The following is a 131,080-nucleotide window of genomic DNA, read 5'->3' on the forward strand; positions in this document are numbered from 1 at the left end:
AAATTTACAAGCAATAAAATTCCAATAAAGTTTTTCTTAAAAACAAACAAAAACAAAAAATCATTCAAGTCTACATAATTTTCAATTTCAATATTCCGTTATAATCTGCATTCATGTTATGCAAGCTTTTCCATTACGAAGCAACAAAAAAAACAAGTGGACTAACCAAACTTCATTTTGCTTAAACAGTTAAGCATAAAGAAGGAGGAAAAATTGAAAAAATTCTTTTCTTAACTTTTCTTTTATTCTTTTTTTTTTTTCTTATTTTTCAAATAATTTTTATGGTTTTGAATTTTTTCTCAGACATCAGAGTGCGGTGAATTTTTAGATGTTTTGATGATTCCAGCTAATCAATGAATTTTTAAATGTTCGGCGTTTTTTATTTTTGAACATTTAAAAATTTTGGAAGAATTATGTACTTTTCGATTTGCCCAACTGAATTTTTTAGGGAAAAAGAAGATTGAACTGAAAATTCATTTTTTATTCAAACGACAGTTTCTATTGCGGATATCATTGCCGATATTTCTAAATAATCGTACATGAATTATGCGCACATAATTAAGTCCAAGATTCCGATGAATTTCTAATGAACGTTAAACCCTCCTTTTTTCTTAACTTTAATTTCTGCATTATTTGAGCTACGTTGTTCACATTTCCAAAAAAATATGATCGACCTAAACTATAAAGAATTTTAAATTGTGAGTTAAGAAAAATATTTTGACTTAAGCAGTATCTTCTGTTACAACTAAAAGCTGAACTGAACGACTCTAAATTTAATTCAAACTCGTTTCTTTTCGCGGATTTTCCTTTAATTTATTAAAAGAATCTGATATACAAAAAAAAGCAATAAATAAATTTTTTAATTCTTTACCAAAATTCTTTTGTACAAGCCGCGTAATCAAATTAGGATTTCTCGACAACAAAAAAAAGTAACGTAATTTATTCGATACGAAAATCCTTCATCGAGTATTAAAAATTTTTTTATCTTAAATCAGTTAGAACCAGATGAATCTTTTAAATTCATCATCTACAGAAGGTTTGAGTTTAAATTGATGGGATAAAAATAATAAAAATAAAATCAAAAGCAAGAGTACAAGTAAAAGTGGCTTTAAACCAAACAAGTAACAAAAATAGCAACAGGATTATGATTTTGTAATAAAAATATGAAAAAAAGTAAAAAAAAATCCTGAAAGAAAATTTTCTAATTAAAAAATTCTTTATCTTTAAAAAAATATGATTTTAAAAAATTTTCATAACGCGAGTTCTTTGAATTCCGACGAAAGAGTCAAGGAAAAACAAAATATCCTTAATTTATTGATAACCTTTACAATCTTTGTATATGAATTGAAGTAAAGAAATTAAAAAAGAATGAAAAATTTTTTTATTTATTGGTTATTAAATATTTTGTTTTTCTTGTTTTGTTGTTATTATTGTGGCAAATGGCGATATGAGAAATCATTTTACTCTGAATATATCCCGATTTTGTATAAAAAAAATTGTGTGCAATCAATAAAGTAATTAAAATTTTTGAATCCTTCATAAGAATTGAAAATTACATTGCAAAACAGTTTTTGAAAATTAAATTCTTTTCATTTCTGACACAGAAAGTACAGAGTGACAAGATTTTACATTATTATGGTGCGAGCGTGGTTAGATGTATGTGGGGGGGGCGCCTCGTAAAGTTTTCCAGGTTTTAGAAAACAAATACTTAAAATCTCTAATCTTACAATTATGTCATATGCTATTGCAAAAAAAATTATAAGAAAAAGGCGTAATAATGAAGAACTAAAGAATTCAGAAATTCCATATTCTGCTGCACTAGGCATGTGTTGTGTCGAAAATTAATATAAAGAGGGGTTAACATAATGCGCTTTTTTAAGGGTTAATTGTGTGAGTTAAGAAAAATAATTATATTTTTTAATTTCATGGAATTTACCGTTAGCTTTTTGCGTTTATAAAAATTTGAAAAAGCTTGCGGTTTCGCAAATATAAGGTGTCAAAAATTCAAATTTTACAAATTTCAAAAGGCGATAGCTTGAAAGGGGGTGGAGATGGAAAAAATTTTCTTCTTACGAAATAAACTATTTGTTAATGTCTAAAAGCCCCTAAAATATCAGGCTCCTACAACCTGGCGTCTAGAAGAAAAACGACATCAAAAATTTGGAAAAACGGATTTTAGATAACGGTAAATTTGAATGGCCATTTTGTTTTTCTGAAGTTTAACTATAGTATGCCAGGATAGGAGAAGCAAGCCTTTCTACGTGTGCAAAATTTGAAAAATACTTATGGTTTCATTGCAACAAACAGTTAAAAAAAGCTATTTTTAGGGTTTTGGGGGGGTATAACTTAAAGAGAGAGACAGAGACGGAAGTAAAGATCTATGCACATATTAAATTTCAGATTTCTATCTTCAAGGGTGTAGAAGTTTTGTAAACAAAAAAAGTGTCCACGGGCGGACGGACGGACGGACAGAGTGAAACTTATAAGCACTTTTTTTCAAAAATTTTTTGGAAAAGTGCTAAAAAGGATGGACATCTGCCATTCCAGCTTAGTAGAACTGCAAAAACTTGTAAATTCAGAAAACTCCAATAGCCCGATTTTTAGTATTGTTGGGTTTTTCTGGCCAATCAGAATCTACTTAGTTTTAACACTCAGTTTTTGGTTTTTTTTTTTCAAAACTTATTGTTAAAAACTGAAAAATAGCAATAAGGCTGAGTATACCACTAAATTAATATAAAATTTTGCAAATAAGACTGCCCTCGCAGAAATTATATTCCCCATAGGAGAGATTAGTTTCCAAACTTATTTGAATTGATATTAAACCTCATGCATTTAAATATAAAGGAACTAGAGTTATAGGGTAATAGAGAAGCTGCTTTAATATCATTTCCATAACCTTGATGTAAAAACATTTCCTTGAGGTTTTGCATGTTAGTTTTGCAATTTAAAAAAATCTTATCAAAACTAGGTGAGTGCAATTAATAATTTATTAAACTACTTTGTTTTAGTCTAACATAAATAAAAATATGTGCATAATTTCTTGAGATTTAACATATCGCAGATTGCATAGCTTGCTCGCATAGATAGCAGAAGGACACTGCTTCAAACCCAGTCAGAGTGAAAAACAATTGATTTCTAACTTCTGATTTGTTCGTTTTATTTCTCACATTCAGTAATTATGTCGAAAATTTTCTTTCTAAATTCCAAATTAAAAGAAAAAATGCAAATTTGTCTAAAATCTACATTATTTATGTTTGTTCAATAATGATCTACATTATTTATGTTTGGAGATGTTCAAATTAAGTCTATTTCACTCACACGTTGTTATAAATTGTCATTTGCTTAGTATATGAAGCATTATTTTTAACCCACTCTTACGCGTTTTTCTTTAACTCATACCATATTTTTTCAACAAATCGCATGTCTGTCATATCAAGGCGGAGTTCATTTCATACATTTTTTTTTGCGGTTAACCACAAATAAATTTCACAATGTTTTTTTGTATAAAAAATATATTTTTATTCTTGTATTTTATACTTACAATCAGATGAATCACAAACTCTAAGAGTCAAAATATGAAAGAAAAAAAAATAAACGAAAAGTCGTGAAAGGATCTAAGAATATCCTTTTTTTTCAAATTCAAAAAAATTGTATTGGTTAATAGTAAACTGGAATAAATTATTTTCACTTTTCTTCCATAGACTCAAAAAGTAAAAGGGGTACATTTTTTTTGTATTCGATTCGTTATTGCTTGTCTGTCGTCTTTGTTACACACAAACATTTTGATCACATACATATATTCACGCATATAAACTCATAATAAATAATTCTATTCTATTCATACATGTACATAAATTTATTTCCAAGATATCCTTTTTTTATATCCTTTGCGGTTAACCACAAAAAGTAATTGGACGTCTACTGCTCATGCCCTTGACTTTATTCTTTTGAAAATTTTGTAAGGAAAACAAAGAAAAAACAACAGAATATTATCCTCAGAGTTGAACAAAAAAACAAAATGAAGAATGCGACGATTTTTTTTATATAAATTTAAAATTATAATTGTAAATTTAAGAAAACGAGTAAATTAATTAAATTTATTTTGATGGTCTTCACTCCTCCAAACTTATTTTAAATTGTTTTCATTAAATTTAATATAGCTAGGATATTTGACATCGAATAAAAAAATTTGTAAAGAATTTTTAATTCGCGTTTTTTATATATTTTGCTTGTTACGCCATAGACATGCAGCGGAAATTTATTGCAACTGGAATATTTTTTTTAAATTTTTCTTTAAGAAAGTAGTCAAGACACAATTTCCCCTCTGAATTTTTTTATTAAAAAAAAAAAATTTTTTCTTTTCAATTTTTTTTCAATAAACAACAAAAATCAAAACAACAAGAAGAAAAAAACTTTCCAAGAAATTTTTTTCTATCTTAAGAAAAAAAAAACCTTTTTATTTTTATTTTTATAGCTCCTTGAAGGACATTCATAACATATTGTGACTATGTGTGTAACTGTGTAATCTTTATAATGATGAGGCATAAAACGCAGAGAGGAATAAATTTCTTCGCAAGCGCAATGAGCAAAGTATTCTCTTAGTATTTAAAAAAATGGTGTGAGTTGATTTTTACTTTTTGTCGGAAGGCATGTTGAAATTGAAACTCTTAAATTTACCCTTAAGTAGCAAAAGTTTTTTTGTTCTTTGTTGGATTAAGAATTTTTTCTTAAAATATTTTCCAAGAAAGAAGAAAATTTTATTTTTTTTCTCATTGGTGGGAAGGGAAAAAAAATTTCCTTTTTTTTTTCTCAAAAAAAAATTGAGCAGAAAAAAAAAGTAAAAAGTGGAAAAAATTATAAATGAAAAAAAAAAAAAAAAATCGCGAATATTTTATTTCCAAGAGATGTCGCTGCATGTGTCAATTTTATGACAATCTTTTTTTTTCTCGCCTACATTTATTAATTCATTTGTAAGTAAATTTTTATGGGTGTGCGAGTTCGAAGAAGCTCTAGTAAAGAACATGGAGTAACTCAGCGCAGGAAATATGGAAAAAATTAGAAAAATGGAAAGATACATTTTGAGAGCTTGTCTTGGTAAAATTCGGGATCCACAAACTGATTATAAACGTTATTACAGAACAAAATATATCTACGAAACAGCAAAAATTGAACGAATAGATCTGTTTATTATAAAAATAATCAAGAACCACTTTACAAAAACAAGAGAAATACAAGAAAACTCGCAAATTTCCCATATATGTATATTATCCTAATGAAGAATATTTTAAACTAGCAATGAAAAATGGTATGATTCCACCAGAAACATTCATATATCTAGATGAAAATAAATATATTCAAAATAACGAGGGATTACCAATAATTTATCATATTAATAGACGAATTACAGACCAGCGAATATTGTATAGCCCTGGTAATATAGAAAATAATTTGTTAAAATACAACATAGACATAACAAATTTTGATGTAGTTTTTTTTGAAAAAAGTAATTTAATTGGATGGTGGAGAGATTAGGGATTATAATTTTTCCTTATAAATTCTTAGTTAATACAAAAATGAATTAGTTAAATTTTAGGTTAAAATTAGGTTTAGTTTTTAGATTAGGTTAGGTTTTTTTTTATAAAAATTAAATATAAATCAATGAATTTTTTTTCCAATTTTTAATTCAATAATAAATAAAAACGATAATACAAAAAAAAACAACAACATTTAGATATATGTAAACGATTCACATTAAAATGAAAAAAAAGAAAATAAAATTGTATTAAGTCCTCGCTTCCATGAGGCAGTAATCAAATATTAAAAGAATAAAATGTATATTTCATGGCTTTATATGATAATGTAACAAAAAAATTAATAATAAAATAAAGCATTAAAAAAAAAAAAAAAAAAAAAAGAACATGGAGTAAAATTTCGGCAGACAATAAAATCATGTAATTTCTCTTTCAGGCCAAAAATTATTGTAAGAAAAAAAATTTCATTTTGATTCCACGCATTGCAAAATTTATTGCAAGAGTAGTGTAATAAGTTATGATTGGGGGAGCAATATGAGAAACTAAGTTGGCTGTGAAAGCGCTTATTGCACTTAGACCTAAGGCTTAAGCAGGCAATATTACTTATACAGGTTTGCTAAAAGTAAAACATTTTTTTTGTTTTTGTTTGAATTGACACACAGATAATAAAAATAAATGAAGAACGTCAAAATGATGTCTCTGTCTGATCTGATGCCTCAAATTGTAATATTGATGGGTTGTTGTATCGTCAATTGAATGGACTATTGTAAATTACTAGCTAATGTAAAGAAATCAAAACAATAATTGCACATATTATGTAGTAACAGTGATGATGAAGTAAGAAACTTGATTAAATTGGTCAATATTTAGACCATTAAAGAAAGAAAGTGATACTATGCAAATAAGTTTTTTATAAATTTTATATATTATCAGCGAGTGCAATTTTAATCTATATGACAAACTTTTTGAGCCGAGAAGATCACGTTTGAAATTAAACAACATCTTTTCTCAAAATTCTGAAATAAAATTTCTTATGTTTTTGTTAATACTCGTAGTTTTACTTTGATTTTTAAGTTTTAAGGACAAAGTTTCGGTTCCTTTCGAGGCAGGTTTTAAAAGTTATTGCAAGTTAAATAGAATAGGTCCAGTGCGATATTAATCCATATCTACTGTTTTCTTCTTAAATGTTCACGTTATTTGATTTTCTCGCATATTATAGGAAGCAAAATTGCACTATTTAAATATGTAAGTTTTAACATAAGTGTGTAAGAAAAACTGCATTAAGACAACATTGCATTTCTTGTGATAATTGTGATATAAAAATAATTGCAAAATTTCAATTTTTTTTATATAATTTCCCTGAACGAGCATAATTTTAATATTGAGAGAAATTTTGTAAAAAAGATTAAGTATTTGAGACCGTGTCAACAATTTTTAAGACATAATGAAGGCTGATAAAATATAAGCTTCGCATTGGTCTTAAAATAAAGTATTCTGTGTTTATGTTTTAGGCATTAAATTTCAAAACTATGCATAATTACTTAAATAGACTTATATCTTTAATTTTTTGATACTCCCATATACTAAATTTCGCTACCTAAGTTCCAGCTACTAAACTAATATACTAAATTCCAGCTACTAAATTTCGAACATGCATGACTATACTATTAAATACATTTGTTTAAATTTTGTTACCATTTTATTTAAAAATCATGATAATCTTTTACCAAATTTATTGAAATTTTGTTAAAATATTTTCAATCAAAATTTTGAAATTTCTTTTTATTATAATTTTTTTGTTTTATTATTAAATGCTTGTTAATAATACTTAAATAAATTAATTATTTCGTTTTTTTTTTTTGTTCATTATTATGTATATACTTTTTTTAACTCGCATTATATTATAAAATAAATTTGAAAAGGAAAATATAATTAAAAAAAAAAATTGTTTATAGTATAGGAATAATCTCATGTTTAGGATTTTTCCGGTGCAATGAATTTTGGTTCATTTATTCCTATTCTTATCATTTGCCCATTAATAATAGCATATTTTAGGATTTTCCACAATTATTCAAAAAAAAAAACAAAAAAAAGTGAAGTACAACAACAAAGTAATAAAAAAAATTATAATAAAAGAAAATACAAACAACAAAAATAAATCTAATTATTTAGAAAAACGTAGGTACATATGAAGCGAAAATTCAGAAAAAAAAAAATCAATTAATTTTGTAAACCACAAAAGTACATACACTAACTGTATGTTATACAAAACAAACGGAATATTTAATTTAAATATATCTACATTATACCATTATTATACTTGAATGTGCACACACATATACATATATCTAGCAATTATAAGCGTATATATTTACTATATTAATATTATTTAATTTTAAATAGAATTTTTTAGATTTTCCCTTGTGATTAAATGAGTTTCCAAACTAAAATTCTATTTATTTATTTTTTTTTCTATTTTCTTTTTATTTTAAATATTTAATTCGAAATTTTCAATGATTACGCACATATGTTTAATACTAATTGTTCCACACCTACATATACTACATTATAAAATTTTTATGTACACTGAAAAAAAAACATCTCAAATCTTAGGTTAAAATTGCGTTAAATTTTTGAGCTGATTCTTGTTTTAATTATGGTGGATGTGACTAGAACGGTGGAAAAAACTTTGATCTAATCATAAGTTCGGGTAAACAGCCGAACCTGAATAAACAGTTTGATAATGCATACTGTCCTTTCTGTTCACCTTTTTTATTCACTTTCGAATCGAAATTTCCGCTTGTTTAATTGTATATATATAATTTTCCCAATAAAATTACTTATTACTAACCGCATTACATACAATAAGGAAAGTTATGTGATGGAGCTAAATTTTGGATATTGAGTTTTCGGTAAATAATTTATTTTTAGAGACAAAGCACATTGACAATTTTAAGACAAAATACATTGCGATCGATTTAAGTTTACCACATCACATATTTTTTTCCACTAGAATTTCTTATTTTTCTTAAAATATTTTACCTTTAAGTGAATGGATGGTTACTAAATTTGTTTTGGAAAAATGAAACTCCGAATACGAAAACAATTTTATTGACTTGAAATTCAAGCGCATTTAAGAGATAAAGAGATTGTAAGAATTGAAATTATAAGCATAATTAGTATTTATTCATTTCTTAGAGCGTTATCGGAATGAAATAGCAAATTGGTTAAAGAAACCGGAAAAAATATTTGTGAATTAAAATAACTTTTAAGTCATAACAAAAATTTATTGAAATAGAAGTTGAAGTTGACCAACCGCATAAACCATTAATGACCATTAAATTCTTCATTTTTTCAACGAATTCAACTCAATTCTAATTTTATAATCTCTAAATATTTGATTATTTGATCCTAGAATAATACAAAAATTTTGGATTTAGTATAACGCATGTTTACCTGATTTTTTTCCAGAATATTTGAATAAGCCGAACTAACCGACTTGAAATTATAAAAAGTTACGCTGGGTAACTTACACGAACACTTATGTGTACCTTGAAATCTAAAATTACACAAAACACAGTTGATTGTGTATATATAAATAAAGTGAAGAAATACTAATTCATTAGTTTTAAAGCCTTACAAGCACTCAATTAATAATAACAAGAAAAATGATGTGCGTATCTGCAAATATTTTTTGTCATACTTTGTTGAAGGGGTTATAAAAAGTTTTATTATAGTTAAAGCACGAAGACTTCACCATATCAAAACACGATCTAAACTTAATTTAGTGGGTTTGTATAATTTTACTATAGAGTTTAAGTAATAAATGTTTTCAAGCTTGTAACATTTTGCCCAACAAAACAACTATGCAACTTGAGAAACACACTTCAAATATCAACTTTGACAAACACTGTACTATTTTCAAATTAAATTTTGTAAAAAAAAAATAAAATGAGAAAATAAAAAACAAAAATTAAAAACATTTTATAATATAAAATTTTCTATATTATTATTTTATAAATTAAAACTTATAAAATATTTTATAGTTAGCATTTTATTATATTATTTTTGTTTAGGCAACTTGACCGGCCATTTTGTTTAGGGAATTAAATATTATGCATATGTGTGTGCATTAAAATTAATTAGATACTTTTGAAATATTATGTAATATATACAATATGCGTATATCTCTAAATACAGGGGAAATACCATGCTTACCGCATGAATTAATTGATTCAAATCAATATCCCGAACTAGACAAACACATCTAATGTGGTAACTATGGTGAACACTCCCTGTGGGTTTCTTTTTTCTATTTTGTTTTCATTTATTATTTTATTTATTTGTTTTTAGCATTTATTTTCCTTATAATGTTGTCTATATTATTTTTAAAATATAAAAGAATGTGAAGCACATTATAATAGGATATTGTGAAAAATATGCAAAAATATATTCAATATAACTTATATACATACGCGTAAATATGAGAGTGCAAATTTAAATATCTACCAAATTTTATAAAATATTTTTAAAATTAGTTCTTTTATAATGTTTTATTTACATATAAATGGGTATAAAGTATAAATTATTTTTATGTAATAGCGAAAAACCTTACACCGTAAAAAATTTAAATTGATTCTCCTTTGTGAATATTTTATTAAATTATTGTAATTTGTTGTATGTATGTATGTGTTTGTGTATGTAAATATTTGTGATATAATCGTTTATTAAAAATAATTTCAAGATAATAGAATTTTTGTTTTTGCAATGCAATATTGTTATATACCCATTCCTTTATACATTTTAAAATAAATAAATTGATATATCGAATTGCAGAAATTTAGGTGTTATTTAAGTATTTTAATTGGAAAATATTTTTATATATTTTTCTAAATACTATTCTCAAATATCGTATAATAAATTAAAATTATGTGTATAGCGACTTTTTATTTTATTGAATTTCGATTTTGCAAGGATTAACCCTGAACCACAAATTGAGGTTATATAGGACAGGCCATCTAGCTTTGGGCTCTCTATGGCTATTATTTTCGGTAAAAGCTGTTAAAATATTACAAGCGCTTTTGATAGTCGCCATACAACTTCAAAAGTTATAGATCCTGCTGTAGTGAAACTTCGCATATAAAATTTAGAAAATATTTTATTTGGCCTCTTATATTTGATAAAACTAGTTGAAATTTCTTGACTTGTGGTGGTAGTTGCCATACATTTTCGAAAGTCATTTGGTCGCATACAAACTATTCATACAGTGCCCAAATTTTTCATAAACGAATATGGTATTATGACCATTATTTCAGTTCATTAACTGCCATATATGCATAAACGTGTCATACATAAAAACCCAGAATTGCGTATGGAACAGTGTTGTAATTAGCACACAGCACTTAAAATCGGTCATTCGAACGGATATCACAGAGTTGACACAGTCAACTATACCTACTACTCTAAATCAACTTTATATTAAAATCAGCCTACTGGTGACTCCACAATCGATAGTGTTTAATATTATTTTAAATAAAATAAAGGCATTGAAATTGAACTGAAGTCCATCTACTTTCAAGAATGTACATTTAATGATTACTGACTGGAGTCGGGTTTCTATGAAAAATTTGTTACTTGGTCCCACTGCCAAACTGAACTTCTAAACTATTAAATTTAAAATTTTTCTTTACTACTCGTCAGGTATGTTTAAAAATGTATTATTAGCTCCGAATGAAAGTTTGGTTTCTGATCTCTCATATTCTAAAAAGTTTTCGCTTGTAGAAAAAAAAGCTACTTTCTGTCGAAAACTCATGTGCTATGTGAAATTTGATGCTATTATTGTGTTCAAGGAGAGCTCATTCTTTAAATTTATAAATTCATAAATAATAAAAATAATATAAAGAAATGATTTCAAGGTGTTTATAAGTTTTAAACCATTATAATTTTTAAAGCTCCACTTTTGAAAATCATATTTTTACACTTACTTAAGAAAGACCCTATCTAATGTAGAATAATTGATATAAGAATCTGCGTTTAATGTTTTGCTTTTAGAATTTTATGTTCTAGTTATAAATATTACTGGAAGGAGATAATCAATCCTTATCCAGTGTAGTAATATATTTTGATTACTTTAGTTTAAAAATGAAAGAAGATTTAAAAGCTTAAATCTTTTTTTGAAAAAACTATTATTTGCTTCACGTTCTCTCATACTGCGCTAGTAATCGTCATACATAGATCACTTTAATTTTCAATTTGGACTATAAATTTTTAATATGTAAATGAATATTTTAGTTTATTCAAATAATTTCAATAAAAAGCTGCTGATGAAATGCAAAGTTTTTTTGCCACTAGCGCGAGAAAAAAGTTGCTGTGGTAATAAAAAAAAAGTAAAAGTTTTGTGGTAAGCCATAAGGACTTCAAAATAAAAATATAAAAACAAAAGAAATTCAAACATCATTGTTTTCAGGAATTGCACAATCATTTTATTTGGTGTTGAGAATAAAAGAAATTTTGCAGCAGACAAACAAATAAAAAAGAAAAACAATAAAATTAAAATATGCACCCAACTTTAGTTTCATAATTCGGATTGATGAAGAAACAATGTATGGGAAAAACCAAGAAGTTGAATATTATGCGGCGATTTTCTTCATAATTTCAATTTGCTTAATTTCACAGGTAATTAAGGTAATACCATTCTTTTGTTCAGTTGTATAACTTGGCAATTAAAAGAATAACTTTAAATGTCAAGTTATACAACTCATAAAATAACCTAGTTAAACTCTAAGGGAATGATGATTTTGTTCTACTTACATAGTTCGTAAAACACATTTTTTATTAAAAAAAATCTGTTTTCGGCTTATTTCGATTTCAAGATTTTTTGACTCCACATTAGTTCATCTTCAATTTTTAAGTTGAAATTCGTATTTTGGTCCTTCTTTATTGTTGAAAACAATCTTAATGGTTATAACAAGTAAAATACCCTTTCTTAATCTTATCTTAGGAAAGAAAATTACTACTTTAGTTTAGCTCCCGCACTTTAGTGAAGGGTGTATTAACTTTGCTTTATTTTTTGCCATAGACGAATGCTATTCTAATTGAACCAATTCGGACAGACGTTCGGGTAACTGGTGTACAACTCAAAGAGGTTATTTTAAATATTTCAAAAATAAGTTCAGTCGGTTTAGAGCGACTGTCATTTTTCTACTTGGTAAACTTTACATTATTATCCTGAAAAACGGATCCCACAAACATTATTTTAAGAAATATTTTATAAATTTGTATAAAACTTATGCAATGCAGTTGAACTTATGCAATGCATTGAAAATTTCATGGTATAAAGGGTCGAAATTTATTGTTCTTCCGCCTTAGTAAATTATTCAATTCCAAGCGCTTAAAATTTAATGAAATAAAAAAATTGTAAAAGTCAATTGTAGTCATATGCACACTTTATTGTCATTAATAGTTTAGCAAAATACAAAATTGCTGATTAAAAGTGAAACTATTCCAGTGACCGCATTAAGTATGGAATGGCAATCTTATTTTTTTTTTGTTCTGGCACAATAAAAATCCTTTAATTTTTTCAAATCTGTTCTTTTAATTTTTAGCCATTCCTACCGCATTTCTCTTCCACTGTTTTATTTTTTAATTTTTTGTTTTTAAATACACAATTTTTGAAATTTTTAGTAAATCAACGAAAATAAATAATAAAATAAAAATTTTTATGCAAAATTTTTTTGCACATATTGTAATAAAAAAAAAAACAAAAAAAACCAAAAAAAAAAAATAACATTGTCTTTTTGCTCTTTTTCCTTTTGTTTTTTGCTCTCTTCTTTTTATTGTTTTTGTACAACTTACATAATCAGAAATTGTTATGGTTAAAAACAATTGGAAAAGCAAAAAATAAAATGTTTAACTGTTATTTTTATATGGAATTTAAGTGAAAACTAAAACAAAAAAACGACAAAGAAAAAAAAATAAAAGAAAAGTAGTTTCAATAAAATTTTTATGCGCTTGGGATAACTGTTAAAAATAACATTAACATTTTTAAAGAGAGAAATTTATTCCAATTCAAACCAAAAATATCTACTGGTGCAACCACAATAAGTATATTTTTCGGTCCTCATTTGAGAAAATAGTAATTTGTTTGTATGTTTTTTGCTTTTGCACTGATTTTTATTAAAACCAGTAGATTATAACGGATTTTTTTTTTATTTTATAATTTCTTTTTTGAAGGCGAAAAGCATAATTTTATATAGGATTATTATTGGGTTTTAATGGTTAACGAACTTATACGAGTATGTAAAAATTTCAAAAATTTTTAAATATTTCAAAAAAAATTTTTTTACATTACATACCTATTTTAGAAAAACAAAGACGTGAGGCTTCACACATAATTTGCATATTTTTTTCTTTAAATTTTCATTTGCACTCTACTCTTGTACAAAATTTCGTATAAGATTAAATATTAAATTTCATTATGATTTTAAGATTAAATACCTAACAGTAAAGGCTTGTGAGCTACTCCTATTAATTTCAAAATCGTTCGTTTAATAAATAAATCTCCCTTTATATTATAGGGTAAAGTGCACGTATACTTAAACTATATAGTGTTGCATCATACTGTAAATCTTGAATTTATTTATTCTTGATATTGTGCAAACAACCAAACTGGAATATGCAATATTATGATTTTTCTATTAAATATTTGTTTGTCCAACAGCCGGAATCTGTCTTTAAATTATTTCTGCAATTTAGCAAATAGAAAAAATTTAATTTAATCATATGTGTAATTTGGTAAGGAGCAAGTAGAAATTTGTATGAAATCCAAAAAATCTGGTTTGTTTGGAATTTCAGAAATTCATAGTGCACAATAATGCAAGAGCATTTTAAAAAATTTATTTAGTTTGCAGCAGTAACAGATTCTATTTCATTAAATTGGTTATTTTGTCCCATCTCGAAATACGGTAATTCTGTCTGTTTACCAAAAATAATCCTAAATACTCAAAGACCTGAAATGTGAGTAAATAGATTTAGTTACAAAATAATAATGCGTTCAAGCGATTTCAAATTTCGGTAAACTGAGAATAGTGCATATAAGCTGCTTTTGTATATTTAATTTTATATCTTATACCGGACGTCGAAAAGAATCTTCAAATTAATTTTGTTAAACTTCTTTTTAACTTTAATATTTTTCTTAGTACAACACTTTTTAAAATATAATTGGTTCAAAATTCCTTCTAGCCATACTTACACCTACAATATTAAAAAAATAAAAATATTTAATTGAAACATCAATATAAACATAAATTATTATTTTAGGTTTAATTGTTATAGATTGGTCTTAAACTGTAATAAAAATGAAAAGAAACAGAAATGAATTGTGTGACACTGTAAGAAAGTTTTGAATACGTTGCATGATTATGATCGTCTGAGAAAAGAATTTATACAGGGCCTTCATTAATTTTTTCTTCAGAATTATTTGAATTATAGAAAATTCTTTTCGAAGTTGTATTGAAACTGTAAAAATTGTAACTGAAACAAATTGTAAAAATTTTTACAACCACAGCCAATTTTTATCGAAATACAGGCTTTATTAAAAAATTAATAACTGCAAGATTTAGAATTTAGAATATATGAGTACAGCATTTTTGATGTTGCATGGCAGCTTTTCGAGTAAATTGTTCGCTGGAACATAAACTATCATTATCATGCGTGCTCTGTACACAAGCTATTTTTAAATTTTACGCTGACGAATGGACAGACTTGGATTAATCGCGTCATGATTCGACGCGATTTAATTCCCAAAATTCCAGTTGAAAATCTTTGGTTTTGAGAAAGAGGCGTAGGGACTTAAATGGTATAACTTACATAATTATTAACCAGTTTAAAAAAATTAATATGCTGTGTAAGATTGAAAAGCAGCTCTTTATTTTAAAATGTGTATAAAAAAAATATTAACATTTTTACAAAGTGACCAATTACCAAATAATTTACCCTATTAATTTTTTTTCTTTTTCATAATTTGCAAGATTTTCAATTGGTCTTCAAATTACCTCTTAATAATTTTTTTGTGATATGCCTCGTTTTCGAGATAATTCCATTGTAAACTGAACGGTTTCCGGGAAAGTCGGTATTACCGATTAGTCCTTTATTTTTGACTTAGTTTATTTAGTTTATGTAACTTTTATACCCAGTGTAAAGCAATGATTTACTGTACATGTACACATGTCTATGGCTCAGATATCTGTTTCTTGGTATTATAAAGAATAAGTGAATGGTATTAAAAAGTAACTGGGAGTATATTTTTTTTTTAATTTTTCGCATTGAAAATAATATTTCTTCCTGGATAATCACAAATCCATACTACTTTTCGTACTTTCAGTTTCTGCAGACCAAATTAAATTAAAAATTTTGTTTATGCTTTTATTTTCTATTAATAGAACTTAATTTTTAATTCAATTCAATATTTTATATAGCTGTATGTAATGTGTATGTAAAAAAAAATAATTATTTAATTACAGGATATTCTCGTAATATAAACGTATATGTAAGCATAAATTACATATCCTTATTTCCTGTTAAGTTTAATACCACATCTGTACACTCATTTGCTCTTCTCTTCAATTTCCTTTTTACATATTTAATATGCATATAAATTTTTTATTCTTTTCTGTTTTTTTTTTTGTTTTATGAAAAAAAAACCATCCTGTTAATAAAATTAACACATGAAGTCAGAAAAAATTATGAAATTTTCTTTAATTTCCTTATATTTTTATTCCTTTCTTATATACAACGCATATAATTACATGTACCTATAGGTATATGAGTGCACATTACATACAACAAATTACATTTTATATAAGCTGTATAATATAGAAGGATAAAGTTATCTCATGGGAATTTTGAACCCTTTTTCGCAATATAACAAAATTTTCTATCTCATTTCATCAGAATTTTTCTATTATTTTGGATGAAAGTTATAATAGATTCATCATAAAAGTTTGAAGATTTTACAATGAAAATTTTAAAATGTCTTAATAAAATAGGCATAAGAAAATACTAAACATTACACGTCTTATGCCCTTACTTGTAATGTACGTATAAAGGTACTGTAATAATATTATATACATAGAATATTATTATGTGAGTATACATAAAGCAATTTATATAATAAGTGAAAATATCTTAATATAAAGTTTTTCTTAAGAATTTGTTCCCAACTGAATGCAAATTACCATCTTTCACATTCTTACTCCTTATACTTAAGTGCATGACGTATACGAGTGTACACAATATAAGTACTTGTGTTATAAGTGAAATTTTTGATAATCTTATCATATTTCTGCTCACATTTGTTATCCTTAATTTTTATTATTAAAAGTTAAAATAAGTGTAATGATGCTGAAGTATAATGTATGAGTTGAATTGCTAATATAAAATGATGGAATATTATGAGTACGTCATAATTTTATAATTAAGATTTTTTTTTTCAAGTATTTCAAAGTATGAACATTCTTAAATAAATTACTGAGATGCTTTTACATAATTTTTTTTGGAAATTAGCTTTGTACACATTCGAATATCCTTCGTACAAAAAATAAATATAAATAATTAATAACAAGGCAGAAATGTATACATAATATGCATATGGGCGTGTAATATTGAGACTACCTGAGGATATGAGGATTCAACACAAAAATATCCTTTACTTATGCATGTTCAAATGGGATATTTTATGAGTAATGAATTAAGAATTTAAAAATAAAAGTAATTTTCTTTTTTTAAATAATTTTTTCCTTTCAGAAAGTATTTTGTTATTTTTGTTTTATTAAATTTTAATTAGAATAAAGTTGGGTAAAACCAATGATTTGTATTGTAGCACTTTTCCCTTCAACAAGTGAAAAAATTGCTTCTTAATACAGTCTAGCATATCTACCAAACTATTAAAAATATTTTCATTCATATACGAAACTATTTCTAGGATTGCATATATTTAGGATGAACGATTTACGCAGTCTTTGAAATAAAGCAAAAATTAATATAAAGAGGGGTTAATATAATGCGCCATTTTAAGGGTTAATTGCGTGAGTTAAGAAAAATAATTTTATTTTTTAATGGCATGGAATTTACCGTTAACTTTTTGCGTTTATAGAAATTTGAAAAAAAGTTACGGTTTCGGAAATATAAAGCGTCAAAAATTCAAATTTTACAAATTTCAAGAGGCGATAACTTGTAGAGATAGGTAAATAATTTCTTCTAAGGAAATAAGTTCTTGGTAAAGATCTATGTATGTACATATTAAATTTCAGCTTCCTATCTTCAAAGGTGTGGAAGTTTTGTAAACATATCCACGGACGGACGAAAGGACAGAGTGTAACTAATAAGCACTTTTTTCAAAAAGTTTTTGGAAAAAGTGGTTAAAAGGAAATATTTTTTAAAATTAAAAAAAATCACATCAATAGAATGAGAAATGAAATTTATGGTTAATTTTCTTATTAATTGTTAATCTTGTAAGAATTCTGAAACAAATTTCTGACAGAGTATAATTTTTAAAATTTTTATACATGACTGAACAACCATTAATAATTTAGTAATATGTAAAGTAAATATGATTAATTGTTCTTATATGCTATTCATTATATTCTTATAATTTCATAGGATTCTTATAATTTCAGCATTCAATTCAAAAGTTTCTTTGAATGCTGAAATTTTTTAAGGTTTTGATCTGAATTTTCAAGAAATTTAACCTTTAACTGTTTTCACTAATCATTAAAATTTTCAATATTATTTACAAAAGAATATTTTAAGTCTGGTACAAGTTTTAAACGGAAAAATCATTAAATAATAAATTCCTTAATATTTTTCAAATTTTTTTTCACTTCGATTGATTGATTCTAGCTTGAGAAATGTTATATTTTTTAGCATTTTTCCAAAAAATTGTTGTAAGAAACCGCTTACTAGTTTTAACCTGTCCATTTTTGGACCAGTTTATAAAACTTCTACACCGTCTTAAGGTAGACATCTAAAATTTTACATTTGTAAATAGATCTTTACCGAATTTCGTGGAAGCAAATTGTTACCTATTTTCCCCTCTCTAGTTCTAAAAGCGTCATGTTTTAATTATTTATTGTAATGGAGAAGCAAATTTTCCTTTTTCCATCTTTCTTGTTGAAGTTATTGGATTACAAGGTTGGTTGTTATGGAAAGCTTCTACTCTTAAGTTTTTATTTATGAATCGAGGATTGCTACATGTGTATCGTAAACTCTTGAATGATAAAATTTGCAACCTACCATACATATGTCATCGGATTCAACAAGTTTTTTCGTTTACGTAATGCATAAGTTACGATTTGAGTGATAAGTTATACGAGTATTCAAGTGAAGTTAATTTAAATATATGAATTAATCCTTGAAACTTTTAAAGTATTTTATATTCTATATAAAATTTGCAAAATTTTTCAGTGCTCTATTGGGAATCGTACTGGAAAATTAATTTTTTATTAAAAACTCTGGCCCAATTATGGTTATATTATAAAAAACGATTCTGCCATAACTTTAAAATTGAGAGTATGGCTAAAAAAGAAAACTTTTGAACTTTTTGTTTTATCTTAGCTAAATAGCACTGTTGTGTTTGCACTAATTTGAAAATATATCACAAATTTTAAGCGAAAAAGAAATTAAAAATGAATTGAATAATGAAATGAGTACCTTCTATGGTGGTGAAGAATAAAAGAATTTTTAGATTTTTTATATTTCGCGTTTTTTTAAATATAGTGAAAAATTTTACGGTTTTTCTAATGTTTTTTGGAAGAATTTTCAATAAATTGATTGTCAAAAATTTTGTAATCTAAATTTACAACGTTAATTTTTTTTTTTTTGATTTCATGGAGGCCGTTCATTCAAAGATGTTCACTGTATCTTTTTTTTCATCAACTTAACTCTATAATATAATATAATATATGATAATACGTTGAGTTAAACGCGTCAAGTTTGTGATACCTGTACGAATGAATAATTTTAAGCCTTGTATGATGATTGCCGCACTGTTTCACACGACCGCTTGTTTTTTGTATTTATAATGCTACTCGTATTTTATAAATATGAATATAGTATAGATACCAGATAAACTCATACCATCTTAAAAAATTTTACTGTGATAAAGGCCACATTATCAAATACGTTTATACAAAATTTCATTACTGTAATTTCAATAGTTTTCACAATATAACTTTCACCATGAGTCAAGTAATTTTAATTAGTTTTATAAAATTTAACAGCTCTAATAAAATGTTTGCTTGTATAAAATTTCGATATTATAGCTTTAATAATTCCTGAGATATAGAAAATTGATTTTTGGTGCAGCTACCTTAACTACCTTATTTGTTATAATAAATCATTTGAAAAAATTTTGTGAAACCAGCTCGATTAATTTCTGTTGTTAGAAATGATGGACGGACATGGTTAAACTGTCGCAGAATTCAACGCTTATCAAAAAATACTACATAATATGCATGCATTTCAGATCGCTGTTTCTTAGCGTTACAAACGGTAAGGGTAAGAAAGATGCATTCCGAATATAAGTTCGTACGTGTGTAACAAGGAAAAATGAAATAATATTTCTTTTTCAAATATTTAATAAGAAGTAGAGATTTAATAGATTTTTTAATAGTTTCCTTTCTAATATATTCTCTTTTCATCTGTTGAATGAATTGAAAAACGCGATATCAGTTAAGAGTTAAAAATCTTCACTATAGCCTTTAAAAAAATTCAATAAAATAAAACAGGATTGTTTTTTTGTTGTTATTTTCATTATACAGTTATATTTTTTGTATTTTTATTTTATTTTTAAACAATACTATGAGTTTTTTTTTTTAGATTTTTTTTTAATTTTAATTTTAAAATTTTTAATTTTTTTTTCCTGAATTTCTTAAAAGCTAAACAATGAAATTTCATTTTTTTTTTTATTAATTTTATTTTTTTTTTATATTTTTTATATATTAAATTAATTTTATATTTACAATAAAATTTTCTAACTTAATATTATTAAATAATTTTAAACACATACATTTTAAACTTATTTATTTATTTTATAAATGTTGTTTCATATAATAGACTTGATAAATTTCACTTATTGACTAGATGAAAATGGTTTGCTCTTCTTTAAATATATAGATAATAAAATTTTTTAAATTAAATTTTTTTTTGCACATTCTTTAATTTATTTTTATATTCTTATTTATTTATATTTAATTATTTTTATAATAAAAGTTGCACTAAGTTTTGATATGAGAAAATTGGGAGGATTCGTTTAATATTTTATGAACAAAAAAAAATTTAAGTAAAAAGTAATTTTAAATTAATATTGAAATTTTAATAAAATATTTAAATATTAATTAACAATTTATTGTTTTGAATTAAATTTATTAAAAGGTCCTCTTTCTATATTATTTATAGTAATAGTATTTATATATATATATATATAGGATTTAAGAGTAGGTATGTATGTAGGTAAATATAGCAAAAAAAATTCCATGGGTATTTAAGGATTTTATTTAATTTTTGTTGTTTTTTTTTTCTTTTCAAAATTTATTTAACAGAAAAAATTCGCATTAGCAAACAGATTAGGAACTTATTTACGCTCTTTCTATTATTATTTAATAATATTCTAAATTGATATTATATTATAATAATAATTTAGTTATACTTAAGATTAGTTTTTCTTTTTTTCATTTAATTTAAAATTATTTCGTCGTCAATTTATACAAAAAAAGTGTTAACAATTAAAGAGAAAAAAAAACCATTTCTGTTTTTTTTTTGTGTTTTTTTTTTTTACTTATATTTTTTAATATTTAATTTAAAATTTAACAAACTTAAGGAATAATTAGGTTTAATTACATATTACAGTAATTTTGTATATGGTATAATATGTAGGTGTTATTTAGGACTAAAGTATAAGAGAGAAAATGCGAGTATTTTAAGAGTGAATTTGTTAAGAATAAATTAAATGTATTAAAAAAAAATAAATAAATTTTAAAAGTCAAATATTTTTAGTAATTTTATTAAATAATGAGTTGTAAAAATGCAGAAAAAAAAAACTATATTTGCACTAAATTTGACCAAAGTAGCCCTTATTTTCTTACATAAATAAATACTTTTTTAAGTTGCTTGGTAGTAATTTGAACTCTATACCTTCGAATTGATCCGAAGTATTATAAGTTGAAATTAAACACGCTTTTGGGCCTTTATATATTACAATTTTATGAATTTAGTAAAATAATTTTTAGTTTACCGCTGGGACAAATATACTAATATTGGGATAATTGTCGCAAATTATTCGTTGATTCAAAGAACAACTTTTTTTTTAATATAAACTAAGTGCTTAATCACGAAAAGGAGTTTTTAATATTTATAGCACATATGACGCTATGCTTTGTCAATGGTAAGTTAGCAAGCTGATTCACCTAGTTTTGAATGCCTTTTATTTGAATATTTAAATAACAAAATTATAAAAAATAATCGCGTGTTTTATGGGGTTTTTGAAAACTAATAAAGAAAATATATAATATAATATAATTTTCCTTTGTAAATTATAGTTTTCCTTTAGTAGAATCCGAAGCCTTGATATTTGAAGTAATTTTTTTTAAATCGAGTTCGAAATTTGTTTAATAGAAAGCATAATATTCAAGTACATGTACAATGTTTTTGGGAGAAAAAATATTATTTTTTAAAAAAAATTCAAATAAATATTGACAAAAAGTAGAAATTTATTTGTTAAAAAAAATTTTGTAGAATTGATCAAGCTGCATACACAGGAAAGCCGGAAAATATTAATTATTGTAAATATTACATTTTGTGGTTTACAACTTACACTGGGTACGTATATCGCTGGGTACCACGCAAATTTTAAAACTAAGAATTTCTTAAGTGATTAAATAATACGAAATTTTAAGCACGGAAAATAATAAATTAAGTAAGAAACTGAAAATACAATATCTAAATGTAATAAGAAGCGGGAAATTTAAAATTTATATTAAATTTTTTCAATTTTTTGCAAGGTTTCTATTTTATTATTATTTTTGTTAATTTTAATGAGCGCTCTTTAATTTAAGCAAAGCAATTTTAATTATACTAGTCCTATTTATTTTATAGCTAAAATTTTAATTTACAAAATTATTTTTTATAATTTTCCATTTTCTGGTTTATAGACGTTTTATACTGATAAAATATGTTATTTTTCTTTTAAGATAAAATCTACATTTTTCAATATTGTTAAGTTTTTAATTTTAATTATTCTTATAATCGTACTTAATTGTTATACTGTTCAAATTTTTATTTATAATTAAACTTTTCCTTATGAAAAAAATTATTTCATAAAATCACAAATATTTTTTCCTATATTTAATTAATATTTTTTTCACTGATATTATTTTTATGTTTTGATTTTTACAAAAAAATTTATTTGTATTCTTTCATTTTGAAAATTTGAACAATTCTAAACAAAAAGTTCTCGATTAAATTTTAATTGTACTAGAAACTTATGAAAATGAAAAGTTTATATACAAGCCCAAGAATAATTTGAGCTACCAAATTTTGAAATAAGGGAAATTAAAATGTCAATAATGAGTTTAAAAGTTGCCTTCTGATTGAAAGTTTATAAAAGAAGAAAATTTTCAGATTAATTGCCAACGGTTTTCAAATTAAACTTAAATTCTAATTACAGTATTATTAAGAATGTGCTATGAATGGTCTGAATTAAAATTAATTTAATGCACTTAAATGTCATACACTGCAATGCCAATAAAGTTTTTGATTAGTACTAGAATTGTTCGAAAAATCTGCAAATATAACGCATTTAATTCGAAGAAAAAGAATTTTTGATTTTAGAATTATTCAAATTTTCAATAGAAAAATAAAATTTTCAAATGCTATTAAAGTTATTATACACGTATTAAGCATAACTAAATTTAAAGTTAATTTAGCTATGAATCTGAAATATTTTTTAAGTTTTTAAAGAATCTTCTTCTTATTTAATATCTATAAAGAGATTTACTTTTAAATTTCTATTTTCGGACGATTTAAATAATATTTTAATAATTATGACTCGATTTATTTACATTATTTTTTTTTAATGATTTTTCAACAAAATTACAATTCTATTTTCTTAATTCATTAATATTTTATTATTAATTCTACTGTTTTCTTGTTATAACATTAAAAATTTTTTATAATTATATTTACTTAATATACTAATGCAATATAATTAAACTTACCTACCAATAAAATCGATTTCAATATGGTCGCCAAACCCCGCCATTATCATTTTGATTATGATGTCCTCGATGTCCACCTAATGCAACTTGACGACCACCAACAACATCTTCTCCATTTCGTACAGAAGCACCGCAATTGCCAACTAAAGTTAAATCATGTGTATTTCCTGGTACACCACCACCACCGCCTCCAATACCACCTATTGACATTAAATTATGTTGATTATGGCGTGCTCCAACTGTACTAATATGATCCATAACAGTTTGTAATTCACCATGAACTGTTGAATTTGGTGATGCATGCGATGGTATTGAATGCGAATGAAAACCATGTGATTGGTTAGCTGCTGTATAAAGTTGTGTATATAGTAAACTTGCTGGTAACACTGGATATAATGAACCATTACAACCACTGCCACTACTATTATTATTTCCAGCATTATTGTTGTTATTGTTATTTGAATGATTATTTGCTCCACCACCACCGCTAGAACTATATGAATTAGGATTTTGATTGACAGCTCCCGGAAATATCTGACCATTATTTCCATGTCCATTTCCATTATTACCACCTAAATTTGGTGTGTTAGAACTTAAAAGATCCTCTTGAACTGGAGATTCGGCCTGTGATGAATCACTTAGACTTCTTGGACCATTTTGACTTGAATGAACATTATATTCGTTACTTGAATTCGAGTAACGTGGAACTGTTAAAACATAGAAACAAAGAAAAATATAAAATTTAAATAAAAAAATTTTTCATATTGAAATTCTAATTTACTTTTTCCAAAATAAAATTTTACCTGTTGAAGAAATCGATGTTTGCGAAGAACCTGACAATAGACTTGGATGTGTCATTTGACTAGATCCGGTTGTTGATCCAACTAAATTTGATAAATGTTGATCTAAATCGGTTGCTGTTGAATCGGGTAACACTAATAAAGTGAAATAAGTAAAAATGAAATATATAATTAAAAATCCTGTCTGACACAAATTTTAAAAGTTTAAGATAATTACTTGGTACACAATCCCGATTCGTTCCAGAATAATCTTGATTATTACCCTGTTCAGTTGGTGAACAACTAAAACCTAACGCTGGATTGTTAAATTGTGCTGATGTAGGAGTCGTACATGATGATAGATAAGGTGAATAAGCACTCGCAGAACCATAACCCCAGTGTGTATTTGCTGCACCTAAACCAAATTGAGACATGTCTGTAATGAAAATGCATTTTTCCAATTTATGTAAGTCTTTAAATGGACTTAAGATTTGCTATAAAGCTTTGGTAAAAATGCTTAATTTATTTTGTGTAAATATTATATAGCTATTTTGGTACGAAATTACAGTAACTTCTTAAAGTTTTTGGCTTTTGGCAGTTTACTACGTAATTTGCAAAAAAAATGCTATAATTTATTGCTTGATGTAGTTCTTAAGGCGCAAGAAATTTGGTTTAAAACCAAAATTTTAGTAGACACTAACAGAATTTCCTAGAATTTATGAAGGCAATGAAAGACATGGAGATTCTGAAGGTTTTATGACTGTATTTCAAAAATTGAGTATAATCTTAATCAACATTAGGTTTAAGTGCTGCTTTAAATCCTACAAAATTATTTTTCCTTCGTATACATTTCTTTTTATATACGATTCTCTTTCTAAATTTTACTAAAATTTTTTTCAAGTGTAAATCATTTCTCTAACAATTTATTCAATTTAAATATTATAATTAAAAGTTTATACACATACATAATATGTGTATATAAAAATAATATTTATTAAAAAATATAGATGCTAATAAAACATTATTCTAATCAGCAAAAATTATAAATAAATTAAAAATTATCTTTTTTTTTGCACAAATTTTTTTATGAAAATAAATCTAAAAATTTTATATTAAATTTTATAATATTGCGTATACGAGTATAACTAATAATAATAATAATGATAAACAAAACCATAAATTTTAATTTCTCACACTTTGATGAAAAATTGGTGTAGGATGTGTTTGTGTAATGATGATTTTTCTACATAATAATATTATAGAAAATATAATTTATAACCACCCACAAATTTTGCATATTGGTAGGCGATATTTTTATATGCATATTGTAATCATGTATGTTGTGTGTGTGCGTATAGATCGAAATAACAAAATTTTAAATTTATTTATTTTTTAATTTTGTTCTTGTTTTTCTGTTGTGAACCTTTTTATAATCATAAATTAATTATTTGCATATGGTAAGGCTGTAGTTGTTGATTAGATTTTCATTATATCTATAACAATATTTTTGTATATAATATGAAAAAAGAGCCCGCTATATACTTATATGTAGCTATTTAATATTTATATAAAATAAAATTAGATGGTTGGTTTTTTGTTTTTGCTGTTGTTGTTTTTTTTTCTAATTTTTCTTCTTTTTTTAATATTTCACTTATGAAATTTCTGTTTTGTGGGATACTCTGATTTTGTTAGGTTATTTTTGTTAAATTTTCTAATTTTATTTTATTATTGTGAATTGATAAGCGAATAATATAATAAAAAATTTTTAGTTTTTTCTTGTTTTTTTTAATTATTTTTCTCTTTTATAATTGTACGTACATACACATTTGAAAAATATTACAAATTTACCATTTCGTTTGTAATGCTAAGAATAAGATGTCTCATATACAGAAACCAGTAAGCACATGTTTTTGATCAGCGCCGAATTCTGAATTGAATGTGCAATATCTTGGATGGGCGTACATCCGTCTTAGTATCATAAAAACGCATTTGAGCTACTTTCCAAAATTGCTTGTAAAGGATATCCTAGACATCTTACTTAATTTCGGTTTTATTACGGTATCAGTTCGATTTTAGCTGCCATATAACTTTAAAAATCATATTATAGAAATCGACAAGCATTGAGTTATTAAAGTTTGCATAAATGACTTTGGCAGCAGATTCAATAATTCGACAAAATTTAGTGCTGCTTGTATGAGTTCTTAAAAAGCAGCTATTCAAATAAAACACAAATAATTAAAGTAATAGGGTAGCAATTGTTTTAAAATTCTCAAATATAATCAATGACTATAATTTGATATTATATTGGAAACCAAAGGCTATAATGTTTAAATGACGACGCAGCTGTGCTAGTACATACTGTGCATACTAAACAGTTTTAAAAAACAATTTACTCATACGTTACAAATTTTAAAGCGCAAAGAAAAACTATAGAAAATATTCTTACGAGTATCACATCCGAGTTGACACGGTCAACTCTATGTTTTCTCGTTTTTTGTTTGTAACATTATAAAATGTTAATGGATTACAACAGAGTTGTAATTGTAAAATTATATAATAATAAATCATGATTTAAATATTAAAATTTATTTTATTTTAATATTTTATATTTTCGGATATACAAACATAATTCATTTGTCATAAATAACAACAATATTTGATGTTAAAAGTTATTGTAATTGTAAAATATTATGGTTAAAAAATAGGGCTAATATGTCAAATTTGTACAAATTTTTCTTAATTGTGTTCGTGTGTGTGTGTAAAAATTTGCGTGTGTAATTAATTAATATGTAATTGAATGCAAGTGCATACTATATTTTACTTAGCAAGAAAAATATAATAAGAAAAATTAAAGATTCACATTTAGTGCAGTTAACGTTTGTCATAACACTTGAATTTTAATTAATAATTTATTTATAATATATTGAAGGGTTTTACATTTTTAAGTTTTTGAATTCAGCGCAATTGTTTCAGCTTATTTTAAAATGTTAAATTTTAATTTCAAATGTAAAAAATTTAAAATAAAGTATACTTTAATTGTTACCAACTTGCCTTATCATATATCGTAAGATTTGCAACAATACAATAAACATTCGCTAGTCAGAAAAAATAATCGCTAGTTAGATATTAAAAATGATATATGAAATATTTATTCCTAAAATTATTTTAGTCAAAATTTATGAGATGAAGTATTAGTTCAATAATTAATAAATGAACAAACAGTTATTAGGAAACCACGGCGTGAAATAATAACTAATAAAAGGAAACTAAAAATTTTTATTAGTAAAAAAAATAAGCAATATTTTTTTATTACATGATTGAAGAGATGACCGTGAAGCAGGGTTCACAAAATAATGAAATGCTGATGGCTAATACTAAAGAAATTACGACGTTCAATGAAAAATTTGGTAAATGTGATTCTTGAAGCAAAAGAATGAAATTAATAGTTAATAGTTAGCTCCTTACCAATACAGATTCAGAACCTTATGGAGAAAAATAGAACTTAGGCGACGAATTTGGTTCTTAAAATAATATGGCTAGAAATTGTTGCTACAAAATCGTTATGGTTGGTTTATAATAAAATTTTTATACATTAAAATTATACGATCACTCTGTTTAATACTGTTAAATTAATTACAATAAAATCATACACCTATATTATATTTTTATTTTCAGTATTTAAATATGCATTTGTGACAATATATAAATTTATGTATGTAAGTACTTACATAGTATACAGTCAGTATGATTAGAAAATTTTACAAATTTATTTTTTTAAATTTTCAAATCAAAATTTACCAAAAAAATTTTTAGATAACACACAATTTTATTTGCACTAGTGTGAGTGTATGGCATACATTAAATATTAAATTAAATTTTTTTGCTTTGGACAGAAACACCTTTCCGGTTATTAAAAAGTCAAATTTTTATTCTAGATGATAATTGAATAAGTATAAACTTTTAATATTTTTCATAACTTTCTGAAAAAATGCAATATAAATTTTTAAATTTCATGGGCATTTCTAGGATAAAAATTTATAAATTATAAATTAAAACGGTAAAATTATTGCTTTTATTTTACAGTTTTTTTTTTATATGCTCAATTGTTTTTTTTTTGTTTTGCTTCCTGATTTTTTTTGTGTTATTGTTGTTGTTGTTGTGTACAATTTTTATTTATGGTTTCTCTCTTGTTTTTTTTGTTTGTTTTTTTTTTTATTGTTTTGTTGTATAGACCTAAATCAGAACGCTCTCTGACCACAATGTTTAGCATAAATATTGCTAGTGTGTACATGTTTCAATGTGGTTTACGAATAAATTGCCGACATAAAATGTCATTAAAAGCATGTTTTGATTTAAAATTATTAAAAACTGCCTCAACCAGATTTCAAAAGTGTATAGAACGGCTAAATATGTATAGTGTAGGTACATATGTGTATAGTCAAATTCTTATGACACCGCCCGTAATTTGATCAAACCCGTAATAATCCGACAATAAAAACAAAAATACAAAAAGAAAAAAATTAAATTTTACCATATATGTACATACATACATACACATTTACATATTCATACACCTACATTTTTAAATAAAATAAAATCATATTATAAATTTATACGTTTGTATGAATGTATATTTATTTACTTTGTGGGTGATTATTATTGTACGGGTGTGTATATCGTAATTTTATTAAAATCAAAATTATTATTATATAAAAATAAAAGAAGAATCCTATAAATTATATCCTGATAATGATAAATATTTAAAAACTAAAAAAATAATAATAATAAAAATTAATAAGTAAAGAATGTACATGAATGTGCGTTTTTGTGTATGAAAATCTATTTACTCAACCTAAAACCGATCTCATTGTGGATATCTACATCCTGCATGCGTTTAAATTTAAAAAAAAATTTTTTTACTTCAAATACACAATTATGAAGACACATTAAATAATATAAAAATTTTTCGAGCATAATTTTGTATCTTGTTTACCATCTTTCGTTATTTTCTTGAGTTACTACACGTGAAGGGCTTTGACAATTCCGTGAAATACAAGTGTTTATTTGAATTAAGTAGTGAAAACCTTAGTATGTAGTCAGACCTAATGTGTTTAATTGTTCTAGATATTAGTAATACTAATAACGTATACTGTAGGCAAAATGCTTGGATTTTTTGAAATTAATTGAAAATTCAATTGTCATCTAATTATGAAGAACCTTGGACGAAATGAATACTATTTGAAACTGTCATTTTAAATTATCATAACAACTGCTGCAAGACTCAAATTACTTTAAAAATACTTTATTACACAAGAAATTTAAGTTCTGTGAATTCTGTTTATAGAACACAGAAAGCTGTAAAGTTTTTTTCAATATTTGCACTTATTTTGTTGGTTTCTTATTCTATGCATTTTTGAGCCGTAGATGACTCTAAAAAAGTATGAGTGAATTCAAAATTATTGTTATCGTATTATATGATCGTATTCGAAATTAAATTATATAATTTAAATTTTTAATTTCTATGTTTTCTATATGTTATTAGACAATTATTTTGGGTAAATTATTGTAAAGATAAATTACTTTCATTCAAAACCCTTTAATTTGCACTCCACCTACTGAAATACTGAACCTAGGTATAATAACATTTTGTGAAAAATCAAATCTCAAAATTCTCTTTAAATTTGGCCACAAAACGAAACTATTTTTAATGACTTCTGTTTAGGTGAAAATTTAGATAAATTCATTCTGAATTTTTTCGAAATGCTAAGATACGTCGAAATATATTGAAATACTGAATTTATGAAGGCGAGTCCTTTTGATAGGCAAGTTGTTTCTATAGTTCAAATTTATAGTACGCCAGCTACATAAATGTTAATTAAACGCTTTTTATTTTTTTGATAAATTTTAAAATTTCGAAAATTATTTCAGGATAATCCAAATAAGTTTGATATAAAAAGTTATATTCAAAAATAATGCATGTACATGTAGCTATGCAAAATGTTAAATAATATCTAGTTGTTTAATTTCTATCCTTAATATATAAATAAAATAACTAAATTAATAATAATCATTTGGAATAAAACAAAAACACAAAAATAGAAAGAATCTATGAAAAATTGATATATAAAAACCATACTGAAACTTGATAATTAATTATCCTGGTCAATACTAATTAGAAATTAAAAATATAAAAATTCAAATTAAAATAAGGATCAAAGAGAATATTTGAACTGATTTTAATGAGATTTCTATATGTTGGATGTGATTATGCTATGATGTTAAATAGGATAACAATAATTATTTTAATATGAAAATCATTTATATAAAATATATACATATTTATTTATTTTTTATAATACAGATGTAGAACTACGTGCAAATTACATACACATGTTAATATATAAATAATATTTTAATATAAAATTTTAGAAATTTCAATCAAAGCGTATTAGAAAAGGAAAGTGAGCAAATGCCTTTAAAAATTTTTATGTTTTCCAAAATAATTTACAAGTTTTTAATTTTTAGTACACCCATAGCCAGTAAACATAAGGTAGAAAACGAACATAGCAATAAAATTAAATTTCTTGGACTAAAAATTCAATCCTCCCAACAATAATACCTACTTTTATTAATTAATACACCCTATTGCACATTTTAGGCAAAAAACCAAACATTTACTAAAAATCAGCAATATGTGATGAACAGGTGCATGAAATGGCGCTTAGGTATTCCGTTTATATAAAACATATGACATTTAGTTTTTAAACAGGTAAGTACGTGACTATTGTCTAGTCTTCCTTAATATACGAAATGTAAAACAGTTCTTAAAAATAATTTTTAAGAAATTTCAGGTATGTAAAATTTCTACAATTGAAATTTTTTCCTATAAAAACCTTACAAATTTCCTTTCCCAACTCAGTTATGAACTGAAAATTAAATAAAACGGTGTGATAAATTCTTTTCAAAAATGTACATAAAATATTTTGGTTTGATTGCAATATTCCTTAGTTTAAATCAAAAATCTTTGTCATTTAAAGAATTGAAAACAGCTGAACTTAAAAATAATGAAGTTGGAGAAATTGATTCAAACAAATTGCGAGAAACAAAACAAGAAGCACATTTTAAATCATGTGGTGATAATAAATTTTGTGTACCATTCTATTTATGCAATAATAACGCTGGAAAAATTAATAATGATGGATTAAATATAATTGATGTTAGATTAGATCAAGATAAACCATGCATTGATTATTTAGAACAATGTTGTTCAATTGAAGATTCTAATAATAATGAATTACTAAATTCTGGAAAATCATTGCTGGCTCCAAATAGATGTGGATATAGAAATACTGAAGGTTTATTATTTAAAATCACTGGGAATAAGAATGGTGAAACCGAATATGCTGAATTTCCATGGATGATTGCAATTTTAAAACAAGAAAATGTTGGTGATGATATTTTAAGTATATATCAGTGTGGTGGATCATTAATACATCCATCAGTTGTGTTAACTGCTGCACATTGTGTTATAAAGAATGAACCAGAAGAATTGACGGTACGTGCTGGTGAATGGGATACACAAACAAAAGATGAATATTTTGATGAACAAGATCGTCATATAACAGAAATTATGGTACATGAACGTTTTTCAAGAGGTGCTCTGCATAATGATGTAGCCTTGTTATTCACTTTAACTCCTTTTATATTAGAACCGCACGTAAACACTATTTGTTTGCCACCACCGCATATGAATTTCGATTTTAGTCGTTGTTTTGCTACCGGTTGGGGTAAAGATTCATTTGGACAAGAAGGAAGATATCAAGTTATTTTGAAAAAAATTGAAATACCAATAGTTCCATTTAAAAAATGTCAGAGAACATTAAGAAAAACAAGACTTGGAATGTTTTTCAGATTACATGAATCATTTTTATGTGCTGGTGGTGAATTAGGAAGAGACACTTGCAGAGGTGATGGAGGTGGCCCATTAACTTGTCCAATTCAAGGTTCAAAAGATAGATTTTATCAGGTTGGTATTGTTGCCTGGGGTATCGGATGTGGTGATTTAAATCCAGGTGTTTATGCTAATGTCGCATTTTTACGTTCTTGGATAGATAAAATTTTTAATTTAAAAAATTTACAACAAGACTATTATACTCCAATATAACAAAGTGGTGAATAATTTAGTTGAGGTAAGAAGTAAGCAAAATGTTATATAATTACGATATAAATTATAAAGAAATAAGAATTTATTGTTTGAATGAAAATTTAGAAATTGTATATTGCTGTTTTAAAGTAAACTCGTTATATTAAAAATAATTTTTGGAGGCAATTTTTTTTTTAATTTCTTTAATTTTAAATGGAAACCCTTTCAATATTAATAATTGCCAACAAAATGCCCGAGCTTCATCTTTGCTAATTGATATGTTAAAAGTAAATAATGCGATCGAAAATTATGCTAAAGTAATCTAAGTAATAAGCAATTGAAACAGGACAAATTGATAGCATTTTTAGACATAGTAGTTTTCCTTATTAACTCTGTGAATTAAATAGAAAGCGTAAATAAGCCAATATAGCGTAACACTGAACTATGGGGCCTAATAACACTTTGGCAAAGGAAATGGGATCAGATATTTAATTTGTCGACAAATAATGTTGAGATCTAATAAGGACAAAATTGATAGGAAATCATAGAAAGTTTGATACAAGGAACATTTGAATAATGATGCGCTTTATTTATTTGGTATATTTTTTTGTGACAACACTTTATTTTTTTCACTTTCATTAAATCAAAAAAAAACTCCGGCTCCTTTCATTCTTTGTTTGATACAAAAAAAATAGTATGAAAATTGATTAATTATTACCAAAAGTTAAAAAATGTTCTAATGGTGATTAATAAATACACAATTTTTATAACATTTTTTGTGTTATAACAAAAAAAACCTTTAATTTATTAGCTGTACATTCATATTGTAAATCCATCATCTACATTTTATTTACGTATGTACGTGCATAAATGTATCTAGAGATAGAATTTAATTTATACGCGCTATACTCATTATTTTTAATTATTTATCGCAAAAACTTCATCAATAATAATAACACTGTTACCAATTTGTAACAAAAGTTACACATTAATACTAGTAACAGCGTAAATATTGCAAAAAAAAAATAAAATAAAAAAATTTAACCAAATATAAGAGGCTCATTAAAAATTCAGAATAAGCAACTAAGTTTTTTTTTTTTCTCTTTTTTCATTTACGAAAATATTTTTATTTTTTCCTCCTATTTTGTATACGTTTTATACGTATTGCGTTCACCACAAAATCAATATTCGTCCATTAAAAAAGTCTAATTAATAATTTTTTGAATGGGCTATTAATAAAGCCTAATTATACCCGATCATACTATATACATATACCTACATATATAGAACCAGACATATTAATCTACATAAAGTTCCCTTTAGTAATTCATAATTATTGTATGTTAATTCTTTCTGTGTTTTTTTTATTAACGTATTCAGCATGAACATTGCTTAATTTGCAGGACAATGTAAAAAATTTCATGTTTTTGTTACAATATAATATGCGTACTCGAGTATATAAGTCATTCTGGTTATACTCGTACATACATGCATAATCTATATACTAGCTATAATATATTATAAATATAAAATTTACACATATTTAATACCAATACAATAATTTACATTTGGGTTTCCCGATTGTTTACAATTTTTGAATATCAAATTTTAACTTTAATTAAGTAATTGGGTTAATTTTTTTTAAAAAATACAAGATGTTAGTCAAAACGTAAGTAAGTGCGGAGCTTACAGCAAGAAGGAAAATATTCAGTTCCGTTATTAAAAATAAATGGAAAGTAAATGAAAGTGTCATTTTGTGCAATTTTTCGTTTGGACAATGACATTTTTGCAATGCTTCGCTAATGTGGTAATTCTTTTGCCACATAATTTCTTTTTTCGTTCTCTTCATTTTCGATTCATTTGTTTTCTTACGATTATTTTCAAACTTGTCAAAATTCGTGTTTGAACTTTGAACAATTTTGTTTACGTTTTCCAGATTATAAAAAATTTGTAATTGATCTCGGGAAAGAAACGTCATGTATACTATGTATTTTTTACATTTTACAATAATAATGTACACAATATATAATTTGGACATTGTACGTAATTATTTCATCGACTGATTGAATTTTCGGATTAAGAGATTTCTGCTAAAGTCACATCAATAAATTTTTGTTTAAAATTTATTTGTGCACTGATTAAATCCTATTCAAATTTTGTTATAAAAATATTAAATCATTTTTTTTTTATTTTTATTTTTGTAAATTGAATGCATTTAAAAAATAATCGTATATGTATATAGCGAGTAAAACTATATACAAAGTTTGGGGGCTATCAAGATAAAAATGTTGGGTCAGTTTAATAACCTCAAAAAAAAAAGGTTAGTTGCTGTGCTGTAAGGAGAAATTTAATTTTTGAAATGCTGGCTTTATTAATTAATATAACACTCAGCCAATTTGATTTAACTGGGGTCATTCAAACTGCTTTTCTTTTATTGAATTGTTATGATTTTTATAGCAAATATATTTAAAGATTATTTTATATGTATGTCTTCTACTCAATATTTCTTTGCAAGTACATAATATAAACGTCTTTAAAATAATAAATTTCTCTCAAATAAAAACAACACACACATACATATATTTTAAATAGCTGGTTATTAGAAACTTTCAATTAAATTTTTGGTTCTTTACATAACACACCTATATACAACATAATGTAGTACATACACTTGTGGAAATAAAATAATCATGCTGTGCTAAAGACACTTCCAAAACATTTTATTTAAAAAAAACTGGAATGAGTAACCTCAGAACTTCCGAAATCAACTATCAAAATATAATCATCAACTAACCAATATTTTTCCACTTTGTGTTGATGTAATTTCGTGTAAAAATCAAAACAAGAGGCTACACCAATAACGGAATCAATAACTGATTTTAAATGTATGCACATATAAATATGTGTGTATATCATATTTTATAATAAACATGGCTGTACATATATTTGCTGTGCTATGGAAATATGAATTAAGTTTATACACTTGTAAATATTTTGTAGTTATTTTTTAATTTGGAAAGGTAAAAATTAATGAGATGAATTTTTTTTCTATATTGTATAATAATTTGCGAGTTAAGTTTAATTATTTATGTACATATACATATTATATTTGTTATATTGAATCATACCTATACAAACATTATTTGTGTATATATTATATACATATAGTATATAGTTAATGCATCGAGTAACAGTTGTTGACCATGCAACATAAATCAATAAAAATAATTTTAATAATGTTGTTTTATAGTTTTATCTTGTGTGTCATTAAATTTATATAGACAATGTAGTAACATAATTATAACACTATGATTTTAAAGTAAATTGGAATATTTTTAGATAAAACAGTACACTTTTAACTTACATTTCACGAAAAGAGCATGAAATACTCACATTAGATCTATGATTACGAGAAATTGACTTTTAAAGATTTTATACGAGACTTATAACGGTACGAAAGTTTTTTCGTAAAAAACATTTAAATAGAGCATTACAATATTCTCAAAAATTTATAAACGTTTAAGGAGTCTCATACATTTTCAACATGTTCATGCAGTTTTTTGAATTGTAATTTTAATATTTTTATTCAATGTGGAAAAACCCTTTAGATTTTATATGTATGTGTACATTGCAAAGCTACACGCGATCCCGGTTTTTGCTTCTCCTGTGTATGAGTTCAAAGGAGAATAAAAATTATTTCCAGTTCGCACATAACTGCCTTAAGTAATTTTAATAGACAAACGAAGTAGTACAATTTCTGATTCGCGAAACAAGTCCTTTTCTGTTGCTGATGCCAAAAATTATTTATATACATGTCAAACAACCAATTCCAGAAGAGAAAAGTACAAAAAATTATTGGGTTTGAAACTATTTTAATTTACTTTTTTCTATAGGTAATTAAGTTATAAAATATTTATTGCAAAATCCAAAAGAAATTATATTAAAAATTAAAAAAAACAATCTGGTAAAATATAATAAAAACGATCATACTTACTCTGACAGTTTCCAATTGGTGGCATTCGAAATCCTGATAAAGGATCAGCAGAAAAATGAAACGGTCGTTGCCCAAATGCAAAATGAAATTGTTGTTGTTGCCCTAGAAGAGATAACACTGTAACTTAAGTTCAATTTCTGTCCTCTTATTGTGTGTAAGTTTTATATATTTTATATATAAATTCATAAAATGGCTGAATACTGACAACAATTTTATAACCATGCCTAACGTAGACTAACTTTTTATAATATCAACTTAATACTAAAAATACTAAACTGATATTTGGAAGCAGCTCGAAACAGTTGCAAAAAATTACCTTATATATAAATCGTTTTTCTTTATATTTTTTATAAGAATTCTTTTAAGACAGCAGTGTGTTTAACGTGCTTAATATTTCTTCTTTCACTTCTTAAAGGCGTCTAAAATTTAAGGTAATTTTTAGGTTAGTATACGAACTTTTTTAAAAATTATTCTTTATTCCCCAGAACGTGTCCAACAAGATGTTGTAAATAAATAATTAATTTAATCAAGTTAAATTTTTCAAAACCATCAGGTAAATATTGGCTCAAATATCTATATTTTAACCTAAAGAGCTATATCATGTTTTAATTCACATTTCAAAAAATAGAAATGAATATCATTTAAAACTCTATAACACTCCTGACTTATATTAAAGTTTAAGAATTTTAAAAACTCTTTTAATATTTGTCAGAAAATTTATTTGGAAACACCCACCTTTTGCAGTTGGCTAATTAAAATATATATGTAAGTTACAACTCCTTAAATAACTGAAAAATATTTTTCATTTCTAACTTTAAAAACGATGAGCTTACAAAAGTAAAAGATCATAAATTTACATCTTTTAATTCCCAAATGTTTTTTATATTTTTAGGACCATGGACAACATGAATTCTGATCATTATTAAATTTTATATAAGTCTTATAAAAATTTAATGTTAAAAAATTAATGCAATTTTATTCATTTTAAATTTCCTAAACTTATATCTACACTTATACACTAACTAATAAAAATATAAAAATAAATATAGTTTGAAAAATAGTATAAAATAGTAAGTTGTATAAATTTTGTTTTTTTTTTTTTGAAAAAAGGACATAAATCTTCTTTAATTTAAACAATACAATTGAATATTTTATGTTCATAAATTTTTCAAAAAACTCTAAAACTTTTTTGTATTCATAGCTTTGTATTTCAATTAGAAAAATTTTCTCTAAGAATGGGTTTATATTATTAACAATCGTAAGGGACTATAAAGGGTTATCTTTAGAAAGGATCATACCCAAAAAAAAAGGAATATTAATTCACTATTTCATTGTATAACCATAAATAAATACCATTATTATAACTGAATATATTGTTATATTTTTTAAGATTTCCTTTATAATTTTATTGTATGCATTATTTTAATTTATTATACGTAATTTTATTGTCCCACACTCCAATATGAGAGAGAATGAATAAAATATAAAAGATTCCATTTTATTTTGAATTTTAACTTTTTAATTTATAAAAATATTTGATATACATATATTTTTTTAATAAGCATTTATATGCATATGTACACGTTTGAATAACAGACATACTCAAACCAATTTTTAAGGAGTTGCAGCTTTGAATGAATATCTCCCATCCAGTACGTATATGATTGAAGTTTATCAAGATTGTTGAATATTATTATTATTTTTAAACTTAAATATAGTTTAACTATTTAGAATTAGTAATTAATTTTGTTAGTACACAGAGTATAAAACAATTAGGTACTCTATCTATATTACTGAAATTTTTGTTCTCTTTTTCTAATTCATTGAATTTAAATCGTCTTTAATTCATTTACATACATAAATACGGTTAAAAATCCTGTATTATTTAAAGAGTCATAAAAATAATATTTTTAAGTTGAGACGTTGAAATTTACAACATAGCCATAGAATCTAACAGAATGAGAAGAATGGAAGTACTAACTAAGGATAGTTTGTGGGGATAGTAATATTTTACATTACAAGTAAGAGTTAACGCAATTAAAAAAAAAAAGTTGATACAACATTTGTCAACACGAACCGAACCAGTGACGTAATCAACTGCATTTGAGAATTATTATAAGAAACTATAATTAATTTATTCTTCTCAGCTTGACGAGAAACGTTACACAAAATTACAAAAATGATTCCTTTAAACTCATATTTGAAGTTCTATCAAAACTGATATCAATTTTTATTTAATTAAATAGATTCGACCGAAATCAAACAAATAATTTACATAATACTAATGTAAAAATCTAACAATAAGAGACCCTAAGAACTTGTGTAAGAGGTAGTAGAGTTAAGCTAGTTATTTATATTGTATTTGATTTTATATTGTAATGGCACCATTGCAGAAATTTTTAATTAACCAGCTTAATTCTAATTCTTAGATATTATTTTAAATATACAAATACGTGTGTAAATTTAAAATAATAAATAAAATTGCTTTTATGGAGGAAAGCTCTTAGAGCAAAGCAAATTTAGTATTTTCTTTATTGCACAAATTTTCATATAATAAAGTTGGGTCAAACCAATGGTTTGTATTATGTAGCACTTTTCCCTTCAACAAGTGAAAATACTGCTTTTAAAAACAATCTATGTATATCCACCACACTATTAAAATTATTTTCATTCATAAACGAAACTATTTCTAGGATTGCATATATTTAGGATGAACGATTTATGCAGTCTTTGAAATAGATAAAAATTAATATAAAGAGGGGTTAACATAATGCTCGATTTTAAGGGTTAATTGTGTGAGTTAAGCAAAATAATTATATTTTTTAATGTCATGGAATTTACCGCTAGCTTTTTGCGTTTATAGAAATTTGAAAAAGCTTGCGGTTTCGGAAATATAAGGTGTCAAAAATTCAAATTTTACGAATTTCAAGAGGCGATAACTTGAGAGGGGGTGGAGATGGAAAAAAATTTTCTTCTAACGAAATGAACTATTTGTTAATGTCTAAAAGCCCCTTAAATTTCAAGCTTCTACAGGCTGGGGTATAGGAGAAAAACGACATCAAAAATTTGGAAAAAAGGACTTTAGATAACGGTAAATTTGAACGGCCATTTTGTTTTTCTAAAGTTTAACTATAGTATACCGCGCTAGGGAAAGCAAGCCGCTGCCTTTTTGCATTTGCAAAATTTCAAAAATGCTTATGGTTTTATTGCAACAAATAGTTAAAGTGGGCCATTTTTAAGGTTTTGAGGGGGTATAACTTTTAGAGGGGGGGAGATAGGTGTAAATTTTGTTCTACGAAAATAAGTTTCTAGTAAAGATCTATGCACGTATTAAATTTCAACTTTCTATCTTTAAGAATGTAGAAGTTTTGTAAACAGACACACGGACAGACGGACGAACGGACGGACGGACGGACGGACAGAGTGAAACTAATAGGCACTTTTTTCAAGAAATTTTTGGAAAAGTGCTAAAAATAAGCAATTTATTGTGATACCATAATATGCTCACACTTATATAGGTATATGTTATTATTTCTTATTAAACAAAATGTCCGATTGATTCAATATTCTAAAATTCTAATGAATAGTATATTTAATTAACATTTTCAATATAATTGAAATATCAGTGTATAAAAGACTCAAAAGGATATCTACATGTACATAACTATATAGTGTATGTAGTAGAAAATTAATATAAATTTTCTATATAGAAGGATAATAAATATATTATGTGCACCTAAACACAAACACTAAATTTATTGTATATTTATTATACACAATAAAGGTATTAAACGCCTAAATCTTATACTTTCTCAATTACAAAATTGTTGTTATAACAACAGTTGTATTCTAATATATACACATGTACATAGTATAGTGTGATATATGCCCATAAATATAAATTATAATATTATTTATTATTAAAGAGATTTAATGAATATCATTGGAGAATTGTCATTCAATATGATTTACAAAGGATATAAAATGTCCTTTAAGAAATTAAAACTAATAATGTTGACCAATTAAAGGTATAAATTTACATGATTGGTTAAAATTAAATATTACATAATATTTATATAATCCCGAAGGATATTTTCTATAATAAAATAGAGGTATAGAGTAATATATTTGTTTTGTTTAGAAATGTTGAAGAATTTAATATTTTAAGGGAATAACAGTAAACTTACTTGTTTTTGATCTTGGCTCTCTTGGTCCATCAACTGTTACTTTTATAGCTTTATTATATGTTGCAACTAGGGGTGGTATTGTTGATACTGTGATTGTCAATGTAAAACTTTTACCTGAAACAAAAAAAATAAATATAAATTGCAATTTTTATCTTGTTTATGGAACACAAAATCATATAATTGTATAATCCAGTATAAATATGTATAGTTCCTGCAAATCTAGACGAAAATTCGAAAATAATAAATTTCAGACCCGCAAACGCATATTATTATGTATTTGCCTTTATTATTTAAATAAGGCTTACGTTATTAAGAAAAATCCATTAAATATGAAAAAAAATTTTATTTTTGCATTACGTTGCAGGCCCAATTTGCATCATTGAGTATAGCTTGCATGATGTAAACTTTTGATTCAGTCTATTTACAAATGAAAATTTGAATTTTTGATTTCGCCATTTAAGGGTGGAATTTAGAATCATTCTGGGCGAAATCATAAGAAAATGTATAAGAAAAAAGAGATTGTTCCAATAAAAAGTTGCTTAGTTGCTTTCTTGTTGTTAGGGTTCAGATAGACATGTAATTTTTAGTTTTGCAACTGTTTGATTGTTTATTTGTATAAAAAAGTTTTGTATTCAAGCATACGCATACATGCAACAATATGATCACATGCAATTAAGCTATCAAACAGTTTGTAATTTTTTCCAAACTGTTTGATAGCTTAAATATTAGATGCGTAGATGTGCCCGCAACGATTTTACAATCAAGCAACAGATTGCAAAACTGAAAATTGCAGTATGCCTGAGTTCTTAATACTAATTTTAATTTAAATAATAAGCATTCTAATAAAATAAGAATTCCTAAATTTGAAATGTAGTCAGTATATACAAGTATCTTATCATTGATTTTCATTTCCAGAGTCAATTAATATCTTGGAAATCTTTTAAAAAAACATTAAACATTTTTATAACAAAAACCAATTTAATACTAATTTAAAGTTTCTCGTTATCACAACTTTGATTTTCTTTTTAAATTTTTTTTAAAAAATAAAGAATTAAAATGACGGATTAATTGAGAATGAATTAAAAATAAATTTGTTTGCTAATAAATAATATTATAAAAGTATAGCTACACGTGCATTAAAAAATAAATTTAACAATAAAGTTGTTAGACGTTACACCTAAACAATATTTTTTTTCTCTTATTTATTCACTTAAAAGCAATCAAACCATATCAACCACTTGAATGTAAATCACCTCAAACCAAACTTTAATCTGTAAATCATCATACATACATTCTTTTTAATGTCTATACAAACACATAATTATTTGTTACATAAGGTGTATGAGTCTGTAATGTACATCCACATACACGACTACCAACATAAATATTGCGTATTAAATAAGATAAAAGTTAGCAAATAGAATTAAGTAAAGGTAAGAAGGTTTTTTTAAAAAAACAATGTTAATTCTTTTGTTTTATAAAATGATAATTAAAATTAAATCATGATAAACAATCATACAGTTTGAATGAAGCTACGTGAAATATAATAAAATTAAATATGGCCTAGTCAAACAAAATTTCGAAAATTTATTAAAGAAATTTCGTACAATATATTGAAGAATTCGTATTTATTTATACGCACACAAGGGTTAAGAGCCTCTTAAATTAAGCAAGATCTTGAAAATTTTGTTAAGTTTTTCCATGATTTTCCATGAAGCAATTTAAAAACAATATCTAAACAAGATTAGGGGTTTCCCTTTGTTGAGTTTAAATACGACCTAGTAAGTTGCAGTGTGTTTTTTTTTGTTGCAGTTTAGTGGTTGCAGTTTTTTGGTTGCAGTTTCACATTTTTTGTAGTTTCAGTGGTTGTAGTTAATTTTACATTGCAGATTTATTTAAAAAACAAAAGTGTTTACTGTTCAGTTAGAAGAAATTTGTGTCATAAGATCAACTTGCAAAATGAGTCTCATTGAGAATTGGTACAAAGTTAGCCTCATCAATATCATGTCTATTATATTTGCAAGATATAGTTCTAATGCGTAATAAATTCATCTTTTATTAGATAATTGAACAAAGCTTGTATCTAGCACTTGAACGCGCTTATACCTAATTACTTTGAGCTTTTGTGTTCTTAGCTAACACCGTAGTTTTTTAAATTTGCTCATTTGATTCATGTACTTATAAAAGAGATCAGTTATTAGGGCGTAAATATTCTCTACTGAAAAAATGACCAAATTTTTAATCACAAAATTATTTTTTCTCTAGATCTTTTTTCATGTGATCAAAATCACAAAAAAAAAGTTTTAAATCCAATTCTCAAAAAAAAAGGAACAAGAAAAGGATAATAAGAATTTACAAAGTTGACTTTTACAAATTCCCGCACCTTAAAACAAAAACACAAAAAAAAATTTAACCTATCCGAAAAAGGAATTCTCATTCTTTTTCCCTTTATCCTCCACATTCTATCCATCTCATATTTAAATGTAAAGGAAACACAAAAAATAAATATGGTAAAAGATAAAAAATTTTTCTTAAAAAGGATAACATATTCAATATTTTGTTTTTTTTTTTGCTACTGTCTTCAAATTTTTGATTCATTCATGCCATACGTGCATATATGAAGGCTTTTTAACATTATAAAACAAAACTCTTTTTTCCTGGCAACTCATTCCACTTAAAAATTTGTTCATATGAAATTTTAAATTGTTTTCACTTATAAGACTCTATAAAATTTTGAAAGTCTTTCCTATTGAAAAATTAAATGTGTAATTGTAATAACGCATGTGATTGTTAAAATAAGAAGAAAAAATCCTTTTTGTGTTTTTCTTCTTGTTTATTTTAATTTATTCATTTAGCAACACAACATATTATACTGATGATGAAGAGGTTTAAATGTGAATCTAAGGTGATTTATTAAAGGAAATGCAAATAATTAACAGAAAAAAAGTTGAAATGAAAAAGAAAAAGGATTTTCTTTTTTTATCGTTTTGAATTTGAATATGTAAAATGTTTCTTTTTTGTTACATCTTTTGTTTTTATTCAAAGTTGATTATGGTGTCTTGTTTAAGTGAGTTATTTATATTTTTTGTAGGCATGTTAACTGTCTCCATGGTATAATTTAAAATTTTTGAAAGAAATGAGAAGACAGAATTAGAGGAAGAATAAATAATTTTTTGTAAAACAAAAAAAGAAAAAGGACTAAATTATTTTTTGTTTCTTATTTTCTAAATTTCTTTTTACAATAAGATTGCAAATGAAAGAATAAATTAATTACCTTATAATGTTTTTTATACCAAATTTTATATGTTATGCTTAATGTTAAAATAATCAAGTTATTCTAAACATGCTCATATGACTGACTCATAAAAATATGTTAGAAAGGTAATATTATTGTACAAATGTATAGTAGGCATAGAAAGCGTCAGGCATTTTAATTTTAAAGAAAATATGAAATTTATTTTAGAATAAATTATGACCTTATGAAAAAAATTCTGTTTTCTTTACGACAACTGTCGGCAAATTTATGTGGTTTATGGGCAAACAGTACTATGTGAGTATGAGTATGGGTCACATGAGTTTTTTTAAACCTACCTATATGAAGAAGTTAAATTTTCAACTGACTTTATTGAATGTTTTGTTTTAATAAAGAATAAATTTGTATGGAATTTTGTGTACATACTTATATTATATGAGGGGCTCAGAAGCCAAGTGGCCGAACCATCATTCCCAAATTTTTTGCTTTTTTGCTGAAAATGTGTATAAAATTAGATCCCAAATTTAATTTTATCGACAAAAAAATCAAACATTTCCTATATTCTGTAATTTTTTGGCCTAAACGCAAAATTTAATTTTTTCCAATGCAAAAGTAGCCTAACCCACATATTGTGGCCAAAATTTTGGGAGTTAAGGTTAGGTCACTTTGCTTCTGAGCTCCCCATCTATGATTCAGTTCTTAAAATTTTGAAAAAATTTTTCAAATTTTAATGATCACAATCGAATATACATATGTACATATTTTTTTGTGTAAGAAAAATTATGGGCCCAATTTTGAAGTTGAATGGGCCGCATTTTCCCGACGGCTGCTTTATGGCATTCTTAAATTATTTTAACTTAAGAAAGTTCTGTGAATGCAGTTCTATAAAATTTACAAGTTGATCAATATTTCATTAACATTTTTGTTTACATTAGTGACATAAGTCGGTGAAATAAAATCTATTTAAAGTTGCACAAATCGCTTGAAAAAGTATTTAGGATGATTTAGTAGGGTTGTGACAGATTCAGTCCACTTATGGGCATTTTTTTAGTATATTATACAAAAATATTAAAAAACAGATGCAGTATAACACTCCGATTTGAAGTTGCCATTTCGTATGTATTACCAAAGCAAAACAAAAAGGAGAAACAATAGAATTGACTCTATCATTATTTCTATGTCATTCAACGGTTATATGATAAATAACAAGTGTTTCATAAAGGTCTAGTTAATATTTTAGTAGAAATATTGTCCTGGTATACTAAACATGCTCCAGTGAAATTTAACCAATGTTGCTTAAAAAAATTTTTAAGATAACTATATCTGAGTAATTTTTGAACTTGCCGGTTGAAATTTTTGAATGACCTGATAATTCTTGAATTTGTTTGATGTCTACTCACTATACCAAACTTATATAATATGAAAAATTTAGTGAATGTGTATAGACTTTTAGAGATTTTAAAGTTTATTAATGACTTTGTTATTATAATAAATATTTTTAAAAACAATTAATGATTTAATTATTTTTGGTATTCCATAGCAGCTCCTCGAACCTTTGCTATGATTGAATCTAAAGTAAATATGATAGTAATAACAATTCTTCGTGCAGTGTAATAATTTGGTTATCCTGGCTCAATGGCTTTTTTAGTTATCGTAGAGGCAGACGGACAGGCATAATTTGGTTGATTTTAAATTCGTATCTGTATCCCGGACCTCCATTTCTTAGCTTTACAAACGGAATATTAAAAAATAAAACAATAATGTTATAAACAATTCTTTTACTTGTTGAACTGATGACGGAATATACTGAATTGCTAACACAAAGTGTAGTTGTTTTTAATTAATAATTAATGTGCCTGTTACATTAATAATATTAACTTAATGGAAATTTCTTCATACAATTGCAGAATAGATTGATGACGTAATCAATGGAACGAGTGAAAAGCAACTTTTCCCCTCAACCTGGACTCGAACCAGTAACCTACCGCTTTCTAGGCGGACGCTCTACCAACTAAGCTACAGAGGTATGAAGAAATTGGCGACGAAATGTTCTTCACATTGCTTTATAAAAGATGCTGTATGCAATCTTCTATTTGCAACACACAATCACAAGAACATATATATAAATAGATATTGTGCCTATTACACTAATAATATTAATACATCATCCATCTATTCTACAGTTGTATGATGAAATATTTTTAAATCAGTTTATATAACATTTTTAACAAGGACTAAGAACTTTAATTGAAAAATGCAGGGTCCTATGGTTTCAAACATTTACTTTCTGAATTTCTTGTAACAAAAAATATCCAAATCAATAAGAAGTTAATACAAAAATTTCTGTATAAAATACGTTTAAGTTATTGACTTCCGAAACAAAATTTTATGAAATGAAATTTACAATCCCATGTAAAATTTTTATTGTATGAGCACATGTTTAAGTTCTCACGACCTCAAAATATTATCGAAAATATTTTCTTTAATAGTTTATTTATATCGAATAATTTTAAAGATTTATTGTTAAGTACAAATCCATATACATGCAAATACCTATAAAAGAAAATCTAAACGAAAACAACTTTGAAAAACGCAACTTAATTCATTTTCTTATACCATCAAATTCTTTCACTGAACACCTAAATGTGGTAAAATCATAAAGCCACAAAACTTTTAATATGAAATCGATTATTAGTTTGATGACATTCTAATAAAATGCATCGACATGAGGAGTGTTTCCTGACACCTTTTTTAAGCATTTACAGATGTAGGCATAGGGGCATACATATATATATAATTTGTTTGTTGGTTTGTTCCCAATATTCCAATCAATTGAAAGATAGACGAGCGTTTTTAAAAAGAATATCGTATATGTTCGTGCATGATTTGTGTTAAAATATATAGGCTTATTTTACTATAATAAAAACGTTAAAAATGTTTACTATTTTCGTTCAGAATTTTTTTCAAATATTTTATTGTGACATTTTGTTTTTTATTTTATGATTTAACAACATAACATTGTAGAGCCAATTTAATAGATTCACACACGTTGTTTCATTTTTATTGCACGTATAGTCAATTTTGATCACTCACTATTATAACATGTTAATTGACTTCACTATAGTAGTTTTTTTTATGAAACATATAGTTAGTAAGTATTGTATAGAAACTCGCTATATTATAGTAAGAGAATGGCAAAAAATAAACCTGGTTGGAAGTTTTCAATTGCATGTCAAACCAAAATAGATTTTTTTCACATTTTCGGTTCATATTGCGTGAAAGCAAATACCACCATTTTTTGCGTTAAAATGGGCTTTAATCACCTACAATTCATTGCTATAATAAGGTAATAAAACCCGAAAAAAAATTTAACTAAAACCAAATTAACAAATTGAATATAAAAAGGAACAACAAAAAAAAATATTTTTTTTTCCAATTGGAATGGGCGATCAACTTCCTTGTACTTTAATATTCGCCCTTAAAGTGTGGTACAAAGCGAAAGAGTAATTTCAATAGAAAATCTATTTTTTATTCATTTAAACTCTTAAAAGCATTAATTTTCAACTTAAACTGTTAAAAAAATTTAATATATTTCATCAACAGAACGCCTTTTTTTCTAACGCGTACAATTCTGAACCAAAATACTAGAAACTTAATCGTGTATCTCGCTTTTTCAATTCACTTTTTATTCACTTTCGAATCAAAATTCTCTCCGTTTTTCTCAGGGATATTTTATTTTTCCAATAAGATTATTCATTTTTTGGATTGAATTTTTCTCAAATTATTGACTGAACGTCTCACTTTTAAAAACAAAGTTTGTTTTTAAATTTTGTGTACATTTTTTGTGGATTATAGGCAAATACGTGCCATGTGAGCATGAGTGTGAACCACTCATGAGTTTCTTACTTTACCTACTTATAATAAGAAATGACATTTTCAATAGGCTTTATTGATTGTTTTGTTTTAACAAATAATAAATTTGTGTGGAATTTTACATACCTATATCTTGATTTAATCATGATTGAGTTTCTAATTTTTTTTTTGAAAAATTTTAATAGTCGAAAACGAATATATTTTTTTCCTGCAAGCAGAATGATTGACTGCACTATGCCGTCGGGGTCAATACAGCATAATTCTCCAAAAATTTATAGTTCATCATTTTTTAATGGAACTCAATAAAATAACCCAGTTTTCGACAATATAAATTTATGAGATCACCCCCAAATTGATTTCATATTATAAAAAATTTTGTAATTCTTTTTTTATTTTATTTTACTCTATACACACGAAATCAAAAAAAAAAGGGATATTTTTATTAAATACTAAAATAAGGATATAATAAAACAGCAATCATGATTGTGGTATCCCATGGCATGATGTGAAAATTGTCAACTTTTCTAAAATGGCAATTAACGCTCAATCGAAATTTTCGTAACTAAAAATGGAAAAATAAAAAAGAGAACGAAAAAACAGAGTAACAAAATAAGAAAAAAAATTACACCTTTCTATACCGCGATATTGAACGTGATATAAACATAATGAAAACACATAAACACAGGTATGTACAAGGGTATATGATGCATGTACACAAACATATTCAAACAAACTCAATTTTAATTCAAAAAATACACAATTTTTGTTAGTCATTCAGTCATTTCGTTTTTGTCAAATGTCGCCAATTTTGTTTTTTAAAAAAAAAATTTTTTTTTTTTTTAAATAGATAAATTTGTGTTTATTATAAATCATTTTTGTTTTAAATTCTATATGATTACGAAAGCAATTACTTTCGTTGTCACGAAAAGAATTATCTTCTACCATCATCATTGTCGCCTTCGTCTATTCATTTAACAGGTAGAAAAAAAGCAAATTGGGAAGCAAAGACAACATTTTAAACTGTGAAGAATAAAGAGAGAGAGAGACACACAAAAAATTAAAAACTGCGGAACCCTCGGAAGTGGTTGGAATTCTGGTTGATTGGTAAAACATCAGGCGGTATTTTGTTTTGATAAATTAAATAGAAGAGATCGGCGTTTATAATTACAGCACTTTCAGTGTGTGAGTGTAATAGAAGGACCATAAGAGGTCATTAAAGAGACAAATAATTATATTTTTTTTTCTTTTTTATTTGAATATCGATTAAATAAACATTTAAATTTTATTGTTTCTCATTTGACTGATGACTGTGCTCAAATTGGAAATTGAAAATTTTAATTTACCCTCAAACCGAACATGTATGTAGACATAAACCATTAAATTAGAATATTTAAAATATCATCTTTTTATACTTACATATATAGATGTAATTTGATTGAATTATTTGCAACAGAGGCGTGTAAATTATTTGTTTTTCTAATTCTTATTAAATTTGCCAATTTAATTAAATTTTTCTATTTCAACACAAAATTAATTTAAATTATTAAGTATTAAAATTTCGTATAATTGCAAAGTTGCAAAATTACAATAATTATAGAAAATTGTTACAAGATGAAGGACGTGGAAGGAACAAGATCTCAAATACATGGAATTTCATAGGTTCTAGGGTTTGCTTCTAATAATTCTGTTCGCACAAATTGGTCACATTAAGAATTTTTTATTATCAATTTTAATTTGCAAATAAGGAATTCTTAGGATTTTAGGGGTTTATTTTATTCTAAAAATTCCTCTCTTCAAAATTTTTAATGTGTTGTATTTGCAAACTCACTATCAAATTTTCAGGTCCTATAGATTTCACTCAGTGAAAATTATTGAATAATTGTCTACTTTTAATTTAAATTGACAAATAATGTTCAATATTACCCATAATTTCTCAATTAAAGAGTTTTTCAAAAAAATTTGTAAAAGGAAAACAAACAAATATTCGTTATCGCACGTGAGGATAAGTCTATTTGACTCTATGGAGCCAATTAGTAAAAACTTTATATAACAGCACTAAAAGTGATTACATTAAATTTTGTGGCTTGTAATGAGATACCTTACACTTATGTAGTAAAATAATTTAACATGACCTGCTGAATTTGAAAATGCTTTATAAAAATATGCTTGCTATCCTAATTAGTAGCCATAAATTTGTTCCATCACAATATTTATAAGACAAAAGATTAAAATTTTTTATTTAATGCATGACCCAACAATTTTTAATGAATTTTAAATTTGTCGTTTCGTATTTAATTTTCAAAGTTGTTAAATTGAATAACATTGAAAACATAAATCTTCGATGCATCTACCACCATTTAATTCAGGTTATGTGTAGTAAAATTTCAATTAATATATGAATTTTAAGAAATAATTCATTCAATTCATCAACATTATTTGCATATTTCTAAAATGGATTACAATCGGAAAAGTCTTTTAACCTCAAATTCATTCTTAAGTACATATATATAGTTTTGTTGTGTATTTATTTTAAAATCTTTTAATATTTCGTATATCCTCTGACATAAATTACAATTTCTTGTGTCATAAAATCTAACAATAAATATTTGCTACAATATAAAAGAATAGGCATATATGCATACATCCTAATTTATAAGCATTTCATCACATTTGCAATAAAATATATTCGATGGTGTACCATAAAGGTATGTATATCGGTCTTAATTAAAATGTACACATCCGTATTTTATGTATATGAATGTATATATATATATTGTGTACATTATGTCACCTTATACGTATTAAAAGTAAATATAAATTTGAGGCTCCTTTAACTCAAGGATTTTGTAAATTAAATATTCTTTGATGCATTTATATTAATAATATTTTGTATTTGTGTATGTGGGCATAAAAATATATGGGTATATTTGTATAGATAAAGTATAAGAAAAAGGATATTGAATATTTTGTGTGAAATAACTTACCGCTATTATATAGGAAAAAGCATTTTCAACTATATTCAAATGGATTGACTAAAAACAATATTTATTTAGCTTTAAAATATTTCATATTTAGCTACAGCATAATTTTAGTATGTTTTCTATTAAAGAAGGAGACATATACCACATTTGGACTTAGAAAATCAACCTAGTGAAGATTTGTTTTTCTTACTTTGCATTCATGTTGCTTTTGATTAAACTGAGAAATTAAAACTTCTTGAGAGATTGTAAAATTTTGCAAGGTGTTTCATTTAAATGAATTTTAATGAAATAAAACAACTAATGGAAATTCCTTCATACAACTGCAGAATAGACGAATTATTTAATTAAAAGAACGAATCAAAATTTTTCTCTTCGAACTGGACTCGAACCAGTGACCTACTGCTTTATAAGCGGACGCTCTACTAACTGAAGTACAGAGTTAAAAAAATTGTTTTTTTTTCTGCGTTGACTCGTTTCTTTGATTACGTTATTCAGCTGTACCGCAGCTGTATAAAGGAATTTCCATTAGTTATTCTTATACGAATTAATAATAAGAAATAAATAACTACAGGTTGTATTGGTAATTAGTAAGAACAAAAAAAAAGCTTGATGGAAGTTGAAAATGTCAAAAATTTAAAAAACTATTACGACTAATTTAAATTGCAAGTTCTTAAAGCTCGAAGCCAGTTAAAGTTTTTTGAATTGTTTGTTGTCAATTCTAGCTTTTATTTTAATACATTCCATGTATTTTTCACACTGCCAAAACTATTTAGATTTAAAAATGCTCCAAGCCGTATTATAGTTAATTAGAGGGTGGCAGAAAATTTAAACATAAAGTTGCCATATTTTTGCATCAATATGTATGAAAAAGTTTAATGGATGACTATTTACAATAATTAAATCATATTGTAGCTTCTCATTGATTAGATTTACTGGATAGGTTATATTATTAGGGAAACAGGGTTAAAATCGATTAAATTTAGATTCCTATAGCTTTTATACTTAAAATGGAACACTGAGTAAATATTTTTTATTGCATTCTGATTATAAACCGCAGATCCAGGAAATCATTAAATATATTTGATTTAAAATTTATAACTATACCTTATTTCTACACACATAAATTAATACCATCAAACATAATGTATGACGCATACAATACAATATTAAATTAAATCAAACTAAAGCAATAGTAAATGTAAATAAAAATATCTACATTAATGAATCTTCCAAGGATTTCCGTAACAATTAATATCTTTTTTTTTAATCAAATTCTCTGAAAATTTCAAGCAATTCATCATTTTACAAAATAATTAATCTAAACGTTTCCTATTTTATAATTTCTAATAAAACAATACAACACATGAATGATGTATGTGTGGTGTATTATTGCGTATGAATACTTTATTACTTCATTGCATTACTAAGACAAATAGAATTACACACATTTTATTTAACAAAATTTTTCATTTTAATTTTATACATCAATAGATTTTTGTAAAATAAAGGAAAGGATTAAAATTTATTTAATTACATGATAATATTTTGATGGTAATATTTTAGAGTTAAATGAGAAATCTTTTTGTGCTAATTTTAAATTATGAGTTTAAATTTGGATTACATTAATTAATTTGCATGCAAATATCATGACATTTAAGACAGAAATATAAATTATAAGCAGAAAATATAAAAATAGTTCAATTGTTATATTAATTTAAGAAATCAAATTTATATAGCAATATTTACATATATTAATTTATGAATATCTAGCAATAAAACAATTATTTCTACCTTAGAAGAACTAGTAGTTTCACATAATATTTTGACGATATTCGATTTATAATACAATTTGGCGATATTTCACGTAATATGGTCAAATACCTCCTTCTCACTCGAGCCAGCTCGAATTTTCATTTAAATCTCTCTAATAATTGATAGTGTTTCTGATGCTTTAACTATCACTATTTAGAACTAATTTTTTGATATTAAATGTACAAATAACTCTCATTTGCAAAAGTGTTAACGCAAAAAAATTTGGAAAAAGTTCTTTTTAATTTCACTATGCCCATCCATGAGTTTCGTGGGCCACAAAAGGTAGGGGCTGGCTTCTTGTGCCGTGGTACAGTACAATTGAACACTAAAAAGATAAAATGGCTGCTAAAATTAACAGTTAAAACTGTTAAAATAAACCCACCTACACTATCTCTCAAGTTATTGCCTCTCGAATTTCGTAAACTTTACAACCTTTTCCAAATTTTTCTAAATGCAGAAAGTAAGCGATAAATGCCATGTCATTAAAAAATATAATTAGTTTTCTTAGCTCACGCAATTAACCCTTGAATTCGAGCATTATACTAACGCTTCTTATAATTGTTTTATTTTCGTTATCCTAAATGTATGCAATTTTCTAAATAATTCGTTATATGAATGAAAGTCATTTGAATAATGTGAAAACACTGCTTTAAGATTGCTCTTAAAAGCAGTGTTTTCACTTTCTGAAGGAAAAGTGCTACATTACAAACCATTAATTTGAACTAACTTTATTTATAATTTAAATGATTTGAGTTTTTACAACTCCATTGTGTTATATAAACTCATTCCAAATAAGAGCTGACAAATGATACTTTTTTTTAGGCAATATTAATATTTAGAATTGCTATTTATTCATAGCACATGAGTCGAAGTTTTAAACACAAAAAATATCGAGTCGAATTCAAAAAAGTCGAAATGAAGGAAATTGACAAAATTGTTTTTCTAATTTTTAATATACACTATCATTGAATCACATTTAATTTTTCTAATAAAATTAAAAATTTATTATTTTTATTAATTCTCAAAATTATTAACATTTAAAATTTCAGTTTTAATAATTTTTCATTTACTAAAATTATGAAAGAACGAAATAAAAAAATTCTTGACTTGTTATTATTTTTATTCAATGCAATTTCAATATCACAACAATTCAAAAAAGTTTTATATTTCTAAAGCTTTTATAAATTCAATTAATTAGTATTAAAAATCTTTTTATATTCTTACCCAAAACATATTTTCCAAATACCACCTACAATATACTTTCATAAATAATGATCTTTTCAAATACCAATAACAAATATGTGTACAAATTATTATCAATAATGTTATACACAAATACATAATGTACACTCTACATTTTATACAAAGAATTTTCTATTATATTTAGAAAATTCATGATATACACATACATATACCTACATAACATTTAGAAAAAAAAAATACTTAGATTGTATAAAACTATCATTATCACTAAAGAAAATTTTCCCCAAAAATCAACTTAAACCACGTTACCCTCTGAAATTCGGTTTGAGGTGAAACACAAGTGAAGCCTAAGTAAAGCCCACAAATAGTCAACATTTATTTCTAGCTATAATAATTTAAATTTTTTTTTTTATTTTTTCTTACTTATTCTTCTACATACATACGGCATACATATATATACATTCCTTTTAAATGAAATCAGAGCACTAAATACCAAATCCAATAAAACAATCTAAAAATAATAATCTAAAATTTTGTGTATGTAAATAGAATTTGTGTGTATGTATGTGTATTGTACTTATACTAAAATCTATGTTAAGGACTAAATATCTATAATAATTATGTTCGAACAAATAACCTATATGTGAATGATAACATATATACAATGTATATCTATTGTATTCTATATTGTAAATAAGTTTTAATTTTTCGATTCTCCTGTATAATTTACAATCTAAAACTGAATTGCATATCTATGTATTAAAGATATATCAGTAAGATGCATTTATATTTGTAAATGTATATGCAATCATATCATATGAAGCTTTTTGGCGGCTTAAAAGAAATAAACATCACCGCGTTCTTCTACAAGTAAATGATATACCATGATAATTTTACATATTATATATGAAAAATATAAATATATACCATAAAGAATAAGACCAAAACCAATTTAAAACCCTATATACTTATACCATTTATATACCAATTTAATTTTAGATTGTTTTCCATTATCCTGCATGTATTTATACACATATTGCTTTTAGTTAATATACTTACAACAAAATTTCAAGATTTAATAGTGAATGTATAATTATAATTTGCTATATACTGCATCTGAAATAATTATTATTTTCAATTGAATATAAAATGAACAAATTTTAAAACTGTGAATATAACATACACCGAATATTATGTATACATGTATGATTTTGTGTTGTATGTGGAAATTTTCACAATATACAATATACACAATTATTATAATGAAAAATCTACACTTATATGATTATATTTATAAAATATTCAATTTCCTGTTTCTCAATTGAATTTATTTTCTTCATTTCTTTCTATTATCATTATTATCATTTTCTAATATAATTATTATACATACTGATTTTCAATAAAATTTTTCAATTTTATTTAAATATAACATACACAACGTGTACGTTTGTATATATCCACACGTTTAAAATGTGGTATATTTGCCGCAGGTATATATTATATTAAGTATTTATTGAAATTCATCATCCAAAAGCACGAGAGCATTATTTATATATATCATACCAATATACGTAGATATATCGAATAAGAGAAGTAGTAGCATACTACATAGCAGCTGTTCTAAAAATATTATTAGTGAATTCTCTAACTTTATTTTTCATATAAAATTTTAATAGTTTTCTCAATTCTCGAATATATAGTTTCGTATATAATAGTTTCGTATATATTGCAGAAAATAGAGTAAATTTTAAATTAGAAAAATATTTATATATTAATTTTTGCACCTACATATATGTGTGTGCATAAACACTTTATAATATATGTGTGCATGTATTTTAATTTAGTAAGATAATCTCTAGAAGAGTCAGTTTTTCATATTAAATGAACCTCGATGAGAAAAACAAGAGAAAAAATAATAAGAAAAATTATTATTTTTCTATGCCACATATACAAACCCATCTTCACAATTTCGCGGCTTATTGTTTAAAGCGTGAATAGCTATTTTGTTTTTTTTCTCTTAAATTTTCTTGTTGTTCTTTTTAAATTGAAAATAAAGTAAACTGAAATTGAATCTACTATATAGGATTTATCAATACCGATTCTAGAAGAACGCTGTATTTGTACAACATACGCATTATAATATTATATATGTATATGTATTTGTATAAATTTGTGATATGTGTATGTATACCTATGTCATTGAAAATATTGTGTATTGTACTGTATATGAAATTAAACTTATATGTGGCATGACAATTTCAACAACAACAATAATAATAAACTTTTATATAGGAAAAGAAAATCCCACCCAGTTTTACCACAGAAAATAGAGCAACGCATGGATAACATTTTTATCAATATACAAAAAATGTTCTGATATTATAGAAATATTATTTATTCCGTTGAAAATGATTTTATATTGAGCAAAATTTCTATGCTAGAACATCTACATATTATGTATGTTCACCAATACTTAATGTAAAAATAATGTAGCTAAATTTAATATGAAAACAATTAAAAAATATAAAAATTTTAAATTATAAAAGTGTGACTAGAATGCTTCTTAAACTGTATGATGAGAGAATAGTTAATATCGTACAGTTTATAACAGAATATTATTATTGACTAGAAATAATTGCCTATTTATAGGAGTGCAGATATGCAATAAAATATTTTTCGTGATTAGATAATTTATTAATAATTGTAAACTATTTAGTTCTGATTCAATTATAAATTGCCGTGTCGATCTCCTTGCAAAATAAGTATTTTTGTAATTCTATAGCTATAAACAGTAACTTAATTAGCAATTTTATTTGTCCTACAACTAATTAAGTTCCAAGTGTTACTTTTTTGTTTCAAAAATAAATTTAAAATTTACTTGAAATTCAGTTTTCCCACTAAAATTTAGCTTACATCCTAAAACTAATAAATAACCATTACTATTTAAATCATATTAAATTGAGTAAGTGTTTTAGGAAGCAGTACAATAATTTTTTAACAAATTGCCTTTAACGAACCACAAATATGAAAGTGTTATACAGAAATGAGAGTAAAATGTTTTTCAACTGTCTACTCACGATTCTTCCGAAATAATAAAAATTTTTAGAATATCAAAAAAAAAAATTTTAAAATAATGAAACAAAAAAGTTTTATTTTGTTTTACTTTGGGAGTCATTTATTTCTGAGGCAATAAAAGAAAAAACATTTTCATGTAAGTTTTTAATTTTTTTTTTTTTGAGGAATCAATAGAAAGTGGGATGGCTCAATGTCCCGCACATATGTATGTGCGGGACTTATGATAGTGTACATTATTCAATCGAGTTTATTGTAGTTGTTATTGTTTATAATAAAGCAAAAAATTTGTTTTTGTTGGAAAAAAAATTATTATAGAAAAATAATTTTCTGTAATACATAGTTCAAAATGAAGTTCACTTACGACATTTCAACTTATTTAATAAAAGAAAATTATAGCTACTATCGCTAACACGAATATAAAAACATAAAATGAAAAAAATTTTGTATACAGAAGCACTGGACTTATGGAATATTTAGCCTGTTACATTCTGTAAAATATCTAGAAAACTATAGTCAACTGAGTCACGTCAGCTATGTATACTTGATTTTATATATAAGCATAATATGTTAAGTAAACGCAGTTACTGATGCAAGCGAGAGGACAAAAATATCTATACATAATATACATTATATGTCTATAATGTGTATAATAAATAAGAAAATATAATATATAATATAATTATATAAATAAGAAAGGTAAAAACAAAATTCGCTACATACTTTTTAAAAAATCAATATGATTTGTAACTAATAATTTAGCTAATAGCTTTATATTTCAGAAAAAGAAACTATTTATATAGTTAAATTTCTTCAACAATACTTTGAAGGAAGTGTTATCAGTACAAAATACACCTAATACCTGAGGTTTATACTAAATAAATCCTAAATATGTGTTTTCTAAGGTATATTAACGGTATAACAAATAAATAAAGAAAAGGTTTTTTATAAAATTTTCATAAATCATTGAAAATACAACGTACAACCAAATTCTTATTTGAAACCAAATCAAAATGCGAATTTAAGTATTGCCTTTTTACAAAATCATGCATATCCGCTGATTTTAAACTAGTCCATAGTAAATTATATTCTTGTTATGTCAACATCCAGAAGAATCGGCATCTAGTTTAAGAATTTGGCGGTCGTACAATAACAATATAAGCAAAATAGTTTGTCAAATTGTTAATTTTTTGTAAAGTTGTTTGTAAAACATTTATTTGTCATCTAATGGACAAGATTTTAACTACTTTTTAAATAATTGATTGAGTTAATTATTCACTTGTGAATTTAATAAATGCTTTGGAATTTCGGTATTAGATTTTCGAACTAAAATTGTTTAACATTTTAAAAATATGCACATATTTTCGAATAATAATAATTAAAATATATTTTTAATTGAACGTGTATAATTTGAACAATTTCTACATGTATTTGAAACTTAATTAAAAATCAAATTAATAACGCTAAAACTAATTTATTTTTCTTTTTCGTTTTTGTTATTTGTTTGTATTTTTTAGAAATATAAAATCCATGCAAATGTTAAATTAGAAATAAATTTTTATAGGAAAAATTTCAATTTGGATTGTTTCAAATCCAGATATTAGAAAAAATTTGAACTTGTATATGTATATATGTATGTCCATATATTTTATTCTATAATTTAATAATATTAAAGGACAATTTTATATTAATAATTATATAACGTGTAAGTATGATGTACTTGTATTGCATGTATAAATATCGTGGTTTGAAACAACGATTTTAATAGATGTTCGTATTACGAACATATGCAGTATCTACGCACATTATATAATAATGTATATTTTTATGTATATATATGTATATATATTACACATATTATTTTTAATTACTTAATTTAAAATTTACACTGAATTCAAATGAAAGACAGCTAAAATGCAATTATTTCGGCAATTTAATTTTATTTACAATTTACAAATAAAAATGTAAAATATATAATATAAATATAAATCTACTCATATCCATATCTTACTATAAATTCTGTATATATGTATATATTACAGATGTGACGTAACGTAAATGTTCAAAATATAACAAATATACATAGATATTTTTTTTTGTATTATTGATATTTTCAACCTTTAATATCTGTATGCAGTTTCAAATACAGGAATCAGTGTTGGGAGCAGTAAAATTTAGAAAGGTCTAAATTTCAGTTTTAAAAAAGACCCCAAAAGGACCAAATTCAAATATTTTCAAGTACATATACAATTTTGGAAATGCTTTTTGAAAAATCTTTTATCTTTCTGAGTTTCGTTTTTTATACCGGTACGAACGTATGTTCGAAGGGTATACTAAATTTGCCTAACCGTTTGTAACGCTAAGAAATAATGGTCTGAGATATAGATTTTAGTTTATGTTTTTGATCAACGCCGAATTCTGAGCCGATTTCACTTTGTCCGTCCGTCTGTCCGTCCGTCCTAACGATAACTAAAAAACTAATTGAGCTAAGTTCACCAAATTTTCACAAATGATTTATTATTATTAATGCCAGAACTCTATTTAAATTGGACATGATCGGGGGTACCGGTTCGGGTAGCTACCATACAACTTCAAAAGTTATTTAGCTATACCTCAGAAACTATAAAATCTGTAATGTTGAAATTTCACATAAGCGAATATATTAGGGCCAACGTGTTTGATAAAAGTCGTTGAAATTGCTTGGCTCTATCTGGTAGCAGCCATACAACTTCAATAGTAGTTTGGCCATATCTTAGAAAATATTGAAAACACAGTACAGAAATTTTGCATAGTCAGTCCCATAGTCAGCTATGGCATATTTTGCAGTTTATGCTGTTCACTATTTGCAGTTTCTGATTTGTAAAACATGCACTGAGATTTTGAAATAAAACTGTTGATACAATAATGATCAATATTACGGATTGCATTCATAATTTTTTAAAATTATAATGTTGAGTGTTCTGTTTTTGAGCTTGACATCTTACAGCTATTAAAAAGAGGGGCTAAATACTTTTTGAAAGTGCTCCAAGTTAAAAACCAAAGGGTTAAAAAGAGCACAATATGTCCAAAAGGCTAAAAATTTCAAATATGACCGGAATTGAAAAATTTTGGGTGAAATTCTTATTAATTAGTTACGATTTCGTAGTAATTGTATAGGTTAAGGGTTAGTTTAATTCACATAAATTGAAAAAAAATATTTTAACCATAATTGAATAATTGTAATAAGTATGGGAGGAACCCCGTATCACAAAATGGAAAGTCTCTTAATTTTCAATATAAAATGAAAAAAAATGTTCACGAATTTCCAAGTTTTATAGAATTTAAATTTTGTTTTTGAAATCATTTTAAATATTTTTTTTCGTTGTTTTGACTATTATTTTTATCTTTCATTTAAATCGCAATTTGAAAATTTTGCATTTTGAAGCATGGCAGAATGCATATACGAATAGATGTTATAGGCATAATGTAAATGCAGTCAGAGTATTGTTCTGTCTATTTAAATGCGATATATAAGTTTTGCTATTTAATGTATGTGTGTATATATAAGAATTCAAAAAATTACAAAATCACAAAATTTAAAATGGAAAACTCATTTAATTCTTGAAAACAAAACAAAAAAATAGCACAGTAAAATAAAAATTATTTTTTTTATCGCATTCAAAATTCGTTTATATTACTTAAATATACAGCTTTTAACTCTTATGTCGCATGTTACATTTATCACTGCACTCTACACATAACTATACCGCTTTTAGAGTAAGAGCGTATTCATATGAATTTTATGTGTAAGTATGTCAAATATGTCGTATGCATTAAAAATAAATATTTTTGCTCAAATCTGATAAAATATTATAAATTTTTTGTTTTTTCTTTTTATTATTATTTTACCTATTTATGTATATATAAAGTTAGTTAAATTAAAAATTATTTTTGAAACATAAAATTTCACTTTACTGTCATTGCGGAAGTTAAAAGTTGACATTTAAAATAATTTTATTGTATTGCACTTTTTATTTCTTGCTTTTGTTTCTCAATTTTCTGGCATTTTACATTATGTCGCACATATATTGTATTTGTAAGTATATATATATATATATTATATACAATGTTAGTCATTAAAACAAAAGGGAGTCATTTGAAATGAAATTCAAATTTGACGCAACAAAATTAACATGGACATAAAATGTTCAACATGTTCAAACCTATATTAAGCTTATATCATTCTAGCAGGCCTCTCAAAGGAAGCTTAATGTTAGTGATTCAGTTTAACAAGCAATACGACTTTTATTTATTTAGCAATACAATTTTAATTAGTGAACGAAATCAGATTGTGGATTTTGAACGAAAAAACTTTCATCAAAATTAAATACCATACAAATCAAAAGAGGATGACTGTAAAATTTAAAAACTCTGAAAAGTATTTAATTTTTTAAACAGCTTCATTTCGTTATAATATGCATCATTATTGCAATATAATTTGATATACCTATATACACGTATGTTTAATTTATTTAACTAACACTACAATTAAGAGCTGAGCGAGACATTGCGTAATTATTTGAGCGCACATCTAAGTAACTAAAGTACCGTGTTAATGCAAATGGAATGCATTAAATAAAAATTACAAACTGTTTGATGGCTTTTATCATCGTTTGATGGTTTGATCATACAGTTGCATGTATGAGCTCTTGAATGAAAGCTATGGAATACAAATTAACAATCAAATAGTTACAAAACTAAAACTTGCATTTCTATGTGAGCATTCCTATTAGTTCGGAATAAAATAAAATTTTAATTCGTTAAATTTGTAATTTTAAAATTGTTTTAATTTTTCTAATCCCCACTGTATTTTGGAATAAGTGGAATATATACGTGGAAGCAGTATAACAGTATTATTATAATAAAGAATTTTTCCCAATCAATTTAAAAATTTAAATTATTTTTTAGTGACATTCAAACCAAGTATTCAAACTCCAACAATAAATGCTTCACCACTTACTGTAGAAAATTTTAAGCTGAAGAGATTTATTAAATTGTTCTTTAAAATGCTTTGAAATTTTTGTGAACTTAATCAGCTTATCGTAATCTTCGCTAAACAATTTAAATTACTTTTATTTACAAATAAACAAAAATTGCATTCGAATAAAAATCATCTCTTACCCTTTTTTATATGAAACTGTTATATACTTATAAATTATTCTGTTCAACATATAAAATACATGCAAAAATATTCAAAATAAAATATTTATTGTGAAAATAGAAAATGGGATAACACTTGAACTAAATCAGGATAATTAAGTTCACTTTGTAAAAAAGTTATAATTTTTACAAGTTCAAAAATCACTCTTAATGTTTGGAGAAAAAATAAAAGATACAATAAAATCTCGAGGTCGGGTTTTTTTTTTTTGGGTATACAAACTCGTATGAAATATTGTTTCAAAATAATTTTAATAAAAATCTGGGAGAAAAAACGACTGTAATTATTGTATGAGGACTTCAAAAGTGTATATTTATTTAACAAAAATATTTCACCGCACTTAAGACTCTTCAGACTGTTTAGCTACTCTGTTTTTTTTTTTTTTGTTGTTATTCTTTTGTCCATTTTAATCAGAAAAAGTTGATAAATGAAAAAAAAATGTTCTTTTCAAAATAAGAATTAACTAAAATGGCTTTCAAAAAAGTTTACCAAATTTCTATACAAAAAGTGTATAGCTATGTATAGATTTACAAAAATTATCTAAAAACAAAAAATAGGTAGAGGAAAAGAATAGTAACAGCTAAAAAGCATCCTTAAAACTCTTAAATTATTTAAGTGGTCGCTTTTTATATTTTATAATGAATGAAAATATAAAACAATAGATAAAAATATTTTATTAAGATAAATCGGGTGGGGGTGCTCAAATAAAATTATTTTTTTTTTAAATTATTTTAATTTTCAAAATGTTTTATCTAATTCTATAATGGTCCTTGCCATGTACATGCAATATTTTATATAAATATAATTATTTTAATTAGTTCGTATAATCGCTTTAATGAAAATCTTAACAATTTATTAAAGAATATTGTGTAAAATTTTTAATGGAAATAATACAAAGTGTGTTTTTTTAAAAAAAGGGTTAAGTGCATAGTTTACACGCTTATAAAATTTTAATATACACATAAAGAGTTGAGTTATTAGCAATAAAACGGCTTTTACGAATATTTAAATTTAGGCACTTTAATAAATTGCATTTATATGAACTAGAAAATTGCAAATTTTAACTTTCATATGCATTGTGCTGTCATTTCATTATATTGATCGAAATTTAATCCGAACACTTATTAATTTATTAAAAATATGAAAGCAATTCTTTGTCTAGAAGCAAGAATCACTTAAAGTTGGTTATAACCATTTCATTATTGCTATCACTATACTACAAATTGAAAATAGAATTTCAATTTTTTTTTATAGTGATAGCAATAATGAAAATGTTGAAATTATTTAATGAATCTAATTTGTGTGACTGTTAAATTTTTGGTAAAAATTACGGCATTGCTTAAAAATTATGTATACACTTTGATCTTACGTTATTTTTTTATATTAATTAGTTATTACCTCAATATCACGGGATATTGGTAATAAACGGGCAAAATATTATAAACAAATAAGGTATAATGCTTTCATCGCATACATTAAATTTTAGCTCATATAGACTTATAATGTACCGCAATTTTATCAAATGGTGATAATCATTGTATTCACCATACATAATACCAAATTATCATTATTTCCGTCAGATTTCTTTACGAATTCGACCGAAAATCTAACAAATGAAAATATGAGGTAACAATTACGCAAATTCGTGGAACAAATAAAGGTTTTTGCTGTAATAGTTTACTTTAAAATTTTGTCAATACTGTACAATGTTGCTAATGCGTAAAAAAATGAGGAATAGATGGATTTTCCCATACAAAATACCAAATGTTACGAAATCATACAATTATTCCGAAAAAGTAAGGGCTAACTAATACAGTATATTAAATATGCTTAAAATAAAGTCAAGAATTTTGTACTAATCCTGTTTGTGTATACACAAAACCTTCACAAATACGGATTTACAAACCATTACTGCTCATTACTGCAATATGCCGAAACTTTAAATAACTATTATAAAGGTTAGGTTAGGTTGTCGCGGCTCCCCGAAGGGAACATATAGGCAAATTAAGCCCGCTATGGTACCGCCGGATCTCTTCTCTCCCGCGCCACATCTGAACCAGCCCGAACCCCTCAAAAATCGGTTCAACTATTTTAAAGCTATAGCACAAATTATTCCAATTATATTCCAGTTCCTCCACATAAAAACACTTAATACGCATAAAAAAAACTTCATTGAATTCACAAGCCTATCTGTATTTGCACTAAAAATAAGACCTTTAATTTTCAATTAAAATTAAATTTCCGTTCAATTATTTTCATATTCCGGATTTTTTCACCTTAGCTTTTATAATATTACGAATATGTATATGGTGTCTTAAATATCATAATGTCAAAAATAAAATTTGTCACCTGCAGGTGATATAGGAAGTTATTTTAATTATTAAATTTGTACCTTTTATTTTCAACTACCCATCTTTTTTAATAATTTTTTAATTGTATTTCAATCGAAAACGTACTCTTTTAACGTAAAAATTTTCATCTTATTTTCCCATTTCCTCTGTTTCTTCCGTTTTATTTCATCAATAATATAATCAATTCTCAACCCGCCTATGTATTTTTTCATCAAATTATTGTTGCAAAGGAGTTTAACAACAAGGTATGCAATTATATTATGTTGAAGAAATAAGTAGGTATAGGTGAATTTGTATTTACCTTAAATTTCATATTTTCTGATTTTGTCACAATATTTTCTTGAAATGAGTTAATAAGATTTATGTGGTTTTTCATTTCTATAACGTGCTGTTGTATTTGTATGTGTTTCACGTGAATGTGTTCTTATATAATGTGCTTGAAACTGTCATTACTATAAAAGATATTTTTTCACAGAGTCATCACTTTTTACCGACCGTATTGTGTAAACAATAGGTAGGTTATGTGATGGCAACAAATTTTGCATATCGAGTTTTCGGTGGGAACGCACTTCTCCATAGTAGGGTAAATACACTATTTTTAGCAACCTGTCGGTCTGTCGGTCTGTCGGTCTGTCGGTCTGTCGGTCTGTGTGTGCACGCGTGTATCTCAAGTTCGGCTGAACCGATTTTGATGAAATTTTATATGTAAGTTTGTTTCCGCCATGGCACGGATCGATCAACTTTTGGTATATATCAGGCCTCGGGAACTGCACTTTTTAGCGGGCCTGTTTTACATTTTTGAACATTTTGAAGAAAATATTCAACCGATTTACTTGAAATTTTATATATAAGCTCAGCTCGACCGTTTGCAAAAATTCGTATGTTTTGGAAGAAATCAGGCATCGGCAACTAGACGTTTACTACGGGCCAAATATACATTTTTGTGTATATTTCATATTAAACGATTTCATTGAAATTTAATATATAAATTCCTCGTATGAAAACTATGAACATATAAATTTTTTGGAAAGATCAGGACTCGAAAACTGATTTGCGGGCCGATTTTACATTTTTCACCATTTTGAAGAAAATATTCAACCGATTTACTTGAAATTTCATATATGAGCTTTGTTTGACCGTCCGTGAAAATTCCTAGCTTTTGGAACAAATCAGGCATCGGCAACTGGACGTTTACTACGGGCCAAATATACATTTTTGTGTATATAAAGAGAAATAATCAACCGATTTCATTGAAATTTAATATTTGAATTCCTTGTATTAAAACAATGAACATGTAAATTTTTTGGAAAGATCAGGGCTCGAAAACTGAACTGCGGGCCGATTTTACATTTTTCACCATATCTACGGAACGAATTGATGGAGTTTCTTGAAATTTGATATTTGAGTTCTGGTTGTTACCGAAACTAACTGGCGAGCATTTCAGGGAATTCGGGTGGCACAAAGAGAAACTCTACTAAGAGCCAAATTTACATTTTTCTAGGTATGTTAACTATAAGCTTACTAATGTCCTAAAAATTGGAAAGAAGTATTTAACAGACATTTTTATAATATTCTGTAACACTTCCACTTAACTAGACAATACACATTGCGGTCGGTTATGTGCTGACCACATCAGATTTTTATTAATATTTTTATTAGTTATGAGACTAGGACGTTCAGAATTGTTTAATTGGAACGTATGTATTATTATGAAATAAGTTTCTTTTAACCAGTTGCATAATGCATATATAAATTGAGAAGTTGAGTGTTAAAATTTTTAGAGAACAAATACACAATTTTACAAGGTTTAGTGCACCGAATCACATATTTAATTTACGAAAATACCGAAATATTCTAAAAATAAACAAGGTACCAAAATCAACCTATACGCTATGTTGTCCGAAAAAATGTATTACGGAAATCGATAATAACTTATACAAAGCACCTTATGCGATGGAAATGCGGAGTGAAGTGATTCCGATTTTGATTTCCGATTTCGACTTGGATATCAAACCTATACAGCATTTTTAAATGTTCCACTTTGACCCTGAACGTGCTTGCAGTAGCTCAAAACTCTGCTTTCGAGTTTCCATATATTTTTGACTTTTAATGAATGCAAATATTTTGAAATTAACCCATTACGTTTTATGTGTCACTCGTAAACTTTCAAAAACTTTCAAATCAAGGCGCATTACTAATTAACCTTAATTTTAATAGAAATAATAAATATTCAAATTTTACGCCCTTATCAACACAATTAGTTTTATAAATGCAAAAGGAATTTAATTTATTTACAAATAAATATATGTGTTTAAATAAACTTACCTCTTCCACTTCTTCCAACAAATCTTAAATCATTAAATTTGGCAACAGAATTTTTCATAACAGCTGTACAATTTCTTAATTCACCACAATAATTTTCATCATTACCAGCTCTAACCGTTACCATTGTACCATCACCAATATCACCTAATGCTACAACTTTAAAGGCAACCGGTAATGTTTTATTTGATCGCCAATGTGGTGGTAATACTGTACAAACGAACATTGGACTACCAGTTCGTATTAATTCACCAGGATGTTCTGATAAAAAATCACCAAGTGTACGTTCCGCTAATATATCTGATGTCATTTTTGTATATGCTTCTTGTAAAAGTTGTGCAGCTGTTGGTGGTGTATTATTTTCTGTTGAATTGTTTGTTCCATTTGAACCAGTTGAATTTGAATTACCATTACTATTATTGTTATTATTATTATTATTGTTATTATTATTATTGTTATTATTATTGCCAGATGAATTGTTATTATTTCCATTGTTATTGTTATTATTATTCCCCGTAGGGTTAGTGTTAGCTGTTAAATGCATTTTAAATTTTTTATTATTATAAATTTGTTTTGATTTAATCAGAGTCGGGGTATTTTTTAGACGCAATTTGATTGGATTTTAATTAAATATTTTGACGGTAAAATCAAATATTATTAATGAGAATTTTTTTTTATATTTTATATATTAATTTTTTAATCGAATTGTATTTTACATTTTAATAATAATTGAAAATATCTGTAAATAAAATAAATAAATAAATAGAGTTATTATAAAATATTATAATTATTATATGGAGTAGATATGTATGTATGATAATATGCGAATATTTATTTAAAATTAATTGACTTTTTCAATTAATTAATTCATCTAATACAAAATTATGTTAAAATTCCATGTATGTATGTATGTCATTAATTATAGAATATTATGTAGGTATGTATATAGATAACTGCTTATTAGAATTTAAATTGGCTTCATGTGGTTTTCAAAAATATTTAGATTGTGTATAAATTAAAAATAATTATTTGTATTGTAAAAATTAGATAAAAAGATTCAAGAATTCTGTTATCTGCCCACATTTGGTTAGGATAATGTTAATACATATATGTATGTGCATATATTATATAGTGTTTATTAATTCTAACAGATCATATTAAAATTTTTGTGATTTTTCTCAATATTTTGTGAAACATGAATTTATGAGTAATTTGTTTAGTCACCATAATCTTTCAGAATAAAATGAAACATGATTATTTAATTTTCATCAAGCTTTTTACCGGGCAAGAGCTTTATAATCCATTGTATCTTATGCAATTGCTTCAAAACTAAATATTGTAATGTAATTGACAAAATAATATAGTAAAAAATCTTAAATCCTATATCAAATATGTCGAATTCATATCAAAGGGTGTTATGCATATATTTTGCTTTTACATTAAAAGGACACGCTTCATAACTTGATTTACATTAAGAAATAGATATTTTAATTCTAAATAAAAGTGAGAGAATTTTTTTTTCTACAAAAAGAACTCTATATATGAACGCACACCATGTATATTATGGTATATATTCCAAATTCTTAAAAAAAAAATCAGTTCATTACCATTCATACGCATGCACATAAAATTTTTAGGCATTGAACATGAAAATTATTTCTACGTCTATAGGTACATGAAATGTCTAGATGTACATACATACATAAATATTGTAAAACCTCATATTATTACAAATTTGTATTAAGTTTTAAGTTTTTCTTTCTGTCCAAAAACTATTTTATTCCTTTTATATTTATTGGTTTTTATTTTTTTTTGGATTTTACTTTCTGAATTGCTTTCACCAAAGATATCCACAATTACTATATAAAGTTAACATATCATTTACCACAAAACTGAACCAAAAATCTGAAAACCTAAATGCGTGTAGATATTCGGCCTCAAAATTAGTGTGTATAAAATGTAATAAACACAAGATCTATTGATTTTTTTTTGTTTGCTTTCATGTATATACGATCAGCTTAAGGATATAAAATTTTTGTTCTAAAAAAAAAAATAAAGTTTTTTTTTGTAATGCGAAAATATTATCGACTTTGTCTTGAATAAAAAGATTTTTGATAAAAATATTCAATCAATCTGGCCGATTATTTTCGAAAGGAATGGAAAATATTTTCAATTTATTATTTTGTTAAACGGACGATATTAGTTTGGAAAAAATTAATAATTTTAATTATAGGCAAGTTCTTTGACAAAATTTATTTGTGTTTTTAAGGAGGCCAATGTTTATACGTATGTATATGTAATAAATCATACGATTAAAATCTCATATAACCGCTAGTTGCCTTTCGCTACAATATCACACAAATCACTTCTCAATAATTCAATTAATTTACTTAAATTCTTACTAAATTCCTTGGCTCTTAATGTTGTGTAAACGTAAAACGCAAAAATTTCAAAGTAGTTTGGGCTAGTAACTATGTTACAGAATATTTGATCGTAATCATTCTCTTTCATTTTATTCATTTCATCTTTGCAACCATGACACAAAATACTTTAATCAAAAAAATTAATTTTAGTAAACTAATTCAAAATTCAATATTTTTTCACAAAACTTATTCTGCTTAAATCAAAATTATCCTAAATTTTTCAAAAACTTATTTCAGATTACTATTTTCTAAATGATTCGAAACTGTTCCATAACATTAATTCTTTTCATTTAAAAGCAGCTCTCTACATCATAGTGCAAAAATTATACACCTAAAATATACTTATAGGTACGCAATTTTTTTAGAATTCTTGGACCTAATATTTTTCCTAAAATTCATCATGACCACAAAAACACATACATATTATGTGTATTGCGTTAAATCTCCATACTAACAAATATAAAGGATAATATGCGTACACGTCATATGGAATAGTGTATGACTTGATAACATAGAATGCCTTTCATTTTAGAAAATTAAGGAAAATTGCAATAAAATTCAGTCCGGTATTTGTATTTTTTTTTCTTTAAATACTTATATTGTGTATAAATTAGAAAATGCATTTACAGAGAAAAGTAAATTACAAAAAAAAATGAAAAATTCATTTTCTCTCAAAAATTGCAATTGAAAATTTTGTTTTTCTACTTATACACAAAGACTACGTGTATACAACTATAATATGAATGTGCTTGTGTATAAATGTTTAGAAATATCTGGTTTTTTTGGTATGTGGTATTATGACTGGTTTTATACTAAATAAATAGCAACAATTAAAAAAAAAATTTAAATTTACCGTCGGTAGGCCTGTTTATTATGCATAAAGTTAAAGAAAAGTTAAAGAGTTTGAATTAAAATTAGAAAATATCAGTCATGGAATGAGATTTTTCAAACTCCTTCTGTATATGTACATTATTTAAAATAGCAGTAATAATGATGATTATTACAAAGTATAAATGATTATTGTAGATATTGTGGCTATATTATCGGTTGTTATATGAACAGCAATTTTTTTATTTTATAAAGAATATTATTGAATACAGCATACATTCAAACAATAAATTTAGAGTAATAAGAAGTACTTGTGGTATCTATTTGCGATTTCCGACGCAAATTTCATTTTTTAAATAATAATACGAGACTTGGAGCCGGTTAAAATTTATAAATTTTTAAATGATGGTGTTAATTTAATTAAATTTAAAAACACAGATGTTAAATAGGAGTTACATAGACTATAGGTTTATGGTCAACAAAATTAAAGGTATGTTACACCATTGCTCATTACGCTATACAAAATCCATATATTCAAATTTCAACAATTTACTATTAATATTATTTGCTTTTTTGTCAAAATAATTAAGTAAATACATGCATTGTACACTGTACAATTATAATGAAAAATAGACCACGCAGTCCACTTTATTGCAGCGGTTCGATACGTTTGATTTAAAGGATCCGATTAAGATAACAGTTAACTTATAACAATTAAATGAAAATTTCGCTCAACTACGAAAGACATTTTTCAATAACAGACATAAAATTTTGATAATCATCAAAAATAAATCACAATTTTCACAGTATTTTCGCTTCAAGGAAAAATTTGTAAGAATAACACTAAATGTTAAAATAGCAATTTTTCTAGTGTCTCTTAAAATTTGGAAATAATTGTTTTATTGGAAAAAAATTCAGTGTGCTGTGTACGACTTTGTAACCGACATATTGTTGAAGAACATTATCTTTCTAAAATCGGTAGTAATGATTGTCTATAATATCTGAGTTTGCACAACAAAAATTAAAGGAAGTAAAATAATCAAATCGCATCTAAAAATTTTTGAACCAAAAATTTTAAAATTTCCTTTTTAAATTTTTAACGCCTGAATGATTGTAATCAAGACGATAACAATTAAAAGCATTTATATTAAAATACAGCAAAAAAAATAGCAAGCAAAATATCCTTTTTCATATCCTTATTCATTATTGTCTCTTTTATAGTATTGCATATTATAGGAAACTAATCATAAACAGAAGATAAAAGCAGATTTCTCTATTTATACACACAAAATTTATTTACATATATGATGTATGTATAAGTGTGTATTAATAACATATGCTTTTTGCTTATCCTCCGTACAACTTATTAATTATATATTGTGAGATCCTTTTTTACTATATTAATAAAAGGGTTTAATATTTTATTAAATCCCCTTTTTAAAATCTTTTAATTTTTTTTTGTATTTTCATCGTTGTTGTATCGCATAAATAAGAATACGAGGTCGACATACGCAATATGAATCAACACTCACACCTAGCCTATATATATACATATAATAATGTATTTTATATACAGAATGTGCAATTATTAAAAGCAACAATTACTGTAAATTTTCTAAAAATTAACATTTCCTTGATTGTTCTAATGAATATATGTGATGGTTTGTTACAGTATCTGTATGCGGATTTAAGAACTCATTCCTCATTCTTATATAAAAATAAAATTTATTTTCTCTTTATTATTTAAGATTGAATTGCTGAACTGGATGCAATTTAATTATCCAACAGAAACTTGTTCTTTATGCTATTTTCGTACTCTTTATAAAATTTTTTGCATAATGTTCGATTTTTAATTTTGAGATTTTGAAGTAAATTTAATTGTTAAAGGTTTAAAGGACCATTCAAATACTTTTGATTTATAATGTTGTTTTTCTGTACAAATACACAGTGTCCGATAATAGATTTTGTCAGATTTTTTCCGACGTAAAACCTTTTAAGATACAACGTCTATTTCAGACTCACTAAAAATTAATTTTAATTTTAACAACTATTCCAGATTTAGGGAGAGGAAAACATGAAAATTTTTTTCTGAAATTATTATCGCCTTTAATTAAATTGTCAATACGTAATATATTAATAGCGTTCCTCATTTATTTTGAGTAAACTATCAGTAACATAAATATAATTCAGTTTCAAATCGTTAAATAAATCTTGAGTACCTTGCGGAAGACCTTGTGTACAAAATTTTTTAAAGTATAATGCAAACAAATTAATTATTATATAAAGTGTTCACAATTATGCATTTAAATAGATTTTAGTTTCTATCCAATCGTATTAATACTCGTATAATATGTATGTAGCTATAATAATGCAATTTTCGAAGTGTCCTTACAATAATTTCTCTTTTACCATTTTATTATTTTTTATTGCCCTTGATGGAAATAAACTTTCCTTCACATTTTATACTTGATTTACAGCAGTTTATCAACATAGCATATAGAACTGTTTAACATACATACATATGTAATTATTATAGACATAGACATTAAATGTGAGTATAAAGGAGACAAGTATTTATATTGAATTTAAACCTTAATAAGTGCGTTTACATAATATTTTTTAGTTTATGTATGTGTTCTTATAACATTTTAAAAAATGAAGAAAAACAAAATAGTTGTGATGCTGACATTTGACATTTTGAATATATGAAACTTTTATGAAAACACGCATAATTTATTACACTAACTCTTTATAAATGCAGCCAGTTTTAAAATTAGAGCATTCAAGTTATAAATATTTTTACCTTTGGTATTCATAAAAACTACGGTAGTTAAAACATTTTGAAAACGCAAAGGTTTACCCATGAAACAATTTGAAGCCTACCTATTTAAAAAAAAAATTCAAAAAATGGAAACCGATGCTTTTATGATTTTATGACCACTTTTCACAATAAGTATCACTTTTTCTCTTTGATATCATCTCCCACAGCCACAATATCATCTTAACAACCTTCTCCCACTATAACAGGCCTACATTCACATCTTACAATCTTTGGAATCAAAAAATATCATCAAAATTTCATTCGTGTTTTAGGAACACCAGTTTTTACCTTAAAATTAGATCGTTGTTCTTCTAATAATTAGAGGAAGTATTCTGGCATTGCACTAAATTTCAATTTTTCAGTTTCCAACAAAAATATAGTTCTATATGCCAACTTTTGACTATAATAAAGATAATTATTGACGAATTTGAGTGAAATCCAATTTGCGAAACCAAGTCTCTGAAATTTGACCTTCATTAAAGGCTAATTTTTAGGGTTATAGCAGATAAATTTCTACTCTAAATCATTTATCAGTAATCATTTAAGCATTATTTGAAAAATACTTTAAGCTGCCGATTAAGTGACGACCACATCATATTTATTCTTATTAAATTAGAAAAATTCTGATCTTCTGTATTACGCAAAAATTTATAGGTATATATGTACTTTTCTACCCATATACATATTTACAGACTTTGTACATAATATCGAAATATTAACAGGATACTTAAAATACAGTGAACAGTAAAATGTTGTATACGTGAATGTACACACGCACAAAATCAAGATTAAATTCTATTTATGAATGTATCTATAATATTCTTGTGCATTGTTATGGTAAGTAACTTAAACTGTACAAATACATAATATGTTGTCTATTATATACTACAGTTCTTTTGGTCTATTTTAAAATTCCATAACTTATTGGTTACACCATTAAGTTCATTAGAGGGAAAACTTAGAGGTAGACTCACTCAATCTAATAGATTGTAATCAGTAGTTCTTAAATGCGTGCAATTTTCATTGCATATACTCAATAACATAAATTTAAAAAAATATTACGTTATAGTTTTCATTACACAAACATATGAACATACACATCTATACAAGTACTTATATATAGTAGCATAATGAACGATGAATTATTTGTAAGGATCTAAGCATGAAATTATTTGAAGATAAAATATGAATTTTGAGGGAAATTGTGTTTTGAACCTTTTATTTCTGTATTCCTTTGAATGCACTTTAAAATATAAAAACAAGAAATACTAGAAAAAAAAATAATATTGAAAAAAAGCTAAAAAAGCATATGCAAAGTTTTAAAATTTTTCTTTGATGCATTTTAAAAGGAAATTCCAATCGCCTAAACACTTATAATATGCAATGAATTTGCAAAGGACTATCATGAACTATGTATGTTAAACTTTAAGTTTTAGAATGAACATTTACACACAATTTTTAAATTAAGAAGAATAGGTGGGTGTAATAAAAGACCTCTATTCCATACTTTTACCATACCATAAAATATTTTATGTTCTAACTGAGCGAAAATCAATTTTACTCCTTCTGAATCTTTTATAAACTACTTTTTGTATTTTGCGTTTGTACAAAAAATAATCATGCCTGTTTCCATATACCATTTTCAGTATTAAGGTAATCTATACAATAGTTGTGTTATGTGAGCGATTTTTTAATTAATATTTGAAGTTTATTTATAGAAAAATCTTTAATTTTATTTTATTATGAATCAAATTCATAACTTTTATGAAATTGACATGAAGAAAACTTCGTACGTAGCACGTCTTATTATTATTAAAAACCTGCCATTCATATTCAATAATGAAAAGAATTGCTTTTGTTTTTGTTTTAACGCTCCATTTGACCTATAATATAATTTAGAACTACGTTAGTAATTTTTAACAAGAGTAAGGCACTTGAATTAATTAAAAATTATTTTAAAAGTGTTTAACTACTTTAATTAACTTGAAATTTTGTTATAGGAAAATATTGAGCAGGAAATTATATAGAATTATTAATTTTACAATAAACAAAAATTAATTTCAAAATTATAAAGTTGCGCCAAACCAATGGTTTGTAATGTACCACTTTTCCTGCCAACAACTAAAAATACTGTTTTTAAAAACAATCTATGTAAATTCTACATTATTAAAGTGACTTTCATTCATATACGAAAATGTTTCAAAAATTGCATATATTTAGGATAACGAAAAAAAAATTGAAGGAGGCGTTAAAATAATAATTATGTTATGTTAAGGGTTAATTGCGTGAGTTAAGAAAAATAGTTATATTTTTTAATGGCACGGTACATATCGTTAGCTTTCTGCATTTATGAAAATTGGAAAAGCTTTCAGTTTCAGGAATATATGGTGCAAAAAATTTCGAGTGGTAACAACTCGAGGGAAGGTGAAGGTGGAAAATTTTTTTTTTGAGGAAATTAACTATTTATTTGTGTCTAAAAGCTGTTAAAATATCATCAAAAATTTGCAAAAAACGGATTTTTTTTAATACACTTCTAGTTTACTCGATCTTCTGGTCCTCCTCTTTTTGAAATTAATCGACAGATTAAGCTGTAAATATTCTGTTTTTTGAGAATTTTGTATGTCGAAACCATAAATTCATTGAAAGCATTGATATCTGATTGAATTAAGTTACTGAGTCTTAAAGTTTGTGATTGTTGAAAGAATAACTGTTATCATGTATCTTTAGACAATTTTCTATTTTTTTGCGACACCTTTAGTGGATTCTATTGTTTCAGTTCAACGGCATTATATACTTATCTAAAACCTAATAAAGATTTCGTTAGTCCCAAAACTTATTCAAGCTAAAATTCAATTGAATTATACGTTTTTGAATTACGCATTTCATTAAAAATTTCAAAATAAATCACTAGCTGACCGTATACATTTCCCAAGAAAATTTCAAATGAAATTAATTCTTGGGAAACTTTTCCATTAAAATACACTCCAATTTAGTCAAATAAATATATACGCTTGCCATTACCAGCAAATATATAACAACTACGATTTAACTCTTCAAAAAATTAATTCAAATTCCTAAATTTTCTAAAAAATTTATAAACTTTATTGTTATATATATTTACACATTTTTGTATGTTATTATTTTTATCTTAACATAATGGAAATGAGAACTATACGCACTTACAATAATAGCAGGTGCTAATATCAAAAGGAATACAGAATCCAAAAGGAAATGTAACACCAAAATTATATGTAAAATATGTACGATATGGGTGGTCTTATATCAATTTATTATATAAACAACATAAAACATTATCACTTTTATGTCTTCATTACATCAAAATGCATCATCACCTATTTATTATTATTATTCCTGTGTTTTTATTTAAATCACCTTATGCAAATCTATAATATTTATGTACAAATTTTGTATTAGTTGCGCCCATATATTCTGAGATTTTATTCTATACACACTATAGAAGTATGAGACGGAAATAAAGATGTACAGAACAATAACATATGAATTCATTTCTAATAATATGTAGATGCATATGTATATTCATAATATATTTATTACTAAACATATTTACGGATATGACTTTAGCCACAAAAAAGCATATCAACTTTAAATCCCCATACATAGTATATTTTGGGGCTATGTTAACAATTCTTAAAATTGCATTAACCATTACCATTCTGCATTATAATTCGAAAGAATGACAGTATTATAATATAATATTATACAATTACTTATAGTCATCTATATTTATGCAGAATAAAATCATAAGTAAAGAACACTTAGAGTCCTTCCATAGCAAAAAAGAGAGAAAAAAAGACAAAAAAATTGTTTTATCCTTGAATCGCCTTTAAAATATTCTAATTACTCTAAATTCACTAGTAACAATGCATCAATGACAAATTACACACATTAATTTTATATACAAATGCATAATTACGTATGTTGCACACAAACAATATGTACGATCATGGTGTGTAATAAAAAGTTCATTAAATTGTACTCGTATCTCATTGCGTATACGTGAATAGGGTTCTTCATCAAAAAAGCTGATTTTGTGAAATAATGAAAATAAATCGGGCCTAATTGTGGATTGTAAAACAAATACAAATATACATCAAAGTTTTATTGAATGTTTACATTAATAATTTAAAAACTATAGAAATCAAAACCCTTAAATGTAATACAAAGTGTCGATGTAAAAATCACAAATTTCAAATAACAAATATCAAGTCAAATGTGTCCAATGTAAAATGCCCAATGTCAAATGTCAAATGTCAAATGTCCAATGTCAAATGCAAAATGTAAAATGTCAAATGTCAAATTTCAAATGTCAAATATCAAATTTCAAATGTCAAATATCGAATGTCAAATGTCAAATGTTAAATGCCAAATGTCAATTTTCAAATGTCAAATGTCAAATTTCAAATTTGAAATATCAAATGTTAAATGTCAAATGTCAAATTTCAGATGTCAAATGTCAAATTTCAAATGTCAAATGCCAAATGTCAATTGTCAAATGTCAAGTGTCAAATGTCAAATGTCCAATGTCAAATGTCAAATGTCAAATGTCCAATGTCCAATATCCAATGTCCAATGTCCAATTTCAATTTCCGCACTTGACGCATGTTAAATGGCACTTGACACATGTCATATGACAAATTCCAATCGAAATTTAAATTGTCGAACTGTTTTTGGAAATGCATAAAGAATAAAAATTAAATAAATAGAAGAAACACATGGCTCTTTCGGGATAAAAATACTGCGGCGTTCAGGTTAAGAAACATATTTTAATATTTAGTTGCGAGTGAGAGATGTAGACTACATATTAGAATTTATAACCATTATTGTATGAAAACTTTTTAAGTACGTATGTAACGTATGCATATCAATATACGTAGATATTTATTTCCTTTTTATTTGGATTAGAATTTAATTTAATTTTAGTTTTTAAAATTTTGTGTCACCCGTTACGTTCTCTTTTTATATTTCAATAGGTCTATCGGAAAAAAACATATTTCCATATATATATATATATATATATATATATATATATATATATATGCATTTACTAACTACAAAATGACATAATTCAATTTACATTGTTTATTGTGAAAAAAAGAAATCCACATCAACAACAGCAATCTATAACAATGAACCTCTGAATTTAATCTAACATTAACCAAAAAATTGTCTAATCTGATTCTCAACTTTTATGTTCTCATAACGCACAAATATTCGTACAAGTTTCTATGTAAAATTCAACTATACTATTAAATAAACATTACAATATTATTTACATGCTTGCACCATTATTACCATGAGACTAAAATAATTTTCACATAAGATCAGAAGAATATATAAATGAAAACCATATGGACACACTTTATAAATCGTGTGTGTGTCTTTTTGTATGGAAGCATTATTTCCAGAGATATCAAATAAAGCTATTAAGCCTCCCATAAAATGCGTCTAATGGCGCTCCTTTTCAAATTTTTCTTTTTTTTATGTTTTTGTTATTTTTTGTTTATAAGTTTTTATAAACAATTAAAATTAACATAAAAGAAAAATTCCGTCTCTGCGTTCCGTTTTACCGTTATGAAAATTTCATTATTAAAAAATTTATAATATTGAAGGCGTAATTGTAACAATCAAAATGAAATTTAAATACAAAATTTTTTGAAAATAACTACACACTTACTATATTATATAGTTTCGAAATAAAATTTTGGGAAAATAAGTAGTACGAAATGCGTGAAATTTATTAAATTTTTAGTTAAAATTTGTTATTCATTATTTCAATTATACAGGAAATTTTAATAATTGCCAATTTACAGACTATAATTTTAAGCTGTTGATCGAAAAGAAAATATGGTTGTTAAGAAATAACAAGCGTTTGTATGGTGGTGAAAAAAACCCGCGTTTTGCAAGAAATGCTCTTAAACTTAACTCTCCTAAGTAAAGTTGAAACAATAAATTACATCAATATCCAACTCAACAAACACTTCGAAAATTAAACTTCCACTGAAAAAAAAACAAAAGATTCTAAATCTGAAATGTAGCACAATATTTTCGGATGGAAAATTAGACATATGTGAGAGCTATATCATTCAATATTTCTAAGATAATGAAAATTTTAGAGAGTATATTTACTTTCAAATTTGTTTTTAATATTCCATGAGTATATTAATATTTAATCTACCGCTTGTTAACATTCTACGCTACGGGTCAACAGCGCATACGACTATCATCCTATAGCGTGTTTATTATGTTAAGTATTCGTGCACAAGACTCTTTAAAGAAAAACGTTGAAAGTAAAATGTAAAACACTTTCCAAAAACCTTTGTTTTTTATATATTGAATATTTTTCTTTCTTATTATAATAAATATAGTTCACATTGTATTTAAACAAACGGGCAGGGATCTTAGGCTACAATAAATAAATAAATCAACCAATTTTGGATTTTGTAAAATTATAAAAGAAATTGTTAATTTTGTACAAAAATTGTAAAATTTATTCAAAACAAAATTAATTTTTTGCTTATTTACTTACATATTATCTACTGGTATAATGTATCTTACAGTACTGTACGGAAGTTATCGTATAAAATTGGTTTTTTAAAATGCATATTAACAATTTATAATTGTGGTATATAAATTATAGTGTTATTGAAATTCATTATCATATTGTAAGAAATATTTTAAATATTCTCAAAATTCACATACTTGTAATATTGAGTTTACATTAAAACGCATTTACCTTAAAAATGGGTTTACATTTCGGGTACAAAAAAAAATATACAGTTGTGTTGAAAAAATTTCTTACCAGACATATTCGACCGTGGCGCTATTATTATCAAGCAAATGTATTTTTCAACTTTGTATATTAAAACGTAAACAATTTTCATGATAATTTTCAAAGGGTTTTCTTGCTCATTTTTCTTTTTTAATATTTCTTTCTTGTTTTATTATTGAAAGTACCCTTCCCATACTCCTCTTATATAATATATATATATACCCATTCTCATAAATATTTATGCACTTACTGTAAATACACATAACACATATCGGCTGTAATAATTTAGTAAAATGAAAGATGAAAAACTTATTCAATTGAATCTATAAAGAAAAGTATCTATCGCATACAAGAATCAACATAAAAATATAAGATAAAAGAAATATTTATGGACCACACACAGTTACCAAGATATTGTGGTATAGTTCACTGGTTGTTTGATTGGTTTAGGCTTAAGCGGCTACTACACATTCGTTCCTATTAGATTAACTTAGCATAATTTATTTTTCATTAGTTCAAAATATTCTACATATACAATGTTTTCCATGTAGAATTGCGTATCTGAATCATACAAACATACGAATATGAAAAAAATGCCATTTTAAATGCAATACTAAAAATATCAACTTGCTTGTAAATATTCAATGTACTTGTAAAAATAGAAAAATTGGGTTAAAGTAAATGAAAAATTTCTAAATCTTTACTCTACATTGTACACTTGTTTAGAATTTTTCATTATTTTCTTAAACACATGTTACAAAATTTATTTTCAACTTAATATTATTCTCATTGAATATTGTATTGTACGCAATTTATGCATTTACATATATTCATGGTACAATGATTGGAGAACAATAAGAAGAAAAAAAATTGGAAAAATCTTCAAACCCCAATACACATGCTATACATCATCTGAAATGCATCAAATAAATTATTGTTTTACGACATGATATGATGTTGAGAGGAAAATTTGACAAATTGAATGACTTCCTTGGGTCAACATTACTGTACTTATATGACATGATGTCATGAAGTATAGTGATGTGTTTCTTAAATGAGGATGTAATTAAAATATAAGTACTTAGATGTACCATTTTACAATAATAACAGAATCAAAAGAAAAATTTAAATAATTTTTTATTGCACTTTTATACAATGAAGAAAATAACAAAAACGAAAAATAAATAAATGAAAATTTATGTTGCTTGCATACTTGTAAAATAAGAGCTAAATATTATTTTAGTGTTGTTTTATTAAAGAAGATTTATTGGAAAGAGAATTTAATTTGATTTATTTTAGGAATAGATTTTTAAATTAATTTCAGAATTAAAATATTTTTTTTTGTAAATTAAAAAAAAAATTCTTACAGAATTAATTATTTAACACAGCTGTAGCTATACATATACTTGTTTAGCTGCGATAATTGAAATTATGGAAATCATGTTAATTATGATTTAAAATAATAATTAATAAAATTTAAAATTGCGGCATTGTATGTTTCATTCCAAATTGAAATGTTGCCAATAAAAGCAGTACAAATGAAATTTTTTTGGATATAAAATAATTATTATTAAGCTTTCGCATTGTGACCCTTAAAACTAATGTACTATGTGTGTACTATTAAATAAATAAAATTTTGTTCACTTTATTAATCACACGAATGATGCTTATAGGCCAAGCTTTGATTATAATTAAAATTAATATTGCATTAAAGAGTTAAAACAATCATCATTTAGAGACGCACAAAAATGTTGCTATCAGATTGCCTAGCAAAGTCCTCATCATTTGATGAGAACAGAAAAAGGAAGGAAGAAATTGTTGAAGAGTTAGCAAAGATTAGAGTTAGACACAAAAAAAAAATATCACATTAGAGTGCATTTTTCCGTGACATTTATGAAAACAGAAATCACTAAGAGCTGTAGAAAGTATAACCAAATAATATGCTTGCGAAATCTATTTAGACTATTTTAAGAATTGTGATAACAAATTTGATTTATAATATACAATCATGTAGAATAGTAAAAGTAAGTTCCTGAAGAGTGGTCAATATTTTATAAGAAACGACCAATTATCGTTTAAATTATATTTTCCCAATTGATCCAAAAAATAAGTGAATAGATACAGATTTCATCCCATATTCTCGTTGACTACGGTAATGTCTGTGATAAGTAAAAGCACAGTGTAAAATTTAATTGAAATAAAAACAGACAACGTTTATGACATTTTATTGACCATTTTTTTGACTTTTTTAAAAATTAGAGAGTTTAAAAGTCGTTGAATTAAACCGGTAAGTTATTTAATCGACCGACATGAGAAGTTTCATTTTTTTAAGTCTTATTTTTACTATGAGTTAAATTTGTGTCATTATTCATATCTTAGAAAAAAATCAGTGGGTTTCGTTAAAATTTTGTTTTTCCACCCTGGTTGTTAAAACAAAGACCTAATAATACTTTCTTCGCAACCGTATCTGAATAATTTTCTTTACTAGAACATTAGATTTAAATTTCTGGTCGCTGCTAATAAATTAATACTTTTTTTAAAACGTCATTAAAGACACTATTTTTTCAGTACGTAAAAACAAACCAAAGTAATAAGATTTGACATTTTTTCATCTTTGCAATTGAATTTCAACTGCAATTTCATCTTTATACAAAGTTTTGTTGTTGAACAGTAAAGAACAAAATATTTAAATTTGATTTTTGGTTATCTTCATTTCGATGAAATAAAAAACAAAAAAAAAACCACTACCCGCAACCAAAATCACGTTACACAAAAACCACTACAAACTGGCAATGAATAAACACCACATATTCGCACTTTTTATATAAAATAAAGTAAAAAAACTCACAAAAAAAAAATTATCAACCAAAATTATTCCATTTTTATTTTTTTTTTAATAAAAAAAACAAAAACAATGGATAAAAAATAAATATTATCAGTAGTAAAGGTTCATTTGAAAATCTTTATCAACCAGAGTTTAAAGAGCAGTAAAACAACATCTAGTGCGGTATAATTGAAAATGCAATAAAAAAAACTAATATTGAGCTATGGCCTTATGGAAGGCGGGAAAAGAGCTAGAAGTTTATTGATATTATTAAAGAGAAATCAAATGTTCATTCATGCGATTTTACGTTAACATGCAACCGGTATTCCAATCAAATATCGTCATATCAAAATACCACAAGGATTACTGAAACAAGCAGCAACAAAGTGTTTTTCTTTATGAAAAAACTACAAAGACATTGAAAAAAAACTCCCCATCCCATGAAATTTTCACATGATATTTGTATCCAATGTGCACAAAACATTGCTTCCTTGACTTTTAAATCAACCACACTTTAAAAAATAAAAAAAAAAAAACTATAGATGTACAATGATTGTAAAATGAAATGAAAATAGAAAAATAATAACATTTTCGAATTTGTATGCTCATGAACCGTCAAAAATATTTTTAAGTGGATTCATCAGTTAAATGGAAGTAGACATATAGTGCGATTACTACACTCATTTTATTTTCTTTGGTACTCACTTGGTAAAAATTGCAATACAGGATTTCTTCACATTTATACCGTCTCTGTTACTTGTAATGGCTTTTATTAAGCAACAATTAAATTGTGTTTCATTGGAATGGTAAGAATATGAAGCCAAAAATTAAATTATTGAAATTAAATTGTAATAAAATGTATGGGGAAACGTAGAAAACACTCAAATTATTAAACCGTTTAAATATCATAATAAAATCTTTTTACTATATAAGGTAAGCTATAAGTATAATCTAAAATTTATACGCGACAAGCTACTTTTAATGACAAGTTTCTTTTAATATTATATAGGGGTTTATACCATATGACACTTTAAACTATACTGCCAGATTATTTGGGAGAATTTCACAAACTAGAATTCATAAAGACTCTTATACCTTACAGGATAATAATAAAGGATGCGATCTATCTCTATCCATCGGTACTGATTTAGTTAAATACTCATTTGTATAAGTTTTTGTAATTAAGATTCTTGTAATCTTTAATAGTGTGTTTTGCGTTTAGAGTTTCATTTACAACTTCATGAGTAGCGCTGCCAGCTAAATAAGCAAATGATACGCCTATTTATATGCAATATCTAAATGAAATTCATTACATAAGATTATTAGTCGATATTGTATTAGAGGGATATTGAAAATAAATATGAAATACAATTTTTTTACAATCTATTACAACACAGTTGCTGAGTGTATATGACAAACTACAAAAGACTTTAAAGGAATAAAGGGGTACAGTATGTAAGAAAACTTATAATAGCAACATTTTAATTACAGTAAATAAGTTTTAAATTCACGTACAAAATATGTGGAACTTCAGTATTCTCTCTGCTTTTTTGGATAACAATACCTCAATCATTTTCGTGTACCTACATAGTATGCAAAATCAAGTTGATTTCACATTTACTCTGGATAATGTACAGAACTTACTTTTATTACTCTTATATAATTTTCCTATTCTATATTTTCATTATTATAGTTACTCTTACAAGCTTTTTTTATATTTAATTCATCTTACATGTGCTTATACATTTTCCGCATCGGATAGATTTCGCTGCGTTTCAATGAAGTTTGTATACTTATAAAAAGTATTTTTTGTTACAATAGTAGACGTGTTTACAAAAGTACAGTTTAAAAAAGGACATGCTGTACAAAAATAAATATAAGAGAAAGTACCGTTAACATTAAATTTGACTAACCAGTTAAAAAAAAGTTTATTTAATTTTTTTTTTAAGAAAGAAAAACAGGGAAAAACACTATAAATATGTGAAAAATTTTTTGATCCTGAAAGAGAAATTCTTTTTTACATGGAATTTGATATTGGCGACCATTTGCCATTCAAAATTCTATGCTGTTTTAAATTGCAAAAAAAAAAAATACCCAGACATGTAATATTCCTATGTATGTGAATGGTTTTTGTTTTGCTTCAAAGAGCTAAAAAAAATTCTGTATATATTTTTTTTGCAATAACACGCTGAAAATTATAACAGAAAAAAAACAAGCAAAATATACAAAATAATTCTTCATGGCCAGTTAATCTAACCGAATATTGAATGGTTTTTGGTCGGATTACATTCATTTTAATACTAAAACCATCAAGATAATAGGTTATCGCTATTGCATAATATATTTTTAATAATTTAAATGAAACAAAAAAAAATGAAGGACCAAATCTGCATGCAACGGATACAATTTAATATTTTCATGCACATAAGTTTTTTTTATAAACGGTTTATAAGAAATATTGCTAATTATTTGATTATTTTTCAAATCTGAAATCGACACCGGATGGTCTACATATATATCGACAAAGCAAGAGGATATAGGAATACCAAATCGAGTTATGGCATCAATTATGGAAAAATCTTAAATTCGAAATTAATTGCTCCAGGTACCCTTTTTTTAATAAGTCTAAAGTTATACATGCTGTATTTTATGTTGCACCCTCCTTCAGGATACACATGTCAGTCATGCCCGTCTCTTGCATTTATGGCCAACTGCCTGAAAACGATTATTACCAAAGCTAATGGTAGAGCAACATACGTTTCCGAAAAATAAGAGACTGCTGAAGCTTAAATATTAAAATTTGTACCAAAAAGCAGGTCTTTTGAGGAATTTGAAAATAGTTTTCCCGTAAAGAGAAATTGAAAGCATACTCAAAGCGATTCTTTAAATGCAATATATTATTTGCTTATGAGTTTAGTCAAATAGATGGAACACTTCTGTTTCTTCATATTTATGAGCCCCATAATATCCTTATGGTTAGAGCCAAAAAAGTTGAATTTTAACTTTTACTTTTGTGATATTGCTAATATATTTCCGAGTTTCCTTTAAAATATTTTTCCATAAGCTCTAAGTTCAACATAATAGCCAGAGGTAGGTTGCTGTATAATGAATAAACATTTTGTTTGGCAAGTTTACAGATTCTTTCTTTGTTTTTGTTATCGATAAATAATATAATTGCAGTTCCTGTTTTTGCTTATTTAAAATTTTCATTCTGAATTGTTGGGACTTTTGTTTCCAGATTGCCAGACAAGGTATTTATTTTCATATTCTTGTAATAATTATCAATATTTAAAAAATTTTAATTACATATTTCATTCATCCTCCAATAATTTCGAAAAAAAATCATTTCAGTTTCTTGAACTTATATAACATAAAAAATCTAATTAAACGTCCCTTGGAGCTAAATAACAATATATCACATTTGAGAAAAAAGAAAAACTTTTCAATTCATAAAAAAAACAGGAAAGTTGACATGTAAATGCAAATTTTGTGTCCATTTAACACTTGTAATTTCCTTTTGAAATGCCACGTGCACTTTTGAACATTTCCATATCATAAAATGTTATTCCAACCCTGATATAAAGTGACAGATTAATAACAAGTTTAAAGATGGTTTTTTTTTAGAGGGAAAACACTATTTCAACAACTTGTAATAAATTCCATATAAACAAGACAAGCTAGTGTGTGTTTTTTTCAATTCAAACGTATCCTAAGCATGTGAGAGTAGAAATGAGTAAAAGTATTTGTAATAGTATTCCAAGAAATAATTATAATTTTTTGAATAAATTTGTTTGGGCTTCATGTCATGATTTGAGAAAGGAAGATTAAGAATTTTTCAAATTATTAAAATCTTTAACACTTTGCGATATTCAACTGCAATAAATTTAAGGATTTTCGCATTTGATATTTATAGATACGTATAGGTATAGAAGTAAAATGTCATATGAAATCAGTAAAGGAGGGGCTATCGGAAAACTTTATATTCTATTCTAGCCTGTAATACACACATAATGCATACACTGGCTCTTATTTTAAAATATTTAAAAAATGATATTTTATATTATTTATTATAACCCCACGTTTTGTTTTACTTAGTTCAAATTTAATAATAGAAATTGTGAAAGAAAAATTGTTTCTACTTCGGAGGAATTTGTACAAAAAATAATTGCATGATTAGAAATCCTTTTGTATCAATTGCTTATGAACTACTAATAAGAAACGTTTTGCGGTATGAATAACTATAACATTTAGAATAATCTCAATATAAATACGGCTGTAGTTCTAAAATGGAAAAGAGAGGTATTATTTTTAAGCGACTTTACCATAGTTACAAGTTTCTGAATTAAACTTAAAATCTCTCCCCACGCATATTATGCAACTCTTAGTTATATTAAAAATTTCATAAATAAAAAAAACATAATTAAAATCCTAACTAAATTCGGTAAAATGTTTATGTGTCCTTTCTGTAGCGTTTATCACAATATCGTATTAATTAAGAAGTTACTTATAATTAATAATTATCTTCTAACTAACAATTATTTTCATTTGTAACAGAGTAGATTTAAAAACTAATTTTGTTACCACAAAAACCAAATCTTTACTTTAAAAAAAAAAAATTATAGTTTTTATTTTGATATTTTCTTGTTGTTATTGTTATTATGGAATTAATTTTGAAGTGTAAATATCCAATACACCTTGCTATTTATGAATCTAAATTTACATATACATATATATGTAGTTATGAATGACATACACAAGCACAAACATTGCATACACAAATGCACATATCAAAAATCGTTTTTTTTTTTGCACTTTAATAACAAATTAACCACTAGAATATGTCAGTAGGTTTTAAGTTTTTTTTTGTGTGTGTTTATTTTTATTTTATTGTTATTATTTGTTTTCTTTTTTTGGATAACCTCAAAATTGACTGGTAACTTGTTTAAATGCTCTATTATTATTATCCTATAGTGCATATATATGTATACCTATACATGTTTGTATGTGCATGTGAATTTACATTATAATTTTATGAAAAGATTTTTATTTGGGATTTTAATTTTTCTATTTTTTTTTCTTATTATATTTATTAAGTATTTATGATGTACTAATTCGATTTTTTTCGATTACTTTTATATTTGATTAATTTTCTTTTGCTAAAAAGTAAGGTCCTTGCAATTCAGTTTCTTATATATTGTAAAAACTCTTCTAAATTCTTTTACGGCAATATGTAGGTGTATGTAAAATCCCAATAGAATTTTTGAAAGAACGAAAATATTAATTATATTTACTAAATATGAGGTATTTCATATTATAATCTATTTTAGTTGAATATGTTGATTTCACACGAGAGATTAAATTCTAAAATAAAAAAAATAAATATATAACAACATAAATTTGCATGTAACTATTTATTTAGAGCCTTTTCAAACACCTTTGTAGCAAGAACTATACTTTATAGAGATCACATGGTTAGTAACAATTTGAAATTTTAGATATTTTTAAGAATTATAATAAACGAAAATTTTGATATATATTACATAAATAAATATATCAGAAACAAATACAAAATAATAATTCAAAGTAATCAATAGATTTTTTGTGTTCTTACAGGGAATATACAGTGAAGTAAAATACTTTTGTGTTACCTTTTCGCCACAAGCCTCATAAAAAGGTGCACAAAATCGATATACACAGTTAGCACGTTCTAACAAAAGCTGCAAAATAATATATTGACATATAACTTTATAAGTATTCTAAATTATTTTGTAAAAAAAAATTCGGGAATAAAATGTGATTTAAATACATACTCGTATGTTTGGACTCAAAATTGTATTTTAGTATGATATTAATTTAAAATACTGTGCCACCAACATCAATAAAGTGAATAATATCAAATACTTTTTACACAATTAAAATCATTGCTCTAAAGGACTCTCAATTTAGGTCCCAAATCAAAACTATTTTTATGGGAAAAATTGAATAGACAATTTGAAAAAGAAATAAATTAGCCTTTGAAAACACATTGATTATTTCACTTAAGTGGGCGAATTAGCGCTTGAATATTGTACTAATTCCTACTTAGTTATTCTTTTATTATTCAAGTTCTCTAAAATTTAAATAGTGCGCCGAAAATTTATTGCTTAACTGTATGCTAATTGTTTGTTGCATTTTTTTTATAGAATTTTTCCAAATTTAAAAATAACTTTACGTTTTTCTTACCATTGAAAATATTTCTTCACATACATTTAATTTTCTAGCTACCAAAATAAATCAAAAAATCATTTAAATATCTTTAACACTAAATTATAATATGATTTATTAAATCTTCTTTCTTTTTTGTTGTTCAATATAATAATAATGATTCACATATAAACACACAACACTGTCATACTAATACATTTAATACTATTAATGTTATTTTTGAAGAATACCTTTAACACATATTTTTCTTTTATTTATATTTGTGTATTTATTTCCGAATAATAATAAATTTTTCTTGAAAATCACTATTTTATTTATTTACCCTTGTTATTCATTACAAGTGTTATAATTTTTATTTTTTGTTATATTCACAAATTCACTAATAATTTTTGTTATTACAAAAAATATACAGGTATATGAAAGAAAATATGTTAAAAATTTATCACAAAAAATTGAAATTAACTAAAAATAACAAAAAAAAAGCGAAAATAAAATGCGACTAACAGTCGAGTAAAAAAAAGCAAATATTAAGTGAAAAGGTAAGAAAGTAAGAATTTGAGAACTTGTATATTTTTTTTTTTCTTGTTCATCGGTTTCCGTCAGCCTACCTCAAAAATTGTTGTTGATTAAATAACGGCAAACCAAAATAATTTTTGTTATACCGTTATAGCTAAGAATTCAATTTTACATACACAACTATAAAAAATGCCTCCCATACTTATTGTATTAAAATTGTTATATTTTTCCGGTTTATTGTTTTTCCACCTTTCGTTACTATTTATTATTATTATTCCTTCTTATTATTTTCTATTTTGTCTATTGTTTTTTTATCGTATAAACACTCACTTAAACCGTTTATCATTAATAATAACAATTTTATTTGTTTCTATTTTCACATATTATTTTCATCACGGAATAAAGTATAACGTCAGTATAACGTGGTAATAATAACAATTTTGATTCAAAGAGACACTCTAATCAAAAATCACATTAAAATAAAAGAAACGAAAACAAATATAGAGAAAAAAGTGAAAACACCAGCAATACGCACAGTATAGTTTGGTAAAGAACGGTAAAGAAAAAAAAATAAAGTGTTAAATTATTTCACAAAATCATCTACCGCGAATGGTTTGTATGCGTTGGTTGACTTGTCTGATTGTTTTTAATATCAATGAAAAACTATATTAGATTTTTTCTTCTAGATACTAGAGCTGCACATATTTTCCAAATTCAAAAATATTCAATAACAACGGTATAAACTTAAATATAATATATATGAGAAGAAAATAATAACAAAAAATAAAATGAAGGATAAAAAATATGTATGTATGAATGTATTTGTGTGCCTGTTTATCGTATATACCGTATATACCCATATCTAATGTGAATTTTATATATTTTGCATTTTTTAACATGCCTTCAATCTACAATATTATAAAATATTTGTTTTTTACTTGTAGTTTTGACTATAGAGTCAAACATACATGCACAGATTTTTCATATGTTCTTCATGTAGAAGCATGTAATACTATATATTAATTATATATGCACACACATGTACATATCTATATTTAAATATCTATTTCTGGAAATCCTATTCATTTCATTCTTTTGTTATACAATTATTCTTTTTAGATTTTTTTTTCTCACTATTAATATACATATATGTACATATGTATATATATATTATAATATAACAACTTTCATATGGAAATTTTCATTCACATACAAAATTATGTTCATATGAGCTTAAACATATTGTATGTGTGAATATGAATAATATGTTATCACATATCTATGCATATTATTAACTGAGGGCACATACTCAAATAAAATATTATTAAAATGTATTATATATGAATATTAAATATATTTTTATATTATATACAAAGTAAATTTCAAATTTATTTAAATTTTAATGTCTCCGTTCTTTACAAAAAGCACACATACGCACATAAAATAAGCATAAGAGTATTGTGTATGTAATATTAATATATGCAAACGTGTTGCTAATAAAATTTAATAGTATAAAACACACATGACATAACTAATATAGAATATGTTTAATTTCCAAGGCAAATCATATAAGCAAATTATACATATAATGCAATAATACATATACCCACATATATATGTATGTCGAATTTTTGTACTTATTTAAATAACAAATATGTAAATCTGCTCGAATTTTACATTAATAACATTAATAACATAACATGTAAGCTAACATTATAACAACAGAATAACATTGTATATAAGCACATCCTAGAAAATTAGAGAGAGAGAAAAAGAGAATAAACGGAAAATTTTATAAAATTTCTCTATTTACATTTTAGGTTTTTATTGTTTTCTTATTTTCCTATACGCAAATTTAAATTTCTCACAATACACACAGAAACACAAACACTCATTTAATGTTGTATGTAAATTGCAGAAGAGTAAATGTTAATTGAAAATTCTCTCAGTCAAATATTTTTTTAGTACTTTTAACAGTTTGAAAATTTTCATATTTTTTATACGAATAATGCACTACGCGTATGTAAATGTAGTTGTATATTATTTTTGAATGTGTGCTACTTTTGTATTGATAATGTTAATGTAGTTGTTATTAAAGTCCTTTTGAAAAAAAAAAATGTTGGCACAACCTCATTACATTTTGGCTTTCTTTTTTCTTTTTTAAGAAAAAATTTTAGCAGAATTTTCTATCATTATATGTACATGGATTTCATTGTATCTAAGCATGTGTATGGAAGAGAAAGAAAATTTTTGAAAAAGAAAATTTTTTTGAGAAAATTTTGAAACATAATGCATACATATATACACACATATTATATGTAGATTGTTGTTAGCATTATTGTTGTGATCTTACAGAACACTTTGATAAAATTTTGTTTGTAAAATAAAGTTCGTCTTATTTTAATATAGTAGATAAAAAATTTTATAAGATAAATTAGTTATTATTAATTATTATTAATTATTAATTTTTAATTTCAAATAAAATTATAATATTTTTTAATAGAATTGTTATAAAATTTGCAAAATATTGGCCATTATTAATCTAATAATTATTCTTTTCTACTTTATTCTAAAAATTTTTAAATAAAAAAATTTCTACTTTATATTTTATACTGGTCTACCTTTACAATGATTTCACTGTATATTTTATCGTAACACTGCATTAGTTTCTTTATAGAATGAAAATTTTGTTAGTCTTCAAATTAATATCGATGCGGGAGCAAAATAATTATTGTAATTTATTAAATAAAATATTCTAGCGTATATACATATAAAGTTATTTAAAATTTAATTAGGTCAATTCTAGAAATTTTCGGTGTTTAAGTGAAATTCTAATTTACAGGTCCAATTAAAGTGCATTCTCATTTACAATACATAGTTAAAAATTGTTCTAATTACTAAAAGTTGAAAAGTATTATATTATTTGTAACGTATCTGGCATCGATTATAAGATCTTCAGTTGAAATTAATTGCAAAAGTGTCGATATTTGAAAATACGTAAAAAAACTCATTGTTGTCATCTAAGTTGTCAATTATTATTGACTATAAGTAGCCAAAATTAAATTTTTGTTTGGAGTTTGCATCCGGTCATCTTACGAATTGCGATATCACTGATTAATAAAGACCAAATACATTGAAATGTCAGTTTTTTGTAGAATGCCCTTCTGTATTAGAACAAATCATATCGGAATAATTTTCTATTATTAATCTAATTTCTACTTCTTAACAATTATAATTATTATTTTCATAAAGTTTATTAACAGTAAGAATTTAAAACTGAACACGAAAATTGCTGATGATAGAAAAGAGTAAAAAGTTCACTATATAAGGCCTCTTGAATTCAAAATCAATAATAATAAATTTGTAATAATTTGTTATAAGCAAATTATAATTTGCGTAAAAAAACATTTGTTTTTTCACATCTAATAAATTTTTAACGAAAAAAATCACTGCAAGAAAAATTTATTATTATAATTGTGCATACTACATTTTATATCGAAATTCTTTAATAATTATTTTATATTTTATATTTTACATATATTCATATATTGATACAATTATAATTATTATATCGAATTTATTATTTTGATTATATTATTTTGAGTGAATATAAATACATGCGTATAATTTATAAAATATATTATTGTAAATTCCACAAATATACCTGTCCACATGACCATATAAAATTTCCAGGTTGTTAACCATAATAATAATAATAGTAATAATAAAAAAAAAATACATAACTGCCTTCAGTGTATCACCAAAATTTTATTTTTTTAAATTTTTATTAAAAGCGCATACATATATGTTTTGAATAATATCTTGTATTATAAAATAGAAACTATGAACAATATAAAATGCATGTATATAGAACCACCAAACTCTGACCATCAGAACAAAACCAAATTTATTTTGAAACTCACATTTTAATGAATTTGTATTTCCCTTAAATTTTCAATTTTGAAATGTTATTTAGTGTTCCTATATAAGTATGTATATAATATGTGTTGTTCATAATTATATTTGGGTTTATGGATATATTTATATTTTCACCCTTATTATTAATAATATGGTATAGAGGCGTGAGTGTTCATGCAAAATAAATTTATTTTCACTTATTTTTTTTTTAATATAATAAAATATATATAGGCACTTATATAATATATTAATATACGATATGTTTTATAATATGTTCAAACAAATCTAGGTACACACATTAATAAGGTTATACACAAGGTGTTTCGCATAACGCGGCAAATAATTTCAGAGATGATTCTTTTTTCAATTTCCAGCAAAAAAATGTATAGGTGGAGGGTGTAGGTATACTCGTTTTCGACCTACAACCTGTTGGAAGAAGAGGAATCAGATTTTGCCTGCATATATATAAATGTTTATGAATCCGAAAACATGCCACATCGAGTAACCGCCGGGGGCTTGTTGTACAGGTTATTATTTCCGGTCTTACAATCAATTTGAATTGAGCCATATTTTTCGAGATAAAGCTCATCAAAATCAGAATTTTTGTTTTTTTTTTACTAAATATTTCTCGAAAAATTGTGACATTATTTTTCTTTTGGTTTTTTGATGCGCTACGATGAGAGCTAAAAGTAAATACGGAATATAACATTTTTGTTTATCTCTCATAGTGTTGCCAGTAGAACGTGCTAAATGTGTATAAAAGAAATGCGAAAAATCTGGTACCCTTTTTTTCAACCGGGTGTAGCTCGAACACTAATATATCTGCCCTCACCCTGTATATGTACATATGTACACGTTGCACATATTTGTACATTTTATGTAATTTTATCAATTTTTTTTTTCTTTAATTAAAAGATTTTTCTCATTAAAAATATTCAAAATAATAATATTGTTTTATAAATGCATTCATTATGTTTCTATTTTCGAAATATAAAAAAAAACAAACAACCAAACAAACAATAATATGTTTTACATTGCATTTTGTAAATAATTTTTTATAAACTTTATTTTGTACAATTTTATTTTACAATATTATATTTGAAAATGTTGTCTTGCACACGCAAAATGTTTTTAACATTAATGAGCGTCCATGTTTTTCTAGAATATTTTAAACAATATTTAGTATCTAAAATATTTCTGTGACTACTAGCAACAATCGCTTAAATAATTTTTGATTGTTTTTCAAATAGAAATTTTCATATTGTCGATATTATAGCTCAATCTGCAAATTGCTCAAATTTAATCCATATTAAAAATTAATAAATAGAAAAATTTTCTTTATTGTGTAAATTTATTTCAGATAAAATAAAATTTAATTTAAATTAAATCTTTGAATTTTCTAAAACCCCAATATGAAAATAAGAAAATATTCTTTTTAACTCAAATTAATTTATGAGTGGAACTCTTCAATTATTGTTTTACAAATATAAAGAATGAAGGAGTAATGAAAAACATTCATTATAAAAAATTTGAAACTAATACAACAAAATGACGGAGAGCAAAATAAAAAAATAGTACTAGGTGGTATCTAGGTGCATACCTACATTATGCTATACAAATCAGTATTCAAACAAAAGTTAAGTTGGTCAAAAAATAATGGTAAACCAAAAACTAATGTTTAGTTTTCTAATACGTAAGGATGCATCATTCGAATTTGAAGAAAATTAAAGTATTTAAGAGAAAATTACAGTATAGGACTCTTAAAAATAAATTTTATACCAAATTAATATATACCAATTTTTCGACACTTCACAATAAAACTTTAAGCAAAACCAGAAAATGCCCGCTATTAAAAATTTTACTGGAATATAACGGTGACTACCGGAATTACTTCTAACAGTGATGTAACAGGAATAATAACAATATTTTATATTTTATTCAAATTCTAAAATAAATTCTAAATTAAAAATTTGTAAATATTGACGACTCTGCATAATTTAGAGATCTATTTGCATTAGCATATAGAAATTATGAAAATTTATTACAACAGCAGCTTAATAATTTAATTTTTTTGAAAATAGTTGAATATTTCTCTTTGTACGCGTAAATGTGTAAAATTAACACCCAAAAACGTCTAGTTACGATGGTTGAATCCCAAAAGTTAACCAACTCGTTACATAGCCAAAACTCACATATAAAATTTCCTCAAAATGGATTCAGCCGGACTTGAGATACATGCGCGCAGAAACTGGCCGACAAACAGCTAGACAGAATATTTTAGAATATTTTAGAAATAGAATCTGTAGGATTAAGTTCTGCAAAATTTTCGAATGTGTTGTCAAACTAATTTGGTTTAGAATCTTACTTTTATAACTCGTTTTAAATGCTTGCATGAATATAGCTAATTAATTTAATTTTAAATTTTTTATCCTACTGTCAGCTGGCTTTAATATTTTAACAGTAAGCACTTATTTAATAATGTGATGACCGATTGTAACATGCAATAATACAAATATAGAAAAATTATTTTATTTTATTTCAATGTGCTCATATCCATTATCTATTGTTTTCAAAATTTTTATAAAAAATCACACATGAATGAATTTTCGTAAAATTTTATATTTTATTGCTGGTTTAGTATAAACAAAATCATTGTGTATAAAAATAAACGTTAAATCAAAAATTTACTCGAAAAGCAAACTTTTTCCTATAGAACTAAAATTGCTGACGTGAGTGAGTTTTACATTAATGTACACTTAAATGTGTAAGGATTATCTAGATACGTACATATATTGGGAAAAGTAACGTTGGTACGTTCACCTATTTGAAATTAAATTACCAAAATAAAATCAAAATGGTTTAAATAACTGTAAATTTTTATGCAGGACACAAGAATAGAAGGACAACATATTATATAGAAATTTTTTTCGTTTACTTAATGTTATCGTAACTGCCATTATTATATTGTTGTTGTTGTTATTGTTATTATTATTTTTAGTAACCCGCATATTGTTGGCCTTGGTGTCATTTTCTCAGCAGTATGGAATTTTTTTTTTTATTCAAATATGCTGAATACATTCACATCCGCATATATTTTTTTTTTCTTTATTTTTTCAAATCAATTTTAGATAGAACGTTTATGAAATGGAAAAACCGTTATGTAGTTTGAATATACATATGCATACTTAAATGTACAAAAAAAAACAAAAAGCAAAAACAAACATTTAATAACTAAATTTTATTCTTTTTGTATTATTCAGGCTGGAACCCACGCCATTGTCATTAAAATAAATACGGTCTGCCGATTAATGATGTTTGAACGTTAAATGTTTAAAATGGTCATAAAAATTCCGTTGCTTCAAATAGGATAATTGTATACACTTAGAAAAAGTTTTTGATAGAATTTCCATTATATAAAATTTTTACACAGCTGTGAAAGTGTTGGAATGAAGTAATTTCATTCAAATAGAATTAATCTCGAATTATTTACAACTATAATTATTTTATAAGAATGCGAAATGCTATTGGGATTAGTTTCGAAGCGCACCTGCTTAATTTGTTATGGAAAAGAAAATCTTATAAAATATTGTGCGATAACATCCGATGAAAATCAATTCGCCCTATTATCCTAATTCTATTACAGTAAACACAAGAATTTATCATCATTAACACAAGTTTATTAATCATGCAATCAAGAAATCTTTTGAGTGTGCTGCTCTATTTTGAATGCATTTATAATTAAATAATAAAAATTTTGTAAAAACAATAAACTTTATTTATCTCTTTATTTATCAGAAACCCTATTTACGAATAATAATTACTTAAAGGAGAAACAAATAGTCACAGTTCTAAACGCGTTTTGCTAGAAAACTAAAAGAGTGTCTAGAAATGTTAATTGTGCTTATAATACAGAAGTAAGATTTGTGTTATGCAAATATAAATACTCGTATAACGAATTGCCCATATAAGTGAACAGAAAACTTGTTATAGCTTTGCTTTTCAAGCCATTATTTTCAAAATAATTCATGCAACAATTCGATTTGATGTCTGAGCAGCCTTCATGATGTCATGCTGTTTTAAGTAATAGTTCAATAATGGAAAAGACGGAATTGTCACGCTAAGCAAAATCAGAATATTGCGTACTAGTCTTTCAAGAGCTCAAGTTAAGTATTGCCAAAGTATTTCTAAAATAATTATTATTGAGTAATAACAGAAGCAAAATTTTATTTTGAATTTAATTAGTTTTTTTGGTTAAAGTATGGCTGCCAACTGAGCATAAAACAGAAGAATTCTTTAATTGTCTAGAAGAATTCTTTAATTATTCGACTTAATAGTAGTTTCGACTAATAATAGTTTTCAATTGCAATTAGTATGCAATGTACATCAATACTTATAGTTAATTTATTGTGGGATTAAAATTTAAGAATACGTCCAAATAATTCATTCAAATTAATTTATAATTCATTTAAAAAATTCAATTCAAAATATAAGGACATTGCATTTCCAAATTTCAATATTATCAATTTTTTTTTAAATAAATTTCAATTATGATTCCATATCTTATTCACCTAAGTATTCTAACACCATAGGTGAGTAAATCCATTATTAAAACCAACAAAAATTTTCATTACCTATTAATGGCTAAATAAGCAAGACCTTTAATAATTTACAAATACATTTCAAAAGTAAAACTCCAAAAGTCATAAGCGTGTGAATGAAAGAATCGATTTTGGTAATTTCATTTTGACCTTTACAAATCATATAAAAATATTTTTGAATTTTTTCCTAGTTAACATTTTCTTTTTCTTTTCCTATATCTAGCTTTTACTTAAAAAAAAATATCACGGCATCAATTTCAATTCAATTATTAAACAAATGTAAATTCTCACAAAACTCTTCCACCCATATTTTAATTAAAAACTGTCTAAAAATCTACCAATCTACCAATACATTTTTTTTTTGCATGAAATTTAATCCCGGTGTTAAAAAAAAAAAAAGAATTTAAATTATAAAAAATGCAAAAAGTTTTATCAATACCAAAACTCTCCGGTTTAATAAATTTTTTTTTTTGTACTTGCTTTTGAACTCCTCGCATTTTGTGTTACTTAAGTTAGACATAATTCTTTTGCTTTACAATCCTTTACTCTTGCTTTTTTTTTTTAATTTGCTTGCAAAAACTCATACTCGAACGCGTTAAAGTCAGTTTTTTTTTTGTTCTTTTGTTATTGTATTTTGTTTTTGTGATAGGATAAAAATTTGTAAGCGACAACTTTTTAACACGAACATACTTTAATTTTTTTATTGTTTTTTTATTATTATTTTGTTCATTTTGTTCGCTTCATTGTGTTTCAGACCATTTTTTTCGTTTAGTCATTTATTAATATAGCAAAAAGAAAAAAAAATAACCAACCAACAATATCTTAGCAATCCTGGTAATTGTCACCCCTCACCCGTTTTTTCATTTGTTTTGTGCGATTTTTTTTTTGTCCATTTTTTAACAACAGCAATTACAAGCTTGTTGTCGTCCAAAGTGCTGTAATTCCCAAAAGTCCTGAATTGATTTTTTTTTTTTGTAATACATTTTTTTCTTTTCATTGTTTTAACTTTGCTTTTTTCTCTGAATTGAATGAGGATGTGAGTTAAATTGTAACAAAAACGATGATAATCCTTCTACAAAAATGTTTAAATGAAAAAACCTATATTGACCACCGCGGCTATATGATTTTTTATGCTTAACGAACAAAAGTTATTTTAAGTTAATTTCATAGATTTTTTATCTTTCTGTTGTCTAACTTTTGGCCTCAAAGTACGAAAGAGATGTTATGGTTTTTTTTTTATAAATACATATATAATATATGGAATTGAGGGTCTCGTTTTAATATAAAAAAAAATTCATATAGTCGAACAGAAAGTTTAAGTGTGCCAATCAATAAAAATAATTTTATTACACGTATAAGAAATAATCTTGAAAGTTCATGACAAAGATATTACAAATAAAAATTATAAGCAGAACGGGCGTCGGAATTTTAAGAAAAATTAAAGCTGAAATTGCAATGTGAGAAAAAAATATTGATTTACAGTTTCAAGTACAAGAAATTTTTAAATCAATTAAAGTGTTTAATGGTGAAAAGTAATAACGAGAATTTCATTATTATGCATTTAAGGATGAAAATAATTTTTGTGAACCCAAGTATATTTTTACAGCAGTAATATGTTTATAGATAATTTTATGTTTAATATCTTTTGAAAAGTTTGTGCAGGACTATGTGAAGAAGAGCACAACTTTGTTTTTTTAAAATGTTGTTTATTGTAAAACCTGAGCTTAGATTAAAAAAATATTATATGTGTACAATGTATTGAAATCAAATTGGAGTCAATGATTACGAGGCGCTTAAATTAAAATATATTACTGAATTGATCCCGTGAAAATTTTGTAACAAAAAGGAATTGAATTACATTTTCCCATATATACTTCTACTCTGAAGGTAAATATATTATAAAGGTAGAAACAATTGTACATATTGTTCTTTGGCAACTAGGCATTTCAAATATTCAACTTAAGACATAATATAATATCAAAATCGAGAAACGTCCAAAAATATTTTACAACATGAAAATTTTTCTATACAAATAATTTTGAAAAAGGTTAGCATTCACTTTCTCTTTTCCAAATAAATAATATTTTTTAAATTTTTTTCAAATTACCTAGCTTGCTTTTTTAATTTCGTTCATTTTTACTCCGACTTTAAATATGTTCATTCATACCACACCCTTTTCGAATATTTTCTAAAACATAAATAAAATAAAATAATAATAACGTTTATTTAAAATATGCAAGTATTATGATCTTGTAATAATAGTAAATCTCATTATCAGAAATATTTCGGTGTTCAGACACTTATGTGAAAATTTCATATTTCAGCGTATGGAACAAAATCAGAAAACTGGAATTCACTCATGCACTTTTTAAGCTGGACAAATTTAAAATAAGGCTGGACCAAACGAATGATTTGTAAAGTAGTTGTGTTAAGGAATTTTCATTGTTTTCTTATAAGAAATTTTCAAAAGGAATTTTCTTTGTTTCTATCCGTAAAATTTAGTTTATTTTTGCATACATATGTACAATTCATTTATAATAATAGCAATTTTACCTCAAATAAGTGAAAATAGTTTTTTAAAAAACAATCTAGCTACTACTATTAAACTATTATTAAAACGAAAAAAATAGAGTTGACCGTGTCAACTCTGTAATACCCGTACGAATTTGTTATCCTATGTCCAAGTAAATATCCCATTACTGACTATGGGACGGACTATGATTTTAAGTTGCCATATTGCCATATTAATTTATGCAAAATTTCAGTACTGTGTGTTCAATATTCTCTAATATATGGCCAAACTACGATTGAATTTGTATGGCAGCTATACAAGCAATTTCAACGAATTTTATCAAACACATTAGCCCTACTAATATATTCGCTTGTGTGAAATTTGAACCCCACAGCTTTTATAGTTTCTGAGATATAGCCAAATAAATTTTGAAGTTGTATGGCAGCTACCCGAACCAGTACCCTGATCATATTCAATTCATGTACCAAAATATGTACAAAAATTGCATACATTAAGGATGGTACGAAAATAAACTTAAAGAGACGTTAACACAACACTTAAATTTAAGAGTTAATTCCGTTAGCTAAAATATTTATATTTAACTTGAAAACTTGAAAGAGGGTGAGGTGGAAACAGTTTTTCATTTAAAAATATGGACTTTTAGTTGAATTCTAAAAGCTGATAAAATTTCATGGTTTTGCAGTTTATCGTCTAAGACGAAAACGATATCGAAAATTAAAAAAAAACGGAGTTTTATATGGATAACAGTTAATGTTAACTGCAATTTGTCATTTCAATGTGTACTTATAATATGTTACAGTAGAACAGATTTCTAGTAAAGAACTTTTTGTGTCAAAAAATTTCAATCTTTCTATCTTAAGGGATTTATAAACTTTAAAAAACGTACACATGTGCCCGGCAGCGTGAATATTTTTTTTCAATTTTGGTGTCTAAACAATGATTAATAATTAATGAAAAATTTTAGATCTATTTAAATTCTAAACGATGGTATATGTATATATGTGCGTAAATATTTATGTTTATTATGGAATTTTAGATGTATTTTAGATTTTGAAACAACACCGTGCTTCAAAAATTGAAGATTTTTGTAATTTTGCCAGATAAGTGAAAACTACATTAACCCATCGGAGCCAAAATTTTATATTTCACACTCTTAATTTTGACGGAAGAGTAAATCTTATCTGCCCATTGTGTCGGTATTCAGTTCCAAAACTTAAAAGAAGTAGATACAATATCTATTGTGTAATATTGAAGAATTACATTTTTCGGCATTTTACAATTCCACCGGCATTTTACATTATTTTACCTTCAAAATTTTATTAATTTGACTGAAATAGTATACTTATTCTTCAAGCTTAAAGTTAATTTTCAAAAATATTAAATAATATAGAATTGGAAGTTAGACTTTAAGATTTTAATTAATTATTAAAGTCAATTTCAAAAATAATATTACAATTTTATGTGGATAAAATGCCGGTTTTAAAAATAATTTTATATTTTTGCAATATATAGAGAAACAATGATTAAATTGGAAATTTCGAGTAAAAAATTTAATTGTACACTATAAGAAAATTATTTTTTATTTTTTTTTACTTAATTTTGGTTTTGCTGAATTTTTATTTTTTTAATATTTTTTTTGTTTTTTTTTGAATAAATTTTTATTAAGCAAAAATAAAAAATAAAAATTATACATTAATTCTGATAATATCTCACCACAATTAATGGCATTCCAATATGTTGTTAATATTATTTTCAGCAATAATTTACGATAAAATTAAATGGCAATTACTCCATATATAATATAGTTAATAAAAGCGAATGACATTATTTTAAGGTTCTATATCAGCTTGTCATATAATAATTGTCATTATATAGAAAAAAACAACAACAATATAATGATTTTTTATTACATTTAAAAAAAACATTATAAATAATATAGAAGTACGCACATTGTATACATTTTATATATTGAAAAAAAAAATTAACTTTATTCAACATAAATTTTAAATTAAAAAAATTATATTATATTTTTATTTAAATATATTTGCATATGCTACTATTAATATAAAAAATATATATACGATATTATTAAAATTTATTAATAATAATATTGGAGGATCATAAAGTATAACAGGTTCAGTTCATATTTTTACATTGTGCTCAATTTTACATATTTATTCCTCTATGTTAATTAAATTCAAAATTTTCATTTATTATTATTATTAGTTGATGATTTTGATTAATAAATTAGGATATTGAGTTTTACAGATTTGTTAATTATTATTTTATTATAAAAGTTCTATACTACCGAGTTTTCCTAATTATTATAAATAACATTTAAATTATTTTTGACTCAAATATTGCATGGATTTAACTATTTAACCCTCTGTGGTTTGTTTTAATCGATTGTCCTTTGAAGGGCTATTATAACGAAGTTTTCCAAAAATTTTTGCGTTCACGAATTGTGTACCAACATATATTTCGAAATAAAAGATTTAACCATTTCTTATTCCTTAACATACTATTAGAGCTACGGAAAATTAGTAGTTATGTTAAGAAACTAATTTTAAGTGCTAAAGTGTTTAGTATTCAAAATTTTTATTTAGCTGTCACAATGAGAGTTGAACCAGAGATCGTACTTCCCCGACATTTTCTTTTTGCATTTGTTGAAGTTTATTTGTATGGGTAAAAAATAGCTAATATTATAAGGAAGATAAAAAATTTGCGAACTTTATTGCCTATAAAAAGAAAATTTCATACAAATTTCACTTACTTTTTATAGTAAGTACGTTTTTACTTCAATTTCTCCAAAACCTCAACTTTTGGGTATGGTAAACTGAATTTAAATTGTATTTGAAATTTAACTTATTTGTGACCACCTGAATTTTCGGAACTTAAAAAGTTAATATTAAAATTGCTAAATTTGTAATTATGTACATTTTTACGGAAGAAGTCCACAGGTCTTCGAACAAAAGAGTAAGTTAAAGTTTCTAATAAAATGTCTAATTTTTGTTAAAATATAAAATTTTTATTGTAGTTTTTTAATTAAAATTTATTTAATTTCTTCCAAAATGCTGTAAGAGCTAAATGCATATAAAGCCAAGAATACAAAGTAGTCAAATTTTAAAAATTCGTTCTTTCAACAACTTTTCGCCTGGTTGTGTAAGCGTAGAGCCTGGTTGTATAAGCGTAGTAACTTAGGCTAATAACAAATAAAATTAAAACTTAGGTTAATTTGTTTGTTCAAGCAATTAAATTAAAAATCAAAAGGTCTGCAATTCCAGTGACACTTTATGTCTTAGTAAATATACTAATATAATATTACTATGTACTAATATACGAGTATAATAATATAATTTACTTACACTCCTCTTTATTTTAGTTTAAATTTGTGCTCCTTTTTGAGTTGTTGACAAAACTTTAAAGACATTTAATGATACCAGGCATGGTACCATACGAGATCCATAGACCAGTTTTGCATTTGTCGTGGGATAAATTACATTGGTTTATAAATTGGAGATTACAAATTAATTCCATATAGGAGAAAACTAAAAAACTTATTCGGGTCAATAAAAATTTGTAAGTATGACAATTAATAATAGAAGTATTATAGTTTTGCTGACACAGACTATTACTATTATATTGGTGTTTAAAAAGTTGTTGGAAATTTCACTATTATAAATTTTCCTTCACTACGCAAAAGATGCAAAGAACTATCTTAAAGAGTAAGATTGAAATATCTCTAACATAACTGTATAATTGTCAAAAATGAATACAATTTTGAAAAATTTTAATTAATTTAAACCTAACAAAAAATAAAGATTAATAAACATTTTAAAACAGTGTTACTAGCAGGCCTCAATCACGTACCTACATATATTAATTTTCGAGATTTCCGGCGTGGTGTAAATAGTTTAAGTGCAAAAACGGAGTAGCGGAAAAAGGCTAAATGCTTTCTTAGAATGTTTCTGTTACAAAGACTGATAAGTGGAAATACAACTATTTTAAGTACAGCTGGATATAGCAAGTTCAACTTAGGCTTAGTGCCTGACCATTTGTGCAAAATCTCAAATTTTATTAAATCAACTTATTTGAAATCAAACATTAGATTAAGTTGTTTAATTAGAAAAAAACAAATTAAATTGAAACGCTCCCTTGAAAAATTTTAAATTTGTTACTTAGCACATTATCTGCCTGCTTCACCATCGATATTTTCTTTTATGGTTATTAATATTGTAATTATTTCTCTACAAACAAATTATTTAAGTTTATTCAACAAAGAAAATAAAATGAACGATTTAACAAACTTCAATATTGATTTCAAAAGAATATTTACAACCTACTTAAAATTTAAATAATAAAATTAAAATTATGCTCAATTTAGTCTTAAATATTCATCAATATTATCTCTTTTACACAAAGTACATAATATATTATAAGTGCATATGTTAAAGTGCCTGCGTGTAATTAATTTGTGTAATTCCCTTAAAGCAATTGAGTAAGGTAAGTGAATATGATTAACAAAGAAGGATAACATTATACCAATTTAATAAAAATCTATTAATATTAATGAAGAAAAAAAAGGAGAGAAAAAAAAATATAAAAAATTTGTTTAATAAAACGAAAAAAAAAAATTATTGCCACCAGCTAAAAGAAGGAATTAATAATAAACGGGAAAAAATAAAAAGCGCGTGAATTAATAAAACAAAAAAACAACAAAAAAAAGAAACAAAAAGTGTGGCATTTTTATTTTAATTTTTTTTTTCGCCATACTTATATTTTGTATATGAAAAAAAAATTACAATGTTCCATTGTGTTCAACAATAATAACTCAATAAAAAAGCCACAAATTCTTTTAATCCAGATATCCATTATTCAAACTGAATCCACTTATATACCGTTAATTAAGTACCATTATATTTTAGTAAAAGTTTTCTGTGTGCGTCAAAAAATCAATTTTTTTTCCTTCTTTCCATTGTTTTCTATTATTTTCTTATTGTTTTGTTTTTATCGGAGCTCGTTGATTGAAATCGATTTATCCGTCCAGAAACTTCAGTTATAATGATGACTGCAATGACGATGCACATTTATACAAACAATTTAGAGCAAGATATTCACTATGGTATACCCGTGCCTGCAATTCAATTTCATCAATATGATTAATGGCAGTAAATGACATTATTTTGCATTATTGTACACATAAGTTATTTGCAGTGAGTGAAGACTTGTGCGAAACAGAGAAAACAATATTATCGTATTGTTTTTTTTTGTGTTTCTCATTTTTCTTTTCCTCTTGTATTTTAAAATTATTGTTGTAAATTTGACGTGTGAAATTTTTTTTTTTGAAATGTCATTTTGTTTCCACTCTTGTTGTTTTTTTTGTTAACTTCTTTTGTATCTACGGTTTTTTTTTTGTTTTCCTGGCTGTTTTTAAGTCAAACTGCTGTTTTTATTTTCATTCGACTACTTTTGGTTTTTCTGGTTAACTTTTGCTTCCCATGGTCGTTAAACATTTTTATTTTTCTGGTATCTTTGTTTACTATTTTACTGTTATTTTCTTTTTTCCTTTTTTTTTGTTGGGTTTTTTCGTTTTGTTTTTTGTCCTTACTATTCTAGAGAGGTGAAAGTAGAATTCAATTTTTTTTTTGTATTTCACCCGAAAGGCATATGCTATATAATAAAATTTTTGCAATATGCATGACAACTTTGGAAATACACGAAAATTACGAACACGTTCGTCAATTTATCACAGAAAAAAGAATGGAAAACTTATAGCGAAAAATATGAGAAAATAAGAGGAAATTTTGTATTGAAAGAATAGTGTAGTAACAAATTGGTGCAATACAAATTCATAAAAAAAAAGGCAAGCCAACACTTAAAAGCCACGTCGCGGAAAAATAAAACAAAAAATATTGATTTCACGGTGAGATGAAAAAAAAAATCACTTAAAGATTGAAATCGCGGCTACAACATAACCGAAAAAATGAATGAAAAGAAAGTGTAAAAAGGACGAGGAAGGAAAGAGCAAAGAATTTTTTTGTTTAGCTTTAGAGTGGATACAGAGTGTAAGAAAAAAAGTACAAATTTCATTTGAACAATACTAAAAAAATCTACCTCTAAAATTTTTTTTGGGTTTTTTGTCAGACCCGTTTTATTTTTCAATCGATTACAATCTCAAAATTTATTTCCTTTGCTAAAATCCAGACCATTAATTTAAAGATCGCAATTTCTAAATGGGATAATATTGTTTGAGGGTTACTTCCCAATTACTATAAAACCCACTATCCATTTTCATGTATTGTTATTCAACTTAGCATAGAAGGGACCAGCTAAAAGATGATAATGAAGAGTAATCCCTGTCGAAGTCTTTTTGTTTTCCGATGCTTCCTTCAGAAGTTAATTAGATTTGGAATATTTGGAATGTTTTGAATAAATGGAAATTTAATCTTTTAATCTCCAATTTTCTTTTATTTTAATACAAGTTTGTATATTTTAAATTTCTAAAACGCTCTCCTGCAACCAAAATTTTTACTTAAATAATAAAAGATTATACTAAATGTAAGCCTAGCCCTTAATATCACTACGAGTTTTAGACGAAGGAAATTTCTCAGATGAAGACCATCTCAAATCAAACTGCTTCATATTTATAGAACGAGAGGAACATTTCTTGCCCAAAATTTATTCGCTTCCTAAGAAATATTCAACCAAGACCATTAAAAAATTTAAAACCGTTCTTCCATTTTTTGACATCCTAATGAACTTTATACATAGTACGTTAAAATTCTATTAAAACGAACTCGAAACAGTGAAAAAACAAAATCACAATTGAAAACACAAAATAAAATTTGCTTGACGCAGAAAAAAAAAAATAAACTTTATTAAATGCACACTTGATCGTTGTGATATGCTCTCATAAGTGTTGAGGATATAATACCTTCGACACCAAAATGATATCAACAATTATTTTGGATAAAAACGAAAGAAAACACAAATAAAACCAATTTAAAAAATAAAAAAAGTACCGTTATAAAAAGAATGTAGCGAGAAAAACAAAAAATAAAAAAGAAAAATCAAAACGAAAGCAATAAAAGCGTAAGGACTGTGACTGGAATTGCAACACAATGCATCAAACATGATTAAACAAATTGAGTTGATCCTCATTGATTTTGATTATTTTTGTGTTTCCTTATTTAATGTAAATGAACTGCTTGTGGTGTCATAGTTTCCCGTATATAATCAAATGAAAAAATCTGATGTGGTCAACACATAACCGACCGCATTGTGTATTGTCTAGTTAAATGAAAGTGTTACAGAATATTATAAAAATGTCTGTTAAATACTTCTTTCCAATTTTTAGGACATTAGTAAGCTTATAGTTAACATACTTAGAAAAATGTAAATTTGGCTCTTAGTAGAGTTTCGCTTTGTGCTACCCGAATTCCCTGAAATGCTCGCCAGTTAGTTTCGGTAACAACCAGAACTCAAATATCAAATTTCAAGAAATTCCATCAACTTATTCTGTGGATATGGTGAAAAATGTAAAATCGGCCCGCAAATCAGTTCTCGAGCCCTGATCTTTCCAAAAAAGTTATATGTTCATTGCTTTAATATGAGGAATTCATATATTAAATTTCAATGAAATCGGTTGATTATTTCTCTTTATATACACAAAAGTGTATGTTTGGCCCGTAGTAAACGTCTAGTTGCCGATGCCTGATCTTTCCAAAAAATTTACATGTTCATTGTTTTAATACGGGGAATTCATATATTAAATTTCAATGAAATCGGTTGATTATTTCTCTTTATGTACACAAAAATGTATATTTGGCCCGTAGTAAACGCCCAGTTGCTGATGCCTGATTTCTTCCAAAAGCTAGGAATTTTTGCGTATGATCGAGCAAAGCTTATATATGAAATTTCAAGTAAATCGGTTGAATACTTTCTTCAAAATGGTGAAAAATGTAAAATCGGCCCGCAAATCCGTTTTCGAGCCCTGATCTTTCCAAAAAATTTATATGTTCATTGTTTTAATACGAGGAGTTCATATATTAAATTTCAATGAAATCGGTTGATTATTTCTCTTTATATACGCAAAAATGTATATTTGGCCCGTAGTAAACATCTAGTTGCCGATGCCTGATTTCTTCCAAAACATACGAACTTTTGCGAACGGTCGAGCTGAGCTTATATATAAAATTTCAAGTAAATCGGTTAAATATTTTCTTCAAAATGTTCAAAAATGTAAAACAGGCCCGCCAAAAAGTGCAGTTCCCGAGGCCTGATATGTACCAAAAGTTGATCGATCCGTGCCATGGTGGAAACAAACTTACATATAAAATTTCATCAAAATCGGTTCAGCCGAACTTGAGATACACACGTGCACACACAGACCGACAGACCGACAGACCGACAGACCGACAGACCGACAGACCGACAGACCGACAGACCGACAGGTTGCTAAAAATAGTTTATTTACACTTCCCTACTATGGAGAAGTACGTTCCCACCGAAAACTCGATATGCAAAATTTGTTGCCATCACATAACCTACCTATTGTTTACACAATACGGTCGGTAAAAATAAACACAAAAAAAAAAAAACAAACCAAATTATGTAAAAGGATAAAAAAAATTTTTTATTGTTTTAAATATTATGGGCAGGATTTTAAACGTGTATAGGCAAGTTTTTATTATAATTAAATAGAAAGAAACTCGGACAATGATCTGGCAAACTTTTATCATCCAAAGTCTTACTGAATGTTGTAGAATTTAAAATTGAAAAATATTAAAGATTTCAATTCTTTAACGGTATGGCCAAAAAAGTTTCCCTTGTTTTGCTATTGTTTTATTTATTGACCTTAAGGAAATTAGTAAAAAATGACAAAATAAGGCAAAATATCCGCTGAATAAATGACTTTTGAATAGAAATGTGAAATCAGTTTTTTACGGAATAAATTTTCTTAGAAATAAAATCAAATCCACTTATGTTTTGACCTATTAACTCCACTACTTATGAAGAACTGCACTACTAATGAAGAACTTTTAAATTATTTTCTTCTAAGTAACTACATTTCAACACTATTCAGTCAACCCTCAATTTGTCAACCAGAATGTAGATTATATTTCACAAGTAATATGCCGATGAAACCAAAAAATTGAAAATTATCTAATATATGATTCGGATTATTTCTATCTCTTTAACTTTAACTTTCAGTTCAACTTTTTTTTATCTAAAAATATCATTTGATGCCTCTCATCCGTTAAGCTCATATTCTTTAAATCAAGATTTAATCTTTTCACTGTGGTTCTTTTCACTATATTATCCATGTAAGTCGATTACTCTAAGACAGATTAATCTGATGCTGAAGATTTTCGATTCTCAATGATGCAAAACTAATATGGTTCGAAAATTTTTAATTAATTATATTTGAACGACGATTTATGGTTCACAATTTTAAATAAATAAATTTCATACAACTTATATAGATCTAGCAATTTTTAAAACAACTTTATAATTTTATAAACCAAAAACGTTATTAGCTTGAATTTAGTCGTCATCTCCAATTATGCTTTTATCGTTACCTATTATCAGTAATAACTTTAGGAATCGGAAATTAATTCAATCTTAATTCAGTTAAGATTACAAACAAATAGCACAAAAAAAAACCCATGAACTTATCTTAAATCTACTCCCAACAAGGACAAAGCTCAAACAGTTTTAATTGTATTTTGCTTTTCCGTTCTTTGTGTTTCTGTAATGCAAATAATTTTTTGAATACCATTAAGCCCCTGTTACAATTCAGCAAAAGAAAAAAAAGTCAATTATTGCAATTAAATTTCGCGGAATGTATATTGATTCTGTTTTTGAATTATCTAAGTTTTCAAGAGAATGTGAGCATAGTCATATGTTATATTTTAGTCTTTGAATAACCGAAGACTGGCCATAAAACAGTCCTTTAATTTTAACATTTCATTTCAAGTGGATAGCATAAAAAAACAAATTCTCTGTCCCTCTTTCTCTTCAATTTTTAATAATGAATTCTTTTCTAACTCTTCATTGTTTCAGTTATAAGGGAATCAATTAATTTATACAATTACCAAAAATACTTTTATGTGCTAAACCTTTAACGTATGATATTAACGTAACTCGAAAAAAATGTTAGTTTTCCTCGGTTAAAACAAAATATTTCACAAACTCAACTGAAACTGAGTAAAAAATTTCTCATTGTTTAAAAACTGACAAGCAATGGGAAGAGACCGATCATAATTTCTATCCAATAATAAATTTTTAATATTTTTTTATGCATACAGTTTGCATTCTGGAATTTAATATTATACTTTAATTTTTATTAATTATTAAAAAAAAGAAATTTGTAGAAAAAATATTATGAAGGAAAATAATAAAAAATAAAAAAAAAATCATCAACAACACAAAAACCAAAAAAAAAAAAATAGAAAAAAAAAACGATTTATGTAATCGGAAATGGTCCCAAATGCATTATTAATCCATGGCCGCCATTTCGTGGTATAATAATACGGATAAATGTGATGGTTTTACAATTTTTTACACATCATTCATAGGCATATATAAATAGGTTCGCATATACAACATATTTTTTTTTTTATAAAAAATTAACGAAAAAAAAGGCTTTATGAAAAATTAAAAAAAAAACAACAATGTACCCAGAAGACCAACTATTATACATCCTGGAACCATAATTATGGACAAAAAAAAAAAAAAAAAGTGCGAAAAATAAAAGACAAAAAATCCTGATTTTTTTTTTTGCTTCTCTTCATTGTGTGTCATTAAGTAGCATGCAAAAAAATATGTGATAATAAAATAGTTCATTTGTTTTAAATTAAATTCCCATATCTTTAGCATATGCACATAAAATTATTATGTTTTATAAAATAAAAAGGATTTTTAAATATTTGTACTTTGCAAAATCTTGTAATTTTTATAACAGCATGTCCTTTAATATAAAATTATAAAGAAAAATTGGAATTTTATTGAAATTTCTGTACACCTACACGTACATGGATATTTTAATATTTTAAAAGAATGAGTGTAATAACAAGTAACAGGATTAAAGAAAATTAAAGGAAAAAGGAAATAGGCAGACAACCTTCCTCTGAAAAGAATAGTGAATTAAATGAAGTTTTGAGTTGAAAATTTTATGCAAATCTGAAAATATGAAAAGTTTTCTACATGATAATGAAGCATATTGAAGCTAAGAATATTTTCTAGCAGAGATATTTTCATTCAGTAACGTATTGGAATAATATTTTTACAGGAAATTGTTTGACATTGTATTTGTAAGAATATAGTTTGCAATTACTTATCGTAAGCCTCCTGAAGCACAAATATTTACAAAAATAAAGTTCCGGAATTATCATTTCTGGCGAGTAAAAAATTCATGATAACTAAACATCATTTCGTAATTCATTTAAAACCTATAAGACAATTAATTATGGCAAAACTATTGAGAATTTCTAGGATTACTTATATTTTAAAGATAAGGTTTTGTTAAGAATAAATTGCCGTTTTATTGTTTAAAAAAATTTTTCATTTCAAATATTTTACATTATCAGGTCTCATATTTTATCAAAATCAAAATTTAATTAACAAATTTATCTGAATAAAAGTTGATTATGACTTGAGTTTTATTTTAAAATTTTCTTAATTGTGATGCTCTACTCTAAAATTTAAAAAGACAGGATGAAAATATTTTCGGTATTGCTAAATATTTTTGTTAATTTTCTTTTAAGTTTTAAATCAACTATAAGATCACATACAAAAAATTTTTTACTAAGATAAAGAATTAATCATACCATCAAATCTAGTTGAACATGACTTTATTATCTTCGTAAATGTTAATATGACTTAAAATTTATTTACTAAAGTTACATAAATTTCTAAGTTCAATGAATCTTTTCATATATTTTAAATCAGTGAAATAATCCCAGGGCATATTTAAGTTCTCATTTACCATATTTTGATATCGTATATAACTTTCATATGAAAGTTGTCTATTTAATAATCTTTTGATGAAGACAATCAGTTACCTGTTTATACAATATAGAACAACATTTCAGGATTAATCCTAATGCCTGACATTAAAAAATAGCCTAAGATATGTAAGAGCAATATGCAAGAGCTGTTCTCGAATATTTTAATATAAAAACTTAAGCTTTCGGTATGACGAATTCAAATATTCTATAATTATAGTAGAATACCAAATAATTCTGTTTAAAAAATCATTTGTGACAAGGATGAGTGAAAATGTGCGTATTGTACGCAATGCATAATATGTGTTTATAACAGTAAAAATGAGTATAGATATATATTTGTACTCTATTATATAACATGCATTATTAATAAAACAAAAAAAAAAACCCGTATATCATTTTCACAAAATGCACTTAATAAAAACCAATTTTTTTTTTATGTCTGTTTGAAAAACTCTTTTTTAAATAATAATAATAATCAAAACAATGCTTTTAACTATAAGGGTATTAAATAACTTTTCGTAATTAACATGAAAGTATTAAAAACAAACAAAGAACTGGAATATTAAATGCAATATTATTGACATTTTATTTAAAATTCAAGAACATATTGTGTTTTCTACTGTAATCCACAATGAAAAATAATGAAATTCACAATTAATATTCATTAATTATTATTTACTTATATCGAACTTATATTATTATTATTATTCAAATATATATATATATTTAAATATTATGTATGTATATATACATAATTATTTAATGTATTTTATGTATACGCATGTACTTTACATTTTTGCCAATGAAAATTTATTGAAACATTGCATTATTTTTAAAAATTCCTTATATTATTATAATTAAAAGAAGTAAATTAAAAATTTAAATAAAATTATTATTAAATTTTTAAAAATATTTTTTTTTATACTATATTAGTACAGAAATGCATTAAAATTGGAAAAAATTTTGAATAATATGGCAAATTCAAATATTTTCCATATTTAATATCATATTTAATTCTTAAAAATTCATTTGGAGCGCCTCAATTGTCGAAAAATGTAACCTCAAATCCAAAGCTATATTTAATAACAAAATGGTTTCAGAAAAAAAAACTTTTAAATAGCTATCTATCTTCATAATTTTATTACCTTTGGCTATTTATTTGAAGAATTTGACAATTTCATTTGAAGAATAATATAAAATTGCATACTTTTAGGGAAATTATTTAATTTAGAACAAATATTTTTATTGCAATTAAATTTTTTTATTAAAAGTTTTTAATTACAATTAAAAATATTAAATTTCTTATTAACATATGTTAATAATGTGGAACTATATTTTGTAAAATTCTGGATTATTCTCTCTAGAATTTTAAAAAAATCTTGAAAAGAAAAATTTGGGGAACAATAACAATGATTTGTTTAATAACAAAATTAATTCAAACTAAAATTAATGACAACACATTTAAAAAAATGTACTTCTTATCGGGACTCTTTAAATTAATTTACTACTTTTAAGTATCTTGCGATATAAAGGATACTAAAACGATTCTCAAACAAGACTTCCTACTCTTCATTGAGCTTCTACGTTTTACGAAAATACAAACTATTAATTTGTTTTATATTTTAATAATTCTTTTATAAGAAATTTGAATTTTTATTTATTTCTCTCAATAATCTTAAATATTGTGCTCATATACGATGGGGATGTAAGCCGTCGTAATATTTTTATTAATTTTTGAATAAGAATTACAGCATTGATTTCAACAACAGTAAAATCCAACTTGAGACTTGTTAATGAAAATAAAAGGTTTTTAGCGTTATAACTGCACTATTTTAGCCATAAGAATTTTCAACCATATTTGAATTAATTGCAAAATCTTTATAATATTTTGGTAAGATTTTAGTGGTAACCAGTTGAATTTGTTATATGGAGTGCGTCTTCTTATTCATGTATTTGATAATATAAGGGGGTATGCATATATGCACCTATGTGCTCTACTATTATTTTGAAATAATCATTTCTTAAATTTTTTAGAGTAAAGGGTAAAATTTGCCTGTTTAGAACAAAACTATCCTAAATCACAATTTGCAAATTGTTTAGGAAAGCGAATCGAAAGTAAGAATACCAACTCTAAAATTCTAAATACTGGTAAAATATGTGCATAAAAAGAACATTAACTACTCAGAATCATCAGCGTATTTTTTTGTTTATAATCTAGTCCTTATTATAAAAAACATTCAGACTTCATAAAAAACTTGTAAAAAATTTCTAATTCTTATAATTCGGCTGTGTTTTCAACATTCTGTTTAATGACATAAAAGGGAAAATCTCCTTTGCAATTCGCTATGTGTGTAAATAAGAATAAAAAAAAAAATATTTAATTCAACTTGTTGAGTAATTGAATTAAATATTAAAGTAGAATGTTAATATTAAATTGTTATTAAAGAACCGGAAAAAATTAAAAATTTAAAAAATTGATTGAGCGTCTATTTAATTACAAATTTTTCAAATTTCTTACACAACAAGTTTATTAGTTTTTGTTTTCTTTTTTTTTTGTAAACCGTCGGAAGTTTTTACTAAATTAATAATTCTTGGAATACTAATTAAACGGCTACCACACATTTATAAGCATTTTGAATCTCAAAATATAAGATTTTACTTTAATCAACAGTTTGATACCTTTCCACTTTTTTTATAGAGCTCCCCATCAACTCAAAAAGAGAAAGAAAAGTAGTTATTTGTTTATAAGTGAAGAAAATATGAAATAAAATATTAAAGCTTGTCAACATACTATGAAAGAGTGTGCGGGAAAACCTGCGGGAAGTTATAAAATAATACGTACATTACGATACACCCTTTTTTTCGTTCTTATTTTGGAATTTTCAATGTCAAAATTTTTACTTCACTTGTTATGACTCTTACCACTTAATAAGCATAATTTTGTGAGTAAATCGAAATGACAATTGCTCTACGTTTCTTAATAAACAACCGTTTTTATTAATTTTTTTCATTTCAATAATTCAATTTTTTATTTCTTCTTATTTCACGAATTCATTCCCAATTTTTTTTTACTCACACACATTTTCTGTTTCATTTGCACAATTTTTTTTAATTTATTATTATTTTTATTAATAAAATTTTTTTTTTGCTTTTGCTTCGAACTTATATGAGACCGAAAATGAAAAACAAGAAAAAAGAGAGAAAGAAAAAAAATAACCACACAGTACAATTGAGGGAAGTTATGTTTGCACTTCTGATTCACTTGCACTTCACCCACAAAATAAAAATAACCAAAAAACAAAAAAAAAAGTAGAATAACAGAAAAATAACAATAAAATTAAAAAAATAACTGTAGATAATACACTGAGTGAATTTTGATGAAAAAACGCCATGTTGTTTTTTTTTTTGTTAATTTTTTGTAACTGAATTTTCCGTGTTTATTTTTTATGTTTTCCTTTTTATTATCCTGTTGTAATTTTTTTTTTATTTTGGATTGTATGCCTCTGTTCCATATTCACTTTGACTATAGAAAAACTGTGAGCAAAAAGTTTGCCTATTTTTTTTTTCTCGTTGCTTTTTTGGACCTTTGCAATTATTTCAATTTTTTTTTTCTTTGTTTTTCGGGAGTTTTTTTTTAGTAATTCGTTTTTTGAATTGCAGTTCTCATGATGATGAACGAAAAACAAAAACAAAAAAAAACAACATGGAAACAGTTTTTTTTTCGGTTGAGGTTACACATTAACCACCCCCGATTTTGGTTTCAACTTCTGAGGTGAAAATCAACTATAAAATCATATAAAGAGAACAAAAAAACAAAAGCTAAAATCAACAACAATTGAAAGCCACTTTTGTGTGGTGAATTTTTTTTTTTGTCAATTTTTTTACTATTTTATTTTTTTGTTTTTGTAATGATTTTTTTCTACCGATTTTTTTCCCATAAAACAGTTTTATTTAAAAAACAAAAATTCAAATTTCAAAACAAAAATAAAAAAAATTTAGAGTAAAAAATTTTATGATTTGCACAAAAATGTTCTCATATTGCATAATGGGCATAAAAAAGTGCATTTACACTCAGTCACATTCAGTTTTCCACAACAAAAAAAAAAAAGTATTTTGTGTGTTGTTAAAGATTTTTATTAGCTACCAAATTTTTTATAATTTTTTTTTGGTTTTATTAATTAATAAATTTATTTTGATTTTATTGGTATTGTCAATTTTTCTTTGTTATTTTTTTTTTTGTTGCAATTATTTTCTACCCAAAAACCAATTATGTAAAATTTATGATTTCTGTAATAATGTGAAATTTGGAGTTACTCAATTATTGCATATGTGGTGGCAAGTCATAGTAATTGAATGTTAATGTAAGCATTATAATTTTAAATAAAAATCATCAATGTTTGTAATATGTAATTAGGGAGAGAATTGGTGGGGCACAAACCAATACTCAGTTTACATTTTGAAAAGGCGTTATTACATTGGAAGCTGTCCGAAATTTTAGTAATTTAAAAACTCAATTACAAAATGCGTATTTCAAATCAAATTAAATTAAAAACGGTAAGTAATCAAATTTTTATAGCACTTGTAGAGCAAACCTCCTTTAGAAAATCAGTGACCACTAGAATGAAATTGACCAGGTGATTTTATTTCACAAAAAAATGTTGCACAATCAGTTTTAAAACGAAATTTTTTACTAAGTTCAAATGAAGAAAAATGTTATTTGCCATAAACGAAAAAAAGATTTATTGCCTGATTTGGCCCTTTTGCTGTCATTGCCTTTTAATAAATTAAAAACTTCAAAATGTAAAAAAAGTTAATCAATTTAAAAGAAAAAAGCAAAAATTTAATTTTAACTGGTTCGTGTGCTTATTACAATTTTTATCAGTCACAATTTGTGTGAACTTAAAAACGTAAAGTTTTAGTTGTAGACCCTAAAATTTTGCATTCGATTTTTTAATTATTTTGCATACATTGGGTGGCAGGTTTTTTTTTTTGAATATTTGATCCATTGTAGTAAAATTTTACAGTTAGCAACAAAAAAATTATTAATAAATTTTGAGACTTCAAACTTATGTACCGTTATTATGTCTTGTGAAAATATTTGTAATGTGTGATGGCAGTATTTTTTATATATCCAATATAGATAAAATCGGAGATCTCTTTTAAATCCTGTTTTTAAACGTCATTGAATAGTTATTATATGACATAATACACATGAGTGGGTTTCGTGTATGAAAAATTTATCAATTTTACCTCATAATAGTTTTTTTTTAAAGTTATAAAATAAAATTTTCTAAATTCTATTTATTTAATACCTGTAATTTAAAAAGTGTTTTAAAATAATATGAATTTTTTTTCCATAGTATAATTTTTATGATTTTTGCAGGCTTATTAAAGAAAGTTAAATCGCAAAATCTATGTTAGTGTTATATTAAATTATAATGCAACTCGGTGATTTCATGTGACCAAGGGTGCAAAATTATCAAGGAAAAGGAACTAGGAAATAACTCTGATCAATTTGGAAATTAACATGAAGATCCAACAAAATTTGACAGAAATTTATTTAAATAAATCTTAGAAGCCATACAGAGAAGCGTATAGGACTTATCAAATATGTCACTTAATTTAAATGTGGTTAGTACAATTCAATATTAAATATCTTTAAAATTTTAGTAATTTAAGAATTCTTAAACTTCAAAAACATCAAAATTTGAATTTTATTCTAATTTTTGACAAATACCAAGCCAAAACATTTGATTTTTGCATTCAAAAATTACAGAACAAATAGTTAACACTCAAAATAAATTTGGATGCCAAAGTTTCTAAAATTTACGAAATAAATTAAATTTAATATTGCTTTCTAGATGTTTTACTTCTTTCTAGAATATCATAATCACGGAATCTAAAAATTTTAGGATTTCTATGTTTTATTGTATATTTCATACATATTAACATATTGGGTAGGAATATAGTGCGTGACATTGAATTATAGGCATTCTTGAATACTTTCATGAGCTTTTTCTTAATTCGGGCATAATTAAATAATCTTATTGTTATAATAAGTTGATAATCAAAATTTTTTTAACTATCCTTCGCTATTTATTTAAGTAAGAGAATTCTGATTTTTAGTTTCTTTAAAAACCAGATTTAGCAATTTCTCTAATTTCTGCAAAAAGGGCTATAATAAACGCATTATACAGAAATGATACAACTTTTAAATCTATTAAAAAACTTTAATACATAATAAGTTCTATATTCATGGACAACGGCACTAGATTTTTTTTGGAAAATTCGGAAACTGGAAAAACTATTTGATATAATTTTATGTGTGTTAAACAATATTTTATTTTAATTGCTTTTAATTTCAGAATTATTGTAAAATAAAATAAGAGTTTTTGAATTCTTATTTTAATATTTTGTAATGAAATCATTAGAGCCCCGACCAAAATCAAAAACTCATATTGCTATTAGTTTGAGAATTAAATTTTTAAAAACTTTTTGACCACGTTTTTTGGCGTTGTTTTTTTTTTAATTGCATCAATATGCTCATTATATTACCTAAGTAATATTCTCATTTTCATTCAAATTTCATGAACTTTTGATAAATAGCTGTGCTATTCAAATATTGTTTTTTTTAAATTGTTGTTCATTCCAGGATATAAAATATTAATAGCATAAACGAACGTGAATTAATCTGCCGTTTAAACGTGAATACCTTGAAAACGTGATTTTATTTATCGTTTATCATTGATGCCTTAATTACCCTTTAATATTTCCCTTTAAAACGCAATTGCAGCGTCAATACTTGTCAATATGGCAATAGCAGTAATATATTGGCAATAAATACAAAAATAAAGCGATAGTATATGATTCTAAATTTCATTTTATAAAGTGAAAATTTATGTCTTGAAAATGATAATGTCACATTTTAAGCAATTAATAATACCAAGATTACAAAAGCAAAGCACCGAATTAGGTTAGCCTATGCGAAAACATATTCCAATTAAAATACACATCTTAAATCTTTGGGGCATATTATTATTACACGTATCTAAGAAATAAGGAATTCCATGAGAATTTGAAACTATTATTTATTCAATATAAAAACAGATTAATTTTTTGAATAAAATTTTTGGGGAAAAAAAAATATTTTTTTTTTTCAAATAAGACGCATATTTCTCCGTTCTCATATTTGTAATTTCAAGTATATTTTGAATTTAAATTAAAAATATGAAAACAGTATAATTAAATTTATAAGTGGCATACGTTAAGCTACATTCAATGGCTTTCATTGGAAAATTTTAATTTAAATTTAATTTACTAAAAATTTATACAAGAAACCATAACAAAATCAAATACCTTGAATACAATTTTCGGCTGAAATAGTATTTGGTTCTTAATTTTTTCTCAATTTAATTTTAATTACAATAATTATTTCATATTACACCAAAATTCTGAAATATTGCAAATTTATAAAAATTTTTTTTATTTTCCTTTTATCACAAGGGTTTTCTTTTAATATATATTTTTTTTTTTTTTTGAATTCTCAATTTCAAAAAACTTTCAATAGAACACAATTATTTTATATTTGGCTCTTTTTTTCTAATAAATTTTTGATTTTAATTCACAGAACTCATAATTTTCAATAAATTTTAAAAAACTTATTGAATTCATGAAAATTTCCCAATTCACTCATTTGAGATAAAAATCTGGTAATTTAAATTTGATTATTTTAATAAAACTTTGAATTTATTAATTATATTTTTTATTTTGTTTTGTATGTAGCTATTAAAATTATTACAAAATTTTCTGAAAACTTAATGATTAAAAAAATTGCATACTTTCGGGGGTAAATTTAACATAAAGTACTTTGCCACAGGATTGCTTTAATTCAATTACACGGAAAATTGCAAATGCTTTCACATGAATTTTATTGAATTTTCCTTTTTTTTTTTCTTTATTCTTTTTTGTTATTATTATTTTTTGAATTCAAAATCATTTTAAAAATTTTGTTTTAAAAAATCATATTCAATAACATTATGTAATTTTTTCAATATAGGATTTTTATCCTTTTTTAAAAATAAAAAAAACAACAAGAAAAACTTTCAATCGATCAGTTGATTGACTTTTTTTTCCTTTTTTTGCGAAACCAATTTTAAATATTTTTTAAAACTGCAAAAAATTAATTTTTATTTTTTCCTTTTTAATATTTTTTTTAATTTCTTTTTTTTTATTATTTTAAATCCATAATAAACACTTTTTATCCGATTAATACGGTTAGTTAGGTGGTTAAATCGTAAATGAATCAATTTTTACATGCCGAAACACAACAAAAAAAAAAAATAATCAAAATAAATTTAAAAAACAAAATATAAAATGAGAAAAGCAGAAAAGGATGCAAAAATTAAAAACAACAGCATAAAAAATTAACAAGGATTCTTGTACATTTAACAGTAGTAGCAGCAGCAGTAACAACAGCAACAACAACAAAAATAATAGCAAATTTTTGTTTTTGGATGCTGCCTCTTCTCTGACATGTGAATTGTTATTATTGTTATTCTATATTATTTCTGTTATGTCTATGTATGTACATATATGTATTAAAATAGTATATACTGTAGTAAAATAAGTTCACATATAAAATACGATGTATGCCACATACAGGAAAATGTTAAAATGTTAAAAATAAGAAAATAATAAAAATGAGAAGAGAAATTTTAAAAATTTATACATGCACATATACTCATGCACATAATATACATACAATTTGAATGTTGCTGAACATTATGTGTGCATGTATAAATAATAAAATTCATTAAGCCTATATAGGCTTCTAATGAGCTCCAAATAATATTAACTTTCAAATATACATGAATATATAAATGTTCTAATTGTATATACATACATACATTATAAGATAAGGAAAACTAACTATTTCCCTATAAAAAATTACTTACAAAAGAGTCTTTTATGTACAAATATTCGAACAAATTTTTATCCAAGAAAATATTTTCATAAATATTGAGTGTGTATATATTTTGACAGAATATAAAATTATATGTGCATATATGTACAATCAAAATGTTAAGAATGTATGTGATTCTATTTAAAATATAGTCAAACAAAAAGTTCATATTTTGTGAAAAAAATTTTATATTTTGACAATAAATATATTTTGTAAGTCTTGAGAGACGTCTAAATTTTTAAAATATTTTATAACTTCATTTAAGTAATAGTCATTTTAGAAAACAATATTTCTTTCTTTTAGTTTTCAGGTATGTGCAGCAACTGTTTTTAAGCACAAAATTTTAAAACCTCAAAGGGTTTTACAAAAGCTATTATTTTCTCAACGATTTGACCATACAGATTTCCAGTTCATAGACTTAGTATCAAAATAAAGATTAGAATATCGGTTTCAAATTCACCTTAAATCTAAGTGTTTAATCAAGTGTAATTGTCAGTAAATGGTGGTTAAAGGAAAAATTACGGAAATAAATACTTCATAAATTAAAAAAGTCAATGTCATCAGTGTGTCACTTCCTAATAATAAATCTCCCGAGGTACAAGGAACAAATTAAAAAAATTGTATGCTTTTTATTAAAACATTTGTGGTAGTCTGCCATTTTGTACATTTATTTTTTTCTAATTAGAGAGAAATAGATAATATAAATAGAAATATCGATTTCTATTCTATGTAATGGAATAATCAATTTCGAAAAATCAATTATTTCACTGAAAACCTTAAAAAAATTCTGATGTAACAGCAAACAACTGACCACAATGTACATTACAATGCACAATGCTGACCGCAATTGTCTAGTTTAGCGACAATGTTGCAGAAAATTATGAGAATGCGTTTTAAACACTTCCTTACAATTTTAAAGACACTAGTAAACTTTTAGTTAAAATTCCTCTAAAAATGTAAATTTGACTCTTAGTAGAATTTCGTGGCCGATGATAAACTTAGTTCTATCTTCAGTGGGCACATGTGTATATATATAGTTCCAGCAAAATGTCTATGTAATTATTGAATAAAAGCAAATAATAAATATTCTAGCGGTCTAACCCATAAGTTTTTTTTTTAAACATTCCAAAGCTTTCACCTAACAGATTGATATTTGATACATGATTGAATTGAGACTGATAAACTACAAATGTATAAGAAGTTCAAGCATATAAAGCATATAAAGAGTTAAAAATTTGACATTTTTTCTACAATTAAAAATTAATGTGGATTAGACACCACTCTGTTCTCTTAATTTACCCAATTTCCTGTATTCGTTATGTTGAATTGTAAAACCCTTGGTAATCTAGTTTATATTATATTGCTCTCGTTGCTTCTAATGCATTAAAGATTTCAGGCCCCCTTAGTAAGTCTATGTGGTTTTAATAATATTATGTTCTAATATTTATTTGTTAGTAATATTTTTTCTTTACTATTGAATTTAATTTTAATATTTTTAATATTTTAATTTGTTTTTATAAAATAATGGCCCCAATTATAACAGGCAGTGCAAAAAAAAATACAACTACATATGCTCAAATTACATGGTCTTTTGATCATGACAGTATTTTGTTGTGATTATTCAAGACTAAAGAAGAAAATAGAAACTGGCTAAGCCACAATAAGAGAGCTAAAATATAAAAAAAAATCTTTAGACGCCAAAAAAAAAAATTATGAAAAAAATATTTTTGATGCGATCGCCACCTAACTGACTAAGTTATTTTTTGTTAATGAAATTTTAAACAATTATGAGTAATGAGTTCGGCCAGTTCTCGAATTCACTGGGATGTGTGAAATATACAACTTAGTTTAGATATTATGGAATAATCTTATATGAAAAGAAAGTGGCAATCACATAGTAAGTTAGGGAAATATTGAAAACAATCCAGCAAAATAATTTATAATTAAAATCGATTTTTCTCCTATTATTTCAAAATTGCTCGTCTTCCAATCTAAAGTGTTAACTATTAGGCAAATAATGTGAATTAAAGCTAGTTTAAAAAATCAGAAATTTGCGCAGCTTTAATACAAATAATTTTTAAATATATTTTAGTTTGTGATTTGCTACGAAAGCAATACCTTTCCCTGGTGCGATACAAATTATAATCAAATTTAAGATAACAGAATATGTTTGAAATTCCTCATATCATGGTTTCACGTTATGATAACGCTATTATTACTTTATACTTCAATTGCATATAATTTATAATATTTCAACGTATGTACTTATGTTCGTTTTGCTTTTATATATAAGTAAAATATTAAAATGTTTGTTAATATGACAAACTATGTTTGATATTAAGTGGCATAGCCGCCTCTCATACTATTGTAATTTGATTAGAAATTTATTACGATGACGACACAACAATATTGGTGGTCATCTTACACACTTTTTAATTTCTATCTAAATTTAACTGTTATACTGTACATATCCATATGTATTGTAAATAAATGTGTATATAATTGTGTAATAGATAGTGTTAAAATATAGTTATGGTGTTCTCTTTAATATTACATTCATATTTCGGCAAAAAATAATAATAAAATATATTACGTAAGGCTTCAGGCGGGAAAAAGTTTTTGATGTAGTAATAAGATAGATTTTTTTTTGTAATCAGATGACCATTATTAACTATAAAGTATTTTCAAATATGTTTGCATATTTCTAATAAAATATCCTTGTTTTGTTTACAGGACATATGTGAAAGATTTTAACATGAAATTCTGTAATGTTATAATAATATGGAGAATTAAAATCAAGAGCGTTTATTTATTTAATTATGGGTACGATACGAATATGCATACACATATCAGGATATCGCACCTTGAGAATAATATCGCAACATTTTTGATTTTATAATTTCGAGTAAATTGAGTTCAAAGTTACGGTATTTTTAAATGGAGAATTAAAGACCGAAACATTTTGTTTTATAGTACTTGTAGAATTATTTTTAAAGTAATGTAAAAAACAATATAAAACGAAATATTGCGGTGCTATATTCAAAGAAAACTGTGTAGTATTTCAATATTCCGCGGTTTGATATTAAAATATTTTTCAATTTTGGTGATATCGCAAAATATCGCGGTATTTAATTTAACAAGAAACACACTCTAAAAATTTTTAATTATTGAATTTGGTATGATTTTAATAATTTTTGATATATCATTACGTAATTTGTAGCAAAATATAGTGAAATATCTTGCGTTTTCAACAAGATGCCTAGTCGAAAAATTAACGATTTTGAGAAGTTACGGTATTATTCTCAAGAAGCGATATGGTGTAGGGCGCTCTAATTTTATCGAGCATATTATATCACCTAAAAACAATAATAATATAAAATCAAGCACAGTAAATGGAGATCATTTTTTAAAATCTGTTTTTGTTTCTCAATTGAAGAAATTTGGCAATATTTCAATGTAATAGCATCTATGCCAACAAAATTTTTCTGTAGAATTCTGTATCTATATTCAATTAAAAATCGCACAGGATAATAAAAAACCTAGAAAAATTACTTATTACTTCCACATATTTAATACCAAAAATTTCATGAAATGCTATTAACAAATTTAACACTATTTAACAAATAAGGGTCTAAAGTATTTCTATAAGACAGCAGTTCGCTTGCAATATAGAAAGTGAAATGCTGGGTTTCTTGTTAAAATATGTAAGCTAAATAATTTGTATATAAACTTAATTTCTTCTGCGATGCACTGTGAGTATGGCATTTATCTATTTAATTGCGCTCTTATGACTTAAAAGTTAAAATATGAATTTATGTCAATTAATATTTCTCTATATTAATTTGGAATATTTTTTCTTCGGTTTCTTTTTTAAAACTTATCCAAATAATATAATGAACCTCGCAAATATGACCCTTAATATTATCACAATTATGATATCTATAATAATTACAATTATTATAATTTTTAAGTTCTCTATAGGAACTATGCTTACCTATATTAAGTATCTGTACCTATAATAGTCAGAAATTAATAAAATATATAGTACCATACAGGTACAAAATATGTACAGGTATTTTTAGTTATAGTTTTATTTAGTTTTAGTTCGTATACACTAAAGAACACAATAATGTCAAAAACATTATTTGTATAAAGCTGCACAACATGCATATTTGTACTCTATATATATATATACTCATACTCCACCAACGTTTACGTATTTCTTATGTATTTACATTATACATTAACTGTGCTTTAGTTTTTTGTTTTAACAATCAATTTTTTGAATCTACAGCGTACAAAACATAATTATAATGTACAATACAATATTTTATTCTTATTATTTTGTTGGGTATGTATATAACATGAATTGTATTTGTATATATTACAATTAAATATATATATGTGTATATAATAATTTAACTACATATACATAATGTATATTACATGCTTTATTAATGTTATGTTCATACATATTATATATTTATATATACAAGGAACAGTCATATACAGAATGATTAATTTATATGGACACTTTGGGAATAAAAACAGCAGTTTTTTAAAATATTTCAATAAAATATTACATATTTAAAAATATTTTTTATTTATATACATTATCACACATTATAATATTATAAGAGTGTATACATATATGTACACATACGTATATGTAGTAATGAATGAATGTATTTATATTCGTAATTTAAATAATTTAGATTTAAAAACAAAAATATATTTGTGAATAATGTTGCTTCATATAAACTTTATTTAAAAATATTTTTATAAATACATATAAATTTATATATACATTCTTATATGTATATATGTATAATTATATTCAAACATTGTTATCCGTGCAATATATTAAATATTATAGTGGAGATGATGATGAAAAATGAAAAAGTCTCATTTTCTAACCCTTTTCTATTAATAAAATCAAGTGGTCTTAATAATTTTATTTTTATAATAATAGCAATATATGAGAAATATACGAGCCATATACGAGATACATAAATACTATATATATATGTATTTCTACAAAATTTAACATACATACATATTGATATAGACATAAATATTTCATAGAGTGTAAATAATTTTGAAAAATAAAGTAAACCCATAGTTTCATAAGCTCATAATATGTAGGTATATACATATAAAATGACTTGTTCGTTCGTTATACACACAAATATGTTAAGGGTATAATATTACATATGTATGTATATATGCAATTGAGAATCAAAAGCAAACTATTCCCCTTTTTTAAAAAATATGTGATGATTTTGTTTTAAAATGCTCCATAAAATTTCTCATTGTAAATGGCACTAGTAATTTGATTCTAAGACAGCTTGTTCTAAATTAAGTTTACAAAATTTTTATTTTCCAAAATCAAACTATTCGATAGTCTCTGTCAAAAACATAAAAAGGTTTTCTATTATTTATTCTACACTTTCAAAATAAAATTCTCTCGTCTTACAATATTTCAACCTTTAAAATCAATTATCAAGCCTAATTAATACTTAATCTTTTTTCTATAAATTTATAATTTTAAATTCGAATTCAATTGTGATGCATTTGCATAAAAAAATATGGACGTTTTCTCTTATCAACGCACTTACATTTAAAACAGCGCTGGTGTGTAGAACAAAATATATGTGGAAAATTGAAATAATCGAAAAATGAGATACGATTAACGTTTTCTAAGCGCAATAGTTCGAACAAATTATATAATAAAATTTTTGGAATTTAATAACTCCAATTAAATCACTTAATTTTTAAATGGAATTTTTACATATAAAATATTTTTCAAAACAGCATTCATTTTGAATTATTTGAGGGAATTTATATTTGGATTTCTAAATTACATTTGCAGTTGGTTGTTGTCTGATTTTATTATTATTACTGCAAAAACCAGTTCATTTTACTTTCTAATTCTGTTTCGAAAATTCTGTCATACAGCACAGAAATTTTAACAAAAAAATTAATACTATTTTGGTCTAGCTGCTTGTTTACTTTTATATTTACAATATTTGCTTCTCTGGTTTTATCATTATTTGGTTTAATATTTATTGCAAATATGTAAGTTTTTAGAAGCAGAATTTTTTTTTTCTTTCTATCACAGTGTATAGTTCTATTATCCGATAAATCTATACAAATATAGACCCCAACCTAATTTTCCATTAATCAACATAGTCTTCGTTTATTTTTCTAGTAAATCAAAAATTTTTAAGAATTACGTTTTATTAATAAATCGCCTATTACTAAATTTTAAAATTATAAAAATCTCATAAACATTAAATTTTTGATATAAGACACTTTTATTCTGTGAATATCTCAATATATCTCATATACATACAGATAACATGTATGTATGTTTTTTTTTTCAAAATATTTAACATTATTTTTTAAAATGCACATATTTCCACACTTAAATTAAACCCTTTCTTTTTTAAATGGGTGAATTTAGTTCTATATAAATAAGGCAATATTTATGTATAAACATAACATATTGAATAAGTATATATGTGTTTACATTATGTTATTTGAGTATATAATTACATATATATGTGCATGTATATTGACATTCAATATTTTATAAATTACATACATTTTAATTGTGTACATGCATGTATTTACAAAAACTCATACGTACATACTTGCCATATATGTAAAGTATTATTTTTTTTTTTAAAAACAAAATAGAATAATATGAGAGTATTTAAAAAACTTTAAAATGTATAGAAAATAAAACAAAAATAAAAGAACAAACAAAAAAAATAAAAAGTTTTTAAAATTCTTTATATAAAATTTTCGTTTTTTTTTGTTTTGTTTTCTTCCTTTTTTTTCTAACAATCTTTTTCCATGTTGCTTTTTTCTCTTATACTACTTTTTTTTTATTATTATTTTTAATGTGCATCCCTTTTGTGTTTTTTATTTGTTTGAAAAAAAATAAAAAGAACTTTTATCCTGTTCGTGATGAAAATAGAAGACGTGTATGTAGGTATGTGTTAATGTATTTGTAGTTGTTTAATTCTTTATTATTTTGAAAATTTCTTGCTGTTAGTTTTTTATAATTTCCTTTTTTGTTTTTAATTTTTTTTTTTATTTTTTTTTTCAAACTTACATTCCATATATTTTAAAGTTTCCGCCCCCCAAAACTTGTTGTCGTCGTAATACTTTTTATTTCTACTCATTTGAAAAAAAAAAATATAAAATATACTTACATGTTATATTTTTTGCTATTATTATGGTAGTGTTATAACAGCATATGCATGCCCATAATATGTGTGTGCGTGTAATTATTTAGATGAACGTGCATAACATTTATTATGAATATATCAGTGCATGTAATATTTTCTCGCTCTGCTTTCAAAATTTACTCTCTAACCATTTTTTCCTCTCTCTTTATCTAATACTCATTTATTTTTTGTTTTCTTGTTTTTTTGTTTTCTATCCTTATTAAAAAATTAATGGTAAAGGCTTGTTTAATTTTATTTTATCTCTTCTTATTTATTTTTTTATTATTATTATTATTTTTTTTTGAATTACTTGAACAAAAAGAAATTATAGAAAATAAAAACATTTTTTTTTCATTTATATAGAAAAAATCAAATAGAAAACTTCATCCTTTAGGTCCAGATGAATGAGCAAATAAATGAGCTATGTGATGTATAAGAGTCCTTTTTTTTTCAAAAAAAAAAAAAAAAATGTTGTGTACTTGATTTTTTATACATACATAAATACATATGTGCATTAAATTGTACAATATACAGTTATATATATGTATTTATTTTTTCTTTTTTTTTTTGAATTTTTGTTTTCCTTTTTTTTTTAAATAAAATGTAATGAAAATAATAATAATAAAAAAAAAGGAAAAGATTTTTATAGAAAATAAATACTTGCATAATTTTTTTTTTTAATTTTATTTTGCTTTTTTTTATTTCCTTTATTGTTTTATTTATTATTAAAGAATTTTTGTTCAATAAAGGATAAAGGATTAATTTACTATATTTTATGTTCGGATACATAAGACAAAAAGTTCATAATAATAAAAAAAAAATAAAAAGAGAAAATTATAAAAAATACACTCACAGTTATTCAGTATATAAATTCTAAAATGTTCTATATTTTAATCTGTGGTAATAAGTAACAATTGCCTAAATTAAATTAATAAAGTTGGGTCAAACCAATGGTTTGTAATGGTATCACTTTTCCCTTCAACAAGTTATTAAAATTATTTTCATTCATATACAAAACTATTTCTAGGTTTGCAAAACTATTTGCATATATTTAGGATAAACGATTCGCACAGTCTTTGAAATAAAGCAAAAATTAATATAAAGGGGGGCTAACATAATGTTCGATTTAAAGGGTTAAGTGTGTGAGTTAAGAAAAATAATCATATATTTTAAAGACGCGGAATTTACCACTGGCTTTCTGCGTTTATAGAAATTTATAAGTTGCCAAAAATGCAAATTTTACAAATTTCGAAAGGTGACAACTTGGTTTTCTTCTAAGGAAATAAGTTTCTAGTACAGATCTATGTACATCAAAAGTTTCAGCTTTCTATTTTCATGGGTGTAGAAGTATTGTAAACTTGTCTACGGACGAACGGACGGACATAATCAAACTAACAAGCACTTTTTTCAAAATTTTTTTTTCTAAAAGTGCTAAAAAGTATTGTACCTTATTTTCATTATACGAATTCAATTTATTCATTCCTTCAATTGCACTTCAATTAGTTATACAGCTGACTCACAAATTAAACAAAAAGTTACTGAATTTCTGAAAATTTAATATTAGCTTTGCTTATTCTGCAACACATTTTTTCAATTTAAGTAGTTTTTGCTTGAAACCACAGAATTATTTGTGTTTGTGTATAAAAATTTATATTGAGATAACATAAGTATATATTATAATATTATATACCTAGATATACATATATATATATGAATATATTTACTCTTCGATTCTGTTTTAATTTCTAACATTCATCTGTTATTTGTTTAACTTTCAATGCATTCATTTTTATTTATTATACGCTTTTGTGTTTGTTTTATATGTAAACATATATTATTAAAATAAAATAATTAATACTTAAATAATAATGATAAAAAGCTATTATAACTGTGTATGTACATATACGTGTACTGTATGTAAATGCATATTATACGAACTATTACATTTGTAGTTATTTAATGAAATTTATCAAACCAAAATTAATATAAGAACAAGAAAATATTCTTCCACAAAAATTATATTGAAAGAGAAAACCCTCTATCCAATATAAAAAATATTTTTAAAATATTTTGCAATTAATAGAAAAACCGTACCAAATTTCATATTAATTTAAGTATTTGTTGATTTACAATATTTTAGGAAATAAAGTATCATTCTTTTAATTTACAGTCTACATACATCTATGCCTATACCTACATAAGCATACTATTATATCTACAGTGGATTAGTATTGGAATAGAGGGTATTCCTTGTAGGTATTCTATATTATTTCATCATTAGAGTGCATCATTAGAAGCTATTCTAAGATAATAATAAATGATTAATTAATTTATATTAACAGTAGTTATCTAGATGAAATTGACCTATTATTATTATTATTGGAAGAGCTTAATATGTTTAAATATTGAATTTAACAAAAACCTTC

General features: G+C 25.0%; 1 protein-coding gene across 4 annotated transcripts; it reads right to left on the reverse strand.

Moving 5' to 3' along the window:
• Positions 1 to 23,558: 23,558 nt before the first annotated feature.
• Positions 23,559 to 119,937, reverse strand: LOC129618642 (runt-related transcription factor 3). 4 transcript variants are annotated; one of them, XM_055533510.1, is made up of 7 exons: positions 119,811 to 119,937; positions 66,971 to 67,706; positions 40,904 to 41,017; positions 36,717 to 36,818; positions 24,818 to 24,994; positions 24,604 to 24,735; positions 23,559 to 24,507 (listed from the first exon to the last, which is right to left on the reverse strand). In XM_055533510.1, the coding sequence occupies exons 2-7, from the start codon at positions 67,509 to 67,511 to the stop codon at positions 23,819 to 23,821; spliced, it is 1,755 nt and encodes a 584-aa protein (XP_055389485.1). In that variant the 5' UTR covers positions 67,512 to 67,706; positions 119,811 to 119,937; the 3' UTR covers positions 23,559 to 23,818. The 4 variants fall into 4 exon arrangements, with proteins under 4 accessions (XP_055389485.1, XP_055389483.1, XP_055389484.1 ...); XM_055533508.1 differs by having other exon boundaries at positions 24,818 to 25,015; XM_055533509.1 differs by having other exon boundaries at positions 36,717 to 36,833.
• Between the last annotated feature and the right edge of the window lie 11,143 nt (positions 119,938 to 131,080).

The sequence above is a fragment of the Condylostylus longicornis genome, unplaced genomic scaffold, assembly GCF_029603195.1.
Source record: "Condylostylus longicornis isolate FDR11 unplaced genomic scaffold, ASM2960319v2 ptg000010l, whole genome shotgun sequence".
NCBI lineage: Eukaryota > Metazoa > Arthropoda > Insecta > Diptera > Dolichopodidae > Condylostylus > Condylostylus longicornis.

Coding starts and splice junctions, on each gene's coding strand:
- LOC129618642 (XM_055533507.1), bottom strand. CDS start 67,511: ATGCATTTAACAGCTAACACTAACCCTACGGGGAATAATAATAACAAT. Junction 41,018..66,970: donor TGTTGGAAGAAGTGGAAGAG/GTAAGTTTATTT, acceptor TTTTTGTTTCAG/GTAAAAGTTTTACATTGACA. Junction 25,016..36,716: donor ACCAATTGGAAACTGTCAGA/GTAAGTATGATC, acceptor TTTTCATTACAG/ACATGTCTCAATTTGGTTTA.